The 139,484-nt window shown below is 49.6% G+C and overlaps 7 protein-coding genes across 8 annotated transcripts; 3 read left to right on the forward strand and 4 right to left on the reverse strand.

Annotated features, from left to right (window-relative positions):
• The first annotated feature begins 9,569 nt into the window (after positions 1-9,569).
• On the forward strand, positions 9,570-11,249 carry IL17A (interleukin 17A). The gene is made up of 3 exons (XM_041480938.1): positions 9,570-9,596; positions 10,090-10,334; positions 11,012-11,249. The coding sequence occupies exons 1-3, from the start codon at positions 9,570-9,572 to the stop codon at positions 11,247-11,249; spliced, it is 510 nt and encodes a 169-aa protein (XP_041336872.1).
• Positions 11,250-19,971: 8,722 nt separating this feature from the next.
• On the reverse strand, positions 19,972-22,384 carry LOC121360771 (interleukin-17F-like). Its single transcript, XM_041480846.1, has 3 exons — positions 22,361-22,384; positions 21,250-21,470; positions 19,972-20,209 (listed from the first exon to the last, which is right to left on the reverse strand). Exons 1-3 carry the CDS (start codon positions 22,382-22,384, stop codon positions 19,972-19,974), a joined length of 483 nt encoding a protein of 160 aa, XP_041336780.1.
• A 4,494-nt stretch (positions 22,385-26,878) lies between these two features.
• Positions 26,879-35,641, reverse strand: MCM3 (minichromosome maintenance complex component 3). Its single transcript, XM_041480847.1, has 17 exons — positions 35,363-35,641; positions 34,808-34,920; positions 34,029-34,237; positions 33,312-33,442; positions 32,886-33,124; positions 32,296-32,404; positions 31,497-31,512; positions 31,196-31,327; positions 30,504-30,712; positions 29,861-30,035; positions 29,624-29,750; positions 29,207-29,357; positions 28,938-29,078; positions 28,622-28,728; positions 28,198-28,280; positions 27,602-27,677; positions 26,879-27,394 (listed from the first exon to the last, which is right to left on the reverse strand). The coding sequence occupies exons 1-17, from the start codon at positions 35,441-35,443 to the stop codon at positions 27,196-27,198; spliced, it is 2,298 nt and encodes a 765-aa protein (XP_041336781.1). The 5' UTR covers positions 35,444-35,641; the 3' UTR covers positions 26,879-27,195.
• Positions 35,642-43,922: 8,281 nt separating this feature from the next.
• On the forward strand, positions 43,923-58,359 carry PAQR8 (progestin and adipoQ receptor family member 8). Of its 2 annotated transcripts, none has more exons than XM_041480936.1 (2): positions 43,923-44,042; positions 53,555-58,359. In XM_041480936.1, the coding sequence occupies exon 2, from the start codon at positions 53,592-53,594 to the stop codon at positions 54,648-54,650; it is 1,059 nt and encodes a 352-aa protein (XP_041336870.1). In that variant the 5' UTR covers positions 43,923-44,042; positions 53,555-53,591; the 3' UTR covers positions 54,651-58,359. The 2 variants fall into 2 exon arrangements, with proteins under 2 accessions (XP_041336870.1, XP_041336871.1); XM_041480937.1 differs by having other exon boundaries at positions 43,964-44,107.
• Positions 58,360-62,871: 4,512 nt separating this feature from the next.
• On the forward strand, positions 62,872-79,796 carry EFHC1 (EF-hand domain containing 1). The gene is made up of 11 exons (XM_041480848.1): positions 62,872-62,982; positions 67,906-68,127; positions 69,757-70,044; positions 71,814-71,963; positions 73,017-73,209; positions 73,439-73,659; positions 74,362-74,502; positions 75,670-75,883; positions 76,230-76,377; positions 77,193-77,394; positions 79,621-79,796. Exons 1-11 carry the CDS (start codon positions 62,872-62,874, stop codon positions 79,744-79,746), a joined length of 2,016 nt encoding a protein of 671 aa, XP_041336782.1. The 3' UTR covers positions 79,747-79,796.
• Positions 79,797-83,007: 3,211 nt separating this feature from the next.
• TRAM2 (translocation associated membrane protein 2) lies at positions 83,008-101,341 on the reverse strand. Its single transcript, XM_041480975.1, has 11 exons — positions 101,124-101,341; positions 93,620-93,683; positions 91,356-91,465; positions 91,030-91,146; positions 89,390-89,448; positions 88,775-88,859; positions 88,621-88,691; positions 87,852-87,956; positions 87,566-87,724; positions 86,449-86,618; positions 83,008-85,835 (listed from the first exon to the last, which is right to left on the reverse strand). The coding sequence occupies exons 1-11, from the start codon at positions 101,241-101,243 to the stop codon at positions 85,762-85,764; spliced, it is 1,134 nt and encodes a 377-aa protein (XP_041336909.1). The 5' UTR covers positions 101,244-101,341; the 3' UTR covers positions 83,008-85,761.
• A 5,908-nt stretch (positions 101,342-107,249) lies between these two features.
• Positions 107,250-112,784, reverse strand: XKR5 (XK related 5). Its single transcript, XM_041480913.1, has 7 exons — positions 112,688-112,784; positions 111,705-111,888; positions 111,428-111,603; positions 110,240-110,449; positions 109,945-110,114; positions 109,307-109,418; positions 107,250-108,591 (listed from the first exon to the last, which is right to left on the reverse strand). The coding sequence occupies exons 1-7, from the start codon at positions 112,743-112,745 to the stop codon at positions 107,531-107,533; spliced, it is 1,971 nt and encodes a 656-aa protein (XP_041336847.1). The 5' UTR covers positions 112,746-112,784; the 3' UTR covers positions 107,250-107,530.
• Between the last annotated feature and the right edge of the window lie 26,700 nt (positions 112,785-139,484).

Consider the following 139,484-nt stretch of genomic DNA (forward strand, 5'->3'; position numbering starts at 1 on the left):
TTATTTTTTGCTGGATGGATGGGGAGGAAAGTGCATAGGTGCAGCAGAATGAGGAATAGCATCAGTCTGTTCCAAAGCATTTTGGATCCCTGTTAAGGACAGAAAGTGCACATCTTCCCAAATGCAACGGAGCACAACTTCATTTTTTTCAGAAATGTCATTTAGAAAACCCAGACACATAAAAGGCTCCTGAGTCTAGAAGGTTTAGTAAATTCAGGTCAAAAGACAAACTGTTCCAAGGGTGGGGAGGCCCTGGCACAGGCTGCCCAGAGAAGCTGTGGCTGCCCCTGGATCCCTGGAAGTGTCCAAGGCCAGGCTGGACAGAGCTTGGGGAATCTGGGACAGTGGGAGGTGTCTCTGCCCACGGCAGGGGGTTGGAATGAGATGGGATTTAAGGTCCCTTCCAATCCAAATCACTCCATTATTCTATGCCCTGGGTTCCCTTTCACTCCAGACACACAATTAATTCATCCTGGGAAGGACTGTGTCATCCCTGACAGTCCATGGATCTTAACCACTGACATCCCCCATTTCACTCCTAAATCCCTGGGGGTTTCTGAGCATTTCATGTCAACCATTCTCATTTTTACCTGGGAGTGAGACAAAAGGGGATTTTTAACACTTCATATCTGGACACTGCATGTCCTCTCCACACAAGGAGTGTGCTCAGCACCACATCAATGCAAAGGATACCTGCAGAGCACTGCACTGGGCTGTGGATCCCCAGAGCCTCCCAACAGTGGGCAGAGCAAGCCCCAGAATAAAAAGAAAACCCTGGAGAACCAGGACATAAGTGGAAATAGTCCCACAACTTAAAAAGTAAAAGAGATTTCAGCCAACTGTCTTGCCAAGTACCCCAGAGAAATCTTGTCAAAAATATGACTGAGGAAAAAGTACCTGTGTCTATTTGCTCAATAGCATGAGGAAAATAAAATGTGCAAAACAAAACAGAAATAAAAATTTAGCTTCTTGACGTGGTGCCCCCTCTTGGTAAGCATCCTTTGCATTAGGGTAGCTTGGTAAAGGATATCCTCCCCATCTTCTGTTCCTCCTGCATTTCAGCAATCATTAAACCCAGATTTCCAGACACAGATTTCTTACACTGCCATAAACGAGGAACAATAGAAAACACCAACAACCATTAAAAGGAAAGGTCTTTTGCATACTCAAAGCTCATAATTGTGTTTGATGATGACCTGCAATGAACCATCTTGCATCAATAACGACCAAAAATCCAATTTCTTTCCCTGTTCAATTATGCTATAAAAAGAACAAAAAATGTTTTGTTTTCTGGTAAATTTATGAACCATTTTGGCCCACCAAGAATGTTTTGGAAAGCAAGAAATAGCACAGAGTGTTGAAATTACCACGGTTCAGCTTTCTCTGCCATGGAATGAGCGCAGCAGGACAATGTCACTCCTTCCTCTGCCAAGCTCTGTAAGACAAGAGCATCCCTAGGATTTAGTCCTGGCACAGCAGGAATGAAGGGGAGTGTAGACAGCAGCACTTTCATGTGTGACACTCAGTGATTGTCTATCATCTTCTCTCATTTCCCTTCATCACAGTTAACATGATTTTTTACACTGATTAATTGAAAAAAAAACACACTCTTTTTAAAATTTTATTAGCAAAACAATTATGAAATAACCAGGATCAAAAATTACTAAGTTCAGGAAACAAATAATTATTAGAAATGACCAATGTTCCTCTGTCTTCAGAAAGTTCAAAAATTGATCCAATTTCTGCCTACTTGAGACCTAAAGTCCAAACCACTTTGGAAACAGCCTTCAGCAATTCTGCATTGAGCAAAGCCCCTGCTCACAGTAAATAAAACCAAGGGTGCAAACCAAATCCACCTTCAGAACATTCTGCAGATTATTTATAGGTGTGAAATAAAGTGCAATTTTATTGGGCATTAATTGCCACAACTGTCAGTTTTCAGGAACAACTTCATTCATCCCAGAATCCAGTTTTCCCCACCTGAAATAAATATATATATGCCTGTATATTTACATTGAAAATATTCAAAATGGAAGACTTCTGTAAACTCAATATAATCCACTTCATTATTCCAGTCTTTCAAAAACAGACACTGACCACAGAAAATACTTTGGGCATCATTATCAAGGAGGATTTCTGATGATTACTGAGAACCCTAAGAGCAACACTGTTCTCCCCTCTCTCTCCATAATTATTTCCTGAGAGGACCAAGACCCTCCTCTTGACCCTCCTCCTCCTCTCCTCCACTACCATTTATCTGCTCTTCCACCAGCTATATCCAGGTTCTCTCAGGGTATGAGACCATCTAATCCAGTTTAAAACCTCATTTATTCTCCCCTGAAGGAGCAAAGGTCTCCTGCAAACATGCAGAAAGCCTCTGCCAATCTTCCCTTTGCTGCAAACAAAGAAAGAAAATAGGACAGACAAGCAATCACCCTGGTGAACATTCTGATTAGCATCCACCCCATCACCTCATTAACTCTACCTGATGCAACTTTATATGGTAAAGCCCTGCTTGAATCCTTTGCAAACCACCTTCAGGCTGGGATGATGAGACATTTGGGTACTTTGCCTTCCATGTTTCTCACAAAAGCTGCTTATCAGCCATCAGGTGCTGTGCACCACAGAAGCCCTGTGATATCTGGCATCTCCCTCACTGCTGCTGTGCCAAGGGCACCACCTGGGCAGGCAGCAGAGGTGAGTCTCTGAAGGGATGGCATGAAGGTTTTTACAGGCTTTGGAAGCTGTAGGTGTAGGCAGCAGCAAGAGGATTTCTCTGTAGTGGAAGTATAGGCACATTTCATTTTAGCATTTCAGTCTTCACAGTAAAAAAAAAAATAAAAAAAAATATATATATACATATATATATATATATATATAGGAAAATGAGAAAAAAGAGAGAGGAAATTCAGCTACTATAATGGAAGAGCTTTTAGCAATTCCTTAACTGATTAAAGGGAAAACAGTTTGCTTGTAGTTGCACATGTCAGTCTTGTATATTTATACAATCTTCCCACTGCTCAGAATAGAGTGGCTTTCACAGGTAATGTGAAGAGCAATCAGAATATCAACCTCTCATCAGCCACAACTTTTCTATCCTCCAAAAGCTCATTGCTCTGACCCCATTTGTCTTGTTCCCACTAGTCACAGAGTCACAGAATGGTTTGAGTTGAAGACCTTTAAAGATTATCCAGTTCCACCACCTGCCATGGGACAGGGGACACCTTCCACTATCCCAGGCTGCTCCAAGCCCCATCCAGTCTGGCTTCAGACACTTACAGGGATCCAGGGGCAGCCACAGCTTCTCTGGGCATGCTGTGCCAGGACCCTGCCACCCTCACAGGGAACAATTTCTTCCTCACATCCCATCAAAACCTGCCCTCCGCCAGTTTAAAATCATTTACCCTTGTCCCATCACTATCTGCCCATGTAAAAAGTTGCTGTCTCTTTTCTAAAAGCCCCCCTAAGCCCTCAAAGGCCACAATCATTCAGAATTGTACATTGGTTAGGAAAAAATACCACAATTCCTCTTCCAGCTCAGCTGGGCTCAGCACAGCCAGTTCAGGCAGAAGAAAAAAGAATCAGGGATGGTCCATTCTGCCTGGCACACACCTATTCACTTTGCCCTCCTGTCCATGGCATCAGCACAGAAGGGTCAGGTCTGGTTAAGAGGCATTTTTCAGGTTAAAATGGGACACGGGGCTTTTGTCACCCACCCGTGGTCCCTACCCCACCTTCACAAGGCCACATCTCTGGGGAGGAAACCTTCAGCAGTGCTTGTTCTCTGAAATCCCTCCCTGGGATAGTTCTGAAAACTTCATTGCACTGTGGTCACAATCTGCATATGATTGGAAAAGTGGTGAATTTCCATTACTTATTAAAAAAAAAAAAAAAAAGCCAAAAAGCCCCAAACAAGTCACATTGAACCACAGCAAGGTGAAAGGGCACGAAAATTAGGATACTACTGGTGCTTTTACAACTCTCACCAAAACTGCTCTGAGTCACTTATTCTGTAAAAATTTGGATTCTGACACATTCTTGCACACAAAATTTTGTGGCCAGGAGTGAGTTCTCTGCAAGAAAAAACAGAAAAATTGGAACTTCCCTTCTTAAAAAGAAATGGTTCTGGAAACATTCAAGATCAGGTTGGATGGGGCTGTGAACAAGCTGATGTTGTGGAAGATGCTGCTCATTGCAGGGTGTTGGACTAGATGGCATTTAAAGGATTTTTCCCACCCAAGCTACTCTGTGATTCTATGATTTTTTGATTCCACAATGAATGATCAAGATTTTCAGATTTTTTCTGGAAGCAGGAAAATGGCTACAGTAGAAATGAGTTTATTTCTGCAGGCTGCCCTATCAGACCTGCCTGGCAACTCTGAGCTTAAGCTCTGGGATACAGGGATATACTGGTGAGAAAACAAGTTTTCTGAATTTAATTTGGTTTGAAAGTGGTGAGAGGTGGAGCACAAAGTAAGGGCTGGATTTTGGGTAAATAGCACTGACCTCTCAATGCTCCACAAATGTCCCTTTCCTAAAGTCACTTTGCAGCTCATTTCCTTAAAGTTGACTTCCCACCAACTGAGAATCCATTAGTTATTAGTTATGCAAAGGACATTTCAGCCACTGGCAGCAACCACAGCTGATGTGAGACTGTGATCTCCATTAGATGTGCTTGGAAAATTTAGGCATGAAGTAAGAGATGACAATTTCTACTGCAGTGCAGTGGCTGGGGAGGAAAAATACAAGTGTTTAACAGAGGAAAACCATGACTTTAGCTCTTCTGCTGTGTCTCCTGTGTAAGAATCAAGGGGTGGGAGATTGGTGCAGTGACTTCAGAGAGTCATGGAATGGTTTGGGTTGGAAGGGACCTTTAAAGACCATCCAGTTCCACCCCCCTACAAAGGGCAGGACACCTTCCACAGTCCCAGGTTGCTCCAAGCCCTGTCCAGCCTGGCCTTAGACACTTCCAGGGATCCAGGGGCAGCCACAGCTTCTCTGGGAAACCTGTGCCAGGTCCTCCCCATCCTTACAGCCAAGAATTCCTTCCCAATATCCCATCTATCCCTGTCCTCTGGCAGTGTGAAGCCATTCCCTGTGTCCTGTCCCTTCATTCCTTGTCCCCAGTCCCTCTCCAGCTCTCCTGGGCCCTGGAAGGGGCTCGAGGTCTCTCCAGAGCCTTCTCTTCTCCAGGCTTGTGGTGGAAGGATCTTGATCCACTCTATCACTCCCCCTTCCCAGCTGGACAGGAGAGAGAAAATAAGACGGGAAACAACTCCTGGGTTGAGATAAGGCAGTTTACAATAACAAAAGTAAAAGTTTGTGCACAAGCAAAGAGAAAAAGAGTTAATTTTATTCTCTCCTTCTCGTCAGTGAGTGATGTCTGGCCGGGAAGCAGGGCCTCAGCACACGGAGCAGTTCCTCTGGAAGGCAAATATTGTAAATAACAAAGGCACCCCCTTTCTCCTTTTCTTAGCTTTTATCTGAGCTGACATCCTGTGGTATGGAATAAACCTCTGGATAACTTGGGGCAGCTGTCCTGGTCGTGTCCCCTCCCAGGATCTTTCTCAAATTCTGAGTTTCTCACAGACCACCACTGAACTCAGGCTGAGTCTAACCCTAGAAATTACACCATAATGCAGAGTGGGTCATGCAATACTTGTATGTATTGCATGTATGTATAATACTTGCATGTATGTGTTGCATTGTATTGCTTGCACGAAGGAAGAGTGCTGCTGTATTTATAGGGATTTATAATGAGTACTCAAAAGGAAGAAAATACATTCTCTTCAGGAAGAAAAGAATAAGTAAATGTGCTCCTACTTGTAAGTATCATAAACTTAACTGATGGCAACTAAAAAAATTAAAAAATTTAAAAATTTAAAAAAAAAAATTAAAAAAATAAAAAAGTGTAAAGTTCTCTTTTAATTTACAGCAAGTTCAGTCAGGACTCCAGAGCTCCAGCACTTGGATGGTTGCTGTGGCTGCCCCTGGATCCACGGCCAGGCTGGACAGGGCTGGGAGCAGCCTGGGATAGGGGAAGGTGTCCCTACCCATGGCAAAGGATAAACACCAAAAGAGATCAATTTACCCATGAGCTTTCCCAACTGTTCTTTCCACCCAAAAGCATCCCAAGGTCAGATTTATACCTGTGTCCTTCTCTGTTCCCAAAGGACTCACCCTGACAGCTCAGCTAGCCAGGGCTTCAGATGCTGCTGCTCTCAGTGCTGTTTGCTGGGGCGCCCTGTATTTCCTTGGTAAACAGCAGGGTTTGTGAGGCTGGCACAAACAGCTGGACTGGATGATGCTGGTGTCAAAGTGGGTGTCTTCCAACTCAGGGTATTCTGTGATTCTATGAATAAGGAGCAAAACAGCCAAGGACTGCTGGGAGAAGGGTCAGAGGAGCAATATCTGGGATCTTGAATTCATAGAATGACCAGGTTGGAAGAGACTTTCAAGATCATTGAGTCCAACCCATGCCCCAAGAGCCACATCCAGTCTTTGTTTAAACACATCCAGGGATGGTGACTCCCCACTTCCCTGGGCAGCCCATTTCAGAACTTTCTCATTGTTTCAGTAAAAAGCGTTTTGCTAATATCCAACCTATATTTCACTTGGTGCAGCTTCAGACTGTGTCCTTTGGTTCTGTCAGTGCTGCCTGGAGAAAGAGCCCAACCCCACCTGAGCACAGCCACCTTTCAGGGAGCTGTAGAGAGTGGTGAAGTCACCTCTGAGTCTCCTTTTCTCCAGGCTAAACAACCTCAGCTCCTTCAGTCATTCTTCACAGGGCTTGTGTTCCAAGATGAAGATGAAAAGAAACAGCCAACCAAAGTTTGGGACTGGTAAGGGTCTCTTTAATCACTGAGATGACAGAGTTTGTCTGAATGAAAATCAGTGCCTCTATTTCAGCATTAAATCTGAATGCAGAGTGGAAAAGTCCCATGGCTGTAAAAGCAAAAACTGTCTCTAGAAATGTATTTGTAGGGAGTTCACCACCAATGGGATGGGTACTGATGTAACAGGATAGCAACAGGATGATCCTTCAGGTCCCTTCCAACCCAAACCCTTGGGTACCCCTCCTTCCCCCTCCCAGAAGGAAGAAGATGCACACAGAAGGCAAGGAGGGCTCCTACTGGATTAATGAATTAGTTTAATTAATTTATTAATTAATTTTTAATTTAATGAATCCTGTACTGGATTAATGAATTAGTTTAATAAATTTATTAATTAATTTTTACTTTAATGAATCCTGTACAACTTCACTGGTGCTGAGGAGGAGATGCCACAGGGTGAGTCCCTGGGTTTGGTGACACCTGGCTCCTGAGGGTGCTGCTGGGTCTGCAGAGCCATCCTGGGATTCTGAGATCCTCTTTGAGGGGAAAAAGTGCCATCAAATGCCAGCACACCCAGATTTGGATGCGTGAGGAATCTCAGCCATCTAAAGTACTTAAATAGCAACTTACTCTCAAGAAAGCTTTCACCAGAGCCAAGAGAAGGGGTAGGTTTACATTCAAAAGACTTTTGACAACCTTTAATTTTTTTGTTGTTGTTGTTGCTGTTTCAGTAAGCCTTTTTTAGTGTCCCAGTTTCTAGCTCTCTAGCTAACAGAAAACTATGTGTCAGAATACAACAAATCCTTTGGGGTAACTTCCAATCTCATGGGGAAAATATTTTTTCTTTTTTATTTTTCACTTCAGAGCATTAAGAATTACAAAATAATTACTTGGAACTTGGAAAAATCTTGAAATCAGAAATTTCAAGAGGCACATTTTCTCCTCAAACCTTCACATCTTGCCTATGACAACTGACAACAAACGTGTTCATGCCTTGATATAAACCGTGGAAATTTTTTTTTTTTTTTTTTTTTGCCATTGTAGTGTTGTGGTGCATCAGCCATGTTCAAATGCTAAACTATTCACCTTTCAGCTACTTAGGTAACCCAAACCACTGACGCATTTAAGGTAGAAAATTTAGGGTCAGGCTGCTTGAACCTGACCTTCCGCTGCCTTGTAGGCTTTCAAAAACGTATTTCGCTTCTAAAAGTGGCAATTTTAACTGACCCAATTTAAAAGGATATTTCAGTAAATTGCATTAGAGAAAACCCCTTCTGAGGGGACCGTTTCCTTTAACCTGCACACCTCTAACTTGAAGAGGGAAACTGAAATATACATTTAATTTCTGAAACATCAGCATCTTTTAAACAAGCGGATGTAGGTCACGGGTATCCCAGAACCCGCAAACTAAATTCTACCCTTATTTGCATCCTCCTTTGGATGGCACAAGGTGAGCAAAATTTGGACTTAGATATAAATATTAAGCAAATATAAAAAAAAATCTGTACCTTCTCCACATCATTTTTATTTTAAAAAAACCACTAGAATTAGACCTGGGAAATGTTCTGATCAGCAGCTCAAAGCTGTTACACTGAGAGTCACTTCATGGGGCACATCTGAGCTACTCAAAACCCACAGTCAGAGCAAAATGATGGGAGTGTTTCCTAAAAAAAGAAATATCAGAGAATAAACTTGATGTTATAGAATCCTAGAATCATAGAATGGTTTGGGTTGGAAGGGACCTTAAATATAATCCAGTTCCACTTCCTGCCATGGGTAGGGACACCTTCCTCTATCCCAGGTGCTCCCAGCCCATCCAGCCTGGTCTTGGACACTTCCAGGGATCCAGGGGCAGCCACAGCTCCTCTGGGTTACCTGTGTCTTGTGTCATTTTGCATCTCTCAGCCTTCACAAAGTTTCTCTGGAACCCCTCTCTCCTCTGCCTAACTTAGGAACTGGAAGTTTAACTATATCCATCACACTTCCCAAACTCCTTTCCTAAGGAACAAAACACTGCCTCACAGCATGAGAGAAGGAAAATGAAAGCAAAACGCAAAGGTGGCAAGCTCGAAACAAAGTTCACTCCTTTTTTTTTTTTTTTCCTATGTGGAGAGTGACTGACTTTTGGGAGCTCACTATCACCAAGCATTCTGAACAACACTGAGATATCACACCTGAGCTTTAACCATGAATAGCCCAGTTCAGAGGAGAACTGAGCTTGAGCAGGGACATTGCTCCTCAGACATCAAGTAAAATTGCAGCTCATGGGAAGAATATGAGAGCAATTTGGGGGTGGCCAGCTGTCCAACACCTGCCCAGTCTGGGGTGAAAAGACATCAGACCAACCAAGGAGTGAACAGATCCAAACCTGTGCCAGCGACATTTGGGTTTGATCCCTGCAGCATCCCAGTTTAAAATCGAATACTTTGCACCCACAAATTTGCAATGTTTGTGGTTTTGTCACCATTTGAGTGACATGGCTGAAGGAATGACATCATCTACAGATCTAAGATATATCTTGTATTCCACCTGTGTTAATGGAACCTATATGCATACACTTCTTAATTTAGGTTATGGTCAGAAACCACAGCTAAGGTTGGGGGAAAAAACACCTACTCCAAATTATTTAGCACAGCCCAAAAACCCTTATAAAAGGTCCACCAGCAGATGTGCCCAGACACCTTCAGCTCAGCGAGCCCAGGACAAGCATCAGAACCAATAAGAGAAGGAATGAAGATGTCTCCAACTCTTTGCGCTTCTCTGGTAAGAACTTGAATTCTGAGTTTATTTTCCCCCAGTTTGACAGAGATGTATTTAAATCATGATAGATGGAATAGGGATCTGCACCCACCTTTAAAATGCTTGTTTAGATCATTAATAATTAAAAAACTAAAATGTGAGAATGGGGCAGCAATGAGACTGTACATCAGTGACATGGAGCTCCCACAGCTATTCTGAGACAAGAAATACATTGAAAACTCAACCTTAGAGTGTCTTTCTTTTTATTATACCATTTCTGCTATCTTCTGTATTGTATAATTTTCTATGATTTAACATTACAACCAGATTACAACTGAGTGTATATATAACTGTCAGCACTGTGAGAATCAGTTAACAAGAACAAAAGTGGATGTGACATATGGCACATTTCTCCATAATTACTCCAACCTGCAGTAGGGGCTTTAACCACCAGTTAGGCTGACTGTGGATGAATTTCACACCTGTCTTGTGTCCTAAATGTACCAAATCTTTCCAGCTCAAACCCCTGCTCCTAGTGCTGCTGGCCGTGCTGTCAGCCAGCAGTCCTGCCCTGGGGAAGGTGATCAAGCCTGGGCTCAAGCCAGAGAATCTCTTCAAGCAAGCATCTGCTGGATGCCTGACCCAAAAAGACTCAAAATTCCCCCAAACTGTCAGAGTCAACCTCAGCATCAGCAGCACAAACCAGGACACCAAAACCAGTCCAGATGTCAGCAGCCGCTCTCTGGCTCCGTGGGATTACAGGTATGATCCCTGTCCCTATGGCCTGGAAAAACTCTGGATGCCCTGGCCAAGAAAAAAGCTTTCATCTCTATTTTCAGTGCTTTACAGTTGAGAGATTTTGGAAATATGAGGGTATCCACGTCTGTATAATCCTCTTTGAAAGAGAACCAGTACAGAAAGCAGCACAAAAAAACCCACATGGCATAGGCAATATGCAGAAGGCAAAGAAAACTATTTTTATAATTTAATAATTAACTTGTATACTGAGGCAAGCTTTATCTTCTAAAGCTTTCTTTATGTAAAACATCACTAAAAAACACTTCAAAGGGTTAATAATGCACCAAATTCAATGGTGGTTTAACACCAATGTTTCACATTTTGGGTAGGAACTGAAGATATTTGGGGCCTGTTAGCTGGAGTAGCACATCGCAAAGCTCAAATAATTTGTGGTAAGTCTTTCAAAGTCAGTGCCAGCTCGAAGCAAGTCCTTTGCAAAGGGAGTTGCACGCAGCCATACATCTAAAACTATCCAGCATTTAGTTACTTACATTTTATTTCGGAAAAACCTGCGGTCTTGGAGAATCTGCTGTCCCCCCATAGGCAATACACCCCTGGATGCACAGGCTCCCGAGCAGGGAGCCCAGAGTCATCCAGACTATCTTGCCTTTGGATTCATTCTCTTTCCTGCCAACCCCCAGGATCGACGAGGACCACAACCGCTTCCCGCGGCTGATCGCGGATGCCGAGTGCCGCCACACGCGGTGCGTGACTCCGGAGGGGCAGCTGGACCACAGCCTCAACTCCGTGCCCATCACGCAGGAGATCCTGGTCCTGCGCAGGGAGCAGAGGGGCTGCCAGCAGTCCTACAGGCTGGAGAAGAAAAAAATCACCGTGGGCTGCACGTGTGTCACCCCCTTGGTCCAGCACCAGGCCTGAAGGGAGCTGGAGATGCAAGAGTGAGGAGCCGCAGAGAATTTCCTCGCATGGAAGGGGCTTCCAAAAAGCTGAATCAAGCCATAAAATTTGTCAGGGATACATCAGAATATATTGAAAATTAGGTGTCTCGGGTAAAAAATAATGTTTCCCCCCAAAATCTTGCACTCCACAAATTCAGAATCCAGACACCTTCATGTGCCAGGCTGAAAAGCAATGGGAATTCTACCCAACCTTAGTTTACACTTTGAAATGTCTATTTATGTAAATCTATTTATGCTGGTGGAAAACATGATAATAATGTATTATCCTAATATATATATTATTTTAAGTATTAAGGTAATGTTTATTTATCTTTGTGTAATAAAAAAAATCAGTGAAAATCTCTTTGGTATTCTCCTTTCTTTCTAAAGAAGTGTTCCTGACAAGGCAAGAAATCACTCTATCATGACCATGAAAGAGATTTACATTATGTTAAAGCTTCAAATTCACTTGATAACATCTACCTCTGCTGCAGTAGAATATAAAGCCCATGTGGAAAAAAAAAATAGGGAAAACACCATTTTACCAATAGAGGAGCTAAGATACCTGGAGGAAAATTATTTATAAAGTGGTATCAAAGAGATCAAAGACAAGCAAAAAAAGAAATTTCTACCGGGTAAATACCCTGTTATCCACCTAATTATCCAATTGGAAAAGGATTTGTAAAGATGGGTTCAACACAACACTTTGAATACTTATTTGGGAGGAAAGAAACTCCCTCCCCTAAAACAGCGAGTGCATTTCCACTGCTGAGCTTTAACTTCACTCCAAAATCACCTATGAATCTCAGCCCAACCCATTTCAGCCCATTTTCCGTGGAGCAGAGACACCACCTGGGTACACCAGGGGAAGCTCACGAGAGTCAGGTGGGTGACTGAAGCAATTGATCACATCTGGCTGATTGCAGTCGTGATTTTTCTCTGTGTTCACGCCCTTCCAACACGTTTTCTGCGCTTCAAAAGTGGAGCACCCTGACGCAGCACTTCATCCGGGTGGCGCTTGCGTGGGTGGGTGTCTGGCACAGCAGGTGGGTTTATTTAAAGCACACTTGGGTTAAAAGTGCCCCGGTGAACGTGTTCCGTGGTTCAGAGGGCAAGGCTGGCTGGTGAAGATGCGGGTGTTTTGTTTGCTGCTGTCTCAGGGAGGTGTGGCCCTGCTGAGGCGCTGGCAAATGCAAGTGCAGAACTTGTAGAGGCACAGAGCTCAGCGCTGAGAGTCTCTAATGAGAGGGAAGGTCCTCTCATGTAGGAATGTGCCCTCTGTTGACAGAGTGACAAACTATCCTTTGTCCCCCTAAAAAGGAAAGAAGCCCAGAAGCTTCTCTCATCGATTAGGTGAAAAGCCACTTCATAGGACCCAGGAGACTTCACCTCAAACTTAAGGGTACCTAATTGGACAGAAACCAAAGAGTCCTGCCTGGACAATTTAGTAGAAAAAGAAGAGAACAAAGAAACTAATCACTTTTGTGAGATGTTTTACCAGGAGCAAGACCTTGCACCTGGTTCAGTTTTTTCTGTTTGTTACTTTGCCTTTTGTTAAACCTTTTTGTTTCCAACACTGCAGCAGAAGCCATCCTGCTTATTTTTATACCTCCAAAGGTAGCTGAGCTATCTTGGGTGTGTTATAAGCCTTGGAGAGCTTATTAGACCTGGCTCAAGGAGGCTAATATAACACTCTCAGGTGAAAGCATCTCCAGATCCAGGTGTGATAATCCCAAATTTCGCTACTGGGAATTACTCCCTCCATCTGTTCCAGTGAGCCCAAATCCTCCCCAACCTACTCCAGGTGGGTCAGCCCCTGTAACCTAAACCCACAGCACAGCCACACCATTCCCTGACCTGGCAGATAAACACTGGGCCAAGGAAACATTGATTAACTCAGGCTGACCACAGTACCTGCAATCACAGCAATGAACTCCTGTCCACACCTTCAGTTACCTTCAAACACTGATATAACTTTGCCTAAACAGAGGAATCTAGAAGTGCGTGTGATCCTAACTTAGCTAGTTTCTGACCTTATCTCAAGTTATTCTTCCTTAAGATCTCCTGCAGGTCCTGAAGTTTAACCCAGCTAACCATCCAAGTATTAAGCAAGAATGGACTTCAAAAAAAAAAAAAAAAAAAAAAAAAAAAAAAGCATCAAGGAACATTCATCCTTCAAGGTTTTCAAAGATTTATATAAATATCAATCCAGGAAGATTGAAACAGAACTGACTTCCTTGTCATTTAGATAATCTTTTAATGTCCTACCACTCCAAGAAGGAATTTTGTCAAATTGTCTGCAATCAGCCCAAGTAACTTCCAACGGTTAAAATCACAGAAAGTCCAACCCTTTCTTCCCTGGAAGTCATGTGCCACTACTGGAGTTGGCACATGTGTAGTGGGGACTGGAAAATGCTGAGAGAGTTATGCTGAGGTGGAAAAACTCAGAATCAGGTCAGAAAGAGATGACACAGCTGGAGCATGGAAAAGCCAACAGCTTTCTGTTGACAGATTTCACAGATCGGTGTCATCATCATGGAATGGTTTGGGTTGGAAAGGACATTAAAGGTCAAGTTGTTCCAACCCCCTGCCATGGACAGGGACACCTTCCACTACCCCAGGCTGCTCCAAGCCCCATCCAACCTGGCCTTAGTGAAGACACACTCCCTTGCAAAAATCCAGCATGATTTTTGTTGAACCATTTACCAATCCAGCTAAATCTAAGCCTTAGGACAGAACCATTTTTATTTATTTGGACAACTCTGTTCTCACACCTACAGGCTGCTTGGGTGCTCTACATGCTCCTGCAGAAGCATTTAATAGGTTAATTAATAAGCTGGATTTATAGGGCCAAAGACTGTTTTCTTTCCTACTGCAAGTTCTCTCCTAACTCCTGGCACCATGAGCTAAGAGATTTTCCTTCCTGATTTCCTTACTTTCTGTGTTCAGTTAGAAAGGTGCAGAATAATCCCAAACCAATGCATCCTGGCAAGAGTGACCTCATCAGTGTCCTTATTCTTCTACAGTCAATAATGATCACAATGAGACACCAAAGAGAGTGGAGCTCCTCTTTCACCCATGCACAGCTCCTATCAGTTTGAGTTTCAACAGGTAAAGATTGTTCCTCCTTGTTTTCAAGAGTTTCAGTGCAAATTTCTGCTCATTTGATGCTCTTAAATGATATTGGCATTGGAGGGAGGGGAGCGGAATTGCTGCAAAACCCTCTCCAGCATAAAAGTTTCCAGTCCAGCACTGCTCCCCATCTCGGTTTCATGTCAGTTTGCAAAACCTGAGCAGCAGTGTTTTGGCAACCTGTGAGTAAAACCCACCAGAAGGAGAAGTTTGAAACTGTATTTTTGCAGATAATCATGCTCATCATTACTACTTATCAAAGCAATTTGGATGGAAAGCAGATGCTTCTAAAAGATGCTGCAGATTCAGCTGTAATGAGGGCCAAGAACACAAGTTTCAGACGTCTGAAATAAAAAGCCACCCTGAAAAATTTTATGGTCAAGTTAGAGAGGAGATAAACCATCTCTATTCATTTACCAGAACTGGGAACCTTGATCATGATACACATATACTGTGCTTACTAAGAATGCAGACAAACAGAAACATGATGGTTTGTACTGATTTTACTCACTCATGGAAAGCTGTGCCCAGAAAACAGCATTTTTTCAGTCTATGAGCCCCAAAGAGTGTCAAACATATTTTTAATCTTTTATTGAAGTTATACAAAAAGGTAGAAAAGCTGAGCCACTTTTCTGAAGGAAGAATAAATAAGCAATTACACCAAAAGCAAGAAGGGATTTCTCTGAAGAGCTGAGGACCTGAACCTGCTGCCCCTATCTAGCCCTGGAAGTATGGGGAATAATTAGAAAATATGTAAAATGTCTTTAATCCCAGAATATCCTGAGTTGGAAGGGACTCAGGAGGACCACTGAAGTCCAGCTCCTGGAACTTCTCTTTGTGAGCAGGAAAGGCAGAAAGTGTAGTTTGTGTCTGGTGCTGAGCCTGGCTGGCATCTTCTCAGCTCCTGACAGCCAGCACCAGCCCATCCCATCCCCACCAACACCTCTGGCTCTGCTGGATTGGTACCAGACAATCACAGACATTTTAAGCAGGTTTGGGATTTCTTTTGTCATTGCCTTGCAACAGTACTGTAGAAAATGCAGAATCAGCCCACTCATTCTTCTTGAGCACGAGGTTAAAAATAATATGAAAGAAGGAAAAGGGAGAAGGAGGTGGAGACAAAAGGAGGTTGTGGCATTATAGAATGGTTTGGGTTGGAAAAGACATTAAAGATTATCTCATTCCATCCTCCTGCCATGGGCAGAGACACCTTCCACTATCTCAGGTTGCTCCAAGCCCCATCCAAAGTGGCCTGGACACTTCCAGGGGTGGAACAGCCACAGTTTCTCTCTGACACTGCCTCACCACCCTCAGAGGGAAGGTCAAGGAAAGTCTCCTGTTTTGGATGTGATGGTGACATGGGATCAGGTTTCTGGTCTGGTCTCTTGAGCCATCTCCAGAACCTGCAGCTGATACAGAAACTCATCCTATCATCTGTACCCATCATGTTGGCACTGACCCACAGATCCCCACAGGACTGACCAGAAAATCACACTTCCAGAGAATTTCTGGACTGATCAGAAAATTGCTCATTGTCTTAAAATTTTGCCTGTAATGTCGAACTCCCAATAAACCATGTCAGCTTTCCAGCCATTAAACCTCTGCGTCACCAAACAGATAATTCTTGGTTTTTTTCAACCTTTTAGCTTGCAACCTTTGCATTCTTTACATATTTAATTTTGTAACCCTTTCCAAAGCAGTGACTTTTGTGGAATAGGTTCTCGTGACCTGCAGTCCCTTTGAACACTCCCAGGAGCACCTGCCTGTGGTCAGGGGTGCAAAGAGGCCCTGAGATATTTCCTGGTCAACACATCCACAGGTCACAGCACAGGTCTGCAAGGAGGCATCTACCTGTGCTGGGTCACTGTACTGTCCTCTACCCAACATCCCACAGGAGGATCCTGCCACACCAGGATCAGCTGCCAGAACACACAGCCAAGGGGAGCAGTGAGCAAAAAAACAAAGGTAGGAGGTTAGGGAGAGGAAATCAGAAGAGAAAATGAATAGGAAAGGCCACGAGGCTCAGATACCAACCTGTGACTGGAGGCTGCTTAGCCCAGTAGGTTACAAGAATTCACTGGCACTGCTGCTACACCTCCAGCTGTGCTTCTCCTCCTGGTAAAACAGCCCAGCCCCTGGAGGATGCTCCAAGCCCCACTGCAGAGCCAGAGATGCCCAGCTGGGCACCCAGGGCCACTGCTGCAAAGGGAACAAACCAAGCAAAGCCTTTAGCAAAGGCTGTGAATTGCACTTGCTCTCGGTGCTGATATGACTGTGCTGTTTATAAGAAGCATAAATTTGTGTGTTGTGTTTGCTGATTCATAGAACACAGGGTGGTTTATGTTGGAAGGGAGCTTAAAGATCATCTAGTTCCAACCCTCAAATTTAATAGATTGCTGGCAGCAAAAACCAGCACCCAAAAAATAACCAGGTTTGTATTTACAAGCTGCTGCACTCTAAGAACAATGCCATTAGGAGGACTATGTACGAGCCATGCCTCCCTGAGTGGTGTGTGGTTTGCAGTTGAAAGCTCTGCCTGCAAAACCTCATGACCCACAGGTGAGACTTCCTTAATTAGCCATCTGTATATTTTCCTAATTAGCTACTTCATTATCCATCCAGTTAGGACCACTCTTAGGGCAAGCTGGGGGGTGTTCAGGAGCATCAGCACAGGACGATGCCACGAACCCAATGTCAAAGTAATGATGACTCAGAGGAGAGATGCAGGGTAGTTTTCTCCCTGAAAAACAAGCGAGGGCAGGCCCACAAGGCAGGTTTGTGGAGAGAAGTAGGTCAGGAGTAAGAAGCAGGTTGCGATTTCCTGGTCAGCGGTTACTGAGCGAGGAGAGCAGGAGACGCCGCCCTGGGCTGGCTCTGCACCACAAGAAGAGCTCAGCGGTCATAACGAAAACAGCTGCTGCCACAAACGGGGGCAGATGCTCCTGGCTGAATGAGAAGGGCACCCACGGATGGCTGGAGTGGCTCCCGGTGACCCACGGGGCACAGAACACACCCGACCCAACAAAGAGCACCAGAGGACGTGAGAGCCTGCAGGAGGGATGCAGGAATTCAGGCAGCTCTTCAAAACGCAGTTTATTGTATCCAAGATGTTACAACAGTCCAGGGTCGTGGGTGACAGAGCCTGCACCTACAGCTGTCAGCTCCAGCGGCAGGCAAGCCTGAAGACCTTTTAATTTTGGTTACAATGCATTATATACTTTTCTTTGCTGAGCATCTTAATACAGTAGAACCAATCTATACCTCCACTTTTACCTATAGTCTATCATAACTACTGTAATTACTGTATCCATGTTACTATTCTCCAATCACTAAAAGCTAGTACATTACAGTTTAAGCTAGAATTTTCTTTTCAGTTTTTTTCCAGTGGAAAATTCTGAGACCTTTTTTCTACTTGCAACATCGGCAGTCTTGTTTGCCTGGTAAAAACATCTCCTGTTTGTGGTGGGTTTATCCTTTGCTCTAAGCCATAAAACCCCCTTCTAACTAAAATACTCTTTGCCTTCTTAGTTATCCAGTAAGACTGGCTCAGCAATTCTTTTCTTCTATATCAAAACTTGCTTTCATTTCTATTCCTTCTTCAGATTCTGCATTCAAAAAAAAAAAAAAAATCTTTTTGCCAAGCATACATGTCTGTTAAACTTTCTTGTCAAACTTTCATCCATCCCAACAAGAAGAGACTTCATAGAATCATAGAATCACAGAATTGTGGAATGTTTTGGGTTGGAAGGGAACTCAAAGACCATCCCATTCCTTCCCCTGCCACCTTCTGCTATCCCAGGTGGCCCAAAGCCCTGCCCAACCTGGCCTTGATTCCTTTGGACCCAGCACCTCACCTGGCCCACCCTGGGGAGGAAACCCAGGGTCTACCTGCACCAGGTGGGTCTGATTTAAAGTGGTTTCTGTGCAGTCAAAATTAAATACTAGAATGCTTGCGTGGATTTGTCCTGATTCAAATGTAAAAGGAAATGCAGAATTAAAACCTCCTGCAGCAGAAACCAAAGCAGAGGTCTGAGAGCCTGGCTCAGCTCTGGATGAAAGAGGAGCAATGTAAAAAAAAAAAGCAATATTACAGTAATTTGATAAAATAGTAGATAGTTATAGGATCATGGAATATCCTGAGGGACACAAGGATCACCCCGTCCAGCTCCTGAGCAGTGAGCTGTTCCAGGCTGTGTTCCTTGTGCAGCTCAGGGAGGAAAAGGAAATTCCTCATTTCCTAAGGCAGGACACCTCAGCCCAGCAGGAAACTACACCCTGCAGGTATAGCTGCTAGTTCCTTGATGTGAGGGATCCTCATCCACCACTTTAATCCCAGCACCTGTGAATTACCTGGCTGGGGAGCAGTCAGATGAAGCCATCCCTCATTTCCCTGCCTTCCTGCCCAGCCAATCATTCAGCTGTGGGAGGAGAGGGTTGTTTATAGGGATGAAAGCTTGCCTGGAAGAGGATAGGACAGACCTTTCCCAGCTCTAATGAGCAATCCCAAATTCTGGCTGCAGCCCTGGAATGTGACATCTCCTGTCTCTTTTCCCACCATCCCTAGAGACCATCCCAGAGGTCTAAAAAACCTCATTCCATTGCCACCAGTGCCTGTAGAACCTCCCTTCACTGCTTTCAGCCTCTTCTTTGTGTCTTTTAATCTACTTAGGCTGCAAGTTCTCTTCTGCTCCCTCTACTCATCTCACTGCAGAGGAAAATACCTGATCTGTGACGAAATCTCTCAGTGCTACTGCAGCACAAACCCATTCTCTGTTTCTGTTGTCATTCTGAACTACCATGAAAAACCATTTTTTAATATAAAATACGATTTTTATTCAGCAGATAAGTTATTGAATAAATACAGATTAAATTTATCAAATATTTTTATACTCTGAGCACACACAGAGCCATAAATACAGCCATAAATAGAAGACATAAATAGAAATATAGATATCTGTTAGTTCTTTGCCATTTTAGCACTCAACAAGTGGAATCAATTACCTCCCAAAATGTTTTGCAATAAATCAATTGCAGCAGTGACATAAACCCAGACTGTGGTGACAACCAGGCCCAGTGGCAGCAATGTCTGACTGACACCAGTAATATCCCAGTGATAGGGATGGCCAGAGAAGGGAAATGGGATAAGGATGAAGAAGGGAGAGAGAATGTGAAGGATGAGGAATTTTTTGTGGCAGTGCTGGTGGGTGTGTATTCAGTTAGGGGAATTTACTGCCAAGGATAACTTTGGAAACTATAATTAATTTAGTTCACCAAACTGATATAAACCACAATAAAAAACAAATTTTTAAAAAGCACTGCTCTCCCCTCTCACTGCTTGAACCCACAAACAAAACTCTTCCTCTCCTCCACCACCAGCTACCCATGATCCCCATCCTGAAACCCATAAATGAACAACAGCAAGAATCACGACTTTCAGGAGATAATTTCTAAGATTTGGAAGGGATGTGTTGAACTCCTGGAGTGCGCGGCGGGCAGCTGTGGGATTCCACCAGAGGGATTTTTATGGGAACCCCTTCCTCTTCCCAAGGCTGCCTGGCGTGCTGGCTGTGCTAGGACTGGTGCTGGACGACGGGCGTGACGCAGGTGCAGCCCACGGTGATGATCCTCTTCTCCAGGCGGTAGGAGGGCGCGCAGCCGCGCTGCTCCCGCCGCAGCACCAGGATCTCCTGCTGGATGGGCACCGAGTTGAGGCCGTGGTCCTCCTGCCCCAGGGGGCTCACGCAGCCCGACAGGCGGCACCGGGCGTCGGCGATCACCCGCGGGAAGCGGTTGGGATCCTCGTCCAGCCTGGCAACGGGGACACAAAACTGATTTAAGCGCTTGGACATCTTCTTGTTTATGTCTCCGTCATCCTATTCAACCTGTGCTTCCTCACTGTGAGACACAAAGGATTTCCTTATCCTCAATCATTTCACAATGATTTCCTAAGAACTGAAACAGCACTGGAGGGTAATGCTGCTGCACCATTCTTTAGGAGCTGATGAATAGGGTGGAGCTGGGTTAAATGATACAGAACTCACAACTGGCCTATTCGTTTTTGTTTGGTTTTAATTTCAGTATTTGGATGTTTCTTTATGTTAGGAAAATGTGAAATGTCAATGTAGTCACATTATGCTTTTCCTAGAGGAATAATTAATTTCATTATTATTTCAACCCCATGCAGCACTATGAGCTTGGGGCAGAGGGGTTAGGAAGCTGCTCAGAGGAGCTGGGGAAGGGTCTGGAGCACAAAAAGCAGCTGAGGGAGCTGGGAAAGGGCTCAGCCTGGAGAAAAGGAGGCTCAAGGGGGGACCTTCTGGCTCTGCACAGCTCCCTGACAGGAGGGGACAGCCAGGGGGATCAGGCTCTGCTCCCAGGGAACAAGGGACAAGAGGAAACAGCCTCAAGTTGCTCCAGGGGAGGTTTAGATTGGATATGAAGAAAAATTTCTTCCCTGAAAGGGTTGTTAAGGCCTGGCACTGCTGCCCAGGGAGGTGGTGGAATCACCATCCCTGGAGGGCTTTAAAAGCCATGTGGATGTGGCTCTTGGGGACACAGGTCACTGGTGGCCTTGGCAGTGCTGTGGGAATGGCTGGACTCAAAGACTTCAGAGGGATTTTCCAGCCTCAATAATTCTGTGATTGATGAAGACTGACAAGATGATTAGAAACCATTCCAGTGATAGCCCCTTGCACAGCAAACAGTTTCTATTGAAGAAACCTCAGCCAACATCAGAACCATATTCATGGGACTCTGGGCATAGGCTGAGAATGAACCACAGCCACCACAAAAAAATAATTTGTGGTGTGGCACAGCCCTCACAATTTAGAGAACAACTGAACAGTTACCTGTAATCCCAGGGAGCCAGAGACCGGTTCCTGACATCTTGGACCATCCCAAAGGCATGATCCGAGTTGCTGATCCGAACGTCAACATTCACTGTTGTGGGGAATTTGGGATCCTTTTGGTTCAGGCAGCCTTCCCTCAGCCTTGCAGAGGCACCAGCCTTTCTGTGGGGTGAGCTCCTTGCAGTGAGGGCTAAAACCAGCACCAAAACCAGTGATCTGAACTGGGAGAGAGAAAGGTGTCATTAGTCCTGCCCAGTCAGGAAAGAGAGAGCACAAAGAACCAAGTCTTGGTTAGACTGGACCATCTTCATACTTATATTTGTGTGAAATGGGCCAAGATGAGCAAGTAACAAAATGATGTTAATAAAACTCATCATAACTGATGCTACACTGTGATTTAAATTCTGGTTCATAGTTGATTCTGCACCAGGAAGGGCATCTGTCCAACAGGCTATGAAGATCCTACTCTGTGGTCACACAGCACCATCTTTTCACCTAAAAATTGGGTAAAGACTCAGCTGACCCCTGTGCCTAAGCTTAAAACCTTGCCCAGCCATGGCTTTCTCAGGACAGTAAAAACTGGCCACCCACAGCCATCTGCTGGAAATAGCCCTTTTCCCAAGAGAATCTGGGATTCTTGGGCCATTTCCAGTAGGCAGAGTTTTAGTAAATAATAGAATCATGTAATATCCTAAATGGAAAGGAAACCAGAAAGATCATTAAGTCCAGTTCCTAAAAAGAAGACAAAATAAATGCCGGGCTTTTAAGAAAATCACAGGAGCTGACAGTGCTGCAAATGCTACCCAGGTTGAAATTCAAATGCATAGGTATCCACCGTGAAATTTCAGCAGTTTTGGTGACATGTTGTCTGCAAAAAGGACTCTGCCAATCCCACATCAGCAGTGCTGATGAGTGAGAGATAAATAATTCATGGATAGTCCACCACAGCCTTGTCACTCAATCACCAAGCAGCTGCATCAGACACACCCAGCATCCCAACCAGCTCCCAGCGAGACTAAAAGGGTTTTCTGCACAAATCAGGAGATCTGCACCCTGCTTTCTCTCTTGCAGCAAATACATCTTATCCTTTATTTCAGATGTAAGTACTTACCCCAGCAGAGCTGCTGAAAGCCATGGTAACCTCCCTGCTGGGTGTTAGGGCAACAGGACAAGAGAATTCTTCTTCTCTGAGACCCTTTCAACCCTGCTTGTGTCTCAAAGCCAGTTGTGCTCTCCATTTTATAGCAAAGCTGAGGCACTGCCACCCTTTCCATTGCAGCACAGCTGGCTTACCTGATCTGAGGTTAGGAGCTGATAGTGCAATTTTTAGCCCACTTCCTCCCATCTACCTCCAAAAAAGGGAAGGGCAAATACTATTACCAGCATCCCAAATTAGCCAATAGCATTTATTTAGGCAGATCAAGAGATAAGGAAAGAAAAAAAAAAACCAACAAACTGTTTAGGCAGGTGTTTTTTGGTGGGTTTTTTTTTTCACTCCTTTCCACCGCCCTCTTTCTAATAATAGAGTTTTTCACCACAAACTCAGGTGGATGCACTTCCACGTGCCTCAAACAAGCCAAACAGCAGAGATCAGCGAGCTGCAAAGTCAGACACCCAATAGGGTGTCAAAATGGGCATGGAACCTCACCACTCAACTTCCCTTCAACTGCAAAATCGGCACCCACTTTGTCTTAGGGATCCCTGTATCCTGCAGGGACTGGGCAGGGGAAGAATAAGTGCCATGGGGAATTCCTTCAGGGGAAATCCCAGGAGCTGGGATGCCTTCCCTGCTGTGGTGACACATTGTGGAGAACTCTGAACACACATAAATGCTCTTTTAGGGCCCTGGCCACCTTCACCAGGAGCTCCATCCTGGCTCAGCTTTGACCTCCCTGCCAGAGCTGTGCCCTTGGAATATTGGTCTCTTGTCCCTTCTCTGGCCCTGTAAACTGGGTGCACCTAGGAGCAGCATTTCTGCTGGATGGGCTCCTTGGACATACATGGTGGTGAATGCTGGAGCATGAGGGGCCCAGACTTATGGAATAATCCGGAGCTAGTCCACCTTGATATCCATAGCACGCCCATACACACAGTTTCTTACTGATCCACCTTTATCCTTTCCTTTGCCCACTTTGCTCCTGCTCCTGTACATCCCATAAGTCTTGTACAATCCCAAAGCACTCTAATAAGTCCCATGGCCCTGTAGCCAGCAAGGTGGTGTGAGGAAAGCCTCTCCTGATTTGTCTGGTGGGACTCATTCATGTGGGATATGGTGGGACTTGGGTTGACCATCATCCTTGAACAGCCCGGAAAGAGCTGGGTCAGGAGCTTCTGGTCCTGATCCTTTGTGTTCATGGAAGATTTAATCCCTCTCAATCACACAATCCTCACTTAATAATTAATAGGAGAGGCAGGCATGAAAATGGAAGGGAAAACAAAAAGGAGCAGCCACCAACTGGGAAGTTGGTGCATGTGGTGTTTCCCTGGAGCACCAGCAGGTCTCTTTGGGGGTAAAAGCTATTTTTGTGGCAGAAAAAAAGAAAAAAAAAAGAAAAAAGGAGAAAAAAAAAAAAAAGGGAAAAAAAACCACCACATAACAACTTGATGAAGCTCATTTGTGGAGAAAAGCCCTGAGAGAAACCTTTCCCAAAGCTATGTAGCCAAGCCAGAAGCAAAGGACTAAAGTGTAGGACTTCACACAAATTCATCTTCAGTCATACAGGGAATCAAGATTCATGACATTTTCAGTCCTACCAAAAAAAAAAAAAAAAAAAAAAAATCAGAAACCTCTTACAAATTCACAGAACTTTCCAAGAAGAAGGGACTGATGGTCTCTGCTTTGTCACCCTCTCTTGAATCACAGCAGCAGAAATCTCCACTGACTGATGTTTTACATCACTGCAGGATGCTGTCATGACTTTGTGGTCTGGTTCAACCGACAGCTCAGAGCCCAGCCACTCTCCTCCTGTACATTTGTCACATTTCAGGTTACCCAGTCCACCTGAGGCAACACCAGTGCTGTGACACACGTTCCTATTCTGACTGTCCCAAATATTCACCAGCGCATCTACTGAGATGCGACACAGAGCGTGGAGGAGCAAGAGAGGGTAGAATTACCAGAAATCTACTTTTTTTAGCCCAGAAGCTGACCTCCTTTTTTTCCCCCCTGAATGTTCAACGTGAAAGGAAAGGGCACTGCCATGAAAATGGGTTGGATTGTGCAGGAACGGGGTTGAGTGGAAATGGTAACATGTGACGAAGCAATGACGTTATCACACCAAACACCGGATTATGAACCCTCACCGCCACTTTCCACTGACTTCTTGTGTCTTCAGCAGCTTGTAACTTCAGCAGGGATTCCCTCTTTGACCCAGAATTTCCTACAATTGAACTTGAGTTGAAGTTAACTAAAAAAAATTTAATCAAAAAGAGGCCACCATACATGAATCATTTTAAGGGAGGAAAAATATTTTTATTCCTAGAATCACAGAATGGATCTGGTGGGAAGGGAAATTAAAGATCACACAGTTCCACTATCCCAGGCTGCTCCAAACCTGATCCAGCCTGGCCTTGGACACTTCCAGGGATCCAGGGGCAGCCACAGCTTCTCTGGGAAACCTGTGCCAGGGCCTCCCCATCCTCACAGGGAAGATTTTTTTTTCCTTGTAGACAGGAATATAAAGTTGTCCCAAAAAGCTTTTCCCTCTCACACATCAAGGGCTTGGAGCAGGGATGGGGACTTGGAGGTAAAAGAGTATTTTAATTCCACTTACAAGAACTCCTCTACTCTTGAGTTCCTATAAGGAAACAGCACTGTTTGCACTGCAGGATATGTTACACACTTAAGTTCAGGTTTCCATGGATGATTGAACCACAGAATAATATGGGTGGGAAAGAACCTTACAGACCATCCAGTCCCACCCCCTGCTTGGGCAGGGACACCTTCCACAGCCTGCAGCAGCTAAAGGCTGAAATCACAGCCTCCAAAATCTCCAGATGACAGGGTCAAATAAAAATTTCAGCTGCAGCACAGGACACGGCTTGTACTTCCAGCAGATTGCTCCTGCCTCTCCAGCCACCTCTGGCAGTTTTTCCCTTGCCAACAAAGACCCCTCTCCCAACTGCAAAGGATGTACCGAGGTGGCCACCAGCACACGGGGGATGGTAGTCACCCACAGCCTACAGGACAGGGAATTAACCAGATTTCTCTACCCTGGAGCTCCTCCTGGTGTCCTCTCACGGGAAATTCAGTATTAGCAGTTCCCCAACTGTAAGGGCAGGGAAAACACAAAATCATGGAATTATGGAATGGGCAGGGACACCTTCTACTATCCCAGCTTGCTCCAAGGTCCATCCAACCTGGTCTTGGATACTTCCAGGGATTCAGGGGCCTCCCCACCCTCACAAGAAAAAAATTCTCCCCAGTATCCCATCTATCCCTGCCCTGTGGCAGTGGGAAGCCATTCCCCTTGTCCTGTCCCTCCATGCCTTGTCCCAAGTCCCTCTCCAGCTCTCTTGGAGCCCCTTTAGGCACTGGAAGGGGCTCTTAAGTCTCTCCAGATCCTTCTCCAGGCTGAACCATCCCAGCTCTCCCATCCCATCTCCAGAGCAGAGAATCTGTGTTTAACTTCTATCAGTTTTTGCAGTTTTGAGCCAGACCCTGCCTGAAGGTCAATTGCTCTGTACCAGCACAATACACCCACCCAGAGATCTTTAGGTTGCAGACATGCAAAATCCCCTCCAACCATGCAGTCATGGCTGTGTTGCATGGGAGGAGCTCAAAAATCTGGCTTTTAGAGCTCACCATGCAGCTGAAGTCCTTCCACAGCAGCACAAATCTCACCTGTGTAAGTGCAGTTGTACCCTCACAAGTGGGAATCCTACATCCCCCTGAACAGCCAGTCATGGGGTGAACAGTATGGACATTTTTAGAACCCAAATAAAGATTTATGGCACCCAGAAAGAAGGGAGCTGTGCAAGTTTCTGGAGATAGGCAGTGAAAACAGCAAACCTATTCAGGGGTTTCTCCGAAGCTCAAACTCACAAAGACAAAAGAAAAAGAAATTAAAGAAAAACCCAAACCTTCAGCAGCTCTGGACCACAAGCAGCCAGAACTGGTCTGATTGTGTGTTCAGCTTTTTTTGAAAGTTTGCCATCCCCAGGACACAATCCCAGACTGAAGGCAGGAGCAGGAGGAGATGGAACCCATCTGTGCCAGGGACACATTCCCTGGGCAGCTCTGAGACCTTCCAGGTTCCTTCTGGAAATTCCAGCTGACCCATGGGCAGTGGAACAGATCAGACTAGGCAGCTCTGAGACCTGCCAGGTTCCCTCCCTGGGGGTAAAAACCCCCATCATGGGTGTGAAATCTGGAAATTCCAGCTGACCCATGGGCAGTGGAACAGATCAGACTACGCCGGGCTCTCCATTGCCAGGAATCATCCTCCACAAGATGGGTGGGAAGGGCAGAACCAACAGGACAGGCTTTAGGCACCTCTTCCTGTGAGACAAGCAGATCTAAGCTATATAATAGGGGAAAAACAGAAAAAAAAAACGAAGGGGGGAAATAAAAGCTTCATTAACAGTGGAGCTCTCATATTGGTTCTCATCACCACTACTGAATTCTGTATTCCTAAATCCAGATTTTTTTATTTAAAAGCTGGAAGTCTTAACACCAAAGCTAAAAACAATACATTAAAAACACTGATAATTTCCTCCTGAGTTTTTCCTTTTGTCTCCTTGCAGAAACCTCTTTCCAAATCTCCACTCTGAAGACAGCAAAACTTCCAGAGCTCCTGGCTCTTTTCTTTAGTGCCAGAAATGCACAGCAAGGAAGCGCACAGACTTCAGCTCCCCAAAATCCAGCTCAGCCACCTGAAGCACTCAAACACGAAGAATCTCCAGGCTGAGAGTCCACGAAAAACTTGGGCTCCTCCACTCAGAGGCTCAGATTAAGAAGATAATGTCATCAGACACCATGATCTGGTTGTCATCCTGCATGTGGGCCAGGGCCACCTTCACCTCGGCCGCCGAGAAGGGCTCGGGGTTGTCATGGTTGATGGATTCCATCACTTTCTTCAGGCCCACGGACTGGGCGTGGGAGGCTTTGAACACCTCCAGGAGAGCAGCCTTGAATGCTTTCAACCTGGTCAGAGGAGAAGGAATCACCCTTGGAGAATACACAAAAATCCTACCGCTTGTTCCCAACCTGGATGCCTCAGCCCTTCCCCATTCCAGCAGCAGCGCTCAGTAGGAAAGTCAAAAGCTGGAGCTGGGAGCATCATCTCCAGGATGGGACAACAGCCTGGAGCCACTGGGGGGAGGTGGGCACACAGGGACAGCCCCCACTCACCTTGGCTCAGCCAACTCCAACTTCTTCCCTTCACCAGCTCCCGAGGCTTCGGGGGTTTTCGGAGGATGTGCCTGAACTGGAGCAGAAGGAAGCGTTACCTTCAGCCTGAGCCTGGTGACCAACAACCCAGAGGGCAAAAGTGTTGGGCTCAGGAGGGGGGGTGATGCCAAACTGCCTCCCAGTACTGTAATTTATGCTGTGGTTTGGAGGTGGATGGAAAAAAGTTAATCAGCAATAGAATCACAGAATGGTTTGGGTAGGAAGGGACCTTAAAGATCATTCAGTTCCAACCCCTGTTACGGGACAATTTCCACTATCCAAGGTTGCTCCAAGGCCCATCCCACCTGGCCTTGGACACTTCCCAGATTCAAGGGCAGCCACAGCTTCTTCAGGAACCTGTGCCAGGGCTCACCACCCTCACAGCCAAGATCTTCTTCCTAATATCCCATCTAACCCTGTCCCACATGGATCTGTGGCTCTGAATGGTACTGTACCATGCCAGGGACCACAGGTAACAGCAGCATTGCTGCTCCCCAGGCTGTGCAGACCCAGCAACACCCTCAAGGAGCCAGGTGTCACTAAATGCAGGGACTCACCCTGTGGCATCTCCTCCTCAGCATCACTGAAGTCGTACGGGTCGTAGGAGCCTTCCTCGCCTTCCGTGCGTGCCTTCTTCCTTCTGGGAGGGGAAGGAGGGGTCACCCAAGGGTTTGGGTTGGAAAGGACATTAAGGATCATCCTGTTCCACCCTCTGCTATGGGCAGGGACACTTTCTTCTATCCCATGTTACTCCAAGTCCTGTCCAGCCTGGCCTTGGATACTTCCAGGGATCCAGGGGCAGCCACAGCTTCTCTGGGCACCCTGTGCCAGTACTATCCAGCCAGTTCTTTATCCATTAAATGTCCCTCTACTACAAATGGGGTGGGACAAACCACCTGGCTGAGCAAAAACATGGCAACCTCAGAAGAGGCTAGTGCCCTTTGCACCATGTTCCTCCCATTCCCGTGCTGTGGCTCCTACCTCTTCGTCCTGTGCTCCTCCTTGTCCTGCAACTCCTGATCTTCCTCTTTCTCAGTCTCCGAGTCATCATCCACTGGCTTCCTGCGCTTTTTCTCCTTCTCCAGCACCTGTGTGGCAAAGGCAGGATGGACTCAGACCTCATTTTCACTCAAGCTGCTTTTAGGCACCACCCAAAATCCTGAAGTGGTGGCCTGATCCCACACTGGGTCCAGGGAAGTTCACATCAGCAGCCCAAGGTGCTCAGCTTGCACCTCGTCCAGCCTTTTCAATGACAATTTCAGGATCCCCTGGGAACAGAGGGACACTTTCCCCCCACCTTTTTGAAGTAGGCGAACTGCACCAGCTCCAGAGCTGCCTCAGCATCCTGCATATCCACAGTCTTGTTCATCCTGGCCTTGGCGTGGGCTGTGGAGAGGCGGATGAGGGTCTCCAGGGTCCGGGCTGTGATGGGAGAGGTCTGGGGGGACAGAGAGAGGTGTCTGTGTGAGCCTCACAAGGCCAAGGTGGAAAACACCCATAAGAAGAGAGGCCTGTGCCTCAGTTTCCCTCCTCCTGGCCCAAGAAGGAGCTGCTCCCAGGGCTCACCCTGGCTATGTCCGAGTTCATCTGGCTCTGGCTGCGCAGGCGGGAATATTCCTCAGCGATGTAGCTCGCCGCCTCCTCGGTCAGCACGGGCTTGATCATCTTTGCTACGTGGATGTACTTCCTCATGAACTCCATGCTGACAACCTTCTCCCTGTGGGAATGCACGTACATCCACATTAGCCACAGTGGGGATGGGCTTCCCATCCATTTATACCCCTCCAGGGGCATCCAGGTGTGTAGGGAATTTAGCTCCAGATGTTCCTCACCTGCCTGGCACAAGAGACCAAGCAAGGCTCCCTTAGCATCCTACCCATGGATCAGCTGGAGCATCGCTGGCACTGTCTGGATACTCAGGCCAAACCCATGAACCCACAGTGCTGGACACCCTCAGGGAGCCCCAGGGGATGAAGGACTCACTTGCGGCGGTTGGGCCCATGCAGGAGGTCATCATGTTTCTCATAGACCTGCAGCTCCTGCTCCTCCTCCTGCAGGAAGTCAGGGTCATCCGTAGCCAGCATCTCCACAGCACTGCCCAGAGGCATGGCTGGAAAGGGGAATGTACAGAGAATAGGATTTTACCCTCTGAAACAACATCTAATAGTCCCCAAGAGCTGTCACCAAGGGGTGGCTTGGCTGAGGAGGGCTGGGACTCACCATCGCCATCCTGCTCGTTGGGGTTGCGGTAGCGGTGCATCCGCAGGACGTGGTCTGAGATCTCCTTGTCCTGCTCGGCGTCCATCTGGTCCAGCACGATGAAGAGCAGGTCAAAACGGGAGAGAAGGGAGTCCTGCATGCCAATGTTCTCCATGGGCGTCTTGTACTGGTCATACTGGGGGGAAGGACAGCATGAGGGGTTACAGGAGAGCCTCACTGGCCAGTCCTGGCTGCCAGGGAGGTTGGGAGGACCTCCTTGGGCCAGGCCTAAAAGGATGGATGGATGGACGGATGGATGGACGGACACCACACCAAACCCAGCCTGCTGCAGCAGTACAGCCACTTTCCCCTTCCTGCAAGGCTTTTATTTCCAAGGAAAATAAGTATTTTTTGTGATCCCTGATCAGACACCAAGACTGAGGCTCATCACCAGCATGAGGGTCCAATGGGCTGCCCAAACACCCAAAACATGGTGAGAAAACCCAGGAGCTCCTCTCTTCTCCAGCAAAGCCATGATCACGACAGACACCAAACCCACAAGGTCTTTGCTGTGCCATGCACCCAAGTCACTGCTTTGGGGGATCTTTTGGAATTCACCAGCTGCCTCCTCCCTTCTCCAGGGAAGGGTAACACCAGCACTCACCCGGCCGTAGACGGGGTTGGCAGCAGCCAGGACGCTACACCGGGAGTTGAGGCGGGCCTGGATGCCAGCCTTGGCAATGGTGACCCGTCCCTGCTCCATCACCTCGTGGATGGCCGTGCGGTCGATGTCGGACATCTTGTCGAACTCGTCGATGCACACCACGCCCCTGTCGGCCAACACCATGGCTCCTGCTTCCAGGCGCCGCTCCCCTGGGATGGGACGGGGGAAAAGAGGGTCAGCCACCCCCCACTGGCCCTACACATCTCCTGCCCGGCCATACCCATCAGCCCTGGGATGAGGGTGAACCTCAAGGTGCAGCAGAATCCTTCTGGGTTGCTCTCTGACCCAATTCTACAGCAGACAGAATGCTTAGGGTGAGGATCATGGTTAGGAATGTCTTCCCATGAGGAAGGCTGCTGCTAGCCCTTCGATGTGGTACCAAGTGGAAGAAGAGTAAAGAAAACCACCACCTAAGAGAGGTGGAGAAAATATCCCAAAACACGGGATCCCACGATCCAAATAACGTTAAACATAAAGCTTCTGGTGGAGCAGGTCCTGCAAGTGTCACTGCAGAACCAAGATCATAAAATCATTAAGGTTGGAAAAGACCTCCCAGATCATCGAGATGAGCAGCCTTGGATGTCACAGAGTCCCTGCCAGCAGTTAACAGCCATCACCCCAGTGCTCCTCACCTGTCTCCTGGTCTGTGGTCACGGCAGCGGTGAGGCCGACACCAGAGGAGCCCCTGCCAGTGGTGGGGATGGCGCGGGGTGCTGTGCTCAGCACGTACCTCAGCAGCTGGGATTTGGCCACAGAAGGGTCTCCTGGGATGGAGAATGGCATGTTTAGGAATAACTCATCCCCTGGATATAACTGCACCATCACCCTGTGTCTGGTTTGGGGGTGTTCAGAGTGGGGACAGGTGGAGGGGAAAGGGGACAGAAGGGTTTTGTTCAGACTTCATAAAATAAGGTAAGCAGATGATCTTCCCACTATCATCAATAAACCCCTGGGAGGAAATAGAGAAGATGGAGATAAGAGACTTGAGGTGATGGGGATGGGACAAGAGGCAATGGGGAGAATTCAGAATATAGGAAACTCCAATGAGACATCAGAAATAAAAAAAAGTCTCCTTGACTATGGGCAAACACTGGGATAATGGCTCACAGAGGTCATGGAATCCCCTAGAACCATGGAAAACACAGAGCACAGCTCATCACATGGACTGGAGCAAGCAAGAACAAGCAATACTTCAAAATAGCATTTCAGCCCAATTTTCAGCTTATTCCTATCACAGAGCCACATGGATGAAAATTATTTGGAAAGGAGAAGACTGTTGCCCAGAGTTTTCTTTCACAGTGGGATTTATATGAAGTCCAGGACCATCTTGTCACTGTCACCCAAACAAGCACTGGAAGCAGTGAGACCAAGGCTTGCTACTCTCTGTGCTACAAAGGAAAGCTTTGAGCATGAGAGGCTGGGGCAGAACCCCATTGCCTCAGTCTGGCATGAGAAAAGAGGTGCTTCTCCTGCAGGGCAAATTCCCTGGAAACCTGCTGGGAGGGTCAAGACACAGCAGAGCTGCCAGCAGGAAGGATGTTCAGCAAGCAGTACAGAAGCAGCAAGAAAAACAACAGGGTCTGATCACAGTCCAAGCAGAAAATTGAAAGAAAATTAGTAAGATAACCCAACAACCTGCTAAGAGGCTTGAAGAGCTACTTGCAACCCAACAAGAACCTGCTTGGCCACATGCCAAGCTGAAACTTCATGCCTGGACACAAGACTTAGATACCTTGGAGCGGCTCTTGCTAAATCTCTTGATCTTGGCCACGTCTGAAGCAGAGTAGAGAGGCCGGAGGTCTTTGCTCATCTGCTTCACGTGGCAGGCAATGAGAATGGTCCTGGAGAAGGGACACAGCTGTGGTCAGCTCTGCAAACCCCACAGAGACAAAGCAGAAGCTTCCACAGGGCCACCACTTGCTCTAGGAAGCCCTGGAAGGGGGTGGGAAGCTTTGACAGCTGTAGCATTCTTGATCTGACTGTGCTGGACCATCACTGGAGTATCTTTTAAACTTAGCAGGCTCCCCAAAGAATGGTCACAGCCCCAAGGCTGCCAGAGCTCCAGGAGAGTTTGGACAACGCTCCCAGGGCTGCACAAGGTGGCACTGATGGGATGTCCTGTGAAGGGCCAGGAGTTGGACTCAGTGATCTTTGTAGGTCCTTTCCAACATGGCATATCTTGTAAATAGTACCAAGGTGCAAACTACTTCCAAGTGATTTAAGCCACTTTTGACCCAACTCTCTGATGACCACCTGCCAGATCTCACCTGCCAGAGACCCAGCCAAACAGGGTTAGAGGACTGAAGCCCCATGAAGACCCACCTGAAAGTGCCTGAAGTGTAGCCCCCTTTCTTCCCCGGCAGGCAGCGGTACGTCCCCACCACCTGGATGCGGTCCCCAGGCTTCACCTTGTCCACCAGGTCATCGTCCAGAACCACGTCCACCGAGCGTGGCAGCTGCCCTGCTGGGGCTTTCTCAGGCATCTCCTGGATGGTGATGGTCTGGTGGTCCTTGTAGACAGAGAGGCCAAACTCTGTCTCCAGCGGGTTGTTCTCTTCATCCTAAAGCGGGAACCCAAATTAAAAGATGAGCACCATTTTTCAGGAGAGCAGGGAGGACACTGCCTCATCCACCCTGCACAGGGCTGATGGAAAGGGTTGTTTAGCAGGACTAGAGGCTGGGGCTCACCAGCTCCATACTGAAGCTGGCACATTCTCCCTAGAGGAACCTGCTGCTGCTTCACCTCACCTTTGTAGGGTAGATGGAGCTGGATGGGAAAGCATCCAGGGAGGTCATGTCGGTGTATCGGCGCTCAATTGTTTTCTTGGTAGCTGGGCAATAATGGACACTCCGGACGACTTTGGGACGCACCAGAGAGCCTGGGGTTGGAAAAGAGAGGAGTTAGGGGCTGGGATGTTCCACCCCTCTGTCAGCAGACAGCCCCCAAAAGGGTCTCCAACATTAAAATTACTTGGGTCACAACTCACTGTCAAACATGGGCAGGGCTAGCTGATTTTAAAGACCATCCCAACACTCAAGACTTTCAGCTGAGCTACTTGGCCCAGGTTGCCAGCATACAGAATCACAGGATGGTTTGGATTGGAAGGAACATTAAAGATCACCCATTTTCACCCCCTGCCATGGCCAGGGACACCTTCCACTCTCCCAGGTAGCTTCAAGCCCCATCCAGCTTGGCCTTGGATGCTTCCAGGGATTCAGGGGCAGCCCCAGCTTCCCTGGGCACCCTGTGCCAGGGCCTCCCCACCCTCATAACCAAGAATTCCTCCCCAATATCCCATCTAATCCTACCCTCTGTCAGTGTAAAACCATTGCCCCTTGTCTTGTCCCTCCAGACCCTTGTCCCAAGTCCCTCTCCACACCACAGCTCCTGGAGGGCTCCAGCTCCTCCACAGCAAACCCCTGGCCCCTCCACACCCGCAGCCCCTGGGTGTCCCCCAGCCTCACACTTTGTCACGATGCCCTCCACGCAGACAATGCAGCTGAGGAAACAGGCTGTCAGGGTCCGTGGGGACACGTGCTTGGAGCCAAAGCTGCCCTCCAGCCCGACGTAGAAGTCCTCATACTGCTTGGCGTAGGTGGCATCGACGGAGGCGACAAAATCCTTCAGAGCACGCTGGAAGGCAATCAGCTCCTCGAAGGCATTGCTCAGGAGCCTGCAGCACAGAGAGGTCACAGAGCAGGTGAGTCAACCCCCTCCTCATCAACTCTTTTCCCACACTCCTGTGTGCTCCACAAGTTGACGAGGAGCAGGAGGTGAAAAAACCTAAAGTCCATCACAGCTCTGTGGGAGGTGCACTGGCACCCACAGCCAGGAGGAGAACAATTCCAAGCATATCTAGAAAGCCTCACATGACCCTGGCCAGACTGGCAAGGCTGGTTCAAAATATCCCTGAGCATCCTCAAAAAGGCTGAGAGAAGTGGGGTTGGTCAGCCTGGAGAAGACCTTAGATCCCCTTCCAGTGCCTAAAGGGACTCCAAGACAGCTGGACAGGGACTTGGAACAAGGGCATGGAAGGAGAGGACAAGGGGGAATAGCTTCATGCTTCCAGAGGGAAGGGTTAGATGGGATGTTGGCAAGGAATTGTTCCTTGTGAGGGTGGGAAGGCCCTGACTTTCACCAGAGGACAAGGTTTGGTGCTTTCTTGTGACAAATGACCTGCAGAACCAGGGCTGGACCTTTGAAACCCCTCTCAAGCCCAGTGGCCCAGGTGTCCCACACCCACCTGCTGGCTCTCTTCTCGTTCTTGCGCCGCAGGTCGTTGATGTTGACGATGAGCCGATACTGGTTCTCACTGATCATGTCCCGGACCTTGCTCTGGTAAATCCCTTGGTCTTCCTGCAAGTGGGAGAGAAAGACACCCAAAAACCAACTCACTTTGCATGTCTGAAAAAACCCCAGGGGCCCATTTCTGCAGAGCTGGATGCCCTTTATTCCACCGCCTAAGCAGGAAGGGGCAACATGGATCAGGTGCTCCCTAAACCCTGGTAGTAATGGGGGGACACAGGGACCAGGGGTTCCTAACCCCATGGGGTACATGGCGGGGAGGATCAGGTGGTTCCCAGGTCCCCGGAGCATGGATTAGGGGGGACGGAAGGGCACAGGGACCAAGTGTTCCCGAACATCGGAAGTAGCCATGGGGCGGGGGCGCACAGGGATGAGATACTCCCCAGTCCCCGAGGGTACAGGGGGGAGGGGACATGGGGACACAGATCAGGTGTTCCCCAACCCCGGGGGGCATGCAGGGGACGCAGCACCCGCGCCTCCCAGCTCGTCTCACCTCATCGTCCAGGAAATCGAGGTAATCGCGCTGCGCCTCCCGCAGCTCCGCGTCCTCCAGCCCGCCCGCCGGCGCCGCCATTCTGCCGGCCGCCCTGGGACGGATCCCTCCGCCGCTGCTGCCGCTCCTGCTGCTGCCGGGGAAAGCGGTGAGAGCGAGGGGAGCCGGCTGGCCCCGCGATCAGATCAGACCTCACGATCAGACCCCGAGATCAGATCAGTCCCCGCCGCGCTCCCGTTTCGCGCCAAACGCGGCTCCTTTCCCGCCACCACGCGGGAAACCCGCCCTCGGCCCGCCCCTTGGCGCTGCTGATTGGTCAGCAACTCCCAGAGCAAGCCAATAGAGCGGCGAAATAATGATGGACATGAAGTTCATCCTATCAAAGCGCGGGGGCGGTGCAGAGGGGCGGGGCCATGGCAGGGTGCCGGGGATCGGATGTGATCCGGGCTCCGCCTCTTGGAAGTCACCAGGGGCTGAAAATGCCGCTTTAGAGAAAAAAAGTATTTTAAAAATCAAACACGAAAATGACAGAAACACCCAGACAGAATCCCAAACCAAGAAGAACCAACAAATCTAATTAAAATCTAACTAAAAACTAATTAAAAGCTAATTAAAAACTAATTTAGTGTTCTGCTTTTTATGCTGTATTTTGGGGAGCCCCGTTTCCGGATGTTTTCACCCCGTACAGGCTGGGTGGGCGTTGGTTTTTCCTTTAACGTGGGCTCGGTGTGATTCCAGCAGTTTGGAAAAAAAAATCGACAGGTCCTGTGCTATTTGGGATGGAAAAGGCAGTTTTCGATGTGTCTTAGAATCCCAGAACGGTTTGGGTTGGAAGGGACCTTAAAGCTCATCTCATTCCAACCCCCTGCCATGGGCAGGGTCACCTTCCACTATCCCAGCTTGCTCCAAGCCCCATCCAGCCTTGCCTTGGACACTTCCAGGGGTGGGGCAGCCACAGCTTCTCTGGGCAGCCTGTGCCAGGGCTTCCCCACCCTCACAGGGAAGGACTTTTTCCCCAATATTCCACCTAACCCCACCCTCTGGCAAGTTAAAAACCAGCCCCCTTGTCCTATCACTATCTGCTTGTGTAAAAACTCCCTTTCCCTCTTTTTTCCAAGCCTCTTTTAAGCCTCCTAAGAGGAGGAGGGAGTTCCTGTTGTTGGCAGGAATCAAAAGGTGCTGCTGCTCACAGGGAAACCTGTTGCTCCCCCTTAAAAAAAAAAAAAATCACAGTATCCCTTAAAAATCTTTATCTAAACTCTGTTTAAAAATAGAAAAAGAATAAAAACCATGACAAAACTGTTTTGATCAGCAGAGCATACCGTGCATACAAAGTTGGCCGTGTCCCCTGGATATTGTGGCTCACAGCAGTTTTTCCAGGGTAATCCTGGGAATAAATATTCACCCCCGGGTTTGCTGGGCTGTGCAGACTCTGAGGCACAGAATTCCCACTGCCTGCTCTCTCCAGAGGGAGCAGCTGCGATTGGCGTTGCGGAAGAGGAGCAGGAAACAGCCTTTGCCCCGTTTCCCATTTTCTGTTTGTGTGCCTGGATCAGATCCCTCACTGGAAATGCCTGGCAGCTCTGTGGTTTGGGGTATGTGCAGCCCAACTCCTGGATATTTGTCCTGCTCCTGAGAGATTTTTTTCACATTGCTCTGTGTCAAAGTGAAAGTTCAGAGTTTCCTTTTTAGGCCTTTTAGCCCTCTTCTGGAATAATTTGGTGCAGTATTCAGTTTGGCAGGTTGGCATAAACAAAGGATGTTATGCTTTATTGCTGTTTTCTTACTTTTTTCTTTTTTTCATTCTCCTTTTTGTTTTCATTTCTCTTTCTTTTCCATTTTTCTTTTTTTTTTTCCCCCTTTAATCTTCCAGGTTGCCCTGCTAGCTCCAGAGATGTTCCCTGCAGCTGGAATAGCTTCCCTGCTTCTGCACACTCAGCAGGACCCATTTCCCTCCAGCTGCTCCTCAAATCCACCCCTTCCTTCTGATTTGTTGGACATTTCTTGTTTTCATGAGTGGAGAAAGCACAAAGAAAGCACAGAGAAAACCTTTGGTGTGCCCCTGGCACTTCTATTTCTATTTCTATTTCTATTTCATTTCTATTTCTAATATATTTCTATTTCTATTTCTATTTATAATATTTAATGTTTAATGTTTACTATTTATAATATTTATATTTGTGTTTGGTTTTGGTTTTGTTGTGTTTTTTTTTTTTTTTTTAAATGGGCACATCATCCACTGAGGATCTAAACTGGCTGAAGGAATCTGTCTAAGTCCCTAAAGGAAATACGATTTATCCCACATAAATTGCCAGAGCCTGCTGCAAATTTCACCTCTGAGATGTTTTTTCTCCCTCTGCAGGAGGCAGAATATTAAATCCAGCAATGGACACTCTGTGTGCTCCGCTGCAGATAAAATATGGGTGGAAAAAATGAAACATGCATGCAAAGCACCCTGTGAGTACAACACAGAGCAGGTACCAGGGTGGGATTCAGGCACATCTATGCGGATTGCACAAGACCTCACCCACATTTGGGTGGTCAAAACGAATCCCAGACACGGAGAGGGTTTGGATGGCTGCGGTTTTCCTCCTGCCAGGAGCTGGCAGGGCCCCACCGCTCCTGGCCGAAAGGTAACAGGAGTGAGGGATAAAAATAGCGCTGTTGTTATTCACGACAGCGCCCTATAGCAACTGCTGCCTGAATAATTCATCGGAGCTGGGCAGGCCGAGCAGGACAGGGGGATGGAGAGAGGTGGAGAAGGCTGGGAAGAAGCAAGAAGTCTTCCCTGGCTTTTGGGATCCCCAGGATTGTGGCCAAGGTCTCCCTGTGTTCACCTCCCTGCTGCATTCTGGAGGTTATGGGGTGAAAAGGCAGCAAAAGCTCACAGGGACATTTAGCACTTCCTATCCACTAGAAAAAAACAGGAATTGAGCACTTAGCACAGAGAGGGCCGGGTCTGGAGGGCTTGCAGAGAAACAGAAGGATCAAGGGTGGATGCAGGAACATCCATGGGTGAATTGCACACGGAGCACTCTAACAGCACTCAGCGTGGATTTTCTCATCCCTTCCTCACACCTCTGTGTGTCAGCACCCACCTGTACTTGGGGTTTCTGAGGTTTAAGGGTACCCTGTGATCCTTCTAAGATTCTGGGACGTTGTGGAGTTTTGTTGCTGTTGCTGTCTTTTTTGTTTGTTTGTTTTGGTTTGGGTTTTTTTTCCTCTTAGTTCAACTAAATGTGAATTTTCAAGCCACAGTGCAATTATCAATTTGCCATCTATTCGCTTTCCTGGCTGCTGAGTAGCTTTGCCTCACCCATGAAGGGCAGGGGAGAGGCTTGTGGCTCATTCACAGCTCCAAAAATGGGGGGAGACTATCCCAAATTCGATGGAGTGTCACCTGATCATCAAGCAACACAGTGGAGTGGAGGTTTCAAATCTATTTGTAATAAAATAGAAGGATATTAACATGGAATGCAATGTTTGGAATGGAAAAAAGTCACTTTTTAGAACTGAAATTATGTGGAGAAGTGAGACCACCTATGAGATGTTTTTATCAGGGTAAATTCTATGTTTTCCAGGGGATTAAAGGGATTTATATTTACTGGGCTCTCCTGGAGCTGCTGTTGCCGGAGCTGGACCTAACCAGGGAGTGAATTCACTCTCACAAGCAGAGTGTTGTCCTGACTCTCATCACAAATAATTTAACGCTGAAGAAGTCCTTCTTAATCCTCTCTCCTGACCTTTTCCCTAACATAGGCTGGAGAATTTCACCCCGTTGCATCTTCACCAGCTCAGGCATTTCTGACATCATTTTCTTGGAGTATTTGCTATTCCTACGCACTCTGGTAAATCTTTAGATGGTTCTAGCTCTTGGGTTTTTTCCTAATTGTGGAGAAGAAAAACATGGAAAACTACTATCAGGATGTATAAATGGAATTTCTTTACTGAAAGGCACGGACAGCTGCTGGTATCTCAGCAGGAGAGCACAGGAAAGTGGGTAAGGAGTTAAAGCTCTGACCTTCAGTGTGTTTGGATGGGCTCTAATCACCTTCTTTCTTCCCAGAGTAGGAACCCAGAGCATATGGATTTGTTTTTCCTCCCAGATGCCTCTAGCATGGCCCTAGCACAGTGATGGGAACATAAAATCTTCTTGTGGTCCTGCTCCTGAGATGCACAGCTACTCCAGATCCTGTGGGGATTCATCCTGTTTTCCTGCTGTGCAGGAGGAAAATACAGCAATTAATAGAAAACCAAAACAAACCCACACAGACCGTGCCTGCGTGCATAAGGAAAACTGAATTCCAAATGAAACCAGAGGAATGGCCGAATCAACAACAAAGCTTTGGAACTGGACAACCCAACCACGTTTGCAGGGAAATCTGAAGGGTCCAGACACAGAGCTGAGGTTTGGTGTTGCTATTTTGGTCTCCTCATCTGCTCTCATGACTTCTGGCTGTTACTAAAGACAGTGACAGCTGGTTCCCTTTTTTTTTTTTTTTTTTTTTTTTTTTTTTTTTTTTTTTTTTTTTTTCCTATTCTCTAATTTTCTCCACCCTTAAGGCTGGGAATCATCCATTTGTATGCAAAACATCTCTGCCTCTTCCTCAGGATCTCTGGGAGCTGCTTTCAGCCCTGGGGCAGGATCCACTGGTCACTTCAGCAAGTGATGTCCAGCTTTAGAATCACAGAATCACAGAACTGTGTGGGCTGGAGACCTAAAAGAACATCCAGTTCCCTCTGCCATGAGCAGGGACACCTTCCACTATCCCAGGTTGCTCCAAGTCCTGTCCACTGGCCCTGGACACTTCCAGAGCACATCACCCTTATTATAAAGAATTTATTACAAGTACCTAACTTAACCCTGCCCTTTTTCATCCATTCCCCCTTGTCCTGTCCTGTCCCTCCAGGCCTTTGTCCCAAGTAATTTTTCAGCTCTCCTGGAGCCCCTTTAGGCTCTGGAAGGGGCTCTGAGCTCTCCCTGGTTCCTTCTCTTCTCCAGGTGAACACCCCCAGCTCTCCCAGCCTGGCTCCAGAGTAGAGGGGCTCCAGCCCTTGGAGCATCTCCATGGACTCCTCTGGTCTCTCTCCAGCAGCTCCACATCCTTCTGCTGTTGGCCCCAGGGCTGGAGCAGCTCTGCAGGCAGGGTCTCACCTGAGAGGGGCAGAATCCCCCCTCCCCTGCTGCCCCAGCACTTGGGGGGGTTCAGGGATGGGTCATGCCCAGCTCTCACCCACCAGCCCCCCCAAATCCTTCTCCCCAGGGCTGCTCTGGATCCATTCCCCGCCCTGATGGGAAGCCGGGAGGTTGCAGCACGCCGTGTAAGGCACATTAGTAACCCCCATCAGACTGTCACAATGGGCTGCCACTGCTGCGGGCAAACCACGAGGAGGCAGGAAAGTCCCGACCCCAAATTGCTGCACAATCCTTGTGCAGCACGTGGGGAACAGCTGATGGTGCCAAAATTAACTGTATCAAGTGCTTCTTTCTGACTGCAGAGGCTGAACTTGGTAACCCAGGGCTTTTAACTTTTTTTTTCTTGAATTATTAATTAAAGAAAGCCGTAGTGTTCTAATGTCTTAGTGTTCTAATTCTGCATCTGCAGAATTTTTATTTAAAACAAATGTATGGTGAGCATAAATTCTTGCCCAGTGGGAAGGAGTTCCATATAGGCACAGACATGGGAAAAAAAATTTCTCCTTTACCCCACTACAATAACAACAAGTCATTATTCTTTATTACAGGCAAATACAGGGGAAAGGTAACTCCTACTTTCTGGATTACATTTAGTGCTTGGAATACCTCAGTTGTCTTTGGTGCAAAGCTGCTAGGTTGCTCCTCAGCAGCACAGTGTGGACATGGTGTGTGTGGATACTTCTTGATGGAGGATACCCTGATCCACAAAAGAAGATCCTTTTTTTGAGTAATAACTCTGAGCACCTAAAAATAACAGAACAAGCTTTTGCAGGTCCCTTCCAACCCAAACCATTCTATGATTCACATTTGGGTGGGGAATTCAGGCATTCAGGACAGGTTTGAGGGCACAAAGTGTGTTTGAATACTATCAGATGACTGTAGAGGGTAGGGAGAGCTCAGCTTGGTACAACCCAGTCTTAACTGTGGGACTAATCTCCTGGGCAAACACAACCACACCTGGGTTTTGACTTGGAGGGAGCTGGGTGATTCATTTCAGGGTTTAAAATGTCAGTGGTAGGAAGTAACAGGGTAAGTTTGAGATGAACTACACAGCATGGCTTGGTACCACTCACCTGAGAGCCAGTGATCAAAGAGATCTCACTGTGCAGCACCCACCAGGCTTGGGGTGCAGAACAGGCTGTCAGCACCTCCCAGAAGAGCAGTTATCCCACACAGAGCTGCCCTCTGCCCTTCCCATGGCTGCCCTGGGACATTCCTTGAAGTTAAATGAGGTAAAAAACCTTTCACTGGGGTAAAATAGATGCAGGAGGCCTGGCAGCATTGTAGTGTCCATGTTGCAGCAGGGATGTCAACTCCCACCATCCCCATCTGCCTGGGTTGTATTTTATGTCCCACCTCCTATGCCCTCTACTGCCCATTGCCCCTGTGTCCTGTCCCTCCATCCCTTGTCCCCAGTCCCTCTCCAGCTCTCCTGGAGCCCCTTTAGGCCCTGGAAGGGGCTCTGAGCTCTCCCTGGATCCTTCTCTTCTCCAGGCGAGCTCCCCCAGCTCTCCCAGCCTGGCTCCAGAGCAGAGGGGCTCCAGCCCTTGGAGCATCTCTGTGGCCTCCTCTGGACTCTCTCCAACAGCTCCCTGTCCTTCTGCTGTTGGGGGTCCCAGACCTGGAGGCAGCTCTGCAGGGGGGGTCTCACCAGAATGAAGCAGAGGGGCAGAATCCCCTCCCAGTTTCAGGAATGGAGGAGGAGGATGGTGCAGTATTATGGGTCTTTCAGGAGATGTCTTTGAGGGACAGAAAACAAGTGGAAGATGTCACTGGGGGGGTTGGTAGCTGCCAGTTGTATCTCTTTCACATCCCTGAGTGCAATGACGGGGTAAAACTGAGGTTCCTTCCCACCTTCTTCACCCTGGATATTTTCCCTCCTCACAATGAGGGCACTGGCTCTCCCACATGCTGTGAGATTTGTCCTGGCATGTGCTGAACCTTCACCCAGGCTGCAGAGATCTTATCAGAGCCACAAAGTCGCATTCCTGGGCTGCCTCTCTGTGGGTCCTCTGCCTGCAGAACAAGCAGTCCTTCTGTTTTCCTTATAAACTCATCAAAAAACAGCGGTTCTGACAGGCTGGAGCAGCAGAATCTGCATGAACCAGCTGAGGCAGAGCCTGGAGAAGGCAAACTCTGTAACTCATAAATTAACCTGCTCCTGGGGTCACGGTGACCCTACAGCTGAACCCACCACTGTGGCTTTGGCACAGCTCCATCCAGGATCCATCAGCCTCCCCCACACATTTCCCAGGCACAGCTCAGGAGCCCAGAGGCTGCTCCTGAAAGGCCATTTGGGTGCAAATGCCTGGTTTTTGGAACCCAAAGATTTTGGTGCTGGCAGCTGACTCGAGGCCATACTGCCTTTAGCCTGGAAATCTTGTAGATAATCATTTGCTCCTCCACACTTGCAGGTTCACAGCACTGAAATCAGGGGGTTCCCCCCCACTCCATGGAAGTCATCCAGTCCAGCCCCCTTGCTCATTTAGGGCCACACAGGGCAGGCTGCCCAGGTCCATGTCCAGATGGATTTTAAGTGTCTCAAAGGATGGAGGTACCTTTTGCTGGACAATCTGTGGGAGTTCTTGGCCTCACAGTAAAAAAGTGTTTCCTGGTGTTTAGAGGAATCTCCTGTGCTTCAGTGGGTGCCCATAGCCCCTGTCCTCTGATTTTTACTTTAAAAATAAAGTAAAAATCACTTTGAGAGCGATCTCTGGGGCTGAACCAGGTGACCTCCAAAGGTCCCTTCCCATCCCCAACCACCTTGCAGTGACTTGTAAATCCTGTGAGGAGCAGCTGAAGGAGCTGGGGGGCTCAGTCTGGGGAAAAGGAGGCTCAGGGGGACCTTCAGGCTCTGCACAACTCCTGACAGGAGGGGAGAGCCAGGGGAGGGTCGCGCTCTGCTCCCAGGGAACAGGGACAGGACAAGGGACAGAACCTCAAGCTGTGGCCAGAGGAGGTTCAGGTTGGACATGAGGCAGAACTTCTTCATGGAAAGGGTGGTCAGGCATTGTCAGGGGCTGCCCAGGAGGTGCTGGAGTCCCCATCCCTGGAGGTGTCCAAGGAACAACAGGACGTGGCACTTAGTGCCCTGCGCTGGGGACCGGTCACAGGTTGGACTCGATGACCTCGGAGATCTCATGCAACCTGAACGATTCTGTGAGTCTGTGACTTTACACCCCTCTCACGGATGTGTCACCGGCCTCTCCTCCGCACCTAGCCCTAGGGTGACGGGATCAGGGTGGCGCCGTGGGCTTGAGCCGAGCTTTGTACGGCCCGGGCCGGGCTGGGCCGGGCTGGGCTCGGCCCGCGGGGACACCCCGGGGCGGGGCGCGCATGCGCGGGGCGGCCGCGGGGGCTCCCGGAGGCGGCGGCGCCGGGACTCGGCGGCGGCAGCGGGACAGGGGAGCGGACATCGAGGGGACACCGAGGGGACACCGAGGGGACACCGAGAGCGGGCACTGAGAGCGGGCACTGAGAGCGGTGAGTGCAGGACGGGAGAGCCGACACTGAGTGCAGGGGGTGAGTGCGGCCACTGAGTGCGGGAGGTGAGTGTGGACACAGAGTGCGGGAGACGGAGAGCAAGCACTGAGTGCGGGCACTGAGAGCTGACACTGCGGGCGATCCCCTCCCTGCGGTCCCCTCCTCTCCCCCCGGGACACCCGAGGGTCCCCAGCGAGTTCCCGGTGCGCTGCTGCATCCCCGCCGCGCCGGGAGCATCGTTCCCTGCGGGGGAAGCGGGATGCCGGGATGGGAGCGGGGGGTGCCCGGTGTTCGGTGCCTGGTGCTTGCAGACACCCCTGGGATGCGGGAGGATGCGGGATCTTTCCCTCTGTGCCACGCACAATTGTGGTTCATCCAGCCGGGGTCGGTGCAGTGGTCAGGTGGGTGCTGGGAAGAGTTTAAGGAGGGGAGGGATGAGCAGGGAGACACGGATTTTGGCTTAAATTCCCCCGTTACCGGTATCTCAAGGGCTTCCTGAAGGAGAGAGGTGGGCAGTGGTTTTCCTCCGTGTTTGTTTGAAATGGCTGTGGGCGGATTTTCCTTTAATGACTTAGACACCCGGGGAGCTCTGGAGGCCACGGGAAGGAGATGCATAGTTCAGCCGTGAGCTGGGAGAAGAACCAGCTCCCGGTGTTTGCCTTGGAGCTGCCGCCTGCTCCTTGCGCAGACACGAGCTGGGGCGCGTCTCCAAAGGGTCACCGAAGGTTTGTTCCCTGCTGATCTTCTCCAGGACACTTCGGGGTCATGTCCTATATCTCATCTAGATTTCTTTCCTGGATAAAAGCATCACAATCATCTCACTTTTTTTTTTTTTTTTTCCCCCCAGGGACAGGGAGGGAAATATTGTGGACAGTCTTAAAGCATTCTGGTTTTCTTTAACACAAATATATAGATATATATAAGTTCAGGTAAACATTTAACAGTTGTTTGTTTGTTGCCAAACCAATTTCTCCCTGGTATGAGCAGGGTTGGGTATGGGGCATCCCAGTAGCTGTGCCAAGGTGACACACAGGGGCACACAGGTTTTTACTGGGATCGAGAGGTGCACTTGTTCTGGGATTGTGGCTTCAGAGCTGGGAAATTATTTAAATATCACTAGTTGGAGGATTTTTGGGTTGGATGAGGCTTGGAGCAATGTAATCTTGTGGAAGGTGCCCTGCCCATGACAGAGGGGTTGGAATGAGATGAGATTTAAGGTCCTTTCCAACCCAAAACATTTTGGGATTCTAGGATGGCTTGCTGCAGATTAGGACAAGGAGTGTAATGCTTCCCTGGCAACAGTCGTTGAAAAAGAGCAAAGTTACAGAAAGGTCATGAAAAAGGATGAATCCAGTGGGTCTGAAGTCTGGTTTTGCCCTCTGCCAGGGCAGGGAGAGGACAGGCAGCCATGAATTCTGAATTCTAGCAGCAGACTGTGCCTGCCTTGGGGTGCTGTGGTGATATGTGCCTCAAACAGTTCCTAGAAACCCACTCAGGGCTCGTCAGGCCAAACCACACAATTGCACATTCCCTCCCACGCAGTTGGGGAAGGTGTGGGTTAACAGCCCTGCACCCTGCAGGATTTTCTGTTTCCTGGACATTAATTGCATTTATTTGTTTATGCTGAAGCTGCAGCCGCAGCCTGTGGCCGAGCTGAGGGCTGTGTCCCTGTGGATGCAGGGACGGATGGCAGGGAGGGATGGTCATGCCAGGGAGGCTGGGGACAAGCGAGGTGCCACCTCCAGGTCACGTGCATGAGCTTGCGGCTACTTGCACATCTTGAGTCAGGCACCAGCTTAATTTTTTATCTGCCAGTTTACAGGGTAACCCTTGCTCATGGGGTCAGACCAGTGGCCCTTTAATTGCATAAACAATTAATCATTAGTAAATTTCAGAAGAATAAATACCCAGGGAAGCTGCTGGAGGCTGCAGCTGTACAGATGCCATATCTTATAAGCTTCATCCTTCAAAGCATCATGGAATGGTTTGGGTTGGAAGGGACATTAAAGGTAGTTCAGTTCCAACTCCCTGACATGGACAGGGACACCTTCTACTAGACCAGGTTGCTCCAAGGTCCATCTAGCCTGGCCTTGGACACTTCCAGGTAGTAAGGGGAAGCTTGCTCCCATCTCCTTCCCACCCTCCAAGCCCCACCAAATCCTTGGGATTGGGTAGGGTTCTAAGCAAGTGAATGCAGCACAGCCTGCATGCCTTTTGTGGAGGGAATCTGCCATCTGGCTCTTCCTTGGAGCTTTGCAGCCTCTGGGAAGGGCATCACTTCTGTCACTGCAAACCTAGAACCTGGCTGGGAGAGGCCATGGGGTTAAATGGGATGAGGTCCAGGACAGGGACAAAGACTTTTGGTGCAGGGGAGAGGAGAGCTCACAGCTCCACGGGGTTGGCACAGGGCTGCAGTCTCTCCCTGGCAGTGCCTCCTCTCTGTCCACAGCAGCCACAGGACTCCGCATGATTTATATACATTTTTTTTGAGTGACCAAAGCTCTAAAATCCGCAGCCTTAAAAAAAAATGTTTTTGTGCAAGAGGCTTTTGTGGATGACAGCAAAACTGAGCAGCCTCAGCCCAAAGGTTTTTTGGGGATGATTTGAACCCACAAACAGCACATGGCCAGTTTGGTTTGGTTGCTCTGCCCGCAGGCAGATGATTCCAGGGTTGTCCCATCAGCAGATGGATCTGAGCAGGGAGAGATTGGCTGGCTTGTCGAGGTTTCCCTGTGTTAGCAGGAGTTCCCAGTTCTAGATCTGCACTGAAGGAAGATTAGTGCTAAAGGAAGTTTAGGAGGTGAAAGTGGGATGCTGCTGTGACAAATTCAGGCTCCTTTTTCAGTCAGTGCAGGGGGAAAACCCCCAGGCACTTTGCTGACACAGTTCCAGTTTCTGGAAAGAGTTAGTTCCAGCCTATCAGTGATCCCTGCATAGCTGAATACAGCAGGTAGGGACTGGTAAGGGTGGCAGGACCAGAACCATGCCTAGGGATGTGCTGACACTTCAGCAACCTGATGGTTATAGTTTGGGACTATGTCCCAGTCTGGTTTGATTCCTGGTGTACTCATCCAGGGATTTCACAGCCACCTGAAATCCAGCCCCAAAGCATCGGGTGCTGTGTTGGTTTTGTGAGGGAAAAGAAAGTGGTGAGGGGATCAGGAAAGCACAAACAGCAAAGGATTAGTGAGAGCAGGAAGAAAAGCTGCAGAATATTACCTCGCCCTTGAGCAAATTTTTATACAGAGGGAGTGGATTTGCCAGAGGAGGAAACTCTCAGTCAGGATCTGTAAGCAGAATTAATGAATTCTGCAGGTGGTTTTTTTTTTTTGGTTTTTTTTTTTTTTCAGGAATTATTGTCTGTGTTATCAGCAGCATCACCAAGCTCTAACCCGGGTTAGGCATGAGGAAACTGCAGCTGTGCTATCACAGCAAACCAGAACTGTGCCGTTCCCTAACATGGTTTGGGAGATAGCACAGTCCAGGAGTTGTTCCTGGCTGACAATTTGTGTGTGCCCCCCCCCATTTGAGGGGTGCAGCAGCACAGGAATGGCCAAGCCAGCCCAGCTGATCTCTGAGAACCTGATGTTGTGAAAATCAACCCCCCCCGCTTGGCACATGATGCTTGTGTTCTCACAATAAAGCCACCAGCCTCATCCAACATTTGGTTTCTTAACTTTGGAGTTCCATTCCCCTGCTTTGCTCCCCCAAACGCCACAGGGCTCCAGGGGTCCCCCCCCTTGTTGGAATGCATTTGCCAGCAGCTTTGTTTTTGCTCTGTGCCCTCCAAGCACAGTGTTCCCTGTGCTGGCTCCACTGCTCTCATCCCCTGGCCCCATCCCAAAGCTCAGGCAATGCTGAGCCCATGTCAAGAGGCACTTGCTGCCCAGCACGGCTGAGCTGGCTGCTGGCCCAGCTTGCTGCCAGGCCAGGAATTGCAGGGGAGCTGACACTGCCGTGGCTTCCGTGGGGGATCCTGCCACCTCCCACTGGCTTTCATGGCTCGTCTCCCGGCATCACGGGACGTTCGTTTCCTGAGGGATACAAGCTTGGACAAACCCTGCTTGGGCTGCATGCTGTGTGTATGTGTGTAGAGAAGGGGAGAATTTGAGCCATCTTCTTTTATTTGAAATTTACCACGAGGTTATTTTGACCTTTTTTTCTGAAGAGATCAGGTTGTTTTAAGGCGTGCCCTTCAGTAAATCCCATGGCACCACCTTTTACCTTCCAGAGCATCCCAGCCTGTACAAGTCCCTGTTGGAGGAGAAACGAATTGGGCTGATGGAGATCTAACAGGACCTTGATGGAAATAAAATCTTCTGTGCAATGCACTGTTAAGTGGTCCCAGCACTGCCCAGTGCATTAGGAGCACGATATCTCGTTTCCATCAGGCAGATGAGGACTGATATCCCCATTTCCTAGATGGGGAAGTGTAAGTCCAGTTTACAGAAACCCCAAGAACCTGGCCCCTCTCTGGTTGTGGGGATTTCCACTTCTTTGATGCTGGAGTGTAGATAAATCCTTCACACCCTGCTGCCTGCCCTGGTCCCTGGCACAAACCATCAAATCATGGAATCACAGAGTGGTTTAGGTTGGGAGGGACATTAAGTCTTACCCAGAGCAACCCCCCTGCCATGGGCAAGGACACTTTCCACTATCCCAGCTTGCTCCAAGCCCCATCCAACCCGGCCTTGGGACACTTCCAGAGGTCCAGCCACAGCTTCTCTGAGGAACCTGTGCTGGTTGTAAATCCCATGTAAATCCCAGTAACTCCACAGAAGGGATCTGAGCTCCGGGTGTTCCTGCTGCAGTTTGGAGCAATGCTGGCACCTAAATCTGTGGCAGGAGAAGGCAGCAGGTAATACCAAGACTGCACTGGAACTGCTTCTTGAGCCAGTCCATAGTCTGTTATTTTCTCAGCTCTGGAGGGGCTTTTCCAAAACACGGGGCAAGAATAGGATGGAGGAGCTGGCACTGTGCTCCCAGGATGGTCTTTCAAAGTTTTCTCCAGCTCTTCAGAATGTTTTAATTACAGGAGGAGATGTTTGTGCTCAGGGAGAACCAGCCTTCAGACAACAGAGTTTGGGATGGGGCTTATCCAGTGCATCTGAGCTGGGTGCAGCCCTGGTGCAGCCTCTCCCAGAGCTGAACTGCTCCCTGCCATCCTGGTGCACTGGGAGCTGTGACACCAAAGTTAACCCCATGTAGGAATGGGTCACAATAAAACCCCAAAAGCTTCAAAATGACCTGGAGTTCCCCCTGGGACTTTTGCTCAACTGCCAGAAGAGAGGAATTCAGGCATTAATCACCTGCAGCTCTCCAAACCAGTCTGTTGGCCACTGCTGTTATTTTCATGCTGTCCACAACCACTACTTTTTTTTTCTTTTTTTTTCTGTTTTAAATGCCATGCATTTATTAAAGGCTTCCCCAAAGCTGAGTACCCCCGGTCCTCCCTGCTTTATTTACCAGGAATTACTGCCTTTTTGGAAGCCTGTGTAAACCTCTGATGCCTGAATACCAGCCTGCAAGCAAATCTATCACACTGGTCCAGCCTCAATCCCAGACAGTGAACTTGGGGGCCAGACTGGTGGGAAAATCGACCGTACTCTGTAGGAAATTTTCTCATTCAAACCCTTCCATCAGACTGTGACCAAAAAGCAAAAGAGCTGGGAAAAAGCTCGGGTTTCCAATTACCCTCTTCAAAAGGGAGAGAAAAATTGGAACTAGATCGTTCTCCTCCTGTGCCGGGAGTTTTTATTGTGGATGTCATGATCCAGCCTGGCCATCATCCACGCCCTCCTTCTCGCCTTGCAGCTCCCTCCCTGAACAAACGATACTTGGTTGCTGTTAATTGGGAGCAGCCAAAATAACTGAATCCCCCGGAGATGGGAGTGAGGACGGAATCTCAACGAGACACCCCGCCGATGAATGTGGCTTTCAGCTGCTCCTACGCCCCCGTGAAGGGAAAAGAATAGGGGCTCTGTGAAAGTGAAACAGCCAGTGCTGACCTTGGGTTTCTGGGTTGGTGTTTTTTGTTGGTGTTTTTTTTTTTTTTTTCTCTTTCTCTCTCTTTTCTAACGTTAATTGCTCGTCACTTTGTCCCATCACATGATCGCTGGAAGCTGCCAACTTGTTCTCACTCACTCATATCACAAGGTTTGAAATGAGCAGGGTACCAGGTTCCTGATTTAGTGTCTTTCAGCCCAGTATCAGATGTGTTTCTTGTGATTTCGGACTATTATTTTGAAAATCTCTGTACCTCACAGCCTGTTTAAAACTGGCATTTTCCAGCTCTGAAAGCCTGCCTGGAATAATCTGTACTGTCAGGGAGATGTGCAGTGCCCAGGCTCTCTGAGGTGGTGCTTGCTGCAGGCACTGAGCTTTGGGGATGAGAGACCTTGGCAAAATCCTGGCATGAGTACGAGCGGTGCAAGCCGGAGCCAGGCTGTGCCTGGGACAGAAGCTGCCTGTCTCTCTCACACCCTTGTCAGCATGCAAAGCAGGCAGGCCACGGACTGCATTCCCATGCATTCCTATTCCCAGACTCAATTGCCACCCTCCCATGTGTTGCCTTTACTCTTTTATGTGCAGTTTTTAGCAGGTTTCTCCACAATCAGCACCAGCTCTGCTCTCTGCAGGTCTGTGCCCTCTTGGAGATTTTCAGTTCCTGTTCTCCTGGGGTTCACTCTTTCATTACTCTGTGCTTTCCAAGATGTAATGAACTTCAGCATTGTCCTTTCTTCTTTTTCTGCCTCACCATCATGATCATTGAATCATAGAATCCCAGAATGGTCTGGGTTGGAAAGATCATTTTGTTCCGACTCCTCTGCCATGGGCAGGAAAAAATTCTTCCCTGTGAGGGTGGTGAGGCCATGGCACAGGTTGCCCAGAGAAGCTGTGGTTGCTCCATTCCTGGAAGTGTCCAAGGTTAGATGGGGCTTGGAGCAACCTGGGATAGTGAAAGGTGTCCCTGCCCATGGCACGGGGTTGGAATGAGGTGATCTTCAAGATCCCTTCCATCCCGAAGCACTCCACAATTCCATGATTTATGAATGAGCTCCACTAGCACAAGAAGCCAGAATAGACTGGCTGTGCTTTGGAACAGGGCAGAGCGAGTGTTGCTTCCTGTTCACACCTTGCCCTCATAGGACTGCCCCAAAGCCAAAATTTGCCTTGCCTCCCTAGATTTTGGCATGTAATTCCACAGGGATACACAGCCTGCTGGATGAACTGCATGTCCCATCATGGATTAGGACCCTGCAGACCCTTAGGAGAGAAACAAAGTCTTTGTGAGTGTGCACAACATTAACTGCCCAGCAAGTGTGCTCTTTTCAGCATTACACATCTGTGAAACTAAAACAGGGACCATTTTGCCTTCTGTGGCTAAGGCAGCTCCATCAAACACAGCAGACAAAGTCCCCTGCAGCAAACAGAGAAAAAAAAACCTCCAGCCTTGAGAGATGCTAAGAGAGAAAGCCTAGGCAGTGTAGGGCAGAAGGAATTTTCTGGAAAATGAAACTTAATTATGACAGGTCCCCTCTGCCAGAATACAGAAGCAACATGAAAATATTTTGTTTCTTATCAGATGCTTTGGGTTTCTACAGGAAGTGAGACTTGCTGCCTGGTTGAGAATCTGCTCTGACTTTGCTCTTTGTGCTGTCTCAACTTGGGACTGCCAGGTCCCACCTCCTTGCTTTCAGAAACTCTCTCATGTTGTTTAACACTGTTCTGTTCTCTCTGTCACAGCCTAGCAGAGGTCTCCCATCATGGTATCACAGACTGGTTTGGGTTGGAAGGGATCTTAAAGCTCCTCTAGTTCCAGCCTCCTGCCATGGGCAGGGACACCTTCACTAGACCAGGTACCCACACAAACTACTGCTGTCTCACCTCTGGACACAGCTAGTAGGAGAAAAATTGGCTGTTTTCCATACCCAGGCAAAATACTTATTTATGTTCCTTTTTTTTTTTTTTTTTTTTTTTTTTCTTTGGTACCTCCATCCACTGCATCTCCAGTTGTGTGCATATAAGCTTAGGAGACAGATTCTGCTCCTGCAAACCTGTGTGTGTTGGTTTCACAGGAGTAACCACAGCCCTGCAAAGTCTAGTGGGGCCCCATCAGCACAATTTCAGTTTAACATGGGCAGTTTTGATGAATTCTCCTATATTTTGTATGATACAAACACCAGCAGAGAAGAGTGGTATCTAGGTTATTGGGAAACAGTGGGTATTGGGAATTAATTTAATGCCAAGAGTTGTTCTCTACACATTAGAATCCTGCTGTGCCCTGAATCTGAATCTTGCCAGCCAGAGCTTAGCAAGTCTGGAGGTTACCAAGGAACAGGGCAGGCAGAGGAGTGTCCAGCACTGGGTTTGGCTGCTCTGAGCATCCAGGGACTTCTCTGGCAGTCCCTCAGCATTGGCTGTATGGATGCTCCCGAAGCTCTGATGCTGTACCCAAACTGCAGCCAGCTTGGATGTGAAGCCTCTCATTTCTTCAGTCCCTCTCAGTCCTGATGCTTCTTACTTGTGGAGGGATGAGGGCTGCAGGTTTGGGATTGTGGATTTCTCCACTTCTCCCTCTGCCATACTTACTACAGTAATCTATGGGCAAGCTGTGTGACAGGGAAGGTTGAGTTTCTTTGCAACCTCCATGATTTGGTTGGGACCCTCTTAACTCATGTGCGGACAGACTGTTTATCCCTTAGATGTGTAATTTACATCCCAGTTTTGTCCCTGAGCATTTTGTTCTGGGGTAAGGGGTGAAAAATCACCTTCATAAATCATCAGATGCTTTCTTGCCAAGTAACTGCTTCCTGCAGCCCCTTGTTGGCAGCTCGTGGCTCCTGAACACGCTCCAAGCTGAGTGCCTGAGGAAGTGGGGAGGAAGGGCAGGCTTGTGACATTGCTGTGCCAATCTGATGCAGGCAGACCTGCAGGGACAGGGCTCTGCCACCCCCCTCTGAATTTAGGTCAGGGAACAGATATCCCTGGGAATCTGGTACTCCCTCAGACCCTTCTTTAACTCCCCAGGAGATCTGGTACCCCTAAACTTGCCAGTGTTCATGGAATCATGGAATGCTTTGGGTTAGAAGGGACCTGAAAGACCATCTTGACCCAACACCCTCTGCTATGGGCAGGGACACCTTCCACTATCCCAAGTTGCTCCAAGCCCCGTCCAACTTGGCCTTGGACACTTCCAGGGATTCAGGAGCAGCCCCAGCTTCTCTGGGCACCCTGTGCCAGGGCCTTCCCACCCTCATAGCCAAGAATTCCTCCCCAATATCCCATCTATCCCGGCCCTCTGGCAGTGGGAAGGCATTGCCCTTTGTCCTGTCCTTCCAGGCCCTTGTCCCAAGTCCCTCTCCAGGTCTCCTGGAGCCCCTTTAGGCACTGGAAGGTGCTCTAAGGGCCAGCGTCTGCATGGTGCCATGGTTAATCCCATTGGGAATGGCAGCATGCTCTTCTCCCTGCTGCACCACCATTAACATTTCCTCTTTCTCCCATCCCCACAGGGCAGGAAGACGACATTCCCTGGTGCGGGGCTGAAGGATGACAGCCATCCTGGAGCGGCTCAGCACGCTGTCCCTCAGCGGGCAGCACCTCAGCCGGCTGCCCCGGCTGCTGGAGGACGGCCTCCCCAAGATGCCCTGCACGGTGAAGGAGTGCGAGGTGCCGCAGCTCTTCCGCGAGCCCTACATCCACAGCGGGTACCGCCCCACCGGCCAGGACTGGCGCTACTACTTCCTCAGCCTCTTCCAGAAGCACAACGAGGTGGTCAACGTGTGGACTCATCTCCTGGCGGCGCTGGCCGTGCTGCTGAGATTCAAGACGTTTGTGGAGGCCGAGCAGTTGCCTGTGGACGCATGGTCCTTGCCGTTGCTCATCTTTGTCCTCTCCTCTGTCACCTACCTGACCTGCAGCCTCTTGGCCCACCTGCTGCAGTCCAAGTCGGAGCTGTACCACTACACCTTCTACTTTGTGGACTATGTTGGAGTCAGCATCTACCAGTATGGCAGTGCCCTGGCTCATTTCTACTACAGCTCTGACCAAGCCTGGTACGACAAGTTCTGGCTCTTCTTCCTGCCAGCAGCAGCTTTCTGCGGCTGGTTGTCCTGTGCCGGCTGCTGCTATGCCAAATACCGGTACCGACGGCCTTACCCCATCATGAGGAAGATGTGCCAGGTGATCCCAGCAGGGCTGGCTTTCATCCTGGATATCAGTCCCGTGGCTCACCGGGTGGTTGTGTGTCACCTGGGGGGCTGTGAGGAGGATGCTGCTTGGTACCACACGTACCAGATACTGTTTTTCCTTATCAGTGCTTATTTCTTTTCCTGCCCTGTCCCTGAGAAATACTTCCCCGGCTCCTGCGATATTGTTGGCCATGCCCACCAGATCTTCCACACCTTCCTGGCCATCTGCACCCTGTCACAGCTGGAGGCCATTCTTTTGGATTACAAGAACAGGCAGGAGATTTTCCTGAAGAGACATGGGCCTTTTACCGTTTATCTCTCCTGCATCTCTTTTTTTGGCTTGGTGGCCTGTAGTGCCATCACAGCTTACATCCTGCGATGCAGGATCAAGGCCAGCCTGGCTAAAAAGGACTCCTGAGAGTCACGGACGTGACAGGCATGACATCACCAGAGAAAATCAAGAAAAAGGGCATAACATACTAGAGACATGACTGTCTTACTTGCCTAACACGCCGTGACTAACCAGGACCCTGGATTCAGATGGAGGGCTGGACACTTCATGCTGGATGCATTTTCACAGCAGGGATTGCCTTTTGCCATCCAGGGGGGAACAGAACAAGTCACTGAACCAAGGATGCTGAAATAGGCAGAGGTTCCTTGTTCATGCTGGTGGAGCTGTGGGTGAGACCTTGCTGAAGGTCAGGGAGGGCAGCCTGGAGGCTGTGGGACTGTAGAAGGGCGTGCCAGGGCTCACAACACCATGAGAACCACAGCTGGATGTGATGACCTCTCTGGGTTTGGCCATATCTGTGTGAGAACTGTTCCTATCAAAGGCAGTAGGAAGGTTTCAGGAAGTCTGTGTTTCTAGGGTTCAGGTGTGAGGGCACATGTGGCACCATGGCTGCTAGAATCCTTTTCCTGTTAGAGCCAGGTTCTCTCTGCTCCCCTTGTCAAGGGTGTCAATGCCAGGTTGCTTAGGTGGCTTTGGAAAAACATCTTTGGAGGTCCTGGCTTGACCTGGAGTCCTCTGGACAAACTGGGTCTGTGTCATCTGTCTAGGGAGTCTGACCAACCTCTAGCAATGCCCATGAAATGTGAAATAATTTGGATGGGATCTGTTTGATACAGGAAAGGCTCTGCTCCTCCAACAGCACTATTGTGGTCACGGCCAAAAAGGGTGTGAAGGTGAAGGAGTCTTTATTCCCCTCTTAATGGTGCTTTGTGTCCTTGGTGAGCATTGTGGGAAAGCTGACCTTGGAGCTGCAGGCTTGCTGTTCTATGACTAGTGGGGCTGTGACTCTGGCATGTTTTTATCAGTATTAGATGGAGGTGGAACAGCAAAAGGCAGGAGCAGGGTGACAACATTAGGGTCCTGCACAGCCTCAGGATGGGTTTGTCCTTGGGACTTTGTGATTCCTGTGTGGAGTGGCAAAGACAGTGGTCAGGATCACTTAATGTCCATGGGTCACTCCTATCCAAGGTAACAACGGCTGGATTACTGTGTCCCCCACTAGAAGAATCTATTCTGTGCTTGCCTTGGGGGAATATTGAACATGGAGCCACCAAGAAGGATTAAATCCTTGCAAAAACCAAGGAATCCATGGGACCTATCCCAGCCATGGATTTGCCTCATTGAGCCCAAGGGCAGGCAAATGAATTGTGATTGCTGGTTCTGAGCAGGCAGAGTTGTAGGGTTGGGGTATGGTTGGTGAGGACAAGCACTGATTTCTGCACTTATCTGTTTTTCAGCTCTTGAGGTGTGTGTGTTCATGTTCCATGCGTGTGCATGGGATTTGTTATCCAGAAAGGCTTTGCCTTGGGATTTTACATGTGCAGAGCCTCCTAGCTGGGTTAAGATTAACTTGAAGGAAACAGTGCTGTCTTTCTGGAGGAGCAAGGTGGGCTGGACAACACATTTGTTAATAGGTGGTGGAAAACAGACCTGTAGATTGGCACTTCGCTGGTCCTGTGTTTAGTAGGTAAATTTGGGACTCATGGCCCTATAGAAAATTAAATACAAAGGGAGAGGGAAGTAAGTTTGGAGTATAGGAGAAGTCATAGGAAAGCCTTCAGGAGGTCATCAACTCCACCCTTTCTCATCAGTCCTGGCCTCAACTTAGAAATTGATTACTTGATTTCGTAGGGTGTTTTTGATGGTACAGATGGTACAGCCATGCTGACCTAGCAGAAAATCTGCCTCAGGGGAGATGCCAAGCAGGGGTGGTCCCACTTGCACCTCATTAAACCTCTTCCCATGCACAGAAGTTCATCTCACCACGGAGTGAGCCAGTGCCAGGAGAGGGACCTTTGGGAAACCAATCCTACTGAAAAAATGTCAGTAATTTTCGGCTGGTTTTAAATCTGAGCCAACTCACTTGGACAATGCAGCTGCTGGCAGGGAAGGGCTGGAGTGGAGGCCAGCAGCAGTTCCTCCTTGCATGGCAGCTGGCTGCTCAGCTCACTCAACTGCACTGATGGACTGCTCCCTCCATGGCCTCTGGCTTTGTTTGTGGGTCTCCTCCCAGTCTGAGAAAAGACTTCCAGTGCAAGCAGCTTTTTCTCACAGCCTAATTTGCCTTGGTTTTGTCATGGGTAAGGCAGAACAAGGGTGTGGAACTGGCTGGATGGTATCAGTGGGTTCCTGTGCAGAAACTGAGGTAAATCGGGCTGGTCCAGAGCTCATTTCTGAGATAAAATGAAGAAGGATTTGGCATGGCTGGTAATAGCAAACCTGCTCTGCTGCTACCTGGAGTTATACTGGTACCAAAGGCAGGGATCACCCAGGTGTCCCCTTCTCTGATGGTTTGAAAACAGATGACATGCCCTGCCCTTGTTGAAGCAGGGTGAGTACCGTAATTCCATCTCTTTCAGGGACAGGGAGAGGAGCCCACATGGCTCTTCCAAGGTACTTTTGATCATATCTTCTTCTCCCTGGATGAGCAGAAGTGGACAGTGGAGCAGTGGTGTAACAGTGGAGGTGTTTTTGCACACTCCCACGTTTCCCCTCAGGTGAAGCTGTGCCCATCTCCACATGGCCCTGCACTCCCACCTGGAGCTGACCTCTGGTTACGATGATGGGTGGAGTGAGCTGGGATCTACAACACAGTTCTGTGCTGCTGTGAGGATGCACCCTTGTATCACAAGGGGCTCACCAACACTGGAGCTTCCTTCTTCCCTGTCTCCATCCTCCTCTTCCTCCAACCAGCTTCTTTATTTCCTTCATCCTTGTGCCTTATGCACCTGGCTGCCTTCCTGGGCAGACTCCACATGCTGCAGTCTCAGCTGGGAAGTGGCTGTGGAAGCTTTGCCAGTGATCCAGAGCACACCAGGGCTGGATCTGGAAAAAGCCAAAGTGCCGCTGTGATAAATGCTCAGCTTGTCTGAGCCCCCCAGGACCTTCTCCTTGGACTCACTGCTTGGAGCAGGTCTCCTCCATCCTGGTGTTCCTAAGGAGGCATGCCTGAGAAGAACACACCAGTGGCCAGGCTTGGTAAAGAGCTGACCACCAAAGGGTGAGCACACCTGAGATCCCTCAGGGATCCCTGAGGTCACAGTCCTCTCCCGCAGGAATCTCTGGTCCTGAGGTAGTGTTCCTTCAGATCTTGCAAGCCAGGACAGCTCCTGAGAATTCATCCCAGTGTGCCTTGTGCTATTTCTTTTGGGGATTAATCCTGAAGGAACCTGAGAATCAAGAGCAGCCTCTTTGCTGTCTGCTCCATGGTCCATGGTTGCTCTTAACAGCCAATTCCTACTGACAGGATTTGCTCCTTGTACAGAGCAGGAGGGGAGGATGGAGACAGGTGCCTTCAATTTGTATTTATGCCTAATTTGTGTAACAAGGCAAGGACAGGTTCCTCATGTGCCTTGCAATTTACATATTTTACTGACAAGATTATTTTTAAGCACTGTTCATTACTAAACAGAAGTACAAAAGAGTTTGTATTTTTTTCCTTTGGGAAACAGGGAAGGATATGTGTTCCTTATTAACCATCCCCTTCCCATCTCCCACCTGCTGACTTTGTATTGTTGAAAACATTGACAATATTTTAAGCTTTGTACTGTACTGATCTTTATTTAAAAACTTTAGTGGAAAAAAAAAATCTGTGAAAGCAAAACAACTGGTGTGGTGTGAAATTCCCAAATGCACAACTACAGAAGGTTATGAGTCATTAGAAAGAAATAGGGATAATAATTATAGAGAGGATATATTAGATAATAATTACAATAATGAACAATAAGGTGTGGTTTTATCTGTGCATCTCAAAGCACTTCCAAGGTTTCACGATACCTTTTGGATTTCATTCCCTTTCCACAAGGGAAGTGCAGAACAACTGCCCTGATACTGATTAGAGAAATTTTACTTTGTCATCCACAATCACAGAAGGGTTGAGTTTGGAAAAGATCTCTGGGGGCCACTTGGTCTAACCCTCAGCTCAAGCAGGGCCACTCAGAGCTGGTTGCCCAGGTCCATGTTCAGATGGATTTTTAATACCTTCAAGGATGGCAACTCCATCACCTCTCTGGGTAGCCTGTGCCAGTGCTCAGCCACCCTCACAGTAAAAAAGTGTTTCCTGATGTTCAGAGGAACCTCCTGTGTTCCAGTGTGTGCCTGTGCCCTCTGGTCCTGGCCCTGGGACCCAGCACAGAGCCTTGCCCTGTCCACTTTGCACCTTCCCTTCAGGGATTTACACACACCCATAAAATCCTTTAAATATTGTCTGACCTGATCCTCTTCCACCAAGGTACATGTTCCTTGTTCCAGCCCTTCCCCTGCTCTCAGGGACCAGGGGTTCCTGAAGGCTGATTTCGCTGGTAAAGACTGAGGTAAAGAAGGCTTTTCCATGTTGTCTGTAGCCACCTCCCATATCTTACTGAGCAATGGGCCCACAACATTTTCCCTACTCTCCGTTTTGTCACCCTATAGAAACCCTTCTGGTTGTCTTTTGACATTCCTGAACAATTCCAGTTGGACTTTGCCTTTCCTCATCCCCACACACTCAGATGATCTCTGTTTTCCTTTCTATCCGTGTCCTTGCTTTCACCTTCTCTCTGCTGCTTCTGTGTTTGAATTTTTCCAGGAGCTCCTTGTTTATCCATGCAGGCCTGCTGGCATTTTTTCCCAGCTCCTGCTCATTAGAATGGACTGTTCTTGAGCTTGGAGAGGACTCCTCCCAGGCCTGCTTATCCCAGGGGACTCTGCCAAGAGGATAGAGGCCTTTGAAGAGGCCAAAGCCTGAAGGCTAATGTTTGATGTTTGCCCTCCTCCCTTCCTTCAGGATCCTGAACTCCACCAGCCAGCTCTGCTTTTGACCCCCCATTTCCAGCGAACCATGGCTGGTGAGTTTGATGTCCAGCAAAGCGCCTCTCCTTGTCGGCTCCTCCATCACTTGGAGGAGGGAGTTACCAGCACTGCATTCCAGAAACCTCCTGGGCTGCAAATCACAGAATCATAGAAGGGTTTGGGTTAGAAGAGACCTTAAAGATCATCTCATTCCAACCCCCTGCCCTGGCCAGGGACACCTTCCACTAGACCACGCTTCTCAGGGCTCCATCCAACTTGACCTTGAATGTTTCCATGGATAGGGCATCCAGAGCTTCTCTGGACAACCAGTGTCAAGGCCTCACCAACCCCACACTAAATAATTTCTTCCTAATACCCAACCTAAATCTGGCTTCACTTTGAAGCCATTCCCTTTTGTACTGTCACTACATGTTTTTGTAAACAGTCCCTCTCCATCTTTCCTGTAGGCTCCCTTCAGGTACTGGAAGACTGCAGTTAGGTTACCCCAAAGCCTTCTCTTCTCCATGATGAACAATCCCAATTCTCCTGGCATTTCCTCTTAGGAGGGATGCTCCATCCCCCTTTACTTGTTCTTCCAGCAGGTATCAGGGTGGCTGAAGTCCCCCATGAGGAGCAGGGCTTGCAGAGAGGCAACTGGCCCAGTACAACATCACCCAAACTGGTTATCCCTTGAACCCTTCCCCTCTAAGCTCTCTGGTGGCTCATCATCCACACAGAATTCCAGGCACTCCAGCTGCTCTCTCCCTAAAGGGCTGCTCCCTATCCTTTCTGGCTTGACTGTATCCCTCCATTGCAGCACTCCAGTCGTGGGAGCCATCCCACCACACCTTCCCGATCCCAACAAGATCATGGCCCTGTGGATGCACCCAGATCTCTGCCTCGTCATGCCCAGTCCCCACACTGCTGGTTCTCTACACACACTCCAGAGACAGCCCAGCACACTGACTTCCCGGATTTAGGGATCCCAGTTTTAGAGATTTCTCCATCTTGTTTTGTTGGTTTTCTGATCCCTTTCTGTCATATCGCCCCAGATCCTCAACTCATCAACCTTATCTGGGAGGGTTGTGTGTGATCACATACATAATTCATCAATTTTTTCTGAATTTCAGAACTTTTCAGAAACCTCTAGAATATCTTCTTTTACCTTCCAATAACCAGTAATTTTAATTACTATTTCTTAATATACCACGCAGACCAAGGCTTCTGCAGGTTATGTCTTCATCCACCAGAGGGCGAGATGTCTCCATCTGTGTCCTCCACTGCCATGAAAGCAGAGCCCGATAAAGAATTCCTTTTGCTTTTCATGAGTAGATAGCAGGGATGTGGGAAGCTAAAAAGGCTCATCTTAACCTTGGCAAGTCAGACTTGTCTGTACAGAAGTTGTCAAGGATGAAGCTTAATCTAGATCTTCACTTGAATTCTTCATTTCTCCTTTCTGCTGCTTTACATTCACTATTACTAAACTCCTTCTTCTATGGCTTTTCTTCTTCTCCTTCCTTCTGTGGAATCCCAGAATGGTTTGGCTTGGAAGGGACATTAAATACCATCTCATTCCCAACCCCTGCCATGAGCAGGGACACCTTCTATTAAACCAGGTTGCTCAGCCTGGCCTTGGACACTTGCAGGGACGGTGCAGCCACAGCTTCTCTGGGCAACCTGTGCCAGGGCCCCCACACCCTCACAGGGATGAATTCCTTCCCAGTATCCCATCTAACCCTGCCTTCTGGCAGTTTAAAAGCACTACCCCTTGTCCTGTCACTGCATACCCTTGTAAATAATCCCTTTTTGGCTCTCTCAGAGCCCCTTTAGGCACTGGACGGGACTCCAAGGACTTCCAGAGCCTTCTTTTCTCCATGATGAACATGCCTAGCCTGTCATCTTTACAGGCTGTGCGCCAGGCACTCTGCCACACAGCCTTGTCCCAGATTTGCGTTACTGTCCTTGGGGATGATCGTTGGCACATGGAGGTGAATTTCCTTCTCTGAGACAGGCCCCCTTCCCTTTAAATGCTGCCTGGATATTGCAGCTTGAAAAATCAGAGCAAGGGCTTGATCAGGGTCCTGCTTCTGGGTCTAAGTCAGCCACCACATCAGCAGCTTTGCTGTCTTCCAGATTCAGCTCTTCTAGCCCTGCTTGGCCTTCAGTTCATTATTTTCCTTTCTAAGCTCATCAGCCTCGTTCTTTATCTCCCACCGTCTGGCTTTTTCCTCTCTCCCACACCGTGCTCAGACAGACGGTCTGACGGCTGCAGTTCTCCCTGTTTAACTTCTGCTTACAAAACCCTCGGATCTGCCGCCTGCCCTTGAATCACAGCCTGGCTTGCCTGGTGTAGTGGTGATAAAGAGAACAAAGCAAAGACGCACAAAAAACTTCTTTTTCGTGGAATCCTAGAAGGTTTGGGTTGGAAGGGACATTCAGGATCATCTCCTCCCAACCTCCTTGCCATGGGCAGGGACACCTTCCACTAGACCAGGTTTCTCCCAAATCCTGTCCAACCTGGCCCTGAATACTTCCAGGGATGAGGAATCCACATCTTTTGGGGAATTCACATCATCTATAGGCACCAAATAACTTCTGTTTTCCATGGTGATGGATTTAGCTGTTTTCTCTTGCATTTGGGAGTAACTTTTGCACAAGCACGTTTTCCTTGAGGGTATCCTTGATGCTTTTATTTTACCCCTTCCTCCAGAGATAAAAATCATGTTTGAAAGAGAGGAATTATATCAGTGGAAAATACACTATTTCACAACCATATACATTTTTACACACATATCTATATATCATAAACCAGCACAATCTCTTATGTTAAAATATTTCAATCACTCCAGGTATGGATTTCTCACTTCAGAGCTGCTCCTCACCCTGGACACTGCACAGGGCAGGGAAAACTGCCCAAAAAAAGCAGTCCAGATGCCACCACCCGTTTGGGAAGCCAAGATGTTTAAATGTGAGGGGGTTATGAGGGGCCACAAGGGAGATATGAGGGGGCCGTGAGAGGCTGTGAGAGAGATATGAAAGTCTGTGACTGGGATACGAGCGGACTATGAGGGGTTGTGAGGGGAAAATCCCTAATAAAACAGGATTAACACTTTCCACGTCTTTTTTTTTCCACGCTGCGGGGCCGCACTCTCCTCACAGGCTTTGTGGGGGCGGTTCGGACCCTCAGAGCCCTCCCCGTTGCCACGGCGACCGCGCGCCCCGCGGCGCTCGGTGCGCAGGCGCGGAGAAAGACTCAGAGAGGCGCCAAGGGTCCCGCGCATGCGCACTGAGCAGGCGGGCGGTTGCCGTGGAGACGCGTCGGCCAGGCCGGGCCCGCAGCGCCGCCGCCGCCGCCGCCATGAGCTCGGGGCCGGGGCCGGGGATACGGCCGGGGCCAGGGACAGGGCCCCCGATCGGGCCCGGGCCGGGGCTGCCCTTCCTCCCCGGTTGCTCCATCAAGGACCCCACGGTGAGCGCACCCGCCCACTGTACCCTCTCTGTACCCCCTTTCCACGGGAGGCCCACGGATCAAGGTGGGCTGGCCTGGCGGGTGCTCCCTGAGAGGGGACCTCAGAACGGGCCTCTGCAGCTCCCCGCACCTGCTTCAGGAGGTACCTGGTATACCCTGAAGACACTCTCCGGGAATTTGATACTCCCTCAGACTTTGCTGTTAATCTACGGGAGTCTTGGGACCCCTAAACTCAGCAATATTCATATAATTGTGGAATGGTTTGGGTTGGAAGACCTTAAAGACCATCCCATTCCATCCCCTGCCATGGGCAGGGACATCTCCCACTAACCCGGGTTGCTCCAAGCCCTGTCCAGCCTGGCCTTGGACACTTCCATGGATCCAGGGGCAGCCACAGCTTCTCTGGGCACCCTGTGCCAGGGATTTGCCACCCTCACAGGGAACAATTCCTTGCCAATATCCCATCTAACCCTGCCTTCTGGCAGTGGGAAGCCACTTCCCCTTGTCCTGTCCCTCCAGGCCCTTGTCCCAAGTTCCTCTCCAGCTCTCCTGGAGTTCTTTAGGCACCAAAAGGAGTTCTAAGGTGTCCCTGAAGCTTTCTCTTCTCCATGTGAACACCCCCAGCTCTCCCAGCCTGGCTCCAGAGCAGAGGGGGCTCCAGCCCCCAGAGCATCTCCATGTTTTCCTCTGGACTCGCTCCAACAGGTCCCTGCATTGGTTGTGTTTTGGGCTCCCAGACCTGGATGCAGCACTGCAGGTGTGGTTTCACAAGAGCAGAGTATAGGGGCAGACAGTTTCTTCGGGGAACATGTAACCCCCAAGGGAACCTGCTGTTCCCTCAGATCACCCTGTAATTCCCCCCCAGACCAGGGGCCTGGTACATCCTCTATTCACCAAATATCCCCAGACAACTTGATGTCCTTGGAACCATGTCCTGGGAACCTCAAACTCACCAGACCCTGGACATGACCCTCGAAGTACCCCCAAAGAACCTGGTGCTCTGTAAACTCATTTGATGCTCCCCAGAAGATTTAATATCCACTTAACTCTCCCCCAGAGACTGGGTGTTTCCCAAAGCCACCAAATTCCTGCTGGATCACTTCTGGGGGATCTGAACCCTCTGTACCCACCTGGCATCTCCTGATCCCACAGCAGACCAGGTACTCCTATAATTTTTCCACTGTTATTGAACACTGCAATCTGTTCCCAAGGGACCAGGTATCACTGAACTAATCTTCAAGGGGACTTGGTACTTTTAATCTTCTCCCCAAGGAATCCATTGCATCATGTACCCATCTTATAACCCTGAATTTGTCCTGATAGCTTTGGAGAGAGACACACATACCCCTCCTCCCCCTCATTTGTGAGCCTCATTGGAAATTCCAAAAGCTTTTTCCATAACTGCAGAACTACTATCTGCAAACTCACACCTCTGGATATTCAGTTCCCTTGAATCCATCCAATAATTCCCCCACAGTTCATAAGATACCCCAGGGGAAATCCCCAAACTCGCTTTACAGTCCTGAAACCTGATTCCCTCAGGAAAACTGCTGTTTCTTGGAACCATCTGAGTTTTCCCAAAGCAAAGTCCTCTGAACTGATAATGATGCTGTCCTGAACCAAGTTCCTTAAATTCACCTGATACCTCCTCAGCTGGATATACCCAGGAGAACAAACATTGATCAAACCTTGAGCATTCCTCCACATGAATTAATCCCCCAAATCATCCCAATATAATTTTTTCCTGGACACAATTTGTCTATTACATAGATACACCAGTCTCACTGATTACTATGATTACATAGTCACCAGTCTCACTGGCAATCAACACCTTCCTGATACCTCTTCCTCCAAAGCTCTGATACTTCCAAAACTGCTCTCCTGGTGTTGTCTGGAAAACTGAATCCTTGACAGTGCAGGTCTGGAACCTGATAACCTGATGAGAGAACTGGTATCCCACCACAGAACTGGTGTCATCACAGCTTCCAGGATCATCCCCAGGAAATGACACACTCTCAGCTGTTCCCAGGTTCCCTGGAAAAAGCCTCATCCTCATCCTCTGCACCTGATACCTAAATGAGGAACAACCTCTCCTTTTCCCCATTCAATGATCCAGGCCCTAAGGACCTGATAACCCCAAAACCTTCCAACATCCTCTTAAGGAAGTGGTGCCACAGAGAACTGATGCTTCCATTTATTTCTCTGTATACTAAAAAAATCACACAAAAAGCAAAAAAAGGGGTTGTTTCATGCCTGGTTCTGGCTCACCAGGAATTTACAGCCTTCCTGGAAAGCATCTTTAACAGAAAACATTCCTGGCTGCATTCAGCTTTGTATGTGAAAATTCATTGTCCCAGAATCATGGAATAGTTTGGGTTGGAAGGGACCTTAAAGATCATCTTGTTCCAACCCTCTGCCATGGGCAGGGACACCTTCCACAAACCAGATTGCTCCAAGCCCATCCAACCTGGACTAAAATCAGTGACAACTGAGTTCTCCAATAGTAAATAGAGTAAATTACTCATAACAAATAACCATCCAGCAATAAAGGTTATCTCAGAATTATTATCAGATAATATTTCCTTGAAATAATTTATAATATCTTGGAAATCTGCAGTTTTCCAGTCCATAAAACTGACATCACAATACTTGGTTTCCAAGTGAATGCTGAGAAGTTCTGAAGAAAACCTCTGTGTTCAAGTGAAGTCTTGTTACTGCTTAGTGCTCACAGGACAGGGAAACAGACACTGGGAGAGGGAATGGTGTTTGTGTGAAGTGTTACAGACTTGGCAAAAAGAAGGACTTAATTCAGTGGAATTTCTTCAGATAAACACTGGCAGCAACTGAGATTAGGAGTTTACATTCTGGGTTTTCCCTTTTAAATTTTCATTAGTCACCTGATCCTGGAAGATGTTATCTGGCATACAGGCTCACTTTGGGAGAGCTTATCCACTCTTATGAACCTTATGAACCAGTCAGGTGCTTTCTTTAGGCAAATGTGGGCTCTTAAAAGCCTGCACACTTCCAACAAACACTGATATTGCTCAAATTAAAGACAAACTTCCTGGTTTTCCTTGGATATTTTTTTCCCACAGCTTTCCCTTGGTATTTATTTAACAGAAGGAAGTGGCAGTTCTGTGGCAGTTTATAAGATGTTCTGGTAAAATGTCTTCAGACAAATCTTGCTTTCACCTGTTTTCCTCACTGCTCTCTCCTTTGCAAGATCTATAGTAGCAGTTTAAAGAGAAAACACGGAATTATGTGGAATTCAAGTGGGGCCTTGAAGGTATAAATAAGATTAGAGGCTTAACCATGAGGGGCGAGGGAGGGAGTGCAGTTTGCATGCCTGAGGTTGGACTGACTGCAAGCCTGGGGCTGGAAAAGGAGCTGGAGCTTGTTCTCTCAGCACTAGTAATGCTTACAACTCTGTTTTACTTGGCAAAAGTCAAGAGATTTTATTATCAGGGAGTCATAATTTCCCCTGCTTTCTCTGGAGCTTTAAGTGTTGAAAGCCCAGTGGGACCAGGCAGGCTCTGGAGTGCAGGTGAGGTACCACGTGTGGTGGAGTGTGCAGCAAGAGGAGCACTTTGGTGTCACTCAAGCCTGACCCTGCTCTTCAGTGGTGAAGAACGAGTGGCTGACAGAGATCAGGTCCTGTGCACAGCTCTGGTTGAATGCAGCCCTGGGGAGAAGGACTTGGGGCTGCTGATGGATGAGAGGGGAGCCAGAAACCCCCACCATGTGCTGGGCTGATCCCCCTGTGGGCAGCAGGGGAGGGGGCAATTCTGCCCCTCTCGGGTGAGACCCCACCTGCAGAGCTGCCTCCAGATCTGGGGTCCTCAGCATAAGCAGGACATGGAGCTGCTGGAGCAAATCCAGAGGAGGCCAAGGAGATACTCTGAGGGCTGGAGCCCCTCTGCTCTGGAGCCAGGCTGAGAGAGCTGGGGGTGTTCACCTGGAGAAGAGAAGGATCCAGGGAGAGCTCAGAGCCCCTTCCAGGGCCTAAAAGGACTTCATGAAAGATGGGACAAACTTTATAGCAGGGCCTGTAGCAGTAGGACAAGGAATGATGGTTTTAAACTCAAAGAGGCTTAATTGAGATTAGATACAATAAGAATTTTTTTTTTACAAAGAGGGTGGTGAGGCCTGGCACAGGTCAGAGAAGCTGTGGCTGCTTCATCCCTGCAAGTGTCCAAGTCCAGTTTGGATGGGGCTTGGAGCAACCTGGGATAGTGGAAGGTGTCCTGCCCGTGGCAGGGGGTGGAACTGGATAATCTTTAATGTCCCTTCCAACCCAGGCTGTTCTATGAGTCTGTGACTATGTAGAGAGGTGATAAAACAACTAATGTGCTTTTGTACTTTTCATAATTGTAGTTCTGTGAGCATGATGTGCCTTGATTTAACCCAGCAAAGACAATCCTGTACCATGCCCAGGGGAGGGTTAAGAAAATAAATAACAGTGGAATACACAGAGGGTGCACAACAGTGAAGGAAGCACCATAAGGCAGTAACTGAGGTCCCATGGTGCTCTGTACTGCTGACAAATAGGGTAGGGAACAAAGAGCTGGTGAAATAAATATCAGGGCAGATAAAGTGCTGACACGCTGTTCTAGGCACTGGCTGTGGTGGCAGTCAGGAAATTCAGTGATTTAAGTTCTTCCAGAGTGTGTGGCAGTGCAAGGATCTGAGTTCACTCTCGTGCTTTGTACATCCACCACTCACTGTTTTTTCCACTGTTTTTTTCCCTAAGTACAAAATCTGATTTTAAATAACTGCTGCAGTAGTTTATAATAAAGTGCTGGGTATGTGTGTGGGGTGAGACATTCTTGATATTGCACTCTCTTACTGGGTTTTTTTGTGCTTCCAGTAGCTACATCTGCTAAATTCATGCAGTATTTTGATAGCTGGATTTCCTTCCAACAGAAAACATCTTTTCATCGGTCCCAGACACTGGACTTCAAAAATGGATATGCCTTTTCCCGGCTGCCAAGAGAGGGGGTTGGTGGGGACACACTCTTTGCAAATCAGCTCTCTCAAGATGAATTAGATGATTTATGCACCAAGGGAGCCACACTGACCTATGGGCAAGTCAAGAGGCCTGCACCTTCCCGCTTCACTCCAGCATTCGTGGCTTATGACAAAAAGGTATAAAGAAGCTGATTCCAGGAATATCACTGGCCAAATTCGGAGACATAAACAGTCAGCTCCAGGGTTCACGGGACTGCATGCAGCAGTTTTCAAATGCCAGAGCCCTTAGTCAGAGACAGCTGAATCCCAGACTGAAAGAGGCTTTCTTTGCTCGGGAGGAGGATTATAATACGTAAACGATGTAAGACATTCCCTGCAAGTTCCACTTAAGCGTTTCCAGCAGATGTTGGAAAAGAGGTTTGATTAGCTCTGGAAAGCTCCAGCTTAAAATTATTGCTCTGTAAGCCACAGCCTGGAGTTCTGTGTTTCCAAAACTGTATTGAGGTTGTAACTGATCTTTAACTAGAAAAGTCAGTCTGCAGTGGGAACCCTGATAGCTATTTGACCGTGGTCTATCTATTCATGCTTATGTTGGTCACCACAGCGTGCTCCATTAGTGCTTCCCATGTTACATCTTGGTCATCATATCAGACTGGGTGCTGGCTCTGTGTCTGCTCGGAGCAGTCCTGAGCTGACACTTGGTTTTCAGTGTGCCAATGGCCCAAGCTGCAACCCTTAGCCATGGATGGAGCAGCTGCTGCAGTGGGAGCTGCAGGGCTCGGGAGCTCAGCACGTGCAGGCTCCACACGCTGCCAGCCCTGCCAGAGCAGTCTGCAGCCAGCCAGCCCTCAGCCCGGCTGTGACACAGGCTGGGGAACAGATGTGCTCTGTTAATTGCTGAGGCTGTTCCTTCAGAGCAATGTAAATGTTGCTGTTTAATCTGTCAGATCCTTCTCTGCCCCTTCCTTCAAGCCACAGGAGCAGCAGGGGCCCCAGTGCTGCTGGGGATGTCACAATCCCTTGTGGGGCACTTTGTTGACTGATAGGAACTTGCTGGCTTTATCATCTCTTAATTATCCAGGCCTCTGGGCTGATGTAGGCTGGGTATGCAAGGCCACCTGCACCTTCTTAGGGTCATTGAATGACCTTGGAGGGAATATTCCTCTTAGTTCTGCCAAGCAGAGGGCCTGGCTGGTTAGTTTTCTTGTTTCCCCAGCATAAATCAGTTTTTGCTGTCAGTGTTGAACAGATGTGACTTCAGATAATGGAAAGGGACCTTAAAGATCATCTTGTTCCAGCCTCCCTGCCATGGGTAGGGATACCTTCTGCTATCCCAGATTGCTTAGAGCCCCTCCAGTCTGGCCTTAAAATGATGGCCCCTTTCAGATTTTAAAATTCTCAGATGTGGTTGAACTCTTCACTAAAATCTGCAGATAACTTCCCTAAATCAGGGCTGTAAAACTGACAAATAAAAAGCTGTGTGTCAGTAAAGTAGATTACTGTCAGCAGCCAAGCACCTGGCAGTAGGTGAAGCAGCAGGTGATCAAGAAGTAGGGAAAAAGCTGTATTTTTATACTTGTCTCAGGCACACCAAATTTGCAAAAGACACATCTTAATAAAAGCACTCCTGGTGCCTCTGGTGTCACTCACAGATTAGACCACAGTTATCTTTGAAGATTTTTAGAATCCAATCCAGCAATTTTACACCACCAAAGCAAATTACAAATAAATTATTGGCCTTGATAGACTAATCACAGTCTTCAAATTGTTTTTCCCTCTCCCTTTGCTGTATTGTGCCTTGGGCAGGTTTTGAAGTTCGATGCCTACTTCATGGAGGAAGTCGCCATCTCTCCAGAGGAGCACTACCGGATCCGCCAGGTGGGCCTCTACTACTACCTGGAAGATGACAGCATGTGTATCATCGAGCCCAAGGTGAAGAACTCGGGTCTGCTCCAAGGCAAGCTCATGAGACGCCACCGGGTGCCCAAGAATGAGCAGGGGGATTATTACCACTGGAAGGATCTGAACCTGGGCATCGACCTCACCATCTACGGCCGGACCTACCGCCTGGTCAACTGCGACTCCTTCACCAAGGTGTGTGGCAGGGGGAGCACTGACAGAAACACTCCCAGTTCCTGGGAACTGCAGGGGTTTAATTACCTGTTAGAGTCCTGCAGTTTGCAGCTGTAGCTTTTGTGATATGGGTGCTCGCAGTCTTTCATTGTGCTTTTTGTGTAGATTTCTTTTTTCAGGCCAAAGGGGACTTCAGGGTATGACATCTGCTGAGGGCAAGTGAGGTGCTCAGGATTTTTGTCCCAGGACTGCTGGGAGTCCATCCTTTGTCTTCAGGACTTCTCTTTACAATACAAATTCTAGGTTCCTGTCTAGGCAGTTTAACTTGGAGTCCAGATGAAACACTGTGCATACACGAGAGGGAAATTAGAGATCCTGACTCTTTTCTGATTTAATATTCCTTTGTTAGGAACAGTTAATATTCCACACTGTTAGTAGAAAGGAACACAAGCAGTAATTCTGCACACATCCACAGCCAAGCCATGATCCTTGGGTTGAGAATCATGGTATGAACTGACCTTTCTAAGAAAGCTTACTCATTGCCTGCTTTTCTATTTCTGGCTATTTCTGGGCCAGTAAATGAGATAATAATGATCCAATAATAAGAAATAAGAATTGCCAGTACACTGGTATCCTGCTAGATTGTCCCCAGTAAAATCTCAGCCCTGGTGAGCTGCTATTCTTCCAGGCCAGGAGTTAGACTGCTCCAGGGGCCATTCCCAAAAGGTGAGTTACATGCAGTCAACCTGTCCTGGAGGCTGGAAGAGTTTAAGTCCAGGCTTTTCCTTGTCAGTTGGCCTCAGTGCCCAGGAATGTTCCTAGGTATATTATACATATACATATATTATACATGGTATAAATGTGGTTGTGGGGCCAGCTCTGCTGGAACTGAGTGACAGTTCAAGTCAGTCCACATCAAATAAAGAGCTGGTCCTGATGTTAATATTGATTGGAAAACATGGAATGAGCTACATGGGTCTACAACTCAAGGCCAGTAGTGTATTTATCATTTACTGACATCTTTCAGACCAGGAAATAGTGAGTCTGAAAGTGTGAACTTGCCTTGTGAGTCTCCAGGGGGATCTCATATTCCTGTGGGAGATGTTTGCATAGGTGCTTCCTGGGCTGAATGTTTTCATGGACCACTTCCCAAAGCCAAAAAGGGAACAAGTCCCTTGACTTCAGAGATTGTTTTGGGTGACTGATGCAAGCCCACGAGTAACACCCTGGATTTTGTTCATGGTCCAAGGTAAGCAAAAAATCCCTTTATAAACAAGCAGATTGCACTCTTTCTGTGGGAAAAGTACTCCTGAAATTTGGAACGAAGCTGCCACTGACACATATCCTCGTGCCTGAAGGGTCTTCATGTGCCTAGTGTGGGTTACACTAGCTTCTTCTAACTATCTGACACAGCCCTAAATTATTGCAAACTCAGACTGACTACATCTGTGTTTATACAGCAATTTAATCTTTCCCATTTACATAAAAGAGACCAAATGACAGTTATCTTCCATTTAAAGCCCTAAGGCCAAGGAAAACTGTGCTCAAGTGAAATCTGAGTTAGGATGTTCAGGACAGAACTGCTCTGATTAATTAAAGGATAAGCAAAGATAAGAAGCAGCTTAAACAAATGTATTTGTCATCTGCTGTATTTTGCTCTTTGCCTCATTCTCTGTGAGGAGTGAACTTGCAGAATTCTGACCTCACTCATCCCAGCCCACCTGTAACCTCTAGTCACCTCTTACCTTCAGAACTCCTGGCAGCACTAACACCTCAGATGACCTTCCTAGGTGTTCCTGGAGAGCCAAGGAATTGTAGTGAACCCTCCAGAGGAGCTGGTTTCGGATCCTTACACGGAACAGCGTCGGACACCTATGCAAAAACGCATCGTGCCCACAGGTCCCGACCCCTTCAGGCAGTTCCTGGCCTATGACACAAAGGTGAGAGAGCTGGGGATTACCCAGATTATTGTATAATTACCCACATCACACTGGTGAGGCAACTCCAGTCCTGGTCCTGGTCTGGGCCCTTCACTTTAGGAAAGATGCTGAGGGTCTGGAGTGTGTCCAGGAGAGGGGCTGGAGCACCAGGAGCAGCTGAGGGAGCTGGGAAAGGGGCTCAGCCTGGAGAAAAGGAGGCTCAGGGTGGACCTTATGGCTCTGCACAGCTCCCTGACAGGAGGGGACAGCTGGGGGGAGGTGAGTATTTTCTCCCAGGCAACCAGAGAGAGGACTGGAAATGGCCTCAAGATGTGCAAGGGGAGGTTTGGGTTGAGTTAGGAAGAATTTCTTCACAGGAAGGGTGATTAGACATTGGAGCAGGCTGCCCGGGGAGGTGGTAGAGTCCCCATCCCTGGAAGTGTCCAAAGAATGAATGGAAATGGCACTCAGTGCTCTGGGAAGGGTGACAAAGTGGGGGCCAGTCAGAGGTTGGACTCAATGATCTTCCAACCTAAAAGATTCTGTGATTACAGTGAATATGTGCTAGTGAAACCCAGGACTTGTGAGAGTGTGCAACCTCACTTATTCTAAATTGTCTCAGTCGGCTGAACAGACTCCAGATTTGCTCCTTTCTTGGCTTTAGTGAGAAACAAAACCTTTTATGCTTTTTACTGGGCTTTGTGCCTTGTAAACAGCTCGTCTTTGGATTGCAGAGCCTGTGCTCAATATCATCCATTACTCTCTTGCTTTCTGTTGGGATGAGATAAGCCACCTGCCTCTGGAATTTAGCAGCCAGATGCAGTTCTTAGGAATGGTCTTGCTGCGTCCAATCCTCTGCTCCCCCAAAATATGGATGCCAGGTGCCACAGCAGACAATTTCAGACAAACACAAATACTCCTTGCTCTGACTAAATTCTCCCTGTCTCTCCTCTCTCTTCAGGAGCTGAACCTTGGGGAACTCTTGAGCATCTCAGTGTGATGAGTTTGATTTCTGTGGCACCAAAAGTTGATTCTGATCCATGTTTGTCTGCTTTTTTTTTTCCTCCACTCCAGGTGCTTCGCTTCTATGCCATATGGGATGACACCAACTGTGCCTTTGGTGATCACCATCCCTGCATCATCCATTACTTCTTGGCAGATGACACGGTGGAGGTTCGGGAAGTGCACAAGAGAAATGATGGGAGAGATCCATTCCCGGTACTGATGAGGCGCCAGCGCTTGCCCAAAATCTTTGTGGACAAGAACAGTAAGTTTAGATTGGCACATCCATCTGTGCTAAGGTGTCATTATTTCATGATCAAAAAAAGTTCTACAAATGGTCACTAAATTCTTTATCTTTTGGGAAACAGTGGCAGGACAGCAGTGCTAGCATCTCCCTGTGGCTATTTATACACCTTGCTTTTATATCATTTTCACTAGGAAATGTTAACATCTCCGTGATTAATTTATTTTTCCTTCTGCTCGCTTGTCCTTAGAGAACTTCCCAAGCTGTGTGCTGGAGATCACTGACCATGAGGTACAAGAGTGGTACTCACCCAAAGATTTTGCTATTGGCAAAACTGTCACCCTCCTTGGACGCACCTTCTTGATCTATGATTGTGACAAGTTCACCCAGGACTTCTATCGTGAAAAATATGGCATCACAGACTTCCAGCCAGTGGATGTAAATAAGAAACCACTTGAAAAAGCTCCACAGGTACTGCAAACAATTTCTCAAAAGAAGGGAGGAAAGGAAGCAGTTGGTGTAAGCTCTTATAGTAAAGTAGAGGTTCAGCGTAGTAAGAACCTGTAGAAAACAAGTTCAGCTTAAAGAAAAAAATAAACTTGAAAAAGACAAGGCAAGAGTGGTCATAATCGATACAAAAATTAAAGTCTGTCTGAACTGACACTACTGAACTCTTCCTCACTCTTCAAAACCATGTTGCCAAGTCCATACTGCCTACTGAGGATGGTCACAGCCCTTGTTACCTCCCAAACTAAGCCCAAAAATTATTTGGAGTTGTGGCTTAGGCCACAGGCATGATGGGGATCAGGCTACCAGTGTAACCATTTCATGGCTGAGTTCCTGTGCACAGAAAGGTTTAGTTTGAACTGGATGATTTTAAGGTCCTTTTCAACCCAAACCATTCTATGGTTCTTTAGTATAGCCATAACCTCTGAAATCAGAGAAATTACCTGGCTTTCTGAGTTTCAGATTTGCTTAATCCTCTTATATTTTCGTTAAATACAACACATGGCCAGGCTGGTATCAACCATCTCAGCTGGGCAGAATGTCACAGCTCTTGCTACCTGGTGGCAGAATATTTCCTTCCAAATCTGATGGGCTTTGCTAAGTCTTGTAAACTTTGTCTTGTTCTTAGCTGCAGCTGTTTATGGTTGATATCTCCTCTGGATGCAGGTAATTCCTCCCTATAATGGTTTTGGCATCCCTGAAGACTCTCTCCAGAACTGCCTTAGTCTGTTTCCAAAGCCTCCACGGAAAGATATCATTAAGATGCTGGAGAATAATCTCAAGGTCCTGCGGTACCAGGTGGCCCTGGTAAGTGTTTTCCTTGGTGGAATAGTGCCAGGAGGATGGGAGGAGCAGCCTGCCCAGACAAGGCTGTTGGTAAACTCTCCTTTGTGCCAGTGGGAAAAGAGAGCTCCCCAAGCCATCACAAGTGTCCCTGGGGGGATGCCATGGGGTTGTTTTGTGCTTGCTGTGACAATTGGCAGCTCACAAAACTAGAAAAAAATATAAAAATAAGGCCAGAAAGTACAAACCAGACCTGCTACAAACCCACAGCCATTTATGGGAAAACTCCCTCTGCCACTGCTACGTGACAGATGGCCCTGGCTGAAGCAGCCTGCACTGGGCACTGTGCCTCTGCCTGCCTGCCACCACTGCCACCAGCCAGTGCTTGATGTCTCTGCTGCTGGCTCCAGCCCCTGTCCTTCTCCAGGCTAGTCCTGGATGCAGCAGCCAGCAAGGAGCTGTCCTAGCAGAGCAGCCAATGCTGGTGTAGAAGCTGGAAAATCCACGAGGATGATGTTTTCCACCCACTACAGCACCCAGGCCCTGGCCTTTGTGCCAGCTTTGCAGCTGGTTTATGCAAGGAGCCTCTGGCACATCCAGCAGCAGCGATGGCATTTCCTGTGCTGCCTTGTGCCTGCCCTCTCCAAACACTCCGGGTGGATAAGGGCTGGTTTCTTTTCTCTGTTGTGCAGGAGTTCCCTAAAGGTCACAGCTGAGGAGTTAAGATCCACTTAGCTTTAAACTAAGCAAGTAAATCCATTGGTGTGTCAGGGGAGTGACTTCCTGTGACTAAGGGCTGAAACAGCACCAGCCTCTCTCAGGCACTCAGCATAATGAAAAAATGTAATTTAAAACTGAATTTTACAGCCTCCCTGGGATGAATCATTCCATATAGGATAGAGAAAGGATTTCTCTTGGATTACTCAGGCTGTGGAAACACTGAATATATTTGGTAGCTTCAACCCAGATTCTGCTTCAGTGGCTTGAGTAAAGCAAGTAACCTTTGAAATTCATATCCTAAGTGCTGTCTAGTGCTTTGTTATGCTATGTCAGCACATCAAGTGCTTTGTTTAGTCAGCTGTAAAAAAAGCTCTGGGTGCTTATGAGTGGATTACTAGGTACTCCTGAGCATCCCAGGCAAGGAAAACCTGGTTCAAATGCTCTGTTCCAAACCTGCTACCTTTCCTCTAGGAATCACCAGTGCCTGAGGACAAAACTCGTCGTTTCATCCTCTCTTATTTCCTTGCTGATGACACGATCAGCATCTATGAACCCCCAGTCAGAAACTCTGGCATCACTGGAGGCAAATACTTAAAAAGGACCAAAGTTACCAAGCCAGGGTCTACTCCAGAGAATCCCATATACTATGAGCCCTCTGACTTCACCATTGGTTCTACAATCGAAGGTAAAATCCAGCCTGGATTTATAATACTCTGCTCTGATATGTAATTTATTGCATGGACAGTGCATATCTCTTGCTTCACTTGAAAGATCTGCTGCTTCTGGGTCTCCTCACATTTGAGTTTCCAGATTAGCAGCTGGTGTACATTAATATAACTTTGTTACTGTCAATGTTTGAACTTTTAAATCGGTGAAATTATTCTTACTTCAAGAAGTGAAACAAGTAGCAGAGCTGGCTCAAACCTGAGCCCAGCCAGAGGAGAGGAATCCTGCTCCCTCCTGGAACACAAAATTACTTTAACCCATGCTAAACCACAGGTAACACTACTTCTATAATGTTTCTCCCCTAGTATTCGGCCACAGGTTTATTATCACTGATGCTGATGAATATGTGCTTAATTATTTGGAGAGAAATTCAGAGAGTTTCCCTGCAGCCACAGTGCAATCCATAAGGGATCATTTCCTCCCACGGAAGGTGATAGTGGAGACTGCCAGCAGGTAGGCTACAAAGAATGGGGTGGTGGGGCTAAATAAGTTTGACAGCTAAGGGCATTTTCAGCAGCCTCCCTGGGCTCTAGTCTCCTGCTCTGCTGGTGCTTCTGATGCTCCAAGAGGCTGTGTTGGGGCACATCCAGAGAGTGTGAGGTGTGTACAGTAAAATGTTGTGGCTGCTGCTAGCCCCAAAACCTCCTGGGACAGCTCTGGCTCAGCAGCAGGGACAGAGAAGTGGTCACAGCACCAAGCCTGAGTTCAAGAAGTGTTTGGACTTCCAGCCAAAATCACAGAATCACAAAATGCCTTGGGTTGGAAGGACCTTAAAGATCAGCTCGTTCCAACCTCTGTCATGGGCGGGGACACCTTCCACCATCTGAGGTTGCTCCAAGCAACATTTAAACACTTTCAGTTTTGGGGGGACATAATTTTCAGGTGGGGGACACATCTTTTCCCAAAAGGCATCAGTTCATTGTAACAGATGCTGCCAACTTGAGCTGCTTGATGGTTGCAGGCTCAGCAGGTGATGGGGGGAGTCTTTTTTAGGGCATTAATTCCTTCTTTGCTTATCAGCCCATCAGAGCCTAGACCACATCCTCCTTTTAGCTGTCTGGACCCAGCTTGTGTGACCCAGTAACAGCCCTGTTATCTCAGAGCATGGTTTCGAGGCTGTTATATCATGGCTCTGGTTGAAACTCAAGTTTCCCACAGTTTCTGACACTGTGGAGCACACAGGGAAATGCTCTTTTTTACTCAAGTGTCACAGCAAGGTTGCCAAAATGAGTTTTTGCATGAAATCCTATTATTGTTTTCTTCTGCAGTGGCGTCCCCAAGAAGGATCTGGATGATTTAATTGTGGAGGTTCAGAAAGAACTGAAACTCCAAGAGCCCTTCAACACCAGGCAGTTTCATGAGACATTTCATCATTGTGACAAGGAGGGCTCTGGCTTCCTGGATAAAACAAGATTTTTAACCATTTGTGACAGGTTCAATGTGCCAACCAGCACCATTCTTCTTAAAAAGGTCAGATGGAAGGGGTGCTGTGCATGTGGAATTCCCCTCCCATGGCTCTTCCAAAAGACCTCTTCTAAAAACCAACGCTAATCAGCTGCTCTAGCCTTCAAAGGGGGAAAAGGGCAAGAGAGTTTAGAAAAACTCCTGAGCTGTTGGACTGAGCCTGTGTCTTAAGAGGAGATAATAATTGCTGTCCTCTAAGGAAAAGGGAAAAAATGTTATCCAGGTTTCCTCCCATGTTTGACTGCGCTGTAACGTGTGAAAATTCCTGCTGGTTGAGGTCTTGGATGAGTAGAAGAGGTCGTGTATTGTGATAGAGATCAGGAATCATGACAGAGATCAGGGATAGGCTCCTGCAGAGCTTGGAGTGTCTGTGATGGCTTAAGCACAGCTGGGATTGAGTAGAGATGACACTGAGGTGTTCAAGGAATGTGCCTTAGGAAAGCTTAGAGACATTCTGGATTCAACAGCTACTGAACTGAAGGGCTAAGAACTAAGTATTTTCCAAAATAACAACAGCAACAACAACAACAACAACAATAATAATGACATTTAATAATAAATAATAACTTATTAATATAATTAATATTATTTACAGAATGTAATTAATCATATATAATTGAATATATTAATACAATTAATCTGTTATTAATATGATTCAATATTAATATTATTACTATTGTTAATATAGAAATACATGTATAACGATGATTATTATTGTTGTTGTTGTTATTTTAGAATCATAACGCCCTGGTTAACACTTGCTGGGCACTATGAGAAACAAACAGCACATGGAGATCACAGTCTTTGCACAGTCTGCAAAGCAAAAGATGTGAGGGAAACTGAGGGAAAAATCCCTGCAGTGAGGGTGGAGGAGGAATATGACTGGCAAAGATGTTTCCTCAGCATCACGGGTTAGGCAGTAGATTAGTGGCCAATAAGGGGGACTCAGACTTTAGAGAAATCTAGAAACCAGAGGGAGTTATTTCCTCTGCTAAAATAAAAACTTTTCTAAATCAGTCCACTGTGAGCATCACAGCCATGGTTAGAAAGGCGCATGGCAGGGGATTTGTGTCTCTGAATGTAGGATGAATAAAGGCCCTGACAAGCACCCAGGGCTTTGCTGTAGCAGAGTTCATCAGAGCTCACTCTGCCCTGAGGAATTTACAGTGGGGTGACAATCCCTGCTCCACTCTGAGAGTGGGAGAGAACATTCTCAAAATTATTTGGAGAACCTGTGACAATTGAAGCTAAACTCCCACGTTTGAGCCCCAGTCTAGGGCCTGTGCACTAAAACCATCCATCTCCTCTCCTGAAATCTTGATCCCAGTGTTCCCAGAGCCCTGGGAAGTGTGGCAGGGCTATAAATTAAACATAGGGCAGAGAGTTCACTGCCTGGAGAGGAGCACAGCTGTCAGTCACAGAAGCAAACCCCAGAGAATGTGTCTCCAGGCGACAAGGGGAAGAGGAATCCTTTCAGGGAATTGTGATATTAGACCTTTTCCATCTCGCTGGGTGTCAGAAGGAGATTAGTTATGCAATTAAAGAAACAAAAGCCTTCTTTCTTCCCCTGAAACACACAAAGGCTGTGGCTCTGTAACACAATGCAGGGTCAGGCACGGACACCAGAACTGGCTCATTAGTGGGGCTGTCACCAAGCTCAATTATCTGTGTCTCCCCGATATGCCATGTGCACACACCAAAGTGACACCAGGGAACAGTGACTGTTCACACACACTGCCTCCACCCCACTTTTGGCAGGGATTTCTGCAAGATTTCCTGTGGCCCATCTCAGTCTGTGGCCATGCTCTGTATTTTTGTGGCTCTCTTGCCACTCTGGTGAGGCCCAGAAGGAAATCAGGATTGAACTCAAAACACTTTAACTCTTCTCCTTGCATAGATTAGTGTCATCTATAGGCATTCAAGGCTGGACTTGAACCTTTAGATCATAAAGTCCAACCTTTAGATCATGAAGTGCAATCTTTAAATGGTTGGACTTGATGATCTAAATGTTTGGCTCAGTGATCTTGTAGGACTTTTCAATCCTCAGTGGTTCTATGATTCCAAGTTTACCTGTGATTCAGGACTACCAGGATGGGGAAAATCCACATGAGGGAATAACATCTCCTGCTCTGTCCCACAAGGAGAACTCTGGGCAATTTCCCTAAAAACAACCCAAATTTTGCAGCTTTTTCCAACTTTTTATGGTGTTTGCTGTGTGTTTTGTCCCTACAGCTGATTGACTACTGTTCCTGTGATGAAGACAAGGTAAACTACCGTGACTTCCTTCGAGCCTTCCCTAGTGATCTTTTCCCAGAAGCCGAAGGAGAGGGTCAGCAGTTGAATTCTCAGCTGACTTGAATATATTGTACTTCAAAAAGGATGTTCTGGTTTTCACCCTTGCTTCACTCTCTCCCTCCCTCTTTTACAGACCCAGCTGATTCCACCCTCATGTTAACTTTTTTTTTCCTTCCTAACCTCTCCCTGTCTTTTTAGCTACTCCTAAACTCAACCCCACAACTGGTGGATATTGAAATGAAACTTATAGGAGAAAAAAAAAATTCTGAGAACCAAAGTCAGGTTCTTGTGTTGTTTTCTCAACCTTTTAGTGCAGTACTTTAGAGAGCTAAAGCTCTCTGGAGCCTGGAGTGAAAACCACTCCAGGTTTCTCTCAGATGGGCCTTTCACCTTCAAGTAGTGAAGACTGCCAGTTTGTTACTAAAATTGCAATAAAACTGCAGTTGCTATAAACATTTCAAAAAGTCTGTTTTAAATAGAATGGCTGGAATAGCTAAGGATTAAAATAAGGGTGAGGGGGGAACCCACAAATTGTGATTCTGGGTCTACTCAAGATGGGGTGATGGTGGTGAGTTTAGTTATCTGGAGGGAACAGGGGGCTGGACACAAATCTGCTGACAGCAGCTCTGCATTCTTTAACACGAAGTTGGGAGAATGGTTTTAGGACTGAGCTCCTATCTAAACCCACCTTATCCACCTGCCATCTCACCAGACAGGTCTCCAAGGAAAAGGAGCAGTTGGCACAGCAATAGAGTTATGACACTCGTGCTCCGTTACTCATCTCCCCGTGAGGGGAACGAGGCAGGAGCCTTCTCACCCCAAGTGACACCTGCCAGGTGTTGCCATGGAGCACACAGAAAAGGCAGCTGTCACACACACAGAGAACAAAGCTCTTTGGAACAAAATGCTGCTTTAAGTCAGCTTTTGTGTCATGGATTCCCACTTCCCCTCAGACAGATGAGAGTCTCCACGTGACAGCTCCCTCCTGTCTCCCCTTGTTTGGAAAGGTCACTGCTCTTCCCTTCTGGCCTGTTTTGTGCTGCTGCTCACCCAGACCAAGGATTACTCCAGGAATCTCTGGTCCACCTTGGATTTCAAGAGACCAAAAACTTACAGATGAAATTACTTGAGCTGTAGAAAGTCAGAAACTATTTTCTGCACAGGCTACGAAACCGTAACCTAACCCTCAGCCAAGTGATGTCGTGTGTCTGGGGCCAGCTGCACAAAATATACAATATAGCTCACCAAAAATATGTGCCTAAACCACATCAGATAAATCACCTCCTACAAATACCCTTATTCGCCACTCCCTCTGATGAAAGCAGCCACGAATAATGAACTCTGGAGCAGCTGCCCATGCTGTGGACATGGGAAATGTGGGAAGACGAATCCCAGCTGCAAGGGCTTGGAGTGACAGGATAGGGGGGAATGGCTTTGGACTGAGAGAGATATTTAGATTGAATACTGGGGAAAAAATTGTTCCCTGTGAGGGTGGTGAGGCCCTGGCACAGGTTTCCCAGAGAAGCTGTGGCTGCTCCTGGATCCCTGGAAGTGTCCCAGGCCAGGCTGCACAGGGCTTGAAGCAACCTGGGATAGTGGAAGGTGTCCCTGCCACATGCACAGCTTAACAATAATAAAGCATCAGTTGAAACAGCACTGGAAGAATCTATGCCTTTTATTTATTTATTTCAGAAAAATACTTCTGCTGAGTTTATCACAAAAGTCATTGAACAACGAACAACAACAAACAAAATCCGTACAAAAACTGAAGTGACAGGAAGAATGAAACAAATGGGATAAAATACCAGAGACTGTTAATGCCCCCCCCACCCCATCCAAAATCAGGAAATTTGCACTAAAGCATAAATATGGAAGAACAGAAATTTTCCTCGAGTTCCTTTGCTGAAGTTTCATCAGTCGAGTTCAACATTTTCGAGGAAAAACCACACACCTCTGCCTGGCTTCTCCAACAGCCATTCTTCCCAGAAAAACCCCACACACAGCTCCAAGGAGGAGGAACATACCTCACTGGGTATAAAACCTACTAAACCAGCCTTTCATCCCCCAAGAAGTTTCCTGGAAGGCTGTAAAGCAAACCCCATCACCTCCACCCACTGCTGACACAGCCTGGGGTCCATCTACCAAAGGCAAGAGCCTGAGTCTGCTGTAAAGCCCCAGGCACTGCAGCAAAGGCAGGATGGCTCCAAGCTCCCAGAGTCACTTGGAGGCAAGGAAGAGACATCTCAGAGCGACCACACTTCCCTCCAACCAGGAAACCTACCAAAAATATCTTTTAAAACACTGAGTTGAAGGTAAGGGGGCCTACAGGGGAACTGAACTTGGCTACTACTAACCCAAACATGATGAGTAAGAAGAAAGAATCCTAACAACAACAACATAAAATGCAACTGTAATGCCCCATAATGTAAGAGTCACTCAAAAACTGTATGTGAAATGCTACATCTGTTTTTCCTCCACCCCCTTCTCTTCCCAAGCCCATTTTCCCACTACTTAAGACAAGAAAAGAGAACTAGTGCTGGTATTTCACAGCTCTTCTATGCTAAGACAGGAAAACACTACACTTCACCCCAAAAACCACAGGCTACTCAATTCCTGATCTCCTTAGGTTGGGTAATGGACACAGACTACTAAAGCAGCCTCAAGCCCTTGGCAAGAGTGCAATGAATCATGTTCCAATGGAAGTTTTGGATAATCTCCATCACCTTCTGCACTGTGGTGGACAAGAGCTCCTGTTCAGGGTTGGATCTTGGTGTTGGATTAAAGGTTGGACTTTGATGAGTTTGGAGGCATTTTCCAACCGCACCCAACAATTCCATTATGTTTTCTGCAGATGATACAGTTGGGGCATGAGAAGAGCATCCAGTAAAGGGAAGTGAGCTCGTGGCATTTCATAGGCAGAGAGGCCAAGGACAGACTGACCACTAAGGGCTTGCAATGAAAATGCTCCAAGAAAAAGCTCTTTGGGCTGAAAGGAAGGCTGGATCTGCTGAGAAATTACATGGACACAGGAAAAACAGCAGCAGTTACTGCAGGCTTGCAGCCCAGGGATTGTGCTTGCACAGAGATAGGAGCAGCCCAAGGCAGCCCCTCTGATGGAGATGGGATTGCAAACCTCCAGGATGACAGTGGGTATCGCCTCACAACAAAGGCTCAGCTCAAAAAAAACTAACCTGCCAGGTTTGGGTCTAACAGAAGGATGGGAATTTCTGAGGACTAAATACAGGGGAGGGCTAAAAAAAAAAAAAAAAAAAAAAAAAAAAAAAAAAAAAAAAAAACCCCCCCCTTATAAGATTAAAAAAAAAAAAAAAAAGCCCCATCATCTATAGGTCTAAAAAACCAAAATCATAAAAAGAACACATGGAAATGCTTCAAAAACAAATGTCCCTTTTCCTGGTAGCTCTATCAAAAAGGAAACAGAAAACACATAAATGTAGCACATGTTGTACATATGTAGTAACAAAGGAGGGTGTTCAGCTACTGCTATAGTGCACAGAGAGGCTACAACATAAGGCACTTGGGATACAAAGCATCACCAGCTACTGTAGAGATAGGATTGTGCAAGTGGAAAAGCTGCCTGAAGCCAAGCAGGCAGGAGGAGGAATCATTCAGCAGCTGTGTTTTTGGGGGGCTCTATGTGTCACCTGCTAACAGAGTCAGCAGCTCGGCTGCTGCGAGGCACTGGTGCTGCAGAAAGGCCTGGCTGAGGCTCTGGGGAGGTGCCAGCCAGCAGTTACTCCTGGAGGGCACTGGCAGTGGATGGAAGGGGATGGGAAGAGGCAGGAGAATGGAAAAACCTCTGACACTAAGCCTTTTCCATGACCTCCCCAACATAAAGCTCTTTTCCCCCTGATCACGCTGCACCGCGGGTCCTGTCGCTGCCTCTGAGCCAGAAAGTGTCTTATCCTCCCAGCACAGGCTGCGAGGAGCAATGGCAAGGTACCACCAGGGGCTCTGCTCCAGCCTCCTTCCCCAGATCCCCTGAAAACAGGGAAAGCCCTCTCCTGCCAGCATCTCTCATTTGACACTCAAATGTTGTTTGGGGATTGAGGAACAAGTGGAATTTGACCAATTGTCCTCATGTCCCTGCATGTTTTCTCCCTCCAGTGCCTCCTCAACAAGGAGAGAGGGAGGAAAGGACAAAAGACACCCAGAAAACGGGGGAAAAACCCAACTCAGCTCAAAGAAGGACAGAAAATCAACTGTCACCCATTCCTCAAAACACAACTGGTGCAAAGAACAACAGCACCAGCCTCGAGCTGGAATTGCACTCGGAGAGAGCCAGAGTTCAGCTGCCCCCAAGGGCTGAGCCAGGGGCACGCCAAGGATCAATCCTGGACTGCACATGGACAGCAGCCCAGCTCTGTGTCCCTCTCCTCACCCAGCCAAGGGACACACCACGAGTCCCCTGTTCCTGCCGTGGTGAAGCAGAACTAAAGCTACGGCCGACTTCACTGCACAAGAGGGGCACCAACAGCAAAGCCCAGCTCAGGAACTGCCCCAGAGGACAGTGTGGGGACAGAGGTGCCACCACTGCTCACCTGCCAAACCTAGCCTGGCGTGGCACCCCAAAAAGAAGCCAAGTGAGATGGCACTGATCCAAGAAATCCCAAGCAGATGCTGCTCCCCAGCAGACTCAGAGAGGGATGAAGCTGGTGGGATCTGGCTTTCCACAAAACCTCTTGCCAGCACGTGGAGGTGGCAGGAGCAAGAGGGGAAAGTGGTCTGCAGCAACAGATGGCCTCTGAGGTAGATTTGAGACAACTCCATCTGCTAACAGCTATGTGTCACAAGCCAGGCTTTTCCTAAAATGCAAGCTGCTCCTTGCAGCCCCGGCCTCCTTCGCCTTCCTTCCCTGTCATCTCATTCACAGCTCAGAAAGGGATGAAGGGGCTAGGATTTTTGGAAGAAACCCTGGATTTGATAGCACCTTGGGTGGATACAAGCGCTGTATCCTTTGGAAACAAAGAGTGAAGCTGGTGGCTGCCAATGGCATGGCTGGACTGGTATGGTAGGGATGAGGAAGGCTGAGGTGACAGCACGAGGGGCACAGTCCCACTGTGCAAAAACTCTTTGCAGCAACCCGTCTGTCACCTGGATGTGGTCATGAGCAACAAGAACACCAGGTCCATGAGGCACAGACAAGCTGGCAAAGGGCTGGGCTGACAAGAGCCAGGCCAACACTCAGAGCAGGGCAGGATTCATGTGGAACTGAGGATGCTCCTGCCCCTTAACAAAACACTGAGAGCTGCAGAGCCCTGGGCCCAGCTCTTGGGGCTAGGAGGCCCAGAACAACCACGGGGCAGCCAAGAGAAACCCAGCTGGGGCAAGCAGAGGCTAGGAGGTGGACCTTCTATATGAAGAGGGAAGTTCTCTCCTTTCTCTGCTGCCCAGCTCTTGAAAACTTTCAAAAGCAGGGCTCAGAAAACCCCAGTTAACCAGAGGTCCACCAGGAGACAAGACAGGGTTGAGCTTCCTCCATCAGACCCTGGTCTCTCTTTGCAGCATCACCATCCTGCCGAGTGCTGGCCAGTTGTGCCCCATCTCACCTGAGAGCACCCCTGAGCCTCAGATCTCACAGCCCCAGCACATTCCCCCAGGAATCTGATCCCATAACACACATTTGGTGCCTTCAAGCTGTCGTGGCCCTGTCCCAGGGGCTCAGGGAAGCACCATGAAGAGAGGGGAGGAACATGCTGTAGGAGAAAAAAGGATTGTTTGGAACCATCTGTGATACATTTGTAACCATTTAACCAAAATAACCGAACACTAAAATAGAAAAGGAAAAAAAAAAAAAAATTGCACGCTGGTTTACGATCAGAGGAAGGCAAAACCAGGAGGGCTGGAGAAGGTTCCTATGAGGGGGATGGGAGAAGGGGAATGGGGACTTTTTGGTTTTATTGCAAACGGTTCACGAGAGCAAGAAAGGAAGGGAGGAGAGCGAGAGACACCTTGGGAAGATGATTCCGAGCCTTTCAAGACGCTGCTCGAGAGGAGCAGGAGGAGGGGCTGCTCAGTCCTGGTATCTCGCCCTCCTCCCCAGGAGACAACCCTTGGCTTCTACGGAGACTTGAGCTTCTTGGTGCGAGGTGAGGTTCCGTTCTCTGCTTTCACCACTCCGTTTTCATGGTAACCTGGGGATGGCAACAAAGGGACACAGAGCTGGTGAAGGGTCTAGAGCGTAATCTGAGAGAGCTGGGGGTGTTTAACCTGGAGAAAAGGAGGCTCGGGAGGGACCTTCTCACTTGCCAGAACCCCCTGACAGGAGGGTGCAGCCAGGTGGGACTTTACTCCCAGGGAACAAGGGACAGGACAAGATGAAATAGCTTCAGGTTGCCACAAAGAAGGTTCAGGTTGGACATTAGAAGGAATTTCCTCACAGAAAGGGTGATTAAACACTGGAATGGGCTGCTCAGAGAGGTTTGGAGTCACCACTCCTGGAGGTGTCCAAGGAATGACCTGACGTGGCACTCAGCACTCTAGTCTGCTTGACACCATGCTGATTGGTCAAAGGTTGAACTCCATGATCTCAGAGGTCTTTTCCAACTTAAACCATTCTTTGATTCTACGGAGAAATAAACTTTGTCCCTTGCACAAGCCAAACCCTTTATTCTCTCCGGGTTGGCCCACAGACATGAGGAAACCCCCATGACATCAGGACACTGCTGGGGACACCCTGCACAGGCAGCAGAGTGATGCTGAACCCCAGGGCTGACACCTCCACAGTGCCACCCTTCCAGCACTCACCCGAGTCCCTCTTGAGCAGCTTGGTTTGCTGCTTGGTGCCAGCGGCGGCGGCGGCTCGCTTCCGACTGCTCTGCTCGTTCCAGTACTCCCTCCAGCGCCGCAGCTGGAAGTGGATGAAGCGCCACATCACCGAGGCCTGGAAGAGGCACACCAACAGCAGCACACTCATTCTGCCAGGGGCGGAGAAGAGGTAGGCTGAGAACACAGCAGCGAGGCCACCCCCAGCCCGGCCTTCCCCCCACACCAGGGCTGAGGTCCCCCATGTGGCAGATGCCATCCCTCCAGCCACCATCTCTCCTTTCTGCCACCCCTGAGCCCAGAGCAGCCACCTTCCTTTCCCTCCACGTCATAAAGCTCTCAGGTTTTGATTCATTGATTCTTTCATCTTTAGGCAGGAATGGATGAACAGGATCATCTCAACCAGCACTGCCCAAACCACAGTGGCACAGTCAAGACACGATGTCCCTGGATGATCTAACAGGTGGAAGGGAGGTAAGAAAGGCCCTCAAATCCTCAGGTGTGCCAGCAGTCCTCGGCTTCAAAAAGCTTGAGAATGACCATGCCTAGCAAATTCTGAACTGAACCCACAGCTGCTGCAAGGGTGAGAAAGGCTCCCAGACTTGACAGACTGCAAGGCATGAGGAGCCCATTCCACCCTCTGCTTCCCACATCAACAGGCAGCAAAACAAGCAGAAGGGAAAATGCCTTTTCCTTGACCACATCCATGTAAATGCACTTACAGGTACAAGAGGTACACTTACAGGTGCAAGCATTTCTCCAAGATAGGCTTGCATTTTCTAACTTCACTTGATTAACACTTAATTTCCTGACTTTTCCCCTCCATTTTGGCTCTGTGTAGCCTTTAAACCCCTCCTTGCTTCCTTCACACGCCCTTCAGCTCACTAAGACCTTCCCTAAATGGAATCAGGATCAGATCATCACTGTCTGGATCCCATCTGGATGGAGCTTGGAGCAACCTGGTCCAGTGATAGGGTTGAAACGAGATGAACTTTAAGGTCCCTTACAATCCACACCATTCTGGGACTCCATGATTTCCAAACTCAGAAAAACCCATGCTGGAATAACACAGTCAAGAAGACACAGGAGACATTCCTACCTGAAGAGAATATTGTTGAAGAGGAAGCTGAAGAAGTTCCCTCTCTCAGGGTCCAGGGCCTGGCTCTCCACGCGCGGCAGCCCGAAGCCGATGACCAGGATGTACAAGGTGAGGGTGAAGAGCCTGGTGACCACGAACACCACGGCCCAGACGTTAAACCTGCAGGAGGGCAAGCAGACGTGTGGGCAGGAGCAGCCCCCAGTGTTCACCCAGGAGGGGAGAGCAAGATCCAGGCTCTCCTGGGCTCCAGAGGAGGAGGGGACCCCCAGGCAGCTCCCCTGCTTACAGCTTCTCGTTGTTCTCATCCGTGAAGTAAACCAGCCGCGCCATGTGGAAAAAGAACTCGGCCAAGTACTGCAACAGCAAGAGGATCAGCCCCAAGCGGGTTAAACTGGCAGGGAAGAGATAAAAAAAGCATCACTGGGCTGGTCAGCCTTCATCTTTCAACCTTCAACCTTCATCCTTCAAACCCAGCTGCAGCCTCAGCCCGGCTGTCCATGAGCTGCAGCACCAGCCCAAAGCCAGACCTCTGTGCAGCAGTGGCGGCAGGACTACAACAGGGGAAATCCCTGTCTACAAACCATCAACACAGTCCAAAACACTGGCAGAGCTGGGATACATCCAACATAAAACCTTATGGCTGGTAAGGCTGCTCTGCTTTTTAGCAGAGAATGGTTTAGGTGGGAAGGGATCTTAAAGATCATCTCGCTACAACCCCCGACCTGGACATCTTCCACTGTCCCAGGTTGCTCCAATGCCCATTCAGCCTGGCCTTGAACACTTCCAGGGATGGGAAACCTTCTGGATAACCTGCGCCAAGTGCCTCACCATCCTTATAGGCAATAATTTCTTCCCAATATCCAAATCTCTCCTCTTTTAGTTTAAAACCATTCCCCTTGTCCTGTATACCTGCCTAGGTAAAAAGTCACTCTCCACTGAAACAATTCCATTTATTCCTTCTAAGCCCCTCACACCAGTGAGGATTTCCAGGTGACCCCCAGGGCAGAAGCAGCCCCATCCCTGATGTGGGAGGGATGCTGAGGCAGGTGACTCACTTGAGCAGGTAGGCGCCGGCAATGTGCAGCAGGTAGAGCGCGATGCAGCGCAGCTGCCGGGGGATCTCCTCCTGGCAGGGGCAGAAAAGCCAAATCAACCTCTCAGCCTTGTCCACCCACCTTCCCTCTCCCAAAACCTCCATCTGGCTCTCACCTTACGGACTTTTTGGAAGTAGAGCTCAGGCAGGGCGTGCAGCCAGTACGCCAGCTGGCACAGGTAGAAAAACTTCACCTGGTACCTGAAATGCAGGGAGAAGCCACGTGAGCCAGACCAGGCCAAGGCAGGACCCCAAGAGCCCGAGTGCCAGGGCAGCATTGAGCAATCCCTCCACTGTTCTGGAGCCATGGAATTTAGGAGAAATCATTTCAGGGCTGAAATTATTTGTTGAGCCGAGAGAGCCGCACACAGAGTTTATCCAGATGCTTGTGCTGTGGTCTCTGTGCTCTCAGCAAACCTCACTTTTGTAAAAAACCAAGAAGGAAGGTTCATCCCCCACACATTCTGCTGTGAAAAATGAACAGCAAAGAGACCTTCCTAAGTGATGCAGGAAACAGGCAGGATGAATACCCAAGCCCACAGGGCCTTCCTCATGAAACCTCTGGAACACCCCTCCTCAGGCGCACAAATGAGATATCCCCACTCCCCATGGTCTCACTGCAGGGTGCATGCAGAGGGTGCTGTGCTGTCAGCACCCCACTCCCAGCAGGAAAACCATGGAGAGAAAGGAAGTGGCCAGCCCCAGAACAAAATGCCCTCCCAAGTGCTTACGGCAGATAAACATGCGGGTAGTTTTCCCACAGACTCCGGGGGTTTGAAATGTATCCTTCCTGAAAAAGAGAAGAGAAGCAAGACTTCAGCAAAACAAAACAGGTTATGAGAGGGTGGGCTGATAGTACAGTGAAACGAGGAACTGGGGATGACACCCAGTTCAGCCTGCAGGAAAAACCACGTTCCCTGTGAGGGACAAGGCTGAGGCTGAGCTCTGCATCTGTGGGTCTCTAGCACACCTCTAAAATTTCACCAGGCCCCTTGTTTGGGGGCTGAAGGCTGCTTGCTCAGTTGCACAGAGGGTCCCAAGTTCAGGAGAGGATATTTTGGGGTTTGGAATGCTCTGGAGGTGTAGGGGTGAGATTCCTGTAGCATGGCTCAGGCAGCCGTGTGCATGGTCCAGAGGCTTCTTGCCCACTGGCATTTCCATCCCCAGCAGCACTTAAGCAACAAGAAGTGTTTCTGAAGAGACAGAGGAACAGAAAACACCAACAGTAATAACTGGATATGAATTGGATAGTTTCATTTTCCACCCCTTGCCTTACAGGATGGGACTCCCTTCTCACTCCTGCCACACAGATGCTGCCCTGGGCTTTGCAAGAAGATTATGGCATGGGAAATTTGTCCTGCCCAGTCACCATCATCCATTCCCTGTCTGTCCCAAGACCCATTTGTTCAGCTGGGGAAGGCTAGGGAAGCACAAGAGTGACCTGCTGTGCATGTGTTGGGTGTTTGGGGGACACATCACAGCAATCTGGGTTGTACAGGAGGCACCAGCCCCTCAGCTGCTGAGGGATGGGTTTGGCACTGGGCAAGGGGAGCCCAGAACCAGCAGCATCAACTGTTTTGCCAAAGCTTTCTTCCTCAGAGCTCTATGGGGCAGAGGTAGTGCTAGCAGATCTCTAGAAATGCTGGCCTTGAAGGGAAAAGTAGTTCTCCAGGAAGGGCTGGCAAGACCCTCTGAGCAGTGGGGAGGGAATGTCTCCCCAAGGATCCATCCCCAGAGACACTGCAGACCACAGCTAGACCCCAGTGGCTGCAGTTAACAAAGCATCATTACTTCACACTGCCAAAACAGTCAGATTTCTCCCACCAAAAAATTCTTCCCTCCCCCTTCCTTCCCAAAATGACAGTTTTCCCTCTGATTTCTTTGGGTTGACACATCCCCAAGGATCAGCAAGATTTCCCTGTTTTCAAAGATTCCCTCCCCATCAGCTTGCCAAGGAAGGAACAATAAAGAGGCATCCCAAAATTCTGCCCATTAGCCCCATGACCCCACAAAAGGCACCCAGAAACCTCAAGACACTGAATGTACACAAGGAGGAAAATAAGCTGAGAAAGGCATCAGGTCCTGGAGCAGAGGATGGAGATGATGGGGCCAGGCAGGATTTCTGGGGCCCAGCTCCAAAAATATTTCACAGCCCATTTACCTGTGCTTTGTACAATACAGGAGAAGGACCTCCTAAAAATGCCCTCAGGCAGTGGCTGCAAAGATCCACCACAGCTGAAAACCAAACTGACTGAAATGCGCCTGTTTTGGTCCAGAAGCTGGCTGGGGACACTGCTGCCAGTGGGATTTTGTGCTCCAGAACCCACAGTTCCCCCTGGAAACCCAAATGCCAGCCAGCACCGTGCCTTACCGTCACCACGACGTACAAGCACCAGATGACAGAGGTGAGGTGGAAGGCAACCAGCTGCCCTGACTCATTGAACTTGCTGTGTTTGACCTTGGACAGATGCAGACGCCTGTTGATTTTCTGGGAAGGAGCAGAGGGAGAGACAAACAACAAGAAAACATCAGCCACTGTCAACTCTCCCCTCCTCGTCATCCTGAGCAGCCTCCAGAGATGAAGGCTCACTCATCACCACCTCAGCCCCCAGACCAACGCCAGAACAGCATTTAAGTGCAGAGCCCCCCGTGGGATTTGAGGTATTTTGAGGACACAAGACAGGGAATGGCGCTCACGTCCAGGGCGTATTCCTGCACCACCGCGTGCAGGATGATGGCGATGAAGATGTAGAAGAGGATGGTGACCAGATCCTTCAGCCCATAGTGATACTGGACCAGCTCTCCATCTGCAAAGACACCAAAGTGTGGGTCAGACCTCCGTGGCCCAAAGATTTCCAGGTGAGGGCTTAGTGGGGAGTAGCTTGGATGGGGACACCAGAGAGAGGTCATGACTATGCCAGTGGCAGGGAAAAAGGGCTCTCTTCAGGGCAGAGCTGGGTGGTTTCCCCTCTTACAGATACACACCTCAAGGAAGAGGACACTAAAAGCTTCCCCTTGCCACTGGGGACAGCTCAGCTGTGGAGATAGGAATTTATCACCTGGAGGGATGAAGACATGGGAGGCTGAAGCAAGTGACGGGATCAGGGATGCCCCACTAGGAACATCAGGGCTTGGGATAGGACTTCCACCCCCTCAGTTATTATTTAACACTTCCTTATGATCTCCCACTCCTCCCTGAAAACTGCTGGAGTGGGATTCAGCTGCCTAAATGCCTTCTGCTATTCAGAGATCTGAGGCAGCAGCACAGGGCTGGTGAATTAGAAATAGGACCCACAGAAAGCTGTGCTCTTCTGGAGCAACAGGAGACCCAGCAGCACGCAAAATACTCCAGACATCTGCATTTAGGTGACTATTTTCAGCCCTGAAGCTTATGGGAAGAAGCAGAGTTGGGAAGGCTGAAAGAAGTATCATCACATGAAGCTCAGCCCACTCCTGGCTGCTGCTCTCCCTCACCCTGATCCAATCTGTCCTCTCCTGATACCAGGGAAGAGACTGCTCTGTCACCAGCCCTGCCTACCCTAAAGAAAGCTTCATTCCAGATTTCTAAGATTTGAACAGGATTTATGAACACAACTGGCACAAGGATAAGAAAACACCCTGTCCTTAGGAGCCCCTGGTGCTGTGCAGACTCTGAGGTTAAAATGGTGCCTGTATCCCAGAGCAAGGTAAAAGACAGAATTGCAAGGCCAAAGAAAATAATATCATGTACATGTGCTCTGCCTCCTCTCGCCAGGGCACCTCAGAAACTCTAGCAGGAGATGTGGGAGATGTGGGAAAGCCTTGGAAAAATTTAGATTCCTCCCAAGAAGTTGCTGCACTAAGATCTCTCTCCCCACTAGCTCATGCCCTATATTGACACCCCAATACCTGGTCCTAGGGAGATGTTTCTGTGCCCCCTGGGACTTCTCATATCAGGAAAGAACAAAACCATTAAAAACCCAGTAGCAGAAGTTGTCTGGACTGTGCCACAGGTGAGAAGGGACCACAATTTAATCTGGATGATTCCTTCAGCCATAACCAAAACCTTTAAGGGCAGAGCTTTTATCTTCCGCATGTCTGCCTCACTGTAGCTCCCCTAATCCCAGCCCTGCTATTTCTTTGGATGATTACTCAAACACTCCCAATTAATTTCAGTTTTCTGCCACCAGGCCAGGCTTTGTGCCCCGGGCATTTGGCTCATCCCAAGCCCAGGCCTTTACCCAAAGCACCTCCTGCTGTCTCCAGGCCAGTGCCCAGATCCCTGCCAGATCCAGAGGGGCTCTGAGCCAGAAAGGCAGCAATCAGCAGCCAAAATAGGAATAACAGGGGCTGAGCCTCCTGGCTGGGAGCTGGGACACCTCCTCTGGTCCATTTGGTTCTGAGCTGCACCAGCTCAGAGCCTCCTGGAATCTACTCCCTGTGAATCAGAACCTGCCTGGAGCAGGGATGTTGTGCACCATGTGCCCCTCCACACCCTCCCCTCCAGGTGCCATCCCCAAAAATCAGCAGGACAGGGATGACATGCACAGCCCCTGCTGCTTGGCAAAGAGGTAAATCCCTCCTGCTCCTCAGGGGGACAAGAAGCTGCTCCAGACAGGCAGTCACCAGCTGGATCCTGCCTGACCAGGCTTGGAGCAGCATCCTCATCCTGCAGGGAGCACAGAGTGGCCTGGCCATGGCAGAAAGAGGGAGGAAGCCTCCGAACTCCCTAGAAAGCACTTCTTCCCAACCCTGGCAGCAAGAGGGCTGGCAAACATGACCAGAGTGCTCTGAGCAACTCAAACTTTGCCTCTTCCCAAAATATCTTATTTTTAACATCTCTGCCAGACTGCATTTACTGCCAGACAAGACCCTGAGCAGCTGATCAGTAGAGGGTGAGTCCAAGGCAGCTGGAAGTGAGGATGTGGGACAAACCAGATTAAACCTTCCCTTGGGATTTGTGGAGCAGAGGCATCTCTCACCTGCTGTAGGCACACTAACATTATACTGAGGTAAGATGAACAGGAAGGCAGTCTTGGCTGTGACCTGTCAAAGACACAGAGGGGAGAAGAGACAAATCAGTTGTTAAATCCATTCCTCTGGACCAGTTTTTTTCCCATCATGATGGGAAAGGCAAATCACCCAGGGAGATGTGCCAGCACCAGCTTCACTTGCAGAAACACTGAACCTCGCACTGGTCACCCACAAGATCCCAGATGCATGGACAAAAAGGGGAAAAAAAGCCTGGGATGAGGTATCAGGATATCCAAAACCCAGGGCTGTGCTGCTCACTTTTCATTTACTGAATGATAAAATCGAATAATGGAATATCCTGAGTTGGAAGGGACCAAAAAGATCACTGAAATCCCACTCCTGTCCCTGCACAGGACACCCCAAGAATCCTGTCCTGTGCCTGATCATTGTCAAAACTCTTCCTGAACCCTCTCAGGCTTGGGGCTGTGACCATTCCCTAGGAAGCCTGTTCAGTACCCAGCCACCCTCTGGGGAAAGAACCTTTTCCTAATATTCAACCTAAACCTTTCCTGACACAGCCCCAGCCATTCCCTCTGATCCCGTCACTGATCAGCAGAGAGATGGCCATTGACTAAATTGCTTTTAATTCAAAGGAATGCTCCTTCCCAGCAGCAAAGCAGGATGCTTTGTGGGGATGGGGCAGAGCATCCACCCCACAGGACACCCCAAAACTGCACCTCTGAGACCAAAGCACCCTCAAGCTGGGGCCACAGCAAAATCCAGTGCACAGACATCCAACACCAAACATGCCTTCATCCCATCCAACCCCACACTGGCAGCAGGTCACAGATTTTCCCTTTCTAGTGGCTCCCAGCCAACCCTCCAACGCTTCACAAGCACCCACCCTCAAACACAACCATTTCCAAAAAAACCTGTGCCCGTCAAACACCTACGGAGATGAGCTGCATTTCACACAGACATGGCTGCCACTGCTTCAGAGCTGCAGGATATTAAAATCCCAGCTGGAAATTGCTCCACAGCTTGTGGGGGAAGCTAGGGGACTTTGCCAAGTGTTCCCATCCTGCCACCACCAGCATTGAGCAACTGGTGCAGGCAGCCCCAGCTCGGGGACAGCAAACTCCACAGCATGTTTTTGTGATGTTAGGGGATTTTATTGTTTTTTCCACTGAAAAAAAAAAAAATCCCACATGTTGTGCTCTGTTTGTGGAGGAGTAGATGCAGGAGATGGAGACCATGGGCAGAGTTTGGGGTGGGAATGGAAAAAGTGCATCGCCTGGCCTCAAGCTGGCTGAGGGAGACACTTCTGGCTCCCACAGACCTTGCTGGCTGGGAAAGCCAAGTTGCTTCATCCCAGAGTTGTGCAGCACATCCAGGACCTGGAGTTTACATCCAAACCTTGCCACAGGCTGACACAGAGCATGAAACAAAGGCATGGAGCCAGTGGTGGCTGTGGTGCTGCAGGGATGGGCGGCTGTGTCATGGACATGCTAATGGCACCAGGCACTGATGGATTTACAGCTCCCCGAGTACCTGGCTGACATCCATTGCTATAAACAGCTGGGAATAAGACATCATCTCCAGGTGAAGCCTCCTAACCTGCTGGAGAGGACACAGGCCAGAGCTGTGAGTCCAGGAAAATGGCCCCAAAGTATCTCCAGGATGGGAAGCAATGCCTGGACAGAGCTCAGCCTCAGCACAGTTTCCAAGGATTCTCCTGATCTTCTTTCCCAGAGCACCTGGTAGGAAGGTTCCTCCATTAAGTAATGCTTTGTGCCATCTCCACACCTGCCTTTGCTTCCTGTGGGCTGGAGAACCAACAGCAGCTTTGGAGCCACCCCAGCACCCCCCACCTTTCCTTACAGAGGGGTAGAAGGTTGCTTCAAGTCTCAGTGAAATATTTTAACAACCAAAGACAAATGTAACCTCCTAGACGCAGGTAGCTGCAAGGCAAAAACCAGGTTTCCTTGGCTTGGGAAACAGGGATGAGCACCAGGGATGGCAAAACTCCTCAGAGCCTGCCTTGAGCATTTCACAGGCAGCTAGGGAAAGCAGAAGTTTGGAGTGGGAAGAGCAATGTGAGGATTATTCAGAGGCACAAGACTTGCTGTCTGTTTGCTTTGAAACAAGATGCTGATATGGGAGAGGAAGTGCTGGGCATGCTTCTGCCCTGCAGGGCAGAGAGCAGAGCCAGAGCTGCCACTAAACTGCTACTGGCAGGGGCACAATTCATGGAATCATAGAATAATTTAGGTTGGGAAAGTCCTCTAAGATCATGAAATCCAACTGTTCCCCCAGCACTGCCAAGCCCACCACAAAGCCATGGCCACAGGTGCCACATCTGCACAATTTTTTAACAATTCCATGGATGGTGACTCCATGACTTCCAGCCTGTTCCAATCCCTGACTGCCTTTTAGCAAAGAAATTTTCCTCATATCCAACCTAATCCTTCCTGGCACAACTTTTTAGAGGATGGGAGAGGGATTTCTCTCCAGGGGGTAAACAGAGCAGCGACCAGGTAGCGAATGCTATATATTTATTTCTCATGCACTCCCTGACCTGCATTAAGGTCACCTCTATGCAAAGGGAGATGTTCCTCATCCCAGCCTCATCCTGCCTTACATGAGGGATGTGGCACTTGGGGACATGGGTTAGTGGTGGCCTTGGCAGTGCTGGGGGAATGGTTGGACTCAATGACCTTAGAGGTCTTTCCCTACATTAATGATTTTATGGTTCTGTGTGCCTGAACCAGGTAAATTTGGGAAGCAGCTGTCCTGGGAGCTCTCTATAGCCATGAAGAAGGAACAACATCCTCAGCAGTGAGTGGCTTTCTGCTGGTAAAAGCCACTAACTCAAGGACCAAACTGCAGATGGATGGTGAAGAGAGAAAACTCAGTGTGTCCACCATGACCAGAGTTTCCTGAGATGCCTGGATCAGGCAGGACAGGGATGAGGCTGTTCCTCATGGCCAGAAATCAAATCAGCACATCCACCTTGCTACCCTGGGTGGCAGAGCAATACGTAAAGCCAAGCAATCCTAGCACTACCACACATTTACTGCCACATTTACCAGGCATTTGCTCCCTGATAATGTGGTGATTGGAAAAATCCACAACCCCCTAGCCTGGGGTAAAGCCAAGAAATCCTAGCACTACCACAGATTTACTACCACACATTTACTGCCACATTTACCAGGCATTTGCTCCCTGATAATGTGGTGATTGGAAAAATCCACAACCCCCTAGCCTGGAGATTGCAGCCTAATATGGAACAGCAAAGCTCTTTCCATCCTTTCTTTAGATCCCAGAATGGTTGGGGTTGTTAGGGACCTTAAAGATCATGTTCTAACCCCCTGCCATAGGAAGGGACACCTTTCATAGACCAGGGTGCTCAGAGCCCACCCAGCAATTTAGAAGATGTTGGTGTTACCCCTGCCATGAAATGCTCCACATCAAAATCCCAACTCCACTTGTTCAGACGTGCAAGTGGCTTTTAAAAAGGTGTCTGAGCACACACAACCAGGCAGTTTAGCACCTCTTCCAGAAATTACCCACTGCAACTCCCAAACACTAATATTTTCAGGAATAAGGGATGATTTTTGAGCATCCTTCCCCAGCACATTCTACAAAATCCTGGAACAGCTTGTGCAGATTGGTTGTGGACTCCCCATCCCTGGAAGTGTTCAATGCCAGGTTGGACAGGGCTCTGAGCAATCTGGTCTAGTGGAAGTTGGCCTGCCCATGGCAGAGGGTTGGAATGAGTTTTAAGGTCCCTTCCAACTCGACCAATTCCAGGATTCTATGAAACACATTTCCCTTCTCCAAAGCCTCATCCCAGTGGGATTTATCTTCACCACAGCCAGGAACCCCCAGGCATGCCACCATCCCCATGGTCCTGCTTGAGTTAAAGCCACTCTGGAGGAAAGGAGCAGCTCCAAACCTCTGGCAGGGGAGGCTGGGGGAGTTTTCTGCAGTCTGAGCCGGGAAAATATTTCCATGGCTTGAAAAACAACTCAAACTAATTACAGACAAAATGCTGTCCAAGGGCTTTTCTCACAGCTTTGGGTTTCTTTTTTCCCTCGCTAGCCAGAGTTTATTGAAACACAAACTTGCTGATGCACAGTATGGATTGACACAGGCCCTATATGTAAACTAAAGCCCAAACTTTGGACCAAAGCCTTTCAAAGTAAACATCTGCCTTTGACAAAAAGCCCTTCCCAAGGGCGGTGCAGCCCCTCTGCCCCCACAGACAAACTCATCCCCCAGCATGACACTATTTCCACTGCCTCACCCTCCCTCCTGTTTATTCCCTTTTTAAAAGTAGACCTAAATACTGCGCTTTTTTACCTTTTTTCCACTCTTCCCCAGCACTCAACCCCTACATCCCTCACATGCCTCGATTCCCACATCTGGCAAAGACCAGGGGAGGCAGGAATGCATTTTGTTTTCCCTCATTAACAATGGAAAGGCCTTAATTTTTAGAGTACTACGGAGGGGACCGGGAAGGGGAAAGTATATTTAGCAGGAAGCCTGGAAATAGCAGCTCATTCGTCAGCCGCCTTCTCCTGAGTGTCACAACTCTGAGTTTGGGAGCCCGTGACTCACATCCCACGATCTGCACAGGGGGAAAGCCCAGAAAGGGCATGGAACCATTGCTAAAACAATGGTTTATAGCTTTATTTCATCACCCCAGGCATAAGGCTGAGCCTCAGTTTCCCTACATTAGAGATTACAACAGCAGCCCTCATCTAATATAGAAACTTCTCCAAAATCAGCAAAGGTTTCCCCAAACCTGACCAGACACCGCTCACAGCAGCCACCCCTGGTGGGACACAGCTTAAACCCAGCCTGGCCTTTGCTTCATTTTTCTGCAAAGCAGTGTGGAAAAAGATATGCAAAGTAATTTCTGCATGAGGATGGGAAGCACCTGTTTCACGTTTCTATACAGACTCACTAAAAATAGTTTTTCACCAAAAATAAAAAAGGGAGATTTTTCTTTCTGGGCTCCAACAGCCACACACACGTGGCAAAATCTCTCTCTGGCACCAGGCAGCTGCACAACCAAGCGTGTTTTCACACCCTGAAGGCTTAGGGCTGGCTAATAAAATAAAAAACTTTTGTAGTGCCCAGCTCAGCATAGGTCTTTATGGGGAAACTCCCTCCAAGCCTGGGGCTTCCCTCCCTGAGCAACACCATGATCCTCAGAAACACACACAACACTGGAATAATCAAATCACCTGGAACACCAATGAGCAGCCCCAAGCCTCTAAATCCCATCATGACCGGTACCTGCTCCCTGCCACAGAGGAATTACCAGCTTGGTGAATCCATGTGGATGGGGAAAGGTTGTGCAGCCAAAAAGATGCTCAAGGTGTAGCTTATGCTGTGCTTGAGCAGTGGGAGACCCGTGGCAGTCCCCCAGCATCATCCCGAGCAGGGTACTGGAGCAAGGAAGCAGTCAGCTCCTGAGGGATGCCTGGGAAAAGGTTAAAAATCTTATTTGTGTCTTCCCAAAAAAACCTTCCCTGCAGGAAACAGCCTATTGTGAGCAGGATTCGGCCTTTTCCGCTGGGCCTGAGCTTGGCTGTGGCCACTGGCATTGGGGAAAGTGGAAGCCTGGCTGCAGAGTGGGAAGCAGGGATGAGAGGAGAAGGAGGGGAAGGGACAGTGACAGGTTCTCCTCACCATGGCAAGGGATCAGAGCTGCCACCAAAACTCACCACAGAGGTGGCACAAACAGGGACGGATGGTTTGGAGACTGAGCAAGGGCAGAGGCTGATTTCCCCTCCAGGGGAAAAGAAAGCAGAAGGAATAAATGTAATAATAAAACAAAAGTAAACTGAAATACCCACAAGGACCACGAGCTGCCCCAAACCCCATGCCAAGAGATGATGCTGCCAGCCACAGGGAGCACTGGAAGCCACCCTGGCATGACAAGCACTGTCTCCCTGAGGTCTGCTGGAGAGTAGCGAACTGCTGCCTTCAGCATCCGAGGGAGATTTAATTAAAATACATTAAAAAAACCCACATACACCACAAACCCCTCCCTGCTGCCACCTCCACGGGGGTAGGCTCATCATTTTTCAGAACTGCCGTCACAGCACCATATCAACCAAAAGCACCACAGCAGCAAGCCCAGGTACCACTTCACCAGGATGGGGCTCCCAACATGCAACAAACCCATCTGCAGGGAGAAACCCTGAGAGAGAGAGACGCAACTTCAGTGGTATTTTCTTTTTAAAGTACGAGTACGAAACTTGCAGCCCAACTTCGCAGCATTTGCACGTGGCTTTGGAACACAGCTGGCCCTCCTGAGTCAGTTTTGAAACCCTTAAATAAACATACATACATGCACAAGGACGTTGAAAAGGGTTCGAGTGCTGTAAGAGACTCGTTCATTCAATGAGTTCGCAGTAAAAAAAGAGGGGGATAGAAAAGCAAGGGGTGCCAGCGGGGAGGAATTAAGGAAATGGATTTCCTCCTCCTGCGATTTGCTACAGAAGGAGCCTTTCCTCCCTCGCCAGGCCCCCCGGCCACCCCTTTCCCATCCGGATTTGCTTTGAAACGTGGCAGTGCCGAAGGGGAGGGTTCAGCGGGGGAGTGCGGGGAGGTCCCGGCCGGCGGTGCCGCTGACCACGGCCCGGTGCTCGGCGCGGGATGCCCGGAGCCCAGCGAAGCCTCAGCACACGGGGAAAGCCGGCGGACAGGGAACGAGCCGGAGCAGCGGGAGAGACAGAGCGGCGTTCCCGGCACGGCGGTGGTGGGACAGCGGCCTTGCGGGGGTCTGCGGCCACCCCGGCAGGGGAAGGAATGCCGTGGATGCCTTCCCGTGGCCCGCAGCTCAGCGGGATGGCCGGGATCAGGAAAGGCCGGGGAGCCGCCGGCTTCTGCCCCAGGCCCAGCAGCCCCCGGTGCTCGTCCCACGGCGCGGGGTCAGCGGGCTGCGGAGAAAACACCTGGGAAAGGGCTACTGTTAAAGAAAAAAAGGCGGAAAAAAAAAGGAAAAAAAAATCTTCCATTTCCAAGAGATGGGAATATCAGACAAGGGTTGGCTTCTCGCTTGATGCGCCCCTCAGTGCTCGGGACATCACAGCCCGGCAGCTGCGGTGGGTTTGGGGCAGGGGTTTGACACCCCCTGTGCTCCCCCTCCTCAGCCAGGGAGCCCCGGCAGACTGGAGCGGGGACAGAAGGATGTGCCACCCCTAAAGCCAGCAGCAGGCTGGGTCCCCGTGGGAATGTGGGGAACCTCTCCGGTGCTGGGTGAGCGATGGGGAATGAATGGGGAGGCACTCTGTCCCCAGACCGAGGGGTCCCGCACCCCACAGCCCCCTCCCCGTACGGGATAGGGGCACCTGGGCCGGCTGGGGACCCTCCCGAGCTGGGACAGCCGCAGGAGGGGACACCCCATGCAGAGCAAGGGGGGTCACCTCGTCCACGGGGTGGGGACACACGGACAGCCGGTCCCGGCGGGGGGCGACGGCGGGGGCGTCTCACCTCGAACATGAGGGCGATGAGGACGCTGAGCACCAGGCAGAAGCCGATGTCGGCGTGGTTGTGGATGAGGAACTCCTGGCTGAAGAGCGGGTGGCTCTTGGCCCGCCGGCGGAAGGCCATGGCCGGGGCCGAGCCGAGCCCAAACTTCCCCGGGCCCCGCGGAACTTCGCGGAGCGCCGCGATGGCCCCGCGCAGGCGCCGCCGCCTGAGCCCTCCCCGCGCCCGCCCGGCTCCGCTCGGCCCCGGCAGCGACCCCGCCCCGGCCCGCACCGGGACCGGACCCAGCACCGCCCCGGCCCGCACTGGGAACAGGACCGGCACCGCCCCGCCCCGCACCGGGACCGGACCCGGCACCGCCCCGGCCCTCACCGGCACCGGACCCGGCACCGCCTCGGCCCGAACCGGGACCGGACCCGGCACCGCCCCGGTCCACAGCGGGAACAGCACCGGCACCGGCACTGCTCCGACCCGCACCGGGACCGGGGCCGGCACCGCCCCGACCCGCACCGGTACTGGGGCCGGCATCGGGAACCGGCACCGCCCCGACCCGCACCGGGACCGGCACGGACACTGTCCCCACCAGGACCCGGCCACGGACCCGCACCCAAAGCGAGACCCAGCACCCGAGCCCGCCCCCGAGCCCGACCGGACCTGGGCACGGACACGGCCCTGGACCCGGCCCCAGTACTGCACCAGACCTCAGCCCAGCCCTGGACACGGACCCGGCACCGGCCCCGCCCCGGGACCTGGACCCAGCATGCGATGGAAAGCTCGGATATGGACCCGGACCGAGAGCTGAGACCGGGAACCGGGTATGCACACAGACACAGGCCCTTCCTTGGACCAAGCCACAGCCCTGCACCTGGATTCAGCCCTGCTCCAGCTCAGCACAGCCCTGAACCTGGCACCGAACCGGGACCCAGGACCCAGCCCGGCACCAGACAGAGAACCCAGCTCTGGTCATGGCTCCCGCTTGCCCCAAGCACACCCTAGCACTCCACAGCGGGTGGAGGCACACGCTGGTTTTGGCACCCACCTCGCATCTGCGCCCTGGTGCTGTGCACATCTGGACAGCCACCCGTGCTTAAACTCACCTGTTGTGTGTGTGGGGATCCCCACCTGCATCTGCACCCACTGACTGTGTGCAGGCAACCTCCACCTCTGCACCCACATCTGCACCCACCCACCACGCACATCTGGGTTCCCATGCACCCAGCACCCACCTGTGTCCCAGCACCCACGCCCCTGTGCACACCCTGCAACCCCCTGACACCTTGCCCTGGATCCCAAAGTCCCTGTGCTGAGCCCCAGATCTCCCTCATTAATCAGGGAAAGGCCTGAGATGACTTCCCTATCCCTCCCCTTTCCCAAAACCACACCCCAGCTCGATCTGGGGGTGTAGTAGGGGACAGAGACAATCTGAGCAGGTCTCCAGGGCAAAACAGTGGAACATTTGCTGTTATTTATTGAAGTCAATCCCTAAAATCCCCGCAAAGCTCCTCAGGGAGCTCCAAGGACATGAGAGGAGCAGATCTGGCCTTTTGGTGGCTTTGCTTAGGAAAATCAAGGTATAAACAGTGTTTTGGTTTGAAAGATCTCCCTTCAAGAAAAACATGGATCCTTTTGCTTCCAGGGTCATGTGCAGCTCCTCTAGCATCCCTGGATCTGCATGGATCCCTCACAGAGCTGTCTTGTGTCCAGTGAGGATGGATTCACGGGAGGGAGAAAACACTGCTCCAGCACATCTGAGAGAAGTGAGCCGTCTCAAACCTGGTGCTGAGAGCACAAAGCATTTTCCTCCAGCCAAATCCAGCTGGGGAAGCAGAGTCCCTGGGTTCTCATTAAGCACTCAGTCCTATTAGGCAAGTCCTGATTAGCTGGGCTTACCCTCTGCTCCCCCCCTCTGTGGTATTGTTTAGCCTTGGAGCCATGGGCACAGAGCTGCAGCCTGGGCCCTGCCTTTTACAGAAACACTGAAGGCACCAGAAAGGGATTTGCAGCAAACCAAATTTAATTAAAGGGGGAAAAAATAACCAAAGTTTCAGCTTGGAAAAAACCAGACAAATAACAACAGCCCCAGGGCAAATAATTCTATTTTCTGTAAGGTCCAAGTACTGTGTTTCAATGTTGTTGGAAGTGAAAAGATGGTTTTTCCGGGGAAATCTTTCTTGATGAGGGGAGTGAGGAGGGGGGTAGTGTTACATCATTTTGGAGCTGGAGGGAATGTTTTTTCACAAAACCAGGCACCCATGGGCAATGCTCAGAAATTGGGCTGCTGGACGGTGAGATCCCAGCAGGGCTGGGCCAAGGCTGCTGCCCCACACTCAAACCCTCTTGGTACAGCTCCATCCTGCTTTATTTCACCTTGGAAGAGGGATCAGAGTGACAAGCCAAGGGGACAGTGCCAGCAGTTAGGACAGCCACATTCCCAAGCCCAGGCACTCGCCTGGGTATTGTTTGATTTCTTAGGGACGTAGCCTCTGTTCCTGCCTGTTTGCTCCTTTTTCCAGATCACCAGAGTGGCACAGCCAGTTCTCCTGGGGAGCCCTTGGGTCACTCCCTGCATTGTCAAAATTCATGCTTGGTTCCTGCTCCCATGTTGCTCTTGAGAGCTCCTCTCACCTGTGGCATTGAGCTCTCCTGGGCTGGGGCATGACCCTCCACCTCTCTAAATTGATGGAGAGGGTTTCCTTAAGAAACAAAATTGAAAAGGTTCACAGGAGGCAAATGAGCAGAAATTTTCTATTCCAGAGCAGGCAAAAGCACTGGACAATCTGTCCAAGTGCAGTAGGATGGAGATATCCCCTTGCTCCAGCTCTTCTGTGGGTGGCTGAAGCCCAAATGTTAGTGATGAGCACCCCCAAAAGCTGGGCAGATCCTGGTCTAGCTCAGGATCATTCCTCACCCCAAAACAGCTTCATGGGAGATGCTGCAGAAGGAGCAGAGGATCTGCCCGGGTCTCCTCAAGCATTTGGGATATTTGGAAGATAACATCAGCAGGTTGCCTGGAGCAGTTGGTCCATTGCTGCTCTGCCAGCTGCAGTTTTCCATCCGGGGTTTGGACCGGCCCATGCCTCCATGTTGCTCCACACAGAGCAGTGACATGGGATTTGTGGGATTTGTGCACCCCAAGGGTTGATCTGAGGACGGAGCAGAGTGTGGAGTGACCAGGTCACCCACCTGGGCACAGCTCTAGGGATACACCACTAAAATCAGGACTCAGCACCGTCTGGAGCCACTTCTACCAAACCCCCAGGGTCCCATTGTGCATCCAGTGTGATCTGGGGCATCTCCCCTCACACACACACCTTTGGACATGAAGGCACCATGGGATATTTACAGGTGACTCTTCTCCTGAAGAGGGCAAGACCCTGACAGTGATTTTCAAACATTCCCCATGGCCCAGTGATGCCTGGGAAGTAAAAAGAGATGCCCACAGCCGTGGTCTCATTCCTCCAGGCACCTGCTGTGCACTCCACCTCCAATATACCAGAGCTCCCCATTTCATTCCCACTGGCTCCCAGTGCAATGCCACAGCAGCATCAGTCCTGCACCTCCCTCTCCTCTTCAGTCATCATCCCTGGAGGGACTCAAAGGTCCCCCAAAGGTGTGGATGTGGCATGTGGGGATGTGGGTTAGTGGTGGCCTTGGCAGCACTGGGGAATGGTTGGACTGGATGAGCTCAGAGCTTTTCCAACCTTAATGATTCCATAACACAGGCACTGGAGGTGTATCTGGAGCTTGAGCAGCATCTCCCTCTGGTGGCAAAGGGAACAAGAAGTTTTGGGGAGAAACTCCTCCCCAGTATGATTTTCCTGGTCTGGCAGCATTGGGAAAAATCTGGAGGTGCACCAGGTCACTGGGCCACAGGAGATGGGAAGGGTGGGGAAGGGTGTCTGAAGCTGTGATTTGCTGCTGGAGTCCTCCTACTTCAAACAGGGCTTTAGAATTGACTACAGACTAGGCTTAGATGGGATATAGGAAAGAGATCCTTCCCTGTGAGGATGGGGAGGCCCTGGCACAGGCTGCCCAGAGAAGCTGTGGTTGTCCCATCACTGGAAGTGTCCCAGGCCAGGCTGGACAGGGATTTGAGCAGCCTGGAATAGTGGAAAGTGTCCAAGCCCATGACAGGGGATTAGAATGAAATGATCTTTAAGGTCCCTTCCAACCCAACCCATTCTGGGATTTTCTACAGAGACCTGTGGCTCAGTGCTGGGACTGTGCCAGCATGCAGGACTTGGCCTCTGGGTGCAACAGGGCTCTCACATAGGCTGGAAGCCTTTAAAGACAGACAATCCATATTATCCCACCTGATTTCACATTGCTCCAAAGAGAAGGTGGAGCATGGCTCATCAGTGACCAACTCTCTTCATCAGGGAGCAAAGCTGAGGGAACACAGCCCTCACACAAACACCCTCATCCCTACCCCAGTCCTCGTGCACCCTCTGTCCCTAGATTCCCCTCTTCTCTTTTGCCATTCCTTGATCTATCCAGGATTTCCACAACCACTTCATCCGAGGTCAGAGGTATCAGCTCACGGTGCACTTCTGCACTGTGGATGTGCTCTGGGAAATCAAAGTCCACATTTATTCCTGACTCTTGTGCACAAAAGTATTCTTTACTTTCTCAAAATTGTCTGTTTCCTTTATGACTGGCATGTGAGAGTTTCATGAATTAAACTTTTTCTGAATCTTTTTCTAACACCAAACCTTAATGTTCTCTGACACATTTTCATGCCATTCCCCCAGATCCTGTTGCCCAGGTCCCTTCTCCATCCTCCCACTGGAAATCCCAACAGACAACTCATCCTGGGGCTGCAAGAGCCAAGAGTGGGAAGAGAGTCCCCTCCACACTTATTTTCACCCCCAACATGAGACACAGACACAGCAAATGCTGGTTTGGGGTGTTTTCAAGCATAATTATATATTATCAAAAGTAGAAAACCAAGCTAGATAAAAATTCCTGCAATGGCCTGGCAGCACTGCTGCCTTCTCTGTGATCCACACAGTGACAAGGGCTCTGGAAAAGCCACTGGAACTGCTCCTGCCTGCAGAGCACAGGCACAGCACAGGGGGCTGGGGTCCAGATGGAGGCAGGGAGCTTTCATCCCCTTGGAATGTGGCTTCACTCCATCCTCAGCACCAACTGGGTTTTCCATGCCCCAAGGGAACATCTGGCTGGGTCAGCCCTGAGCAGTGAATGCAACATGGAAGCTATTTTTAATAATTCATCACATGCCTCTGCCCTCCCTGCTGCCTTTCCTGCCCTGTGGCAGCAGCAGAGTCCTGCCCACAGCTGGGCAACAGCTGGAGAGCACAGCCAGATGTGCTCCAGCTGGCACTCAGGAGCCTGGTGGTGAATCCAGCTGATCACACCTCAATTAACATGTTCAGCCATGTCCTGGGCACAAATCCATGCCCAGCCAGCCTGGTGGGAAGCACTGGCTATTTCTGAGACCATGGTATTGGTGGGTTTAGTTCCTAACACAAACAAACCCTGCCTGCACTGCGGGTTTTGTGGTGGCAGTAGAACAGGTTTGAGATTTGGCCTAAGTTTAGGTGAAAGCATCCAGGCAGATGTGGATTATAACCTGGTAACCTGGTCTAGTGGAAGGTGTCCCTGCATGTGGCAGGGGTTGCAACTGGATAAGACTTAAGGGATCTTCAAACCCAAATAATTCTGGGGTCCTGTGATCTGCAGCTGGAAGGGGACAAGGAGGAGGCTGGAGAGAAAAGACCACTTGAGGAGGCAAGACAGTGGGCAAGCAGCAGGACATGGCTTTTGGTTGTAATTCCAAGTTCTGAGGTTGTGGTCTGCAGCAGGAAGAGAATCTGCAATCCTATGTGACCCCAAAAATGGATTTGGTAAAGGCCTCAAGATAAACCTGATGGAGAAAAAGCAATCAAGCTATGCTGAGCCTTACTTGAGGCCTTACTCTGCCCAGAAGGTAGGACATCTGAGAGCAAAACCCATCATTTTTCTGATTTAGGCACTTATTTGTCCTGAGAAAACTGCTTTGGCCAGCACTGCAGCCCCTGGAGACAGCAACCAGATCTCCACACTGGGACAGGCCAGCAGCTTGTGCAGGCACTGGCTTAGGGACACACCTCAAGTCATCGTCACAAATACACCAAAGGCAGAAGGCTCTGGCTGCCTGGCAGGTCTGTGACATAAATAAGCTCAATGAACAACCAGCCCTGGACTTTTAGGGCTTTTTAAGGCTTTTGAAGTTCTTCAAGGCTGCCACTAGAAGATGTACTGGGAGGGAAAGTGAAGTCCCAGTGATGGAAGTCCCATGGCAGGGGCACTGTGGGGACAGTCTTCGTCCCACCACCTCCTGCCATGCTCTGTTGATGAGACAGTCACTCCAAGGCTGGCCCAAGGTGACAGTGCAGCCATTTACAGGGTCACTCTGGTAACCCAGACAGGTCTGTCCCCTCTCCCAGCTCCCCCAGTCCTCGCTGGGAGTATTTAGGGCCGGCCTTGGGGGTGGAGGTGAAGCACGGTGACCTCAGCTTGCTCCTCACCACAGTCCCCTGTGGGCCACAAGGGTAGGTGTCCCAAAGGTGATGGCACCCCACAAGGGCACCCTCTGTCCCTGTGGGCTCTGAGCCCTCTTTGGGGAGACCTGCCACCCCACAGCTGCCTGTGTTGCTGAAGGAAGAGCTTCTCTGCAGACGCTTGTGGGCAAAAGCGCCCAGGATTGGACTGATGCTGGCTGTCCCAAGGGATAAATCCCCTCCTCTTCCTCCTCCTCCTTCTCCCAGGTAGCCTGGGGGAGGCTGAGCTTTGCTGTCCCTTTGCACCAGGGCCATGCTTGTGGCTGTCCCTGTTCCAGGCGAGGCGATGCCTCCTGCACTTGCACTGAAATACACAGAGGAGCTCTCGGTTGAATCCGGGGAGAAGCCACTGGGATGGGATGTGGACGGGGGAAAATCAGGCTCCTGCCCTGCTCCCTCCTCCTGTGCCATTCCCAGAGTACCAGCGCTGGCTTTGATGCCTCCTCCATTCCCCACTGCCAGTCCAGAGGGATGGATGTCCCTCATGGGGAGGGAAGAGTTTGCCCCAGGCTCAGCACCAGGGGGTTTCCCCATCACCCATCCTCCAGGAAAAGCCTCTCCCATGCCACCATCCCCGAAAGCTGCGTTGATCACAGACACATCTCCCGTCTTCAAGGCCAGCTTCACCAGCAGCCAGTGGTGATGGTCTGTCCAGCTGTCCTCCAAACACCCTTTGGACTGCAGCAGTGATGAGCTGGTCTCATTTTTGGGCTCTGTCTTGGTCTCTTCCACTGGCAAGGACTCTTCATCTCCCAAAGTCCCTGAACCCTGCCCAGCTTGGGAGCTCTCTCCAGACACCTCCTCATCTCCAGCTGCTGCAGCACTGCACATTGTCTCCAGGAATCCCTGCCAGATCTCAGTGGACTTGGGATGGAGCAGGCTGTAGTAAATCACCAGAGCTGTGGCACCTGGAAAGGAGCAGAAAAGTGTCACTGAAGAGTCCCAGCAGCATTGTGGTCAGCTGTGGAGAGGAGGCCAGACCCTGAGGCACCTCCAGATCAACAAGACCTTTGCAAAGATGCTGCTGAGAATCGGGTGTATGAGCAGCACATTTTCCCACCATTTATGGAGATGCAAGAATCCCACTTGAGCAGATTTTGGCAAAGGAAGTGCACATTCAACCCCAAATTTAACCTGGATTAATTTGCAGACTGAAAGTTGCCCAGCAGGGAGATGTGTGATGAAAGAAACCTTCCATGTCACAGCATCCCCATCCTCTGGCCTTTAAACCAGCAAGTTTTTAAGACAGCTTCCTACTTATACCCTAAACTCATCCAAGACCACAGGAATTGCTCCTTTTCCATCCCATTTCTTTAACACAGTTGATCTGAGGGTCTGAAGAGTTGCACAACTTCCCTCTGCTCCCATCCCTCTGGGAAAATATGACCCTGCTTGGCACAAAGATGCTCCAGGGGCTGTACCCCTCTGCTCTGGAGCCAGGCTGGGAGAGCTGGGGGTGCTCACCTGGAGAAGAGAAGGGTCCAGGGAGAGCTCAGAGCCCCTTCCAGGGCCTAAAGGGGCTCCAGGAGAGCTGGAAAGGGACTTGGCACAGGATACTGGATGCTCATTTCCAGAAACTACTCTCAAAATGTGCAATCCAGGCTCTAAAATCAATGTTCTTACCTATTAAAAACCCTGACATGACAGCCCCAGTCACAGTCAGGCTGTTCCTCAGCTCTGCCTGCAGGAACCGGGTGCCCAACAGCAGCAGGAGCGTGTTCTCCATCAGCATTATCTGCAAGGCAGAAGGAAGAGACTCATCACTTGTATCCTTCTGATGGCTTAAGATGTGCCTCTCATAACAGAATACACCCATTTCCTAGATTTTCATCGATTCTTAGAACCACAGAATGGTTTGGGTTGGAAGGAACCTTAAAGCTCATCTTATTGCACCCCCTGCCATGGGCAGGGACACCTTCCACTACCCCAGGTTACTCCCAGCCCCATGCAACCTGGCCTTGAGCACTTCTGCTGTTACATTTTGCACCTAATTTATCACTTAAAACATAGAAGCTGTTGAACTGAACTTTCTGCAAGGTATTCACCTACTTTTTACCACTGACATTGTAAGGCTGCCTCTAAGGAATCAAAGCCAGTGCAGAAGACACATCCACCTTGGAGAGCATGTGGCTTTGTCAGGACACAGTAAAACGCTGTGTTTTACTGTGGTGATGTGAGAGATGAAAATGGAGAGTCTGAAGCTGTCGCTTGTCTCCAGCAGCTTCATCCATGCGGAATACAAAACAATTCCAGGTACTCACTGCATAAAACACGGCCACCCTGGTCCTGGAGGGGCCGGGCCGGACATTGATGTAGCAGAAGATGTACACAGCTCCCAGCAGGCAGTTGAAGAGCCTCCAGCGGCACGGCTGGGCCACGATATCTGTCTGCTGGGCCCCCAGCCAGAAGGACATGAGCAGCCAGTGGACCCCTGCAGGGAGAAGGGACTGGATTTGCAAAGCCATTCCTTGATGAGGCTGCAAACAGTCCCAGCAGCAGGAGCATCACAGGGCTGACATTGGGGTGGGATGTGGAGAACAGGATCTCAGGTCTTACCTGCCACAGCGAAAACCCAGAAGGAATAGAGCCTGGCAAAGAGCACCAGGGCCAGGACCCGGGTCCCCAGCATCCCTGTCCTCCAGAGCAGCAGGCACAGGATGACAGCAGCTGGTGGGCTCAGGTGTCCAGGCTTCATCAGGAAGGTGAAGTGGCTGTAGGAGACCAAAGCCCAGGCCAGGGACAGCAGGGACAGCCCCGCGCTGACACCTGTGTGGGGACAGGAGCAGTCAGGGCTCTGATGGAGGCCCAAATGCACAGCAGGGCCAATTCTCTGTGTTAAGGAGGTGTTGGTAGCACGGCACCCCATACAAACCAGACACCCCTTGATCCTGCCAAGTGAACCACGGAATCAAGGAATCACAGAAGGGACCTTAAGGCCATCTAGTCCAGTTCCTTGCAATGAGCAGGGACCCCGTCCACCAGACCAGGTTTCTCAGAGCCCTGTCCTGTGGTTGCGACAGTTTGGTCAGAGAGAGAAAGCCATAAACTTTCCCAGGAATTGTTCTGGGGACAATTTTGAGAAGGCTGAGAGAAAGAATTAAAACAATCTTGCAGCCGGTGTTTTGAACAGTTGTTTTCTCATATGACGTTTACCAAAGGGTGTCTTCTTAATTAGTCAGTGGTGATTGGGTGTTGATTAAATGACCAATCCGGTCCACCTGTATCAGAACATTGTTTAAAAAGGAATGGGTTTCCAATAAACTCGGGATTAGCCTGCTGAAGAGAGTTACAGTTTATGTGTCACTTCACTTCGTTCCTGACTCAACAGTGACACTGTCCAACCTGACTTGAATGTTACCAGGGATGAAATGAGCATTTCAACTAAATCCTGCTCAATCTGGTCTCTGCGTGCTCAGCATCTCCCTGTGGATACCCTCTCCATGGACAGACCTCTGAAGCCTCAGGGCAGCTCCAGCCCAGCCACTGCCGTCGGACCAGAGATGGACAATGAGAGAGTGTGACCTTGCACATGCTGTGACTCCACACTGCAACCTCCCTCTTTGCACAACTGAAAGTTCACCTTTGGGGCAAAGCAGCCACCTTTGCATTCAGACACAGCAGATCTTTCAGCCACGCTTGTACCTGATGCTTCCCATCAAGGCTTCCCAGTCTTTTTGCATCTTGAGGGCACACACATCCCTCACCCAAACACACCACCCCTGAACCATCCTCCTGGGAACTCACCAGGGATGAAGCCTGCTGGGTCCACGGCCACCACAACATAGGCCTGGAGCAGAAGGTGAGGCAGGGTCTGCAGCAGGGCCTCCAGGAGCCGCAGCACACAAACATCCCCGAGCTGAGCCAGCAGCTCCCCGGCACCGCCGCCCGTCTTCGCCGCCGCCCGCAGAACATCCCAGTACCTGCAAGAGCCACCCTGACGGGATGCCTACCCTGGCTGGAGGAAATTTGGGGCTGCACCCGGGTTGTGGGGGGTGGGTGGAAGGCGGGGAGTGTCTCTCACCGCTTCCAGAGGCCCAGCTGCAGGAGGTGGAGCGCCAGGAGGCAGCAGCCGGGTGCGTGTCCGTCCGCCCGGAACCAGAGGATGCTGAGGAGCTGGGCGGCGTAGCCAGGCACCAGGCAGGCGATGGTCAGCCCGAACCAGCCCAGCTGCCCACGGACAAGGTAGTGGATGATGGCACAGAGCCCTGGAGAAGGGCAGAGAGGCGCTGCTGAGGGATGACACAGCCACACCCCCCCAGCAACTGAGTGGTGCCATTCATAGCCAGAGAATCCCAGAATGGTTTGGGGGGGGGGGGAAGGAACCTTAAAGCTCCTTTCATTCCACCCCCTGCCATGGTCAGGGACACCTTCCACTATCCCAGGGTGCTCCAAGCCCTGTCCAACCTGCCCTTGGACACTTCCAGGGATCCAGGGACAGCCATAGCTTCTCTGGGCAGCCTGTGCCAGGGTCTCCCCACCCTCACAGGGAAGAATTTCCTCCCAATATCCAATGTAAACCTGCTCTCTGTCAGTCTAAAGCCATTCCCGCCAGAACTCCATCTCCCAGCCCGTCCAGGGTGTTCGCAGCCCTTCTCCCGGGCTTATCTCCAGCTGCCGGCTCCCGGTGGCTTTGTCAGCTGAGGCACAGCCACCGCCACCGAGGGGCCCGGCCCCCAGGAAGGCTCTGATAAAAAGCTCGGGCTCCAAAATAAACAAATAAATAAATAAGCGGGAGAAAAAAAAAAAAAGCCATTTTTTAAATATGAAGAAGAAGCCAAGAGGACGGCCGGGCCCGCGGGGATGCCGGGAGCAGAACCGCGCATCTCCCCAAGCGCGGGGCGCAGGGATGACCCCCCCCTCCCCGCTACACGGAGGTGATTCGGGACCCCCGGGATGGCCGCAAAGGTCACTGCCAGCATCCCATCCGCCTTCCCCCTCCCCTCCGCCGGAGCGCAGCCCCGCACGCCCCCGCGCATCCTGCGCGCATCCTGCGCGCTCACTCACGGGCGCCGCTCTCCGCCGCCAGCAGCGTCAGGCTGAGCCTGGGAACGGCCCCGCGCATCCTGGGAGCAGGACCGGGAGGAGGAGGTGGGAGGAAAGGGAGGAGAAGGAGAAGGAGAAGGAGGAGGAGGAGGAGGAGGAGGAGGAGGAGGAGAAAGAAGGAGCCGCCGGGGCCGGTCCCGCTCCTCCCGCCCCTCCCCGGCCTCACCGGGCACCTCCCCCAGTGTCCCCTCCCCGGGCAGTGTGACATCACGGTGCTTGCGCCACCCCCGGGGGCTTGGGGACACAGAGACCGAGCTTGGCTTCACCATCCCGAGACCCCTGGAGCTGCTGTGCACTGCCACAAACCCATCCCGTACCCCCCCCCAAATTGTTGTGCACCGGCACAAGCCCCCGCCCCGATGTCCCCTGGTTCTTGTGCGGTGGCACAAGCCCACCCCGATGTCCCCTGGGTTCTTCAGCACTGGCTCAAGCCCATCCCATTGCTCCCTGTGCTGTTGTTCACTGGCACAAGCCCACCCTGCTGTGCCCCAAATTTCTGTGCACGGGGCACGCCCACCCCGATGTCCCCCGTGCGACGCCCGCGATGTCCCCGTGTCGCGGGGATGAGCACTAGGTGGCAGCTGGGACATGGTGTGCACAGAGCCATAAATTAATCCCGCTCTTTTCCCGCCCTACCACAGAGATGAAACCGCTGTGAAATGGGATCCCAAGCATCGGAGGTTGCAGGAGCCCTCTTGTGTGCATTTGCTTTTTATCCCAATTTCCAGCCCTGCAGCCTCCAGCGCTGATCTTTTTAGAAAATAAATTCCCAGCAGGTTGCTACAGGAAAATTCACGAAGGGGAGTTTAATTAAGGCAAAATATCACCTCTGGTTTTGGTGGCTTTTGCAATATGCTGCAGGAAGCTCCCAAAACTGTACATCAGCTGGGCTTTGGATGTACCTGTGTTCCAGGACTTTCATACATTTATTGCTGTTTTTTAAAACTTTATTGAGATTTTTTTCCAACTCTGGCAATAAAGCCCAGGCTCTGCTGTGTAACAGTAGCCACCAAACTGCTCAGAAATGTCCTTGCCTGGTTTCCCTACTCGTGGGAGCATCCCCAGGCACTCTGTGGGTTTCCAGTGCTGCTTTTTACCAGGAACTCGGCATCTTTGCAGCTCAAATCCATCTGATTGGGTTTGGGGGCCCTTTGGGTGTAAAGGACAACTCACTTTTCCTCCTGTTCCACTGCCCTGCCCATATTTGTGTTTCATTAATTAATGATGTTGGGCTGCTGGGCATTTTAACAAAGTCAGGGGTGTAATTAGGGCTCTGGAGCCAAGTGAAGCTCAGCCTTGGCTGTCACTGTCCTCCACAGCATCAAATACCACGTGGCCCATTCCTAGAAAACCCAATTTTTAGCATACAAAGCACAACGCAGCCTCTAATGGGCACCAAAGCCTCTTCCAGACCTGAGAGTGGGATGGGGAAGAACCATTTTTGCAAATTCAGCAGTGTGGACGCTGCCAGGGTCCATGCAGACACAATGTGACCCTTCTTGTGACCCACAGAAGACATGTGAACCTCGTCACCTCATCCCCCCTGCCCTCCACCACCATCATTCCCACCCTGAGGAGTCTCAGCTGTCTCTCCTCAGTCTCTCCTCCTGTGTTCCAAGCCAGGAATAAATCCTGTGCCATCAGCACCCCGGAGCTTTGCCAGGCAGAGAAGGAGGAAGCCAGAAGGCCTTCCAGAAGATATTCCCAGAGCTAGCCACCCTCCCCAGTTTCTCTGCCAGCTCCCAGTTGCTCTGGCTGCCTCCCAGCCACCGGTTTGGCTGCACTTTTCTCTGCTAGATTTCAGCACCCAGGAGCCTCTTTTGCTAAAAAAAACTCCTTATGTCTTCAAGAAAGCTATATCCTGGAGAAGAGAAGGATCTAGGGCAACCTCATAGCCTCTTCCAGGGCCTAAAGGGAGAGCTGGAGAAGGATTTGGGACAAGGGATGGAGGGACAGGACACAGGGAATGGCTTCCCACTGCCAGAGGGCAGGGATAGATGGGAATTTTGGAAGGAATTGTTCCCTGTGAGGGTGGGGGGTGCCCAGAGAAGCTGTGGCTGCCCCTGAATCCCTGGAAGTGTCCAAGGCCAGGCTGGAGGAATCTGATCTGGTGGAAGCTGTCCCAGCCCTTGGAGCATCCAGCCCTTGGAGCATCTCCATGGCCTCCTCTGGACTCTCTTCAGCAGCTCCAAGTCTTTCTTTGTGTTGGGAACCCCAAGATCTGGGCTTGGTGCTCCAGGTGAGCTGCCCACAGGAGACATCACATGGACCTAGCCGTTCCTCATGTGCTCAGCCATTTTTCAGCTCAGATGTTTGGCTGCAAACACCTCACAACACCTCAGGGAAGGGTTTCAGCAACAGCCCTGCCCTAAAGGATTTGGGGACCAGGGCACATCTTCTGCAGGTCCTTCCCTTGCCTGAGGTGATGCAGCAGAGCAGATCTGACAGGTGATTGTGGATGATGCCAGGAGATGCAGACATTAGGTTTTTCCTCTGTAAAATGTACTTTTTTCTTGCTGTACAGTGGTGATTCTTAGAACAGCTGGTCCTGGCATCCACAAGAACATTTGCCTTCCTGGATTAGGTGCAAAGGACCCAATTCCGAAGCTGTTTGTGGGAGCTGCTCTGTAAAAGTGACCACAGCACAATTACGTGTAACCGCGTTGTGGGACCAAGTATTCGACATGCGAGTATTCGACCTCAAAAAAAAAAAGCAAAAATGAGGAAAGAAAAGCACGCAAAAGAGCAACCCAGAGAAACAAGAATCCTGCAGGCAGCCTGAAAGCTGCTGAAAAGGCTGTGCTGGAAGCCTCAGTGAAATAGTTGCTTTGATTGGGAAAGAAAACAAAGAGATCTAAGAAAAATCCCTGCAGGGCACGAAGGGCGAGCCCAGGGAGGCTCTCGCAGGGATGAGCTCAGCCGTGCTCCAGCTGCTGCCGGAGGAGAAGGGCAACTCCCACGGAATGGGGCTGGCCGGATTCAAGTAGGAAAGAGGGATAAAAGAGAAGTGAAGATCCCTTTGCAACAGGCACCTGAATTTATAGAAATGTCTGCAAAAAGCAGGAAGCCATTGGAGGAATCCTTGATGAGAAAGGAGGAGGCTGTGCCCAGAGAACTCTTCTGTCTATGGCAAGAGAATAAAGATAATAATAAACCTAAAATTGCTGGGCATGGGCTGTAATAATGTCCATAAATAGTTATGGCATAAAATATCTTACATGCCATGCAGGTAACCTAATAATGAAAATGTTTTGGTGCAAAAATTTGAAAAAAACCCAAACCACTTTTTTATTCTTAACTCTTAGATTTCTCGTTTCCTCTCATTTTTTCCCTACCACTCCCTAGTGCAGATCTTTTCCATGTTCTTGATTGTCCAGATTTTCCCTTCCAACAGCAGTAATGATGTAGAATTAATGACAGCCCATTAACCCTCTTCCTGAATTCCAAAGAAGAACTAACTTCCCATTTAACATAGGTTTGGTGGGTTTTATTTTAACATTCCAGCTGATGATTATTTTACTTCTACGATGATATATTGTTCGTGCTTGTAAAGGAAATATAAAACCTCTGAAAACAGATGGAAACAGAGACCTTGAGTGAGCTGCTGTGGCCAAAGGGTTGCTCAAAGGGAGGAGCCCAGGGTGGTTTTTCTCATCTCAACACATTTCCCGAGGCGATGCCGCAATGCTTTGAAAGCCAGAACTTTGTTCCTCTTAGGACAACAGCAAAGAGGATTCATTGGGTGTCCCCAGAGCTCCCCAAAGCCTCATTGGCCACCAGAAGGCTGTGGAGGTAAAACATCCCTCACCACCCTCCAGAAACAGCACAAACCCACCCAGCTCTGCTCCTTCATCTTCATCCGGGTGGCTGACACTGATCCTGGGACTGTTCCAGCCTAGAACCCCTCCTACCTGGTAACAGCCAAAATATTCTCATTATTCAGCCTCTCTCAAAAGGTTTTCTCCTTCTTAAATGGGTGGAGACTTCATGTCTTTCATGTTTATCTGTGTTTTGTTTTATAGCCTTAACTGTGCAGTGGCTCCAGTCTGTCATGAGGCAGTTCTAGAGGTGTCAAATGTTGATAAGGGAGAGGAGTTTTTGTTGGCTGCAGGAAATGCAAATACTCAAAAATTTATCCTGGAAATAATGTAATTCTTGAGGGGAAGAATAACAACAGCCTCCAAGAAAGAATAAGGAGGAGCTGGCTTTTGGGTTAATTGGGAAGAAAATTGCTTTTTCAGCTCTTTTTTTTTTTTTTTTTTAAGTAGAAAAGCTTGAGAAAAACCCATGAGGTTGTTTTGTACAAATCTAGCAAAAATTGGCTTATTTTCTGAATTAACAGCTTTACCTTCCATAAGGCAAATCAAATTTATTGCAATGCACTGCAAGTTATCAAGAAATCCAGGATAAATTGCTGGTCACTTAAAGCATTAATTAAAAGGGGATTTAAAATTGAATTTTTTGCATGGAAGTTTTTTTCCTGTGCCATGATCCTATGTGTGCTCCAGGAAAATCTTAAAACAATAGACACAATCATGACAAAAATGTGTAATAACCTCATTTAGGCAACTTCCAGGTCTTGAAGAACATTTCTCTGTGTCACTTCTGGGACTGTGGAGGGACAAGGCTCTAACCAATGTCCTGGTCTCCTTTCTCTGCAGTGACCCAGGATCCCAGCCCACCCTCTGCCATGAAAATCCTTCCTTTTCTCCTTGTTCTCCTCTTGGTGGCATTTCACGAAGCTGCAGGTAAGGTGAGGGACTAAAGAGAGGATGCTGATGTCTTGCAAAGCTCTCCTGTCCCCTTTGGGATGTGACCAAGCTGCCTCCTGCAAAGAATCATCACATAAATCATCAAAACTCATTAGAGATTACAGATGAGAAATTAAATTAGCAGGCAAATACTCCAAGCATCACTTTGAAAGGGGCAACCTCAAAATTACCATTCAGCACCAGTGTCTTCCCCTTTAAAACCTGCAGGCTTGTACTTAAATCACTTTGCCTCTGAGTCACCGAACAAACAAATTAAATCATGATCAAGTATTCTTAAACCACACAGAAAAAAAGAAAAAGTAATCTGGCCCCACGTTCTTCAAATATCCTTTGCTTTAGGAGCTGGGACATAAAGTGGAGAGGCACAAAATCATGATGCCTGTTTGGGGGTGCAAAGAGTCTGGAACCCCAAAGCAATTCCATTGTCCAGAAAAAAGGATTTTATTTTACTATCAGCCCTGAAAATGGCACAGCTAAATTTGCAGGGTGCTCTGTGCACAAACAGGGGCTGGTGGTGTTTTGATCTCTGTGGGAACAGGATGGAAAGTGTCCTCTAGGGAAGTTAGGATGGGAAAAGTCTGTGATGAACTGCAGCAGACCAGAAATGTGGGAAAAGTGTCATATATATATTCCTGGAGGGATTTAAAAGCCATCTGAATATGGCACCTGAGGACATGGATTAGTGGTGGGCTTGGCAATGCTGGGTTAACAGTTGGACTTGATGATCTTAAAGGTCTTTTCCAACCTAAAGGAGTCTGATTTTATGATTTTATGCGGTTGTCTGGTGTTATTCTTACCTGGGCCTCTGCCTGTGCCAGTTCCCAGAGGCAGGACACTGGGAAAAGAATTCTTTTGGTCTGTTTTATGTCCTTATTTAACACATAGGGGATGTTTAGCCTGTTTTCAGTAAGACCTTCTGGGTATATTAAAGCCAGAAATTTATCTGTATCTAGGAAGAAAAGTGCCCCTGAGAGCTCAGACTGCTCACAATGCCTCACAGACCACTAGTTTGAGACCAGGAATGCTTTATTCACCCTTTAAACCACTCCTCTATTACTCCCTGGGATTTTCTGGTTGTGCATGTATCACTCTACTCACATGCTGGGAATCCAGCCCACCAGGGATGTGCTGGATGCATGGTCCATATTTAATATCCATTCCCTGTTTGCTGGAACAAGCTATCCTCTCTCTGAATACTTTGCAATGTTCCATGGATGAGCTGGAAACTGGAATTCATTGGTTCATATGCACCCAGTCAGGTGCATCCAGAACACTTCAGCTGCCAGGCTGCATCTTTATTAATCGACCGAACAGGGCCAGGTAAACTCCTGCCTAATTGCTGGTTTGCTCCCTGGGGTTGTTTTGATCCCTGACAATTAGCACCTTCATGGATAAAACCTGTTCTGGGAATAGCACAGGCTGGTGGCCATTCCCAAAAGGCAGTTTGAATGTGGGTATCCTATTTTGGCAGGGATGAAGGAATTAGAGTGTTTGCTTGGTTGTTGTGCCCACAGACCTCCTCCTCTGAGGACTGAACTTGTCAGCTCACAGGGATTAAGCAAAATGCAAATCCATGCCGGAAATAAAATGTCTCCCATCTTTTGTTAATTTATTGGTTTATTTGTTCTTTTTTAAGGTAGAAGCTTGGCAAGGCCCAGGAGACCTTACATGGAGTGTGGGTATCGTGGGACCTTCTGCCACAGGGGGAAATGCCCTCGTGGCAACAATTACCTGGGGTCGTGTCGTTCTGGGTACAGTTGCTGTAGGTGGTAAGTTTAGGACTTGTCTGGGGCAAAGATGACTTCCCAAATTATCATTTGAACCCCAAGCAGCAGGATTTTCCTCATCATCATAATTCTGAAGATCCTTTCCTTCGTGTAGGTTGTAGTGTGGCTAATTGTGGAGAATCTCCAGGAGTGATCGCTTTTGACATCGTTGGATTCAAGGAATTGTTGCAGCAGCAACCAAGGATTTGTCATTCTCCTTTCAATAAAAGCAAGATGTGGGGAGGTTGCATGGCTGCCCTGTGTGGTATTGTCAATCATTTCCAAAAGCAATTAATTTCCCATTCACTTCCCATGTCTTATTTCCATTAAGAATTTTAAACAAGAATTGTGAAATTAATCTAGACCTGCCAGGAATGTGTAGTTCACCAAAATATTTACCCCTCTTGGGCTGCTGATTGAGTGAGTGCTGGCAAGTTCTCCACACATGCCTGCTAGGCAATTCTCTGTCATGGCTGAGATCAGTCACCATTTCCACTGGGAGCACAAAAGTTGTCTCCAGTGTGACACTTCACAGCACCTCTGCTCTGAAAGCTTTGGGTTCCCACCTCCTGGTCCAGAGCTTTCAGACCTGGGAACAGCATATTGTTTTATTATGGGAACTAAAGTCACACTGAGCAGGACAAATTGGTAATCTGAAGTCTGATGTTACACTTGATTTTTCTGTCTGCTATAAATTTGGAGTGAATCTGCAAAATTTATATCGGCTGCAGTTGCAAATGAAGAGATGAGAGTTAGACCTGTGACATTGCTTGAGGCAATTATAGAAACATGTGCAAGAGGCCAAACCTGCTGTGCCTCTGATCACTTCTCTTCCAAGAGATTCAGCCTGAACTGCCCTGGACCACAAAAGAAAACCTAGAAGGTGCAGGTTGCTCAGAGAGCTCCTGTCTCTGCGTGGTCAGGAGCATCCTTGTGCTGACAAGGAATCCTTCATGCCCAGAGAAGCTGTGGCTGCACCATCCCTGGAAGTGTCCAAGGCCAGGGATGGGGCTTGGAGCAACCTGGGATAGTGGAAGGTGTCCCATGGCAGGGGGTGGAATGAGATGACCTTCCAATCCAAACCATTCTGTGAAGGGAGGAGCAGTAGTGGCTGAGTTTTTAAGGGAAGCAACCAACCCAAGTGCAAAGGACTGACTGGAAGCCCTGAGCTGCCCATTTGTTGCAAAGCATTTGCCCACCCTTACAGAACCACAGAATTTTTAGAGTTGGAAGGCACCTCTGGAGATCATCCAGTCCAACCCCCCTGCCAAGGCAGGGTCATCTGGAGCATGTGACACAGGAACACATCCAGGTGGGTTTGGAATGTCTCCAAAGAAGAAACTCCATGCCCTCCCTGGGCAGCTGTTCAGTGCTCTGACACCCTCAACATAAAGAAGTTCCTCCTCAAGTAGAGATGGAATTTCTTATGTTTCAGTTTATGGCCATTTCTCCTCATCCTGTGGCTGGGCATCACTGAAGAGAGTCAGTCACCATCCTCTGACACCCCTTAGAGATATTTTTATGGACTTTTTTGAGATCCCCTCTCAGTATTCTCCAGACTGAACAGGCCCAGCTCCCTCACTCTCTGGCCTGTTCAAAGCAGATGTTTCTGCAAATGACTGTGCCACCATTGAAACCACAGCCTTGTGCAGGGCAGGAAGCTGGGCCAACAGCCTCCTCCAAGGGATCTCCCTGGATGGAAACCTAAGGAAGTTGCCAAGTGGAGCCAAACCAGCAATTTACAGTTGATGTCCTAAGAGATTTTTGCACAATCCACGCTAGGTGGATAGTTTCACAAACTGGAATGGCACAAGATTTTTGCTCAAGGATCGGGGACTTTGCAAGGAGGGTTCAGTCCCTGTAATTTTAGATTCATCTGCCTGTAGCCAGCATCATGCAGAATGCAGTCCCATCATGCTTTTATCTCATCATCACCACAAAGAGCTCTCCTTACCTTTATGGCTGGGGAAGGGCTTCAAGAGCCAGTTTAGGGTGAAACAGGCTGAAACCCCCTAGGATCCATGCTGCACATCTCCTCCCTGTTTCTTATCCCAATCCCATCTCCCCAGCACTCTACACATTCAAACTCATAGAATCAGAGAATCATAAAATGGTTTGGGTTGGAAGGGACCTTAAAATCACATAGATCCAACCCCTGCACCATGATCAGGAACACTTTCCACTATCCCAGATTGCTCCAAGCCCTGTCCAGCCTGGCCTTGGACACTTCCAGGGATTAAGCTGATGCTTGTGCTAAAGAGCAACAGCACAGGGATGCAGCTAAGTGCCCCTTTAATGAAGCTCTGTAAGGAAACTGACTACTGGACATAGCTGCTCCCACTCCCTTGCCTCCTAGGGTTTTGATGCCAAGACAGCTCAGCAGATATTAAAAAAGAATTGGGGCACAGCCTTTTCTCTTTTTCTGGCTGCAGCTGTAGGATCAGGATTTCCTTCAGTAGTGAAAGAAATAAAAAGCTGTCCTGAGTGCTCTGACTACCATGGCAGAGTAGTAGTGATCCCCCTGGGTACAGATCTGCAAACAGTTTGTACAATGTCCCTCACAGGGGAGTGACAAAACAATTAAATATGTCGAGTTGCTTGGATCAAAGGCATATTCATGTATTGCCCAGAGGAGCTTGGCTGCCCCACCCCTGGAAGTGTTCAAAGAGAGGTTGGATGGGGCTTGGAGCACCTACTGGAAGGTGTCCCTGTCCATGGCAGCTGGCTGGAAACTCCTGATCCCTTCCAAACCAAATCACTGTGTGATCCCACGATTCATGTGACTGCTCAGTGAACACACACCAGGCACAAGTGTGTTTTTAACATCCATCCCCACACATGTAACGCCTGATGAAACTGCAGCAAAGCTGAAAACATTCATGAAGATGCTCTATCAAACAACAAAGGGTTACACACAGCAAACTCCACCAAACAAAGCCACAATTAAAGCTTGTCCTTCCTAGGGCTGCGGTTGGATGGGGATGTCATCCCAAGTGGCGTCTTCCCAGTTATTTTCAAGTGAAGCATAGAGAGAATGTGCTTCCCGCGGGGGGAGGAGGACAGAGCTCCTTTGTGTGGTGAAAGCTGAGTGTTTGCCAGGGCCAAACGAACAGGGATGCTGTGTATGTCCCCAGAGGTGTCCAGCAAACCACAGCACCGAGCAGCCCTTACGCAAGGCAGGATGACACAAGACCCTGGGCTCAAGGCCTGGGAATCCTTCTCAGGTGTCAGACGAGGAAAGCTCTGCTTGTTTTTCTCTGTCGGGGGAAGGAGCAGAAAAAGGAGCTTTGGGGCTGGACATTTGGAGGATTCAGCCATCCCAAGGGATACTGTGGCAAGTGGAGAGACCAAACTGCTGCTGCTGGTGCCAGGAAGCTCCGACTCCCGGGCTGCCGAGTGCATCCTCCCACCAGTGACTGGTCACATCCCCTCTCCTCCGTTCTGTCCCCGCGCAGGTGCTGCACGACCTGCAGGAAAGGATCCTCCCACTCACCTCTGCCTCCTTTCTCTTCTCCCCAGAGCTGCGACTCTGCTGGCGACTCCCAGGCATGCGGATCCTGCCTGTCCTCTGTGCTCTGCTCCTCCTGATGCTCCAGGGGGTGACAGGTAAGAAATGTGGAGGGTTTGTCCTCTGTCGGTGTTTTTTTAGGGAGGATTTGTCGCCTGAGCTGATGTTCGTGTGAGTGTGATGACGTGTGAGTTCTCCTGGTGGCCGTGCCATTCCCACCGGGGTCCCTCTGACCCCACACCTTTAAGGAAAGACTCCAGCTGCAGGTTCTGCTGTTGGGACCAGAGCTGGGGCATTGTATTAAAGCTCTCATCCTTCCAAATCTGGGATTTGATCCCTCTCCGTGCCTCCTGACCCTTGCATTTCTGAGTCAGCAGCACTGGGCACAGCAGCCCTGCTGGAGAGGAGGAGGAGGAGCGTGGAGGAAGGGAAATCCTGCTTCTACCCTGCGCGTTCTCCCTTGCTCCAGGAAGGACGCAGCAGGCACGATGGAGACCTCTCCTAGAGCCTGCTTAGGGGTGTAGTGACTGTCTCCCATCCAAGTGCCACAAACTGACCTGGATTTCTGCTGCAAGCACCTGCTCAGCAGTTGTGGCAGAGGACAAGCAGGGCTGGGCTAACGCTGGCCGTGCAGGGACCAGGGGCTGTGCTCAGCTGAAAGTCTCCTCTCTCCGTGCCCTGCAGGGCTGTCCCCGGTTCGAGCATCAGCCCAGGACTGCGAGCGCCGCGGGGGATTCTGCTCCCACCGCTCCTGCCCGCCGGGGATCGGCCGCATCGGCCTCTGCTCCGAGCAGGAATTCTGCTGTCGGATGTGAGTTCAGGGCTGCCCGGAGAGCGCAGGTTGCTGCTGCTGTTGGGGTTCGGGGTTCGGCTGCTGGGGAAAAAGCGGGGATTATGCAGCCCAAGGGCACAGGGACACTGCTGACCCTCACTGCTGCCCTGGCTGGGACAGGCACTGCCAGACCTTTCCTCCCGCAGGCGCTGGTATCCCTGATCCTGGATCCCCGAGCAGGACACCAGCCCGTGCCCTCGCTGCGTGGTCGGGACGATGCTGCCCGGAGGCACCAAGCACTGCCGGGAGCAGCAGCAACCCCGCACAGCCAGACCTGGATCTCATGGGAATCCCATCCCCCAGTGTCCCCAATACAAGGTGGTGGTCATTCCCACTGCCAAGATGTGTATCCGGGGTGTGCATCTCTTTCCTCTGCACGTAGGGAAGGGCAGAGAGGATGGGGTGAATTCCTGACAGTCGTGGACACACAAACACTGTCCCACCATCCACCCTCTCTCCATGCTGGCCTCAGCCACACCAGCATCTCCACCCGTGGTGGGAGGGGGGACACATGTGACATTCACAGGGACCCCAGTGCCAGCCTTTTGGCTCAGCAAGGGGACCCCAGCATCTCTCACACAGGGATGGAGGGGTGGCTGTGACCACCCTAATTTCAGTGGGGACCCGCTGGTTGTCTAGTGGCTCCTGGGCTGGCTCAGGAGTCCTTGTGGGGCTGTTCCATGGGACACACATTGCCCTGGTGTCCTTGGGTCCAACTGCAGCTGTGGGTCCTGGGTGTGAGGCACCGGGGGTCCAGGGGTACCTGAGGGGTATGAGAAGTCATTCTGGTACAGAGAAAATAGGATTGATGGCTGTGCCACTGGGCTTTGGATTGAGTTGGGGGTTAGAGCTGGGAGGGTTTCAAGGCCTGGGGCTGGGGGCTCAGTTAGGAGCTCAGGTGGGTCATTGTGGATGATTGGTGTGGCAGATCCAGGATGCTCAGCTCAGGGTTAGGGTTAGGGTTAGGGTGCCATGGGGGTGCCAGGGGGCAGTGACCACAGGGATGCTGGGACAGGGGACATCCACTGCTCCCCTCCATGGAGCAGGGCAGCCAGGGGTGGGAGCAGCCTCTCCTGGGGTATTGGGCATTGCTGTGGGCACACCCTGTCAGATCAGGGTGGCAGCTGTTGGTCCAAGTCTGGGTCTGGATCAGCAAGGCCAAGCTGTAGCTCTGATGGGGTCGAGCACAAGATTCCCAGGTCAGAGCAGCTTCCCAGGGCAGGGCTGGCCCCAGACATGGCCTCCCTGCAGTGGGGATTACAGAAGTCATTTCCACACCATAAGCAGCAATCCCTGGCTGTGCTGGCTCTGGGCTGGTCCAGAGTCTGGTTCCAAACCTCCAGAAGCGAGGATATTCCAAGGACCCAGTAATGGACATCTAATCCTACTTCCACAGATTGATGCTCAAGGAATGTCCCCATCATGCATCAAGGCCAGGTTGGACAGGGCTTGGAGAATCCTGGGATAGTCAAGGAGGTGGGAATGAGATGAATTCTAAAGTTCCTTCCAACCCAAACCATTCCATGATTCCATGCATCTCTCTGATTCCAGCCCCTGTGTCTGATGTATCCAACCTCAATTCCCATTCTCCTCTCCAGGATCCAGCTCCAGGAGCTTTGGTCTCTCTGAGCAATGGACCAGCACCCTGGAGACACAGCACAGCACTGACTGTACAAAAAAGGGTTACAAATAAAGTTTACTAGGAATGTAGGACAGGTAATAAGATGGATGTAGGGCATGGCCAGGAAGCCGACATGGATACATTGCTTCTTTCTCTCTCATGATCTTTCCTCCCTGAGCCACCTTGATCTTTATCTTTCTGAAATACCACAGAATTCCTATAAATCCAAAACCTCTCCTGATCAAGTCCACATCTCTAAAGCCTGATAAGGCCCTATTCACCTTCCTTCACTAATCTCCCACAGATTGCCCATTTTTATACAGTGTTTTGCTGCTGTTGAACCACATTTGTGGATTTTGTACCAAGTAGGGCAGTTTCAGAAGGAGTGGATTCAGACAGAATGAGGTGAATGCATTTCCTCTTTGCACTGCTTGACTATTTGAGTAGACATCAGAAAGGCATCCTTAGGCTTATCGCTTTCTGTCAGGTGCAATGCAAGTCCCCTTTGCAAGCATGAAGCTGTTCTTGTGATGTTAAAAGAGAAGGAAACCAAAATTTTTTTTAATGTTTCTGTCACACAACACCAGCTCCCTAAGCAAACTGACAGGACAGGAAAAGACAGACATTTTATCAAAGAATTTCAGAATGGTTTGGGGAACAAGGGGCTTTTAAGGTCATCCAGTTCCAACCCCCACCATGATCAGGGCCACCTTCCACTATCCCAAGCCCCATCCAGACTGGCTTTGGACACTTCCAGGGATGAGGCAGCAACCTCTGGGCAACCTGTGCCAGGGCCTCACTACCCTCACAGGAGAGATTGGTTGGGAGTGGTTCCTATTTCTGCCTGCACCTACCAGCCTGTTTTGTCCATCCCAGGCAGTTCATGCCATGCCACCACAGTCTGGGTGCCCCTGTGCCGTGGGTGTCACAAGAGGTGTTGCATGAGGACAATGGTGACAATTGCAACAGCCCCACGAGGCACCTCAGCCTCTGCTGTTGCATCAGAGAGGGAAAAGGAGAAGCCCCAGCATCCCCACATGGATGGGTGGCTTTCTGATCGGCCAAGGGGAGATGTGTCAGCAAAAAACAGTGAATGTCCCCATGGCTTGCAACGATACAAAATCAGAGTGTTTTGGCCAAAAAAGTGCTCCTGTAGGAGTGTGCTCCCTGTTGACAGACTGACAAAAATATCCTTTGTCCCCCTAAAGAGGAAAGAAGCCCAGAAGCTTCTCTCATCGATTAGGTGAAAAGCCACTTCATAGGACCTTGGGGACTTCACCTCAGACTTAAGGGTAGCTAATTGGACAGAAACCAAAAAGTCCTGCCTGGGCAATTTAGTAGAAAAAGAAGAGAACAAAGAACTAATTGCTTTTTGTGAGGTGTTTTACCAGGAGCAAGATCTCTTGCACCTGGCTCGGTTTTTCTGTTTGTTATTTTGCCTTTTGTTAAACCTTTTTGTTTCCAACACAGCAGCAGAAGCCATCCTGCTTATTTTTATGCCTCCAAAGGTAGCTGAGCTATCTTGGGTGTGATATAGGCCTCCAAGAGCTTATTAGACCTGGCTCAAGGAGGCTACTATATCATGCTCCTTGAACCCAAGGGTCACAGGACACAGTGATTCCTCTTGGGCTTTTTGCTGCCTGAACTCCCAGACCTTCATCAGGTAGGTGACTCTGGGGTCTCCTGGAAAATGACGAGATGAGGTAATGGATTTCCCAGAGACTGAAACATCATTAAAAGCTCCTGAGGCTGGCAGGGTGGCACAAACCACAGAATTCTTTTTAAGAGGAAAGTAGAGGAAACATCATCTGCTGTAGCTGGAGGCAGCCCCTTTGCAGTTTGGTGAACCAAAGAGCCCAGGCTCCTGCCCCACCTGGGGTCCTGCATGTCCCCACTGCCTTGGTGTCCCCTCTGAAGCCCTGTGAAGACCTGGGAGAGGCAGCAGCCATGAAGATCCTGTTCCTGCTCTTCCCCCTGATCCTCCTGTTGGTCCAGGGTGCTTCAAGTGAGAGACAAAGTGGGGAGATGGGGAGAGGTGTGATCCTCCATTACTGGGGTTTTCCATGTCCTGGGAAGTGATCTCTTCAGTGGGAGTGATGCAAAGGTAAGGGGGGATTGAGGAGAAAGGTGTTTCTCCAGTGATAGTTCTATAGGACACAGACTTGGGGTGGAAAGAGCCCATGGAAATAGAATACTGGCTTCTTTGGTGGGTCAGGAAGGGGTTTGGTTTCAGGCTTCCACTGAGCACCCAGCTGTTCCTCTTTGGGTGTCTGAATGTTCTTCTGCCCTGTGTGTGATCTTTGCTGTGGGGAGGTTGGAGCTGAATCCATCCACTGGCCAGAAAGGCACAAACACCACCAGCTTTTTGCAACCACACACTGCTCTCACAGATTATTGCTTTAATTGTTCTGTATGTTTCTTTCCCCATGGAAACCCAAAATGCAGGTGGATGTAGGCAAAGAGGGGGATACTGCACGTATGGGAGATGCAACTTATCTGCGAGACAAATTGGAAGATCCACACTGTACAGTGTGTTGCAAGAGATAAGGTCTGGAATCCTGCCTGAGGACAGAGTTCCCTCCTTTGTCTACAATGAAATATGTAGCGAAATTGTTTCCTGTGCATGTCTGCTACATAATCACCATATCTGTTCCCTGTGGGAGAGAGGCCCATAAGGGAGGGAAAAGACTTGGGGGTTTTGGAGTCATCCTGAGCAGCCCCAAGTCAGGCAGGGCCTCCCCACTCTCAGTCCCAGGGGGCTCATTCAGGCTCTGAAGAGGACTCACCAAAGCCACCAAAGACAGCAACATTCTCTGTCCTTGGGCAGTACCAGGGACATGATCCAGGTCCTGCTGCATCTGCACAGAGCTGGAGCCAGGGCTGCCAGCACTGAGATAGCCCAGCTCCAACCTGTCTGCACCAAGGACTGCAGCTCACCTCCCCTGAGCCTGACCCTGCTGCACCACACCCTGGGCATGGCAGGGCAGGGGAGAGAGTGGCAGGGAAAGTTACACCTGCTGATGTGCTTGTCTGCTTTCTTCTTACAGTCTCTGGAGTTGAAACCCTGAAATTCCCAAGCAGGTCATGGCCCTTGCTTCTGGCTCCTCGACCCAACTCCTGATGTCCCCTGCCATTTCCTGATGTGCCCTGCCCTCGCTGCCTGTGCCGTGCCCAGCTGGGCTGACAGCAGCAGTGGCAGCTGCTCCTGCTGGCTGCTGCTGGGCTGGAGCCCTGTGGTGCCAGCCCCGCTGTCTTTGGGGCAGGGGCTGCTTTTCCCGGCTTGAATAAAGACCAGCACTCAATCCCCTCCCATCTACAATTCGACTCCTTCCTCACTGACCTCAGTATCCCATGTTGTTTTCTCTATATGTCTTCACCCTTTCCTTTTTCTTATTCACGAGAGACCTGGTGTTCATGGGCTGATTTGTTCTCAAGCTTTATCAGCTGAAACAATTTTTATACAGTTCTGCAGTGCTGAAAGGTTGATCTCATCCAGGCTCTGCATTGGGGAAATTGCTCACCGTGCCTCTCTCTTGGTCAAGAGGTCTCCGACCCCGTGCGAGCCGTGCCGGCCACCAGATCTACTCAGCGCTTTTCTTCATGTGAAACACTGAAAACAAGTAAAGCTGCTGCTGCCAGTTTTGTCCTTCTGTCCGCAGCATGGCTAGCTAAAAGCAGCTAAACAAAATTCATTGGGAGCCATGCCAAGGCAGCCACAGCCGTGCACTGTTGTCCTGGTTGTGCCAATTTTGGATGCGCAGCCCTGGCCATGTGGCCACTCCTGGTCCGGGATGGTGATGGCCATGTGGCTCTGGCTGCTCCTGGCCTCGGGGCTGCCCCCAGCCCAACCGTGGGGCCACTCCTGCTGCTGGTCCCAGCTGCATGATTGCTCTCGGTGCCAGTATAGTTCCCGGACGCATGGCCTGGTGGCGCTGCTGGAATAAAGGACTGCGGGCACCACTGGTTTTAGGAAAATTAATTGACAAACATCAGAGGTTTATGTCCAAAAAGGAGACAGAGGAGTCCTTTTACTTTATTTGAATAAAGGGAGAGGCCATGGGGCATTCCCCTGGGGTCTCAAATTTTTGGAGGACGCAGCCTCGCTTTTTTTCCTAATTTTCCAGCCACATTTCCCTTTTCTCTTTCCCCATTGGATGAGGCACTTGAGAGGTACAGACTTCTTGATACATCTGATAATGAAGATTCCCCTCTAATGTATAATACTCCCTTTAAATTTTTAATTCTTATGTAATTTACGGGTTTTTCTTCCCCATTGTTTCTTTCATCTTTCAATGTCTAGTTTGATTTATTGGCAAACCTAAAGTTTATTTGTAAAAGCAAATATCTTTTTCCATTCATCAGTCAGTGGAATCCTTCCCATTGTCTCTTTCATCTCCCAGTGCTAGTTTTATCTACCAGCAGACCCACAGCTTGTTTTTAAAGACAAATCTGGTATTCCTATCACCGGGAAAGAGGCCTGGCCCTGCTGGGAAGGGGCCTGGCCCTGCCAGGAAAGGGGCCTGGCCCCAGCAGGAAGAGGCTTGGCAGGTTCTCTAGTGAGGGGAGCCTGCTCACCACCCCTCAGAGGGCAGAAATCTCAGCCATGCTCCGTCCTGCTGCAGGCCGAGCCAGCCTGGCCACACAGGGCCTGCCCGGCCTGGCCACTTACCCATTCAAAGCCTGGAAGCTAAAAGACCTTTCCTGGGCTTTGTTGGTTTCTAAATATGCCTTCACGGAGGCGTGTTCAACTCTTTTAAGTGGCTGAACCAGGTGTCAATCTTCAAAACTAGCCAGCTGATTGGCTCTGCCGGGTCCCTCCACAGGGAACCGCCCCTGCGGCCTGTGGACTGCGCCCAACTGAAAATCAGACTTCGCTAAACCGTGACGCTGGAAAGAGAGTAAAAGCCTTCATGTGAGTCTAAGAGGCCAGAACTTGTGGAAAGTGAACTTGAAGTTTGCTAAGTACAGGAGAGACTGTGATGGTGCCTTGATGGTGCAGGAGGGAGACAAGAACCTCATTGCTGGGGGAGTGGGGGCTTTCCCTAGGAAAGGAAGGAGATTCTATTCCCACAGCAGTATGGAGATTTCCCATAATTTCAGGCTTTCAGCAATTCCAAAAGCAATTTTATCTCCCTCTCCCCAGTTTCACTGGTCTTTTATTTGGTTTGAATTGGCAGCTTGGCCTCAGGTCTGTGGTCTGTGCTCGGGGAAAGGTCTTTGGAAGAGCTTTGAGGAAGGTCATGGGAATGAATTCTCTTAGGTCATTGATTTCCTATAGACCAAGACATAGTGTAATACCCCAGGTATTGAAGGGTGGAACAAACCTAAGAATGTTTTAAATAGAAAGGTAGAGGAATTGTCATCTGCTGTGGCTGGAAGCAGCCTGTCTGCACCTTTGGTGAACCACAGAGCTCTGCAGCACAGGCTCCTGCCCCACCTGGGTCCTGCATGACCCCATTGTCTCGGTGTTCCCTCTGCAGCCCTGTGATGACCAAGGGGAGGCAGCAGCCATGAAGATCTTGTTCCTGCTCTTCCCCCTGATCCTCCTGTTGTTCCAGGGTGCTGCAGGTGAGATGGGAAGAGGGGAAAAGGGGAAAGTGTGAGCAACCAGCAGTGAGAATTCCAAGTCCCTGGAAGCAACCCTGTTTGTGGGAATGATGAGAATGTAATGGGGTATCAAGGTCAAAGCTGGTTTTTGAGTGAGTTCCCAGCTGGACATGGATGTGGGGTGGAGAGACCCCATAGAAAAAAAGCCTGGCTTGTTCTGTAAGTCAGGAAGGGGTTTGGTTTCAGGCTACAATCCTGCAGCCAACAATTCCTGTTTAGGACTCTCTTGCCCTGCACAGGGATGGCAGAGTACCCCAGGGGTGTCTGGATCGGGGGGTTTCCTGGGGCAAAAAGGTGACACTTTTCATCCAGTGGTTCGTCTTCTGAGTGTCCCAAATCTTCATCACCCCAAGGGATGATCCCTGCAAGGGCTGGACATGGACTTTTCATCAGAGGTCACACAAATCGTGGCACAACCAGGACAGGTATGTGGGATGTGAGGAGTCCCGGCCTGCCAGCAGGACCGCAAGCACACCCCGCTCTGCCAGATTACTGCTGTAATTATTCTCTGTGTGTCTTTCCCCATGGAAACAGAGAATAAACATCAATGCAGAGAGAGAGGAGGAATCTGTTCTTCTGTAAGATGCCACCCTCCTCTAAGAACTATTGGAAGATGTACACACATGGACTTTTGCTGCAAAAGGTAAGATCTGGATTTCCTGGCTGAGAGCTTTCTCTTTTTTCCAATGAAGAATCTGTTAGAAATTTCTTTATTGACGACTCATGATAAATACTTACCTGCTTTTATGCCTTGAGAGAGATGCTCAAGAAGAAAAGGAAAATTCTTTGAGTGTTTGGAGCAGCCCTCAGTGGGGCTGAAGGAGACAAAGGACAGCCAGGGCCTCCCCATTCACCAAAGCAACCAAAGAGGAAAAATTCCCTGTCCTTGGGCAGCACTAGATGTCCCTGACAACTGCAGCTTTATATGCAAAACTCTGCTGGGGTCTGTGTCCCTTGAGTGGGCATGGCCATGGTGACCCACAGGAGCTGTCCCTGCTGCTCCTCCTTGTCCTGTTCCAGCACCACAGCCCTCCCTGCTGTGGCTGTGCTGCTCCACACCCCATCCCAGCAAACTGGAGTGGGAGGACGCTGTTCACATCTTGGGTTGGGTGACCCTTGAAAAGGTGCCATTGCTGTGCAAATGAACACATTTGTTTGGCCATGGGAGTATGCAGAATGTCCTGGCCTCTCTGCCCATCTCAGGCGGTCTGGAGTGACAATTCTCTGTACCATGAAAGGCAGGGGCCTCTCCCTGTGTGAGGAGCAGACCTCAGGCACTGGCATTTGAGTGGTTTCCTATATGTTTGTGTCCGTGTACTTGTGGGTATAAGAGTAACTGGGGACCCTGCCTGGCTCAGGGACATCTTTATCTCCCAGGAATCAGTGAGTCATAGAATTGGTGATGTTGCAAAGGCCCTTTAAGCTCGTTGAGTGCAACCATTGCCCCAGCAGTGCCAAGGCCACGACTAAACCAAGTCCCCAAATGCCACATCCAGATGGCTTTTAAATACTCCAGAGTCAGTAATTCCACCACCGCCCTGGGCAGCCTGTCCCAACACTACTGATTATGCAAAGAAACTGTTCCTAATATCCAATTGAATCCTTCCCTGGTTCTGCTTTTGGCCATTCCCTCTGCTCAATTTATACTTGTGAGAAGAGACCAACACCAACAATTTTTTGTTGCCAGTGCTCTCTAGAACTGCAAAGTTTGGTGAGGGATGTTCGTAGGAACTCTGCCTGCTGTGGCCCTTCCTCCCCTGTGCTAAATCTGGAATTTTATTTTGTCCCTCTTCTTTACAAACTATGCAGACAAGGTTGTTGAAGTGAAATGAGAGGGAAATGTACAAAGCAGACCAAGACTGTTATATTCAGTCAGATCATCCACATCCCACTCCGAGTATTTATAACATCAGTGAAACGAAGGAATGCAAAGAAGCAAACCATTTCTTCATTTCTACTCTTCCCTGCATGAATCACTCTGCCTTGTCCATCCCATCCCTCTCCTGCCCAGCCCGGTGCCACTGTGCCACGGGTGTCACAAGAGGTGTTGCATGGGGACAACGGTGACATTGATTGCAACAGCCCCACGAGGCCCCTCACCCTCTGCCCCTGCAGCAGGGAGGGACCAGGGCCAGCCCCAGCACCCCCACAGCCATGGGGCACTCCCGGGTTGGCCTAGGCCACTTGTGCCAGCAGCAGCAGCTGGGGCCTGTCCCACCCACCAGCACTGCTATAAACCCAGCGTCTTTGGGGCACTGCAGCATTGCCTGGCCCCAAGGGCATCTGGACACAGCCATTCCTGCTGGCTTTGCTGCTGCCTGAACACCCAGACCTTCTCCAGGCAGGTGAGTGTGTGGTCTTTCCCTGGAATCCTGCCCACTCAGTGTCTCAGGTCAAAGCCTAGCACCACAGAATCTCCTGAAGCACAAACTGCTGGAACTATCCAGGTGAAAAACTTGGCCATCAGAGACACCTGGAAAAGAGAACAAAAGTCTTAATAGAAGTCTATGAGTCCAGAACATGTGGAAAGATAAATTTTGGTTTCCTAAGTGCAGGAGAGACTTTGTTGGAGCCTTTGTTGCAAGAGGGAGATGAGATAATTTTTGGGGAATGGGGACTGCCTTAGCAAAATAGGGAGGCACTTTTCCCAAATCAGTAGGGAGATTTCCCATCATTTCAGGCTTTCAGTAGCTGCACAGGTTGATTTCCCATTTCTGGCCATTTCCCTGTCCTCTGGCTGCTCCCTGGGTTAGTGCTGCCCAGGGCAGGGGCAGCAAATGTGGGGCTGGGGAATGTCCTTGCTGGCAATCTTGAGAATGCTCTGAATTGGGAATGGGCACAGCCAAGCTGAGCTGGGAGGATATTCTAAATCCCAGGGAAGTAGAGGGGATTGGCAGGGTGCTTGGGCATGTGTTTGATACATAAATTCCAAAGGAGGAACAGCTCTGTATTGCCATAACTTTCAATGGCAATTTTATGTCTGCATTTTCCAAATTTCACTGGCCATTTATTCTGATTTTGTCAGCAACAGTGGGTCCCGGATCTGCAGTCTGTGCTCTGGGAAAAGGTTTTGGAAGACCTGTGAGGAAAGTAATTGAATCAGCATAGGTTATTGATTTCCCAGAGACTGAGACAGTGGAATACTCCCAAGTTTGAAGGCAGGTACACACCTGAGAATTGCTTTTAGAGAAAAGTAGAGGAAACATGATCAGATGTGGCTGGAGGCAGCCCCTCTGCATACAGCCCTGCAAGAGAGGCTCCTGCTCCACTCAGGGTCCTGCCTGTCCCCATTGCCTTGGTGTCTCCTTGCAGCCCTGTGAAGATCTGGGAGAGGCAGCACCCATGAAGATCCTGTTCCTGCTCTTCCCCCTGATCCTCCTGTGGGGCCAGGGTGCTGCAGGTGAGAGGGGAGGAAGGGAAATGGGGTGTGACCCCAACCAGGGTAATTCAGTGTCCCTGGAAGTGACCGTGTCTGTGGGGGTGATGAGAAGGTAACAGGGGATTGAGGTCAAAGGGGTTTTCAAGCAAGTTTCCAACTAGACAGCAATTTGAGGTGGAGAGAGCCCATGGAGACAGAATCCTGGCTTCTTCTGTGGGTTGAGAAGGGGTTTGATTTCAGGCTCCAATCCTGCACCCAGCTGTTCCTGTTTGGGACTCTCTGGATGTTCTCTTGCCCTGCAGAGATGGCACACCATGGGGTGTTTGGATGGGAGAGTTTCCTGGGCCACAAAGGAGACATTTCTTATCCAGTGATTCATCCACTGAGTGTCCCAAAACTTCATCGCTCCAAGGGATGATCCCTGCAAGAGGTGGACAAGGACTTTTCATCACAGATCACACAAATCCTGGCAGAGCCAGGACAGACACATGGAATGTGAGGAGTCCATTTCTGCCAGCTGTGCTGGTCCAGGCAAAGGTGGGAAAGCACCTGGGAGCCAGCACAGCTCTTCGTCAACCTCACGCTGGTCCTTTCCACTCTCTGTTCCAGTATGTCTCCAGTTTAGGGTCACAGGGACCTTCCAGAGGAGACACATTGCAATTGCAGATGTGACTGTGGGGGGTTGGAGCTGAGCCCTTCTCTTGGCCTGAAATGCACGGGGAGCACCAGCCTGACTATAACAGCACTGCTCTCCCTGATTGTTGCTTTAATTGTTGCATGTGTGCCTTTCCTCGTGGAAATAGGAAGTGAACTTCAGTGCAAACACCGAAGAGGATACTGTTCTTCTGGGAGATGTGTCCCCCCTGCAAGGCCGATTGGTAGATGTACAGGACAAACCATCTGCTGTAGAGGGTAAGCTCTGGAATCTGGGTGGGGAAAGTTTCGTTCTTTTTGCCTAGAAATATCTGTTACAAATTTCCTTCTTGCCAACAGTTGAAAGCACTGTCCTGCACTTACGCTTTGTGAAAGATGCCAAAAAAAATTAAAAAAAAAAGGGGAAAAGTCCTTGAAGGGCTTGGAGCTGCCCTGACTCTGGGGTTAAGACCCTGAAATTCGCAAGCAGGACATGGCCCTCGCTTCTGGACCCATCTGCTGATGTCCCCTGCCATCTGCTGATGTGCCCTGCCCTCGCTGCCTGTGCCGTGCCCAGCTGGGCTGACAGCAGCAGTGGCAGCTGCTCCTGCTGGCTGCTGCTGGGCTGGAGCCCTGTGGTGCCAGCCCCGCTGTCTTTGGGGCAGGGGCTGCTTTTCCTGGCTTGAATAAAGAGCAGCACTTTGGCATTGCAGGGCTGGGCCGTGTGTGCATGTCCTGCTGCTGCAGGGGTGCTGTGCCTGCTGCCCCTGGGGCTGCCACTGCCTTGGTGGCAGCACGAGGCCCTGGGCATGGTGCTGGGGCTGAGCAGCGCCTGTGTCCCTGGGGATGCTCCTGCCTGGCCGTGCTTTGGGCACGCTGAGCCTGCAAGTGCCTGCTGGGCCAGGCTGGGTGGGGTGCCTGTGGTGGAGCTGCACTGCAGATTCTCCCTCTGGGGGAACAGGAACATTGTCCTGGTGTCTATAGGCCCAGACAGTCTTTTCTCTGCACCCTACTCCCATGCCATAACACATGCACTGGGTACTGTGGTCACAGTGGCAAAGCCTTATCCCTAAAACAACCTCAGCTTTGTTCCAAAGTCCCAGCTGCAAAACCTGCAGCAGCAGCCATTCCTTAAAGAAATGGCAGTGAAGAACCTCAGGGAGCATGGCATAGCCACCAGAAGAACTCACATGAGGTTAATGGGGACAAAATTAATGCCTGAACTAAAAGATTTGCTGTGCCTTCTTTAATTTGCATTATTTCTATATGTAATACTCAGTATCCAGAGCACAGCTTCATGGTGGCATCATTTAAATCCTCCATTTTTCCATACATTCAATTCATTATTATCTTGTCTGCTGCTGTCTGTAGCATTGGGGAGGGAAAGAGCACAGAGACGAGGCTGGAGTCACCAGTAGCCCAAAAGTTCCTTTTCCTGTTTCTCCCCTTGCACCAGAGAAAAGGAGACTTTGGTTTCCTCTTCTGACACCTCTGACAAGCATTCCCAACCCAGAGCTTTGTGTCATCCTGCCTTGTGTAAGGACCCTGCAGTGCTGTGGCTTGCTGGACACATGCAGGGGCATAGGGACTCATGCAGGGACACAGGGACACATGCAGGGACACAGGGACACATGCAGGGACACAGACACAGACCCTGCTCACTGGAAATGATCACTGACATGCTGCTGTGGCACAGAGTGGAACATTTTCTGAGTTCCTTCATAAAACCCTCCCAGTGAACCCACCATCGGTGATGTGTACAGGTTCTGTCTCTGCTGAGCATGCAGAATCCCTCTCTCACATTTTTTATGATTGTCACCTTGTCACTGTGACTTCACACCTCAGGGCTGTGCATGAGAAAATGCCAAGATGTTCTGCTGGCAAATCCCCAGCACCTCGCCCCTTGTAATATGGGGGGACCAGATTCCTCCGCCAAACACGTGGAGAAGGAGCTGCCTGTTGCAGCGTGCTTTTATACTTTGTAATACTTTGTAATAGTTTTGATTCTCCCCAGATGATGTACCCCTTTTTGTACCCCCTTCCTCTACCTGTGTAACCATTCTCTTGTGTTGAGATCACCCCCCAAATCCCCGCCCTGGCCTTCGGTCAGTCACCCAGCATCCATCCCTTCTATCTAGATCTTTCGGCCAAAGCCGTCGAGTGATTAGCCCGAAGCCAGGGGTCAGCCCCCCAAGGATGATGTTATACGCTATCCCAAATGTCCATCCCCTAAGGCTGCATCCCTGGAGGGTCTTTATTGGTCAGCAAATGTACCTACCCTCTGTTTCCTCCCCCCCTTTAAATGTAACCTTGGAATTCCTTTGTCTTGCTCTTTTTATGATTGTCACCTTGTCACTGTGACTTCACACCTCAGGGCTGTGCATGAGAAAATGCCAAGATGTTCTGCTGGCAAATCCCCAGCACCTTGCCCCTTGTAATTTGGGGGGACCAGATTGCTCTGCCAAACACCTGGAGAAGGAGCTGCCAAAGTGGGGTCATGGCACAGACCCTCCTGCCTGCCAAGGACTGTCACTTCTCCCAGTGGCATAGATGGCAACAAACTCACTGGATTCACAGGTGATGGCTGCATCCAGCTTGTATTTTTTCACCTTGGCTGGCATTAGAAGGAGGCATAGTATTGTTGGATCACCTGGGTTACAGAATTTGTCATCTATCCTGTGTTGCTCTCCCTTTCTGAGAAGCCTCTCTACAGTGAGCCCTGCTTATCCCTCTGAAATGTCAGATGCACAGACCTGGTGTCTCATAAGATGTTCTTGAAGTTTCTGTAATTGTTTTCCATATTCTCTGACTATGTGAATACCCCACACCAGCTGGTTTTTCAATTGTAGTAGGAAAGAAAGACAATGGATAGGAAGAATTAAATATTTTCATATTATGAGAGTTTAAATCAAATATATTAGGAAGGAATCCTTCCCTGTGAGGGTGGTGAGGCTGTGGCTTCCACATCCCATTCTGAGTATAGAACAGATAAAATGGGAGATCACAAGGAAGGAAACCATTTCCTCATTTCTCCTCTTCCCAACACCAACCCAGCACTCTTCTCCATCCCATCTCTCTCCTGCCCAGCCCGGTGCCACTGTGCCACGGGTGTCACAAGAGGTGTTGCATGGGGACAACGTTGACATTGATTGCAACAGCCCCACGAGGCCCCTCAGCCTCTGCCCCTGCAGCAGGGAGGGACCAGGGCCAGCCCCAGCACCCCCACAGCCATGGGGCACTCCCGGGTGGGAGGGTCTGTACCACCCCCTAGAAATAGGGAAAAACCAGCGTGTTTGGGGCACAGGGACACTCCCTGAGTTGGACTCTTCACACAAGTGATTCCAGCTTGGTTTGTTACTGACAGACCTTGGTGTGCTCTGAACCAACACCTTTCTCAGGTAGGTCAATGGGGAGTCACTTCTGGGGAACCAAGACACTTCCCTGCTCTCTTGCTCCTTCCTGGGTTAGTGCTGCACAGGGATGGGGAGTGGGCCTAGTGAGAATCCTGGGAATGATCAGGAGTTGAGGATGGATGCTTGCAAGCAGAGCTGGGAAGACTTTCCTGACTGCAGGAAAGCAGAGGGGATTGTGCAGGGTGTTTGGGCAGCAAGCTGTGGGCTGGCTTGGAGAATGGACAGCATTGGATAAGACTTCATTTAGCTTGGCCTCTCCAGGCACAAAGATTCCCCTAAATCCTCGGCCCTGCTTTGGTTCTCGGTGTGTTCCCTCTGCAGCCACAAGAAGACCCAGCACAGGCATCAGCCATGCGCATCCTCTACCTGCTCTTCCCCTTGCTCCTCCTGCTGGTCCACAGTGCTGCAGGTGAGAGGGACAGAGGGGAGATGGCTGAGGTGGGAGCCCCCATCAGAGGGGTTTTCGAGGTCCTGATAAGCGGCCACAATTCTCAGTTGTTTATAACATTTGGGACGGATTTGCTGTGAGGGAGGCCTGAGCAGCTGAGGATCCAGTCCAGCAACTCTTGTAGCTCCTGCTGGTCTTTCCCTCTCTCTTTCCCCACAAGCACACGCAGCTGTAGAAAAAATGAACTCTGACTGGAGAGTTTAATGTGTGGGGTTTGGTGCTCAGTTCCCATACGAGACTGGGACTCAGAGCCAGCAGCAGCTGCTCTGGAACCAGGCACATTTTTGACATCTATGCCACACTATCTTTTACCTCTTTCACTGAGCAGGATCCTCCTTGGGCCCAACAAACAAGGAACAATGTGAGCGAGAAAATGGGTACTGTGGATTTTTGAATTGCAAGTTCCCCTTTGTCATCAAAGGAAGCTGTTCCAGGTTCTTCTTTTGCTGCAAAAAGTGAGTTTTGGAATTATTAAATGTGCTGTCATTGCAGAAGGTGTTCAAGGGCCCCTGAGAAGCTAAAGGCTCAGTGCCCTTGAGGACTGAAGGCAGGGCTGAGGGGAGGGAAAGGAAGGTGCTTGGAGCTGCCCTGAGTGGGGCTGCAGCAGCCCCAGGTCAGCCAGGGCCTCCCCACTCACGAAAGCAACCAAAGAGGAAAAAATTCCCTGTCCTTGGGGCAGCACTGAGGACATGATCCAGGTCCTGCTGCATCTGCACAGAGCTGGAGCCAGGGCTGCCAGCACTGAGATAGCCCAGCTCCAACCTGTCTGCACCAAGGAC

Source organism: Pyrgilauda ruficollis, unplaced genomic scaffold, assembly GCF_017590135.1.
Source record: "Pyrgilauda ruficollis isolate IOZ18807 unplaced genomic scaffold, ASM1759013v1 scaffold54, whole genome shotgun sequence".
Lineage (NCBI taxonomy): Eukaryota > Metazoa > Chordata > Aves > Passeriformes > Passeridae > Pyrgilauda > Pyrgilauda ruficollis.

Excerpts from the sequence above, each read along its gene's own strand:
- EFHC1 (XM_041480848.1), top strand. The coding sequence starts at position 62,872 with ATGAGCTCGGGGCCGGGGCCGGGGATACGGCCGGGGCCAGGGACAGGG. Across the intron at positions 71,964-73,016 it reads TCCTGGCCTATGACACAAAG|GTGCTTCGCTTCTATGCCAT; the intron begins GTGAGAGAGCTG and ends CCTCCACTCCAG. Across the intron at positions 77,395-79,620 it reads GCACCATTCTTCTTAAAAAG|CTGATTGACTACTGTTCCTG; the intron begins GTCAGATGGAAG and ends TTGTCCCTACAG.
- IL17A (XM_041480938.1), top strand. The coding sequence starts at position 9,570 with ATGTCTCCAACTCTTTGCGCTTCTCTG. Across the intron at positions 9,597-10,089 it reads CAACTCTTTGCGCTTCTCTG|CTCAAACCCCTGCTCCTAGT; the intron begins GTAAGAACTTGA and ends AAATCTTTCCAG. Across the intron at positions 10,335-11,011 it reads CTGGCTCCGTGGGATTACAG|GATCGACGAGGACCACAACC; the intron begins GTATGATCCCTG and ends GCCAACCCCCAG.
- MCM3 (XM_041480847.1), bottom strand. The coding sequence starts at position 35,443 with ATGGCGGCGCCGGCGGGCGGGCTGGAGGACGCGGAGCTGCGGGAGGCG. Across the intron at positions 33,443-34,028 it reads GGAGGGCATCGTGACAAAGT|GCTCTCTGGTGCGTCCCAAA; the intron begins GTGAGGCTGGGG and ends TTCCAACCCCAG. Across the intron at positions 29,358-29,623 it reads CATGGGCCCAACCGCCGCAA|GGAGAAGGTTGTCAGCATGG; the intron begins GTGAGTCCTTCA and ends GCATTCCCACAG.
- TRAM2 (XM_041480975.1), bottom strand. The coding sequence starts at position 101,243 with ATGGCCTTCCGCCGGCGGGCCAAGAGCCACCCGCTCTTCAGCCAGGAG. Across the intron at positions 91,466-93,619 it reads TGTTAGTGTGCCTACAGCAG|ATGGAGAGCTGGTCCAGTAT; the intron begins GTGAGAGATGCC and ends GTGTCTTTGCAG. Across the intron at positions 91,147-91,355 it reads TGCAGGAATACGCCCTGGAC|AAAATCAACAGGCGTCTGCA; the intron begins GTGAGCGCCATT and ends GCTCCTTCCCAG.
- LOC121360771 (XM_041480846.1), bottom strand. The coding sequence starts at position 22,384 with ATGGCTTTCAGCAGCTCTGCTGGG. Across the intron at positions 21,471-22,360 it reads CTTTCAGCAGCTCTGCTGGG|TTCAGATCACTGGTTTTGGT; the intron begins GTAAGTACTTAC and ends TCTCTCTCCCAG. Across the intron at positions 20,210-21,249 it reads CTGGCTCCCTGGGATTACAG|GCTGGACGAGGATCCCAACC; the intron begins GTAACTGTTCAG and ends CCCCGTTGCCAG.
- PAQR8 (XM_041480936.1), top strand. The coding sequence starts at position 53,592 with ATGACAGCCATCCTGGAGCGGCTCAGCACGCTGTCCCTCAGCGGGCAG.
- XKR5 (XM_041480913.1), bottom strand. The coding sequence starts at position 112,745 with ATGCGCGGGGCCGTTCCCAGGCTCAGCCTGACGCTGCTGGCGGCGGAG. Across the intron at positions 111,889-112,687 it reads GGCGGCGGAGAGCGGCGCCC|GGCTCTGTGCCATCATCCAC; the intron begins GTGAGTGAGCGC and ends GCCCTTCTCCAG. Across the intron at positions 108,592-109,306 it reads CATGTCAGGGTTTTTAATAG|GTGCCACAGCTCTGGTGATT; the intron begins GTAAGAACATTG and ends GCTCCTTTCCAG.